Here is a 133,774-nt window from a genome sequence, read left to right on the forward strand (position 1 = left end):
TTTTACAAGGATTGCTACTTACTAAGCGTCAAAGTAATGATCTAAAAATACAATGAAGATTGATTTTAGAAATATAGATTCAATACAAAAAGTTTGAATTAATTGCTTTAAGTGTGATTGTAGAAGATTTGAAAATATTAGAACTGAATGAAGACTGCTACATCTTAAAGTGTAGCTTAAATTGAATGTATGCTTGAAAGCCATGCACTTAGCATGATGGCAGAACCAGAATTGGTTCAAAAACACAAAACAAAAAAAAAAAATTTTAATTTTCGATTTTTCCTTTCAAATTCAAGTTTCAAAAAAAAAAAAAAAAAAACTTTTGGTATGTTTTTTTTTTCCCAAATGAGAATGATTTAAAAATATGATGTTTTATAGCAATTTCAAACAAGAATGTTTTACAGTTCAATAAATTATAAACTGGTATATATTCAACAAAAATTAAGAAAGTCTTGCTCATTTAAAGTTTTATATATATAGTACGTGAAACACTTGATATAGTCCAATTAACATTCCGAAAAAGGTCAATATATGAACGGCTATAGTTCGTAGGACATCTTTCGGACATTTGATATAGCCCATTGAACGTCCTGAAGAAGGCCAATATATGAACGGCTATAGTTCGCAGGACATCTTTCGAACATTTGAATTAGTCCGATTAACGTCCAGAGGATCGACCACAAAAAGCATGGTCCTAGACATCGCCGAAAAATGATCGACTGACGTTATTTGGACAACCTGGGGATAATGTTCTTTTTACGTCCTGAGGATCACGAAGTCCTCGGAACCAGGCCGGACATCATAGGGACGAACTGGGGAAGAACACTTCGCGGACATTGAACGGTCCCTGGGATGTCCCTCGATGAGCACGGGATGAAATTCAAACGTCCGGAGGATAACCTAATGTTTTGAGTTAGTCCTGAAATGACGGCTTCTTTTCTATAAGCATTTCCAAAATTGCTTTAAATTCCAAATTTTGACTTAACTTTTTGAATTTTTCGGTGGGAATCTGAATTTCTTTTTTTTTTTATTCTTCTGCAAGAAAAATATGAAGGAAAATCTTATTAAAGCACTTTTGAATCTTTAGTTTATTAACTTTTTTTTTTAATCAAAAGGGCGGCAAATTGAGGAACCGCCCCGGACGGCAGAAAGCATAGCTACGCCACTGCTTGAATTCATAATAAATGCATGCAATATGATACTGTACTACATGTATTTTAATATGTATAGTGCCACAATACATTTCCTGCTTACTGTCTTATTTTTAAACTAATTTCACTAATTGAAGTATCTTAGATCATTAACGTAACATAATCTTAACATACTTAATTTGAAATTTTTGAAGTCAAAATTGTTCGAGTTATGTACATGTATTTTTCCTTACTTTACTTATCTTTCAGAAAAAATTCTTTAAGTATAAGAGAGTTAACGCATTTATTTCGGAACTAGCCCCGCTAATCGAATATCGTTGGTTCCAAGAAATAGTATTCGATAGAGCGGGATATTTGATTTTGCGGGGAAATTTTATTTACCTTTCTAAATTGGCAACATTTGTCTTAAAACGTAATACTAATAATAAATAGATCGCTGCATAAAGAAATGCTATTGCTAACATGTTTTTGAAATAAGCTAAATTTAACAGCAAAATAGTTCAACAATTAGTACAATACATTACAAGTACGTATGGAAATTATAAAAAGTAACCTACAGCTTGAGTTATGAAATCCTTGTTTTGGCTCCTTTTTTCAGCACGTTATTTTTTGAAAAATTCCATAAATTGCTTGTACTCAAGGTCTTTTTGGGAACACTTTTCTGACTCTCTTTTTTCCCCTCTCGTCTACCGTAATATTTATCAATTCCTCATCATCGCCTAAAGTGTGTATATTTATTTGCGTTATTTAATTTCATTATCGACTGCTTTTTTTTTAATGACAAAGACAAAAGAAATTTTTAAATTTCTTTCGCTGTTCTTTTAAAAACATTGAAAACGTTTTCATGGAATATGAATGTTGTTTTTCACGCCTTCAAGGACAATCATTGTTCTTGCTTAATTTCTTTCTAATTTATTCAAGATTTTTCCCCACAAAATTACTTGCTAAAGCTGATTAATATTATTTGATTATCCGGGGAAATTGTTGCATTAAGCGGGGATCTTTAACATTGCGTCTACGTGGAAATATTCGGTTACAGGAGATTTTGTTCGTAAACGCGGGGTATTTGCATATCCGCTACCCAATTAAGCAGTGCTGACGTATTTATTTTGAAAAAAACAAGAAATCAAAAATAACTATTTTCTTTAAAATGATAAAACGTGGATGTGCAAAGAATAGTCTCTCTCTTTATATTTTGCTTTATAAAATATAAAAAATAAAAATTCATTTTCAATTAACTTTTTTTTTTGTTTAATTCGTAGGATGTTTTATAATCCAGGACTATTATTAATGATCTTGAACAATCTCTACGGGAAAATATTTTATGGAAAAAGTCGAAAAAAGTCCCCCTCCCCCATTTTTTTACTTAAAAGAAAAAAGTTCTCTCGAGACTCTTTTTAAAATGCTTAAAAGATTACCCTTACCTCCCCTTATCCTTAAAGCCAAATAATCTATTTTAAAATAAAGAAATGTTAAGTACTTGTTTACTTCAAATATAGGAGTTAAACTTATTTTTCTCCAAAAACGTTGAAGTTAAAAGAACATACAATTCATTTCTGGACAATTTCTGGTTCCAAGTGTTCAATACTTACAATCAATTTACTTAAATGTTCTTATCTACTTTATTTCATTGTATGGCATAATTGCGTAAACTTATAGGACAATATTTTATGTAATTACAATTGTAAAATGAAACTCACAACATAAATCTTTATTTCAACATAAAATATTATCTGCTGAAGCGGCAGAATCACTTCTCGTGATTCGGCCAGGACGATGCTGTGGTGAAATAGCCCAAACTTCGTACCATATCTGTTTATAGTAACAATTATTTTTCATTGTTTTTGCCAACCGGAATTAAAATGCGAGCATTATGACATAGAAAGTACGCTAAGAAATCGTCTCAAAGTTTTGTATCGGAAAATAATTTTAGCGAGAAAGACTATTGAAAGTTGGGGAAAACGATCACATGAGAGCACCCTATTATTTACAGCTTCACACTTACAAGGCACCTTCCTTCCAAGAATTTTCCAGAGAACCGGACGCTCTTTCGAAAGGAGTGCAACAATTTGGCGTGTTATCTTTCCCTTGGCGAATGCTTTCTGCGGGGATTTACAGTTGTTTTCGTGACCAGTAATGGCGGACGTACGGATTTTTATTGAACCTGCTTTTTAAGTTTCTTTCCTTGCACAAAAGGAAATTCCAGACAATAGTTACTCTGATAGCTTACCTGTCATCCTTATCAGCACGGGGAAGAATTTGGATGTAGCCCAGCTACCCCAATCCATTACCCCCTACAGAGAGGCCAACAAATAGAGGCAGTCTCTATGGCTGGAGGTTTGGAATACAAGTCTTCCTTTCCTTGTGGAAAAAAGTTGGAGGGTAGGGTTGCTTTGGCTTTAAGGCTGTCGCCCATAATTCGCTCGCCCCTCCAGTCGAGCGGAAACTTGATGAGTGAGCTACGCCCTCAGAGGGGATTACTGTCAACCAAAACTAAGGAGAGAACTCGATTTGCAAGATGAGGTAGAAAAGGAATTTTTCATTTCCCTTTTAAGACACGTGTTTGCTGCGGTCTTTTTTTCAGTTCACCATTTTTCTTCGCATTCTCATTTTTTTCTTGCTATTTATAGCAAGCACGTTGCTTAAACATGAATATAAGTTTTATTTCATCAAAACGAGGATGTGTACAAGGATGTGTGCGGCTCCACAGTGCAAAGCCAGAATAACTTCCAACACTATCTATATGTTCATAGTCACAATCCAAACATGTAGTCTTAAAAATGCATTTTTATTATCTTTGGTAATGGTAGGGGAGAAGAGATTTGGGGGTCCCGCTTTAAATTGTTTAAAACGGTAGCTCTAAAAATAGTTTTAGACAATCTTTGGTAATGTTAAGTAGATGAGAGATTACAGGGCCCATCAAAGGAAAATTTTCTAACTTGTAGACTAAGAAACGCATTCTTCACTATTTTTTTGGTAATGGTAGGGGTTGAAGAGATTCGGGTGTCAACACCCAAATTTTTTTCAAAATTGCGAACGTAAGGCATCATGATTCATGGGTAACTTTTAGAGAACCGGGGATGTTTCGAAATTGAAGCTCCAAAAACGTAATTCTTGATGACTTTCAATCATGTTGGATAGGAGGGAGTTCTTGGAGCTTTTCCCGGAAACTTTTCGAAATTCAAGAGCTAAAAACAAAATTTACGCCGATTTTTAACGATTTTGGCGAGCAGAAGAGACAGGAGACACATCGATTGAAGTTAGCTTTTAAAACGCAGTTTTTAGACAATCTTTGCTTTGTTATTTTGTTATAGCAAGAGTTATAGTTTCGAGGGTCTCGTATTAAAAAGATAATGAAGAATAATCTCATAACAAAATATAAAATGCGTACAAGCGTCTTGATATTACTTCAGTGCCTGAAAAACATGGTTTAAATTATAGTGGGAGGGGGTACGTTGGACCGGTCTCAATTATTTTAATATTATTGATAATTTTTATCTTATTTTATGACCAACAAATAGCACCTATGGTCCTACAAGTCCTATAATGAAATTACATGGTACAGTTATATTGAACAAATTTTATTCCAGAAAGTGTTATTTTAGTAGTTCTAAATAATTTTCAGAAAACTGTAACTTTTTATTTTTTAATGATTTTCATTAAGAGTGCAGGGGGGGGGGAAATTTGGACTCCTTTCTTAAAGTAAGTTCTTTTGGTTTGTAATAACTGGCAAAACCATGATCAAATAATAAAATTTATCATAGTATGCGTGAAATATTTAAATAATCACTGCAGTAAATATGCTACTGAATTAAAATATCAGTTCGCACCATGTAACCCACATAACACATCAAACATCTAAACATAAACTAACTCTACTGAGTGTCAATCCATGTGAAATCATACAGGAAAAGAAAACAATGTTGCTCACTATTTTTGATTTTTAAATTTTTTGCCTGTTATTTAACTGTTATATTGTTAGTCTGAAACATTGGTTTAAAAATTTTTAAACCTTCAGATTTTTTTTTGGCAACCACTTTTTAGTATTTGTGGAGTCGTTTAGTACTTTACTAAAACTCACTTTTTTATTCATGAACATATCAAAATTATTTAAAAACATTTAGATAGAGCAGAAAATGGCCTAAATTTCTGTATTAGTTATTTTTCTGGCAAGTTTTAACAAATTTGAGTAACATTAGCTTAAAAAAGAGATTTTCCGTGTAAAATTTTACATTTTCAGCATAAAAATATTAGTAGAAGGAAGTAAGACTAAATCTTACTTTTTTCCCCTTGAATAGATATTTTATAGCACTACTCTCAGAAGCAGTATGAAACGTCTGAAACAAGTCAATTTTTTATATAGTTAGTCAAATTTGCCATCTTCGAGAAAAAATGCTAAATTTAAGATTCAATATCCGAAAAGGGACTGAACGAAAATCTATGAAAATTTAACTGTACACCCTTCATATAGTAGTAAATATGTTGCAAAAATTTTATATTTGATCCCTTAATAGTTTTAGAAATATGGAGCCTCAAAGTTGCCTTAAAAATCACATTTGTTTTCACGCCATGAAATCATCATAATGCAAAATGTATTTTACTCATTATACCAGTTGTTGTTTTGTTGTATAAACTAACCTTTTTATACATAATGTAATGTGTTTAGAAACTAGTGGCACCCGCATGGTTTTGTCCGCAGTAGAAAATTAAAAGGTCTTTTGGTTCGCCGGTATATGTACAAATGATGTGTGGTGAATTTCTCGCCAATTGGCTTGCCCATGTTACGGTCCCACGTTGTGATAACTTGGTAATTTACTCGTCCATCTTATGATAATTTTGCTCGGGAAAATGTTCTTAAAATTGGAATAAAAAAAGAACAAAATCGAATTTTCAAAAAATCGCTTTGAGGTGAACACCTCTATGCTACAAACTAATTATGTGCCAAATTTCATGAAAATCGACTGAACGGTCAAGGCGCTATGCGCGTCACAGAGATCCTGACAGACCAGAGAGACTTTTTATTATTAGTAAAGAATATACTGTTCATTGTAAAATATAATGTATTGGAGAATAAGTAGCTGATCAAAAGCATCATAAGAGTTCATTAAAGTTGCGCACATTTTTTTTTTTTTTTTACGAATGTCCTAGTGGAATTAAAAACAATGCTGTTTTGTGTTCATATTATTATGACTTAATAAAGAAAATAAGAAATAGTGTTATTTTTTAGAAACATTATGTAGAAAACTAAAATCCCTAAATACATTTCTGATCTAATGAAAAGTCTACGTATTTTCTCGGTGGGATCAAGTATCTCCCATGAAGGGATCATGTATCCCATGGTGTGGGGATACATGATCCTTTTATGAAATTATTAAAAATAATTATTCTACCAAAACTATCTGCTTAATTTCGGCTAAAAAAATACTGTCAGATAGAGGAAAAAATTACCTTTGTAAACGTACTTATAAAAAGAAAAAAAAAAAAAAAATCTGATGAATTACAGCAGAGGAAAAACTTGAAAACTAAAGCGGGGAACAAGTAACCCCAGTCTCTCCTATGTGCTATCATATGATAATTAAATTTTCAAAATAAAATTTACAAATATGTTTTTCTGAAAGCGTGGTCAAGGCTCCCAGGTTCCTCTATATTTAAATAAAAAAAAATATTTAATTCTTTAATGTTCGCTAGCTTAATAAATGTGTCTCACCGTTCCTACTTACTGTGTCTTACTGTTCCCCCTCAATAGGGGAACAGTGAGACGAAATTGCATTTTGTTTTTATTTTGTCTGAATTTGTTGATTTTTCTAAGTCAACTTTTATAATACTTATTACAGTAACATATACAAGTAGTATAGAATTTAAAAGAAATTGATTTCAATGTTTTTTCATAATAAAAAATGATTGAAATTTTGCGTCTCACAGTACCTACTCTTCCCATAATCTTAGGTCGGTGCTATTTCGGCCGATTAATCGGTGTATCTTAGGAATGCACCGATTAATCGGTCGGAATAGCAATCGGCCTAACTGCCGATTCTTTAATTATTAGCTTTTTGCCAATTAATCGGCGGAGGGATTTGTTTTTTGATTGTGATTATCTAAAAACGCCTAGAACGAGGACATATTCGGGATGAATTTCTTAACAATACTCCAATACACGGATACAATTTTTTTCATTGTTTAAACGTTAAGTTTGTGGTTATAAAATGGGTATATGCATTCTCAAACTTTCGAGGGAATACTATTCGGGAGAAAAAAAATCAGTCATCATATTCATCTTTTCAATACACTACAACATACATATTACAATTTGGTTTAAAAACTGCTACTTTTCGTTCAGTAAATATTTGGATTCAAGGTGTTCTTTTACAGAAGAATCAGCCAGAATAGTGTATTTTTTAGTGCCATGCGACTCGTCTGCAACACGCGACACTCACAAGATTGTTTTCAATTTTTTTTAATTATTTTTTCACAGCGGGAAAATTCTTTCGGGCGTAATCATTGGAGCGAATCTTTTTCCTAGATTTTACAGCAAAAAAAAGTTTTAATCTTCCTAAAAAAAAAAAAGCAGCATAAAAAGATACTATTTAATGATTTTTGAATTTTTTTTTTGGGGGGGGGCGGCATGTCCAGGGCCTGATTTGAAATTTTGGAACTGTAAGCCCGATCCATCTGTGGGACCCCCTGCATAATCGAAGGAAGGGGCATAAGAAGCGCAGCCCCACATTTTTATGTTGCCTTACCCCATCGTTGTTTAACAATTTTAAACTTTGAGCCTCTCTTGCCATCCAAAATAATATTAGCGGATGCTCCTTTAGCCTCCAAATAAAAATAAAATTCAGAAACTGAGCAAAACTAAAAAAAAAAAACCTGTTGGGGAGAGGGGGCTTTCTACAAAATTGTTACGTGTAGGGGGGAAACGGTGGGCATATTCGGATTCAGGGGTCAAATTACATAAAAATCAGCCAGAATAATGCAGAAGCATTTTGAAGGTTTTTTTTTTTTTTTTCCGCACAGTGATATTGGTTTACTTTAAATATTATCAAAGCAAGCGAGTAATTTTAAATTTTTCGTCTGGAGTGAGGGGAAAGCTGTATATGTTGCATACTCAGTATGTCATTTGCCATCAGCTCGGTTATTCCCTACTCCACACTGATGAGTTCATCATAAGGACAAAACTGCAGTCTTTGGATGGGATAACGAGGCTGTCGATATATCAGGGGTGCCCACCTAAGGGGGGTCAGGACGCAGACTGCGCCATTAAAACTTTTAGGCGGAAGTTGTTTGAAGGAGTAATTTTCTCCTTTTTAGGGTGGGGGGGGGGGGTTGCGCCCTTGCTCTTAAAGGAGGTGGGCACCCATGGGTATATCGCTTGTAGTTCTGTCATAGCCCTAGCTAAAGGGCGTTAACTTAATGCTTAGTTAAAATGAATCTCACACAAGACACTATTATTACTATAACTTCAAAAAAAAAAAAAAAAGCATTTTACGTATCCTTACGTATCCTTAAAGTAATTTTTAAACTAGCTCCAATTTTGTAAGAGAAGCGCATAGTTATCTTGTTGCTTCTAAATCATATTAACATTTGATTTTAAAACATTTTATTAAAAATTGCAATTTTAATCTTTCAACAAATCATGCACAGCAATTTAGAAGAACTCAAAAGCGGACAATAAGCGCTTGAATTTGTTTATTGCTTTAATATATTTCTTTGAAACACAAAAGATGTATCAATAACTAATGTTTGACTGAAATATTTCATCGTACGAAGTTTGTTTCACTTTTTGAATTAATATTAAACTCTACGATGAAAGTAAATATTAAATATTCTTATTTCGCGCAGCTATAAAAAGTGTGCGTACTTTTGCAAATAGTTTTGTATTGTGTCATAATCTTCCTGAAATTTAAGTTTTAAATAAAAATAACTATTGAAGAGGAATGTATTACTAAAATTTCTGCAATTATTTAAAAAGAAACCAAGCATTAAACGTAGAATGCAACTCAAAAATCGTATTTAACCTAACATTGTTGCCTATTATAACATGCGCGAAACTCACTGATGGGTGATAATGCGGGAAGCGGAGGTGGTTTGTTTAGTTCTAAGTACAAGTTTGTGGGTTCGTTCTATCAAATGGCTTTTATCACTTACTTGGCGTAAAACAAAAAAAAATCCTACGACGGTGGTCATTAATGGAGGACACTTGGTCTTGCTTTTCGAATTTTGAACGCAAAAGATTACTCGACAGGTGGTCTTTCCGGGGATCAACACAATAGCTCTAGGTTTGTCATATTTGGGGGAGGTTTACCACATTAGTGGCAGATGGGAATACAGGGAGGACAGCAGCCACTTACTCGCTCCTTGTGCCACCGTACCAAACAAAACAGAAAATCTTATTTCTTTGACTTCGATTGCAAAAAGTTTTCCTGGGGAACCTCTTTTCCTTGTCTAACGTTGCCAAAGAGATTTTTAGAATGTGTTTTAAGAAGGGAAAGCTCCTCAATTTCCATTTCCTTCCCGTAAACTCACCCAAAGAAAATTTGTAGTGACATTTTTAAAGTCTTATTGTTAAAAATTTGAGAACATCCGAAACTTCTTCCAATTTGAGAACCCCCAGCGTCATCAAGCATAGGTCTTATAACTTAAAAAAATATTCCGAGTTAGAGCAACCACCTCCTCCTCTAATATGTAAACATGTACCTCAAAATTGCGTTTTTACAACTTCAATAACAACGTTCTCCGGGGACACTACCAAATGTGTTTTTAAGGCTTCAGAAATTTTCAGGGGAGTATCCGCAAACCAAATCCTTTCCCATGTGTTACTACCGAATGTAGCCTGAATTGAGTTTAAAAAAAAAAAAATGTCTTTTGAAATTGCTTCTAAAATAAGATACCGAGCCCAGTGTCAGTTTGGCATGTATTTCAAAACACTAAAAATACTCTTAGGTCTGCTCCTCCCTTACAAACAATTATTTGTGCGCTCTTGACCCTCAGAGTTCATGAAAAGTGATTAGCGGAACATATAACTTTTCCATGCGCAACTTGAGGGCCAACTAAAGGTCCTTAATTTCATTGATATCTTTTGCAGTTGCGACACTTACGACACCACACATCTTTTTCTGAACCAACAAAACTTATACATTATTAAATTTGTACATTATCAAAATGATATTATAGTTATAAATTTAAACTATCTGAGAAAACATTTGCTCACATTTTGATAAAGTAACTTTAACTCTTGGTACTCAGTAAAGTTCGAAAGAAAAAAAAAATCCAAAAAAAAAAAAAAACGATAATACCGCCTACCCTTCCCTTCCACGCCTCCTTCCATTTTTTTTTTTTAATTTTGCTGCATTGCCCTCTCCTCCCCCCCCTACTGCCATATTGAAATGTCTACCAATGCGCAATATGCTTTTCAAAAATCATAGCAACAACGGGTGACTTTTTATCGAAATTTTTCGACCCCCCCCCCCCCCGAAACAAAATCCTGGCTACGGCCTTGCAACTTTACGGTAAACGAGAGGATGTTTTACAAATAAGCATTCCTCAGAAACTCTTATCTTGACAATCTAATCCAAGAATTTCTTAAAGGCTCAAAATGTATAGTAGCGCCATCTATTGAAAGTACATCATGAATGCAATGGAAATAAATAAATAAAGCATACATAGTACATTGGGAAAAGAGAAAAACTCTTCAAAGCAATTTTTAAGACGTATATATTCGTATGAATTGCTCAAACATATTAATTTTGAACATTTAAACCAAAGAATTTCTGTTGGATAAGCCTCAAATGTTACACTGTTAAAACTACAGGTTGCGTTTGGCACCTTTCAGGGGTGAAACGCTTGTTCACCAGCGACACCCGAAAGAGAGCCGAAATTGCACCTTTAGCAAGGGTGAAAAACTGGCTCCCTTCACCTAACGTGCATCGTAGGTGAAAGATGGTACCCTAGGTGAGAAAAATGGCACCTTTATTGCTTCCCCCCCCCCCCCGTGTTGTGTGAGTTTTTGAATACAATTGTGTTTTAGTTATTTTGATTTATATATACGAAGGCATTTGATCACATTTCAACTTTCGAACATAGTTTAAAAGTGTTCATGACTTGAATTTGTCTGTTCATGCACTAACTTTCTTGCATTCACACTTGGACTGCTCAGTAATTAATATGTTGTTGCTAACTTTTACTGCATGATCCGTACTGAAATGGAACAGGGAAGGTATTTATCAATCATTTGCCGGAACAACCAGAAATATTAGGTAACATTAGATTTGAATCATGGGAAAATAAAAGCGTTTCATTAACGCTTAAAATTTTAATCGAGCGTAACATATCAATACTTATTATAAGATTCAATATTTGAGTATCCTTATGCGTACAAGATAAATACTAATTTAAATGCCCTTCTTTCCAATGTCAAGTTTTCCGTCAGATTAAAAATAAAAACGAGTAGATAACTACATTCGATTCATGCAATAATGCATAAGAAAGATACGTTAACCAAAACACGATGTGAAACTCATGAGTCGCACTGAGTGAATGAGATTTCTTTTTACGCGTTTTTTTTTTTCCTCCGCCTTTGCTGCTCTGTTCGTTTTTACTACGTAGTTATTTCATTGAGAAGAAATATACATTGGTATATAGGCTGCTCACGTCGCGTCGATGCATTTTTATTCCGGAATTTGCTATTCAATTATCAGCTGATTTAACGTTTTTATTTTTAATGTTGTTGTTGTTCAAGATAGTACTGATAGATAGTTTTAGGTAACAGTTTTGCAGGATATAAATAGCAAGATATTAAATATTTAATAAGGTAAACGGAACAATAAGCGGTTGTCAACATACTTTAAACACTTTAAATATGTTCAAAAGCTCTCAGAGCTACAATATGATCAAATGCCTTTACTTACGCGAGGTTTGGAAGATTAATCCACGAAATTTTCAGTTTTGTACTTCATTCAATGTGAAAGTAAATTTCGTTGCAACTTCCTTCGTTCGCCATTCAAACTGAAGTTGTCGTTGGAGTTGTTGTCAGGGCGCATGCGCAACGAGTCGCTCTCCTATTGAATGGTCTTTTTAGCACTTGAGTTAACGTTGTTCACCCACTGAGGAACCAAAAGCACCTTAACGACACTTCCTAGCCTCTGTTGCACCCTGAGTCACCGTTTTTTCACCCTAGGGTGAAATTCTTTACCCCTGTGGCACTGCTGGTTTTAACAGTGACGCAATTTAGTGTCGCCGTCACTACCGCCATTAGTGACGCAACCTGAAATGCCAAAAAAATTCTGAATTTTCTGAAATGCCAAATTCATCATAACCATCCTTATCAGAAACAATATTAATATTGCTACACCATTTAGCAGCTCTTTTATTACTGTGGTTTCTAACCCATGATTTCACTCAGTAAAGAGAGGTCGATCGTAAATTTCAGCAAAACTTCATTGTAAGTGACTATAAAACAGTAATGCGGCTTCCACAAAATTCGACATTCGAGCTAATTTCCATTATAAGTGCATTTTCTTCCATTTCCCTTTTTCGTATTTTCTCCATGAGAGGGATTTAACTCCTAAAACCCTTCATTCGGTTATGTCCTTGTCTCGTATATTAGGGTGCGTCTTATTTTTTAAAGGTGTTTCGCATAACTGACAAAATGAGAGGCACCCCCTCATTTCGTTCCTTTGGATGAAAAAAAAAATCACATACCTTAAAACTCAAAATTGAATAATATTTAGATGTTGCTACCATGGCTGCAAAATTTCTGAAATGTCACTTTCTTTTTTGAATCAATTATAATTATTATATTTATTTATGTGAATGTTTCGCCTTTGATTTTATTTAATGATAATTTAGACTGTTATTGACTTTGCATTTTTTTTTTTTTCATACATTATTGAATCAGGTTAAAAATTGCAGATACAGTCAACTCTAAACCTCTTAACTAAAAGTTAACAACTCGAATATCAATGTCTCTATTTTTTACACAAATGCAATCAATGTTTTCTTTACCGATAAGAATTGATGTTCTTTCTAGTTGCATATAATGTAGAAAAATTTTTGGTAGCACTTTGAAATTTAAGCTTTGTTTGATTTTCCATTGTGAATTATTCTGCATTTACGTACAACTTTTATAAAATTATTATGGCAGCATCCTCATTAATAAATTATCATAAGTATGGACGAAAGATCGTGCGCCCTCCTCATTAAGTCATAGGAGAATTGTTGACATGAAAGAAATCTATACGACCTTCTATTTTTGTTTCAAGCAAGTTATGAAGGCAAACATTAGAAATGCTTTCCATTCAACAACCATAAATGTCGTAGAAGCATTTGAGCTAACGCACGCAAACTACTTATTTTTTAAAGTATGTAATTAATATAATTCAATCAAGAATCAGCAAATCTGGGGTGGAGGGGGGGGGGGGGAGCAAAAAGAGAAAGCATTCTATTTCAACGGCCCAAAAAAGAAATGAATGGAAACTGTTATCAGATTATTTGCTTGACATTGCGCTAGTGTTAGACTAAGATTTTCAGTGCCAAATTAGGCTTATTCAATTCGGGTCTCTTGAGTGATTGACATTAATTTTTCTTTTGCATTTATTATATTTGCATTTAAAAATTATCTTCTGTTAAAATTGTCTCGAAGGCAAATAAAGGCAAGGAAACAAACTATATTTAAAAAAAAAACGAAGGACAGAAAAAGTCTTCAAAAAGTATTTTGAACGTGACACATGATTTTAAAGCGGGCAATTTTCAAAAGTGGAAACTTGGAACTCTGGAATATAAATATAATTACAATTTACAAAGGAACTACCATCAAAAAGTGAGGATCGGTTGGAAATTCACATTAGTGAACAAAATGACTGGAAGATTAATCAAACAAACAGAGGAAATTATCTAAATCGTGGATTCGTAAATAAAAAAAGAAGGAAGATTAAACGAAAAAATAGTTTGAATTTTGACGTCTTGAACTCAAATTATGTTTTTCGCAATCATGAATGGCGACACGACCCAACTGGTTGGACATACGTACATTTTTCTAAAATAATTACATGCTTCAAACCAAAGGTTAAGATTTCATTCTCAAACACAGAGTTACATCCTCATAGTCTTCAACTAAACACAGTTGGTTAAATCAGCACGCTCATCCTTATTTTGGATGTGCGTGAATCAAGAATATGTGTTCATCGCAAATTACAAATAAATATTATTCGAATTTTGACTTATATAGTCTGTGGTTATTTTGTTACTGGTAGTTACAATTTTAATTTTTTTCGAAAGTAATAAGATAAACATTTCCTAAATTATGAGCAAAAAATCGCAGTAGTCGTTGGTAAGGTAAGGTGGTGGTATGAATGGTACTAGGAAAGCGATGTAAGTGAGAGCCGGCCTCAGTAAATGCGGGGAAAGATTGGAGAATACTGGCACGGCCCTCTTCAGAATGATAGTAAAAACTTCCGCAGCACCTCATCGTCGATTTTTTCCAATGATCTCACTTGTATCATGGCTTTTAAAACAAATCAGCAACTGTTTTGAAGTTCACACAGAAATAGTTTCTGAATTCTTCAGTAAAACTTATATGTTATGAAATTATGATTTTCCTTATAAATTAATTTAAAAAAAACTCAAGTGAGGTATTGGTTTATTTAATAACCTTGTCCTCGTGTTATAATCAGTATGACAATGTTCCTAAGTAAAGCCGCTCATAGTCTAGCATCTAGGTGACATTATATTGGGGTTGAAACGTTGAAGATGTTTTCGGTCCACATTCGAAATATATAAGTGCATAATATTCATGTATTAGAAGTAGATTCATTGAACTGAAGGCATCTTTAAAAAAAAATATCGCACATTTAAAAATAGAGTCATTAAAACTGTTATGAAGGCGGGAGGGAGGGGCATTCAATTTCCTGTGCCCCCTCCAAAAGATTTTTTTGTATCCACCATCCGCCTCTGTAAACATATAACCGTATACTATAGTATTGGGATTGGCAGTTTGTGTTAAACTTAAAATTATTTGAGGGGGGGGGGAGGAGGCGCATCAACCCCAAAACCTAACTTTTGACTGTTCTAGTTTGAAGTCATTTTTTTTCCTTACACAGTTTTTATTCTTGTCAGTCTAGTCTAGATTCTAATCATTCAGAGGGAGTAACATACTGAGGCAGCATTGAGAAAAAAAAACCTTTTTTCCTGATCCCAAGTAGCACAAAAATATTGATCGACGTAGAACCGACATAGATCGACGTATGAATTTCGTCGGTTTTATTTAAAAAATCGTTTTTACTTCTTATAATGGCGTTTTTAACAAGTTAAACCGTATTTAAAAGCGGTTATTTAGTAATTTCCTTATGAATACATAATTCAGAAGGTAAATAGAATGCTTTTGAAAATATCGAAAAACGTTTTTTAATGTAGAAAGAAAAATATTGTAACACTGACGTACTTTGACGTCAATCTATGCAATAAACCTTAACATGGTTCCTACACATAGAATTATGTCAAAATATGTTTTTGTTTCGACATTATTTAAAATTTCATATTTAAGCTGTTTTAAATCAAGTGGAGAAAATAAATCAACTTCATAAACAGATGATTAAAAAGATGTACTCTAAAGCTGCAAATATCTAAACAATTGAAAAAATAAATACCTACCTCGATGTTTTTCTGCATGAATTAGATTTAAAGAGTCATTTTTACTATTTATTTCAAAGTTCGGAATCAATTTAGTTTTCGTAAAAGTGTTTATATAATGATATTCACATTTATATAAAATCAGAAACAAAATAGAAAAAATTGCAAACATCGAAAAACGTTTTTCGACCTATTTCGACGTAAACCTGTTGTATGAAAATCTATTCTGCGGCTGCAGGCACATTCCGGATCCGGATGTCACGTGATGACCCTATTTCTATTTTGTGATTTGTGTTGACGTTTGAATCCCGATTAACGGACACGGGTCTTAAAATAGAGAAATATGTCAAAGTATATTTTTTCGCCGATTTCATTCAGAAATTCGTATTTTTATTTTGTTTTGACATTTTTAACAAGTTAGCCTCAATTAATAGCGTTTATTTAGTGATATTCTTATGACTGTGCAATTCAGGAGAAAAATAGAAAACCTTTGCAAACATTGAAAAAAGTCTTTTAATGTTGAAAGAAAAATATTGAAATTCTGATGTACTTTGACATCAATGTATATAATATACCTCAACATGATTTTCTAAACATAAAACTACGTCAAAACATGTTTTTGTTTCGACATCATTTAAAATTCCATATTTATGAAGCTGATTTAAATCAAATTGGGAACATAAATATACTTTTCCTTTGGTAATATTTTCATTAACAAATGATTAAAAAAAAAAATCCTGAAGCCCAGGTAGCGCAACATACGAATCGACATAGAAAAATTTGCAGCAAAAATATAGATCTACATTTTTTCCCGACGTCAATCTTCCGGAAAACGCAAAACTTTTTGAAAACAGATCTATATTAGTCCTGAATGTAGATCTAGATTTTTTTTCTTACATCGATCTGTTTAAGAAAACCGCTTTTTTCGGACATAGTTCTATATTAGTCTTGAATATAGGTCCAGACATTTTTAATATGTCAATCTATGTAGAAATCGCTATTTTCCGACATAGCGCAATGTTAGTCCTGAATATAGTTCTAGATTTTTCCTAACGTCGATCTGTGTAAAAAAAATAGCTTTTTTCCGACATAGATGTATATTCGTTCTGAACTTGAATTTTTTTCTCCAGACGCCAAACGTACTTGGCATGGTACACATGCCCTAGTTCCCCTTGGCAGTTAACTTTTAAGGATAATTGACAACATTCTCTGCTTTAGAAATTGCATACGTTAATTGCCTATTGAGCAACTAATTTTTGCGCATTTCCCATTGGCCCACTTCCTTTCCCAGGTAACACAACATACCGATCGACATAGAAAAATTTGCAGCAAAAATATAGATCGACATTTTTACCCGACGTCGATCTCCCGGAAAACGTAACACTTTTTGAAAATAGATCTATATTAGTCCTGAATGTAGATCTAGATTTGTTTCTTACGTCGATCTGTTTAAGAAAACCGCTTTCTTCCGACATAGATCTATATTAGTCTTGAATATTAGGTCTAGATAATCCTATGTCAATCTATGTAGAAATCGCTATTTTCAGACATAGATCTATATTAGTCCTGAATATAGATCTAGATTTTTTTCCTGCGTCGATCTGTGTAAAAAAAAAAAGCTTTTTTCCGAAATAATGCAACATTAGTCCTGAACATAAATCTAGACTACCTTCCTACGTTGATTTGGGTAAAAAAAAATAGTTTTTTTCCGACATAGATCTATATTCGTCCTGAACTTGGATTTTTTTTCGCCAGACAAAAAACGTACATGGCATTTTCCTTTACTTTGAATTTACATGCGGGACAAGTAAGCCGTTTTTTCTTGGGTTTGCCCCCATGCCTTTTTCAAAACAAAATACATCATTTACAGATCCTATAGAATAACAAGTTTAAAAAAATTTTCATCGGACACTTTTCAATAATTCTTTGGATTAATCGAATATTTGCAGGAAAACTTGATATCGAAACTAAAAAACAAAAAGCAGATAAATTTTTTAATATTTATTAACATCACACAAAAAGTACATACATTTCTACAACATTGCAACATTATTATTTTCTTAAATTTAGAAAAGTTAGATTATAGTATAGTTATTTCTGTAATTCAAAAGAAATGAAAAATTTACAGCATGGTGATCAAAATCTGAGCTAGCTATTTTTCGGAAACCATGTGCCCAATTACATTTCATATCTCTTACATTCAATTTTTAAAGGCTTTTAAATTACATTTTACTTTAATTTTAAAACAGGTCAAAAATTCAGCAACTGAATCCCTAATTTCCAGATTTAAACAAATAAAAATAAAATTTCAGGGAGGAAAAGGGATTGAAATCTCAATCACAGCAGAAACTTTCAATCAAGCATGTCTTTCCGTGTCAGTATGCTGAAATACTGACTTTATTTTAAAAATATTATTAAAAATACTTTTTCACAATAAGCTATTTGTTTAATTGAAAAATAATCAAAATCAAAATAATTGTCTGCTTATTTCAAATTCGATAGCACCCACTAAAAATAAAAGTAATAAAAATATGCTATTCTTAGTTGGTACATGAAAAAAAAAAAAAAAAAAAAAAAACCGCAGGAGGCATAAAGATGTACACCTCAAACACAGTAAGCAATTATCTAAGGAGCATGCATGCCTTAGATTAGCTAAGGATGCTGCCATGCTTAAATATTGCTGTTTATTTGCAGTAATGCTTTCAATGCATTTATTTTTCAAATGATAAATGAAACAATTAAATATATAATCCTTTCGAATTGAACAATTCTTATTAAAAATAGATAACTACTAACAGCTTATTAATCAGTAATTAAACAATTAAATTTTATTTTAAAAACAAAATGCCATTCTAAGCATAAAGATAAAGAAGACAAAATAATTTCTGTATTAAAAAATAATTGAGTCACTAGCAAGACAAAAGGTTGAAATCTCAAACCCAGTAAGCAACCTTTTGAGAAGCAAACATTCAATGTTGGCATGTTTAAACACATTTTATAATTCTAATTTAATTTAAAAGTTTTTCATTACTCAAATATTTTACTTTGAGATAAAAACAATAGAAAAATCAAACAATAAGTGCTTATTCCTCACAAATTTAGCACTACCTAGAAATATGCAACTACAAAAAATGTATTAATAGGTAAAATTTCAAATAAATAAAACTTTTCTCAGTAAACATATGAATTTTCATGTTTCAAAATAAATGAAATGCACTGGCAGGCTGCGAAAGGATCTCAACACAACAATCGAATTTACGCAAAGGACATGTTTCAATGTTGGCATGCTTTAATTGTTTGAATTTATATCATTTAAAAAGTCAAATACTTAATTGAAACAAAATTTTCAGAAAGCTTTTATAACGACTTCATTCAAAAAGTCACTTTTTTCTTTGACGAATATCAAATGTTTATCAAGAAACGTCCTCAAATTGGAAATGCCGCAAAACACAAAGCGAAACACAGAACTGCGTCAAAATATGTTCTTGTTCCGACTTTTCCTTTGATTTCGTTCTTAACGATTTAAACCAATTAGTCATTTATTTTTCTTTATTGAAATATTCACAGGTGCGGACTGGCCCATCGACCCGCGGGCCGAAGCGCCCTCCCGCCTGTGCGCCCTCGAACGCCCTCTGCTCTCCTTCGTGTTTTCCTCTTTTTTTTTTTTTTTTGCTCCCTCAAACTTGTACGACTTCGTTTTTTTCTTTTATTATTATATTTATTTATTTATTTTGTATCATCACGGCTGCGCGACTTCGTTTTTTTTCTTGCGCTCGCAAACCTGAGTGCCATAAGTTTTTTTGCACCTTTTTTTTTTTGCGTCCTCAATAATTTTTATTTTATTTAATTTGTGCCTTCGAATTGTGTGTGCTTTCGTTTTCGTTTTTTTTTTTTTTTTTTCCTTTCTGCGCCCTCAAACCTGTGCGCCTTTGTTTCCTTTTTCGCCCTGAAACCTGTGTGCTCCTTCGGTGTTTTTTTACTACTTTTTTTGCACTTTTAACTCCTTCGGTTTTTCTTTTGCGCCCTCGAGCGTGTGTGCCTTATCCCCTCCCCACTCTCAAACTTTTTTTTAAAATTATATAATTATATATTTTTTATCTTTGAGTATTCGAGCGGGGTGTGCGCCTCCTTTTTTTTTTCTTTTTGCGCCCTCAAACCTCTGCGCCTTCGTGTTTATTTTCTTAATACGCCCTCAAACTTATGCGTTTTTTTTTTTTTTTTTTTTGCTTTTTTTCCTCTTTTTTATTTTTTTTTTAAATCTTATTTCATTTAAATATTTATTTTTGCGGCGTTAAACTTATTCGGAACCTTAAGATTTAGCCGTTACCGAAATTTAAGAATCATTATTTTGACGGGAAATTTCACAGTTTTTTTTCTATTATTTAAGCCTGATTGTTGAACACGCGTCACTTGCTGAAACTTTTATTTTCGAGGTAGACCGTGCAAATCCGGGCAACGCAGCTAGTATTAAATAAATCTGCCAGACAAAAGTTTTTTAGCTTTAGCTTGTCATGGTTTTCCAAACATCGAAATACGTCGAAGTGTGTTTTTTTTTTGACATTACTTTAATTTTTTATATTTTCATTTCTGTTTTTGTCTTTTTAAGTGCCAGTGAGAAGTGAAAGTGAGAAGCTTCGACGAGTAGCGAAATGAACCCTTTTTCATTGTGGTCCCCAACTTAGCTTTTAAAAGTGGGGACAAAGTGTTGAAAATAGGGACATTCCACATCCTTCATTTAGGGAGTCAAGCGTGGACAATTACTCTCCCGACTTCAAGATACCAAATATATTTAGTTACAAGGCGTGGTTTTTGCTGTTTCTTTAACATAGTTTTCATTGAGAAAGTACTCTTTGTTCCCTCTCCCAGAAAATGTGAAAGGATGGAGCTGGGACTCTCCCCATAAAATGGGGAAGTTAGGTAGCCTAATTAATGATTAATGTTCTGCAGATTCTAGAAGAAGTATTGACGTTTTTGATTTTGATAACTTTTTAATGGACAAATGCAGTTTTAGCTTTAAAAAAAAAAAAAAAAACATGTCTGTTTTTCTTTGAGCGAAAAAAATAACATGGACCCAGAAATTTTTTTCATTTTCCCAACAGTTATTTTTTAATTTTTTAAAATGTCCGAATTTTCAAACAAGGCGTGGTCTTGATGACATCACAAAATGATGCTCTTTGGCGCATCTTTCCACCGCATTTCCACGTTATAATAATCAAGAAGCGAATTAAAATTGTGCTCTACGCTTGCTATCAACCATATCATTGCCAATACACGTGAGTAAAGATGTGAATTAAATATTTTGCTGTGTGAATGGCAACACGAAATGGCATTTCATCATTTGTGATGCCATCGACAGAAGCTTAAACAATAAAAGCACACTGATTTACGTAATTTTTTAAAAATATTAAACTTAAACAAATTATTTAAAAAATGGACATCCTATGCTTTTAAGCATGCTCTTTCAGAAAAAAATACTTTTAAAATTTTGGAAACGAACCCATTGATTCCTGTATAACATGTTCCCAAAGTGTGGGTACTGTGAAGTGTCTATAGTATCAATATATCGTCGCCTCAGAGCAACAGTAAGATATCTTAGTGCTTTTTCTGGGATTAGATATCTTACTGTTGCTCTGAGGAGACGATATATCCCTACTAGGGTGCAGTGAGAAAATTCTTTGAAGGCTGCAATGAATTAAAAGTTTGAGAGAACTCCTACTAACACTAACAATATTTGTAATTGATAGGTTGAAAGTGTTTATTGGCCACAATAAATAATATTAAAATAATTTTTTTTTAAACTCAATATTTTAACGAGTGGCTTTTGCAGCACCTCTTCTTGTCCACGCACTCTTAATTTTTGCTTACTTGTTTTAAAATAGTACTATACAGATTTAAAAAAAAATTAAAACTTCACCAGTTTCAAAAATACTTAGCTTATAACCTTTATTGCAGCCGTAGAATCGGTGTTCAAGTTTTTAAGAATTTTTTTTTTCTTTGTATTGCTTAAGGAAAAGGGGGGGGAGGTAACTTTATGGGACTAACTGGGGGAGGGCGAGAAAGCAAGGTTCAGGGTTACAATTAATCAGAGGTGCACAGGGAGGGATTAAAAGTGTCTGTAATCTGGCATGGGACATATTTTTGAATATAAAAGGACGCCAGTTAATTGTATCAACTGCTTTATTGAGTCAAATTGTGGAAAACAGAATAAAGTCCAGCTTTAATGAATAAACCGCTTTATGAAATCAAAACTGTTTAGAACAAACCTGATTCATGTATGTGAAAGCATATGCAATACATTTCATATTTCAAATAGCAAAGTTAAGTTTATACGTAAAATAATACGTTACATTCATCCCCAGCTTAGTCTGATTACAAGAACATTGTTACAGCTAATACTGTTTTTGCTTTCAGTGTCATTGCTAGAGCCTACACACAGTAGAGTGAAGGGCAGCAAATCATTGATATGAGTAAATTCAAGTTTATAAGTTTTTCATCCTATTTAAATGTTATAAATATATCATCTTGTTTTTCTTTTATTTTGTGTGCATGTCATGCACTATGCACGTCATGCACTGTGCATTGAATGGTACATAAGTTACTCTTAGAATTTTTTTTTTTTTTTTGTTTCGATTAACTTGTAAGATGTGCTGGTGGATTGACTCGTAGAAATAATTTGCTATGTTATTACACAGGGTGGCGACAGATCATGGAAATTTATTAATCAGGAAATTTTGAAAAAATAGCGGAAAAATTGATTAAATTATTTATTTATTTATTATTATTATTATTATTATTATTATTATTTATTTTTATTTATTTTTTTTTTTTTTTGCTGTGCAAAATTAAGTACCCTAATTCCGTATGCATTTTCCGCCAATTATTTGTTAAAAAAGAGGAAAATTAATGAGGTGCGATTATATACTGCTGCAAATTTTTGCATCTTTTTTCTTCGAAGTCATGAATTTTCCTTTCAAACATTCCATGCTACGTAAAATAAACAACCCTACAGGCAAAGAGGAAGTAATTAGTGTACTGTAATCTTGATTTCAAGAAAAAACTTTAAATTAATGCTGATAAAATCTAAAAAGTTATTCCTTGGCATTTTAAGTTTAACTGCTAAAACTGAATGTTAAATGAAAATCAACTTGGTTTTTTGCAATCGTAATATTTGCTGTCACCTCAGATTGCACAAAGATTTTTTTTTTTTTTAATTCTTTTAACTTTACAATTCTTTTATTTTAAAACCATGCACATATATTTTGAAATTAATAGTTGTTTTTGCATTTCAATGTTTGTTGCTAAAGTATTCTAAGATTTTTTTTTTCAGCAAGTAATGAAATCATTTGAAATTGAGTTATGCGCATAAGTGAATAATTTTATAGTTTTTAATAGTTAAAATGCTGTATTCATTCATTAAAACCGAAGTTCTTGATTAGATATAGCTCAATATGACTGGTTGTAAAAAAGTTCCACTTTGTTTTACATACTAGTCGACCCGTGCGGAACTCCGCACTGTGCTTCGAATCGTTTCATAAGGCACTTTCGCTTTTTAAAAATTTCAAAGAAAGAAAATTATGAAGAGAACAAAAAAAGTAAGTGCACAAGAGAAGGCATGTAATTTGAAGACATCAGTAACAAAGCCTCGTTAAATACAATAATGTGATAATTTGATCATCGCTAAACCTTTTGGTTGTACGTATTTTCAATGCAAACATAAACATCACTAAAAGTGTGGCTGAGTGACTCGTGAAAAAGCATTAATTTTGCAAGTGAATAAACAGGTTGTGGCAAATACAATCCTGCCCATGTGAGCATCTGACGGAAAAAAGGAAAGAAACATTAAAGAGATATTTATTGGCACGGATTCGAACTGGCGCCATTCTGATTAACAGCACGACACTCCAACAAACCTAGCAATTGCGCCTTCCTTTTCGAATGCTCTTCATTGAAGGCATGCGTAATAAAAAAAAAACAGCAAAAAAGCTTTTTGCCGACAAAAAAATAAGATCCTGCGCCTATGTTTTGTCATTAGCCAGCATGATACGATTTAAAATTATTCGTAAAGCATGGAATTTGATTAAAGAATTAGGAAAATATCACGTAGCGATTGAAACAAACATTCTAGAGAAGTAATAAATTCGATTGAAAATAAGTGTTTTTATTTTTGAATATTGAACAGTTTCCCATAGCAGGCTGTTTCAACCGTTACGGCTTAAATGCCAGCACATGTTTTTCTTTTAATCGAACACTTAAAATTCAAAACTAAAACCAGTTGAACTGAGTCCGTTTTTTAAGTGTAAAATTTCGAACATAGACAAAATGTATTTTTTTTTTCAGCCGAAAGCAGAGGAGTAGAAAATGAGTTCTTACTGATGAAGTTGATAATAATTTTAATGTTTTATATCGTATTCGAAGAAATAATTAAAGGTTTACTGGGTGAACCTCGTAGTTTCAATTTGGCGTAGTATTTTTTCATTTGTACAAAAGGTCGAACACTGCTATTAGAAAACTCTACATTTCAGCATACAGTGAAAATGTTTCTCTGCACAAAAAGGATTCCCTTGAGGTAAATCCAATACTCTTTTTATGCTTACATTATGCTTAGTGGTCTGGACGAAGTCAAAGCTTTAAAAAAAAAGGAAGAACACTCTTTGATTAACAGTTAACTTATCTGAATGATAACTGTAGCCTGCATAAAGGAGTCGAGACAACAAGTAGCATTCCCACTGCATTTATTTTACTACGTGTTATCTGTTGTATGTTATGAGTACATGTAATGAGCAATATTAATGTAAATCTGTTATGTCGGGCAGCCCGAGCTTGCCCGAAGTTCTGATAGTTTAGAGCCGAGCGCTCTACCGAAAAAAACTTATCAATTTAACCGAACAACTAAGTCCAGTGCTTTTAAGCTTTATTAAAAAAAATAATAATAACACACAAGTTAATTTAAATTTTTTTTCTTGCCGAAAGCGACGCAAAAAATTGGAAAATTGTGTTAGAACTTTGCTTTAAGAAAAGAAATTTGCATAAGAACTACAGGCTGCATCAAGGTTTTGCAAGGCGTTTCCGAAAACGTGATTTTTAGATCGTAAGTCTATTTTTCGTCATTAGCCGGCCTGATAAATTTGAAAATGAGGGGGGAATTTCTTCAAGAGATAAGAAAGATCTCGCATACTGACAGAAAAATAATCCATCGAAATAATATATAAGATAAGATATTGAAGAGAAGTGTTTTTATTTTTGAAGATTTTTACAATTTGTTATCGCAGGCTGCTTGAACCGTTATAGCTTAGATGGCAGCACGTGTTCATCATTTAACAGCACGGTTAAAATACAAAATAATTTGAACTATTTTTTTTTAAGCGTAGCTTTTCGAATGTAGTAAAAATTAGATAGGCTATTTATTTTTTTGCAAAAAGTAGAAAAAATATATATTTTACCCTTCAAATTGAGGTAGTAATTTTTTTATTTGTACAAAGAGTCAAAAACTCATTAGAAGAGAATCTATATTTCAACATACGATTTATTATTTTTTTCTGAACAAAAAACAATTCCATTGTAGTCTGAAATCTTAAACCTGATACTTATATTTTCGCTTACATTATGCTTTAATTTTCTCACCGGAGCCAAAGCTTTAAAAAAAATAATTAAAAAAAAGCCTTACAATTAAGAATCAATTTAGCTCCTTGTTGGATCAAGTTTTCATAACAGCAAGGAGCGTTTCCATCTCATCTATTCCCTCATATTTGTTATTATTAATTGTTCATGTCATGCGCGATATTTCGCTAATTTTTTGATGCAAATTGTCCGGACATAGGCCCGAGCACTCATTCTACTGGTTACCAGTCGAAGGCTCTGCCGATAGAGCTACTCAGCTCTGTCGGTCACAGTGCAAGTTAAAGTTATAAATTTAACCGAAATACTCATTCTGGTTCTTTAAAACAGGTTTTTTGACAGGAAAAAAAAAAACAATTTTTAGACCGTGGGTCTATTTTTCGTCAGTAGCCTGCACGATAAGCTTTAAAATAAAATGTAAATCAAAGAAATCGACCAAGAATTAAGGAAGATCTCGCGTAGAAACAAAAAAAGGCTACAGAAATAATATATAAGGATTATTTGCATGAGTAAAACTACATTTCTTATATACTATCACTATTACTTGTTATTCTTGCTGCAACAATTATAATGCTTGAAAAAAATCAGTTCAAATTTTTTTCTATATAAACTTGAATTTTATCATGATTAGATATGTCTTTCAGAGTGGTTTTAAAAATTTCTTAGAATTATTATATTAACTGGTTACTGGAAGTAAAGTATTTGTTTTAGATGTCCTATATTTCTCTGTTTTAAACACTGCACTTCATTTAATGAGTAATGGTTTTCAGGTAGAGCAAAGAAAGAAAACCATTATCATTGGTAACGTAAATCGTGGGAAATTTTTTATCGGTTCCTGTTGCCACCTTGTTACATATTTTTTGTACATAAATTTTGGTCTCAAAGTAGCTTTGTAGATTCTTGCAATGTTGTGTGCAGATAAAGAGCAGTAACTGCACCTTTTCTTTTCTTTCTTTTTTTTTTTTTTTTTTGCTTCTTATCTGTTGTACCTTAGCTTTATTATACGAGCTTGCTTATTTGGTTCCAGCTGACGAAAGAACCTGACAAAAACTTCCAATTGCAACATTTTCCCAATTGTTAGTGTTGGATCAAAAACTCGTTTCTTCAATTCTTCAAATATCTCAAACGCATACTGGCATTTACTTGCCTACGGCAGTATTGAGCATGGTCCGATTATTTACTGGCATTGAGCCCTGGGTTTAAGCTGAGTAAGTTCTTAAGCAAAAAAGTTAAAATTGAAGGAAAATCTTTAGAAAAATGCTTAAATGTCGAAAGTAACTAAATGAGATTGCATATATATTTCTTTCTAAATGCTTAAATGTGTCTCTCGTCGTCTGTTAAAAACTGAATTCAAAATTAAGCCCAGATATAAAGGAAAGAAGTATTCAGTAGCTGATCTTTTTCTCTCTTTTTTTTTTTTTCAATTTGAAATAAAACAATTTTGATTTTTACTAACCATTAAGAGAGTTTAAGTTTTATTTTTAAAACTGTTCATGTGTCCCTTCAGCACCCTAATATTGCATTTAATAGGGTACATAGTGAAATACACCGCCAACTCAGTCAATTCCAGCCAAGGACTGCAGTTCCGTGCTTATTAGCACTCATCAGCCCGGCATAGGAGTGACTGAGCTGGAGGAAACCTCTTAAAGAAGCCTAGAGTGCCAAAAAAACTGGTAGCTAATACAGAATTAGCACTGACCAGAGACATTTTACTGAAGGGTACATAGTGTACATTTGCCCTAAGTATTTAACTTATTAGTTCGACAATACTTTAGATCAAACTACAGAGATGTAATCTTTGGCCTGACCTGCAAAGCTTGTTGAATTGGCCCATGGTCAGTTGTCAAAAAGTTTTAAAAAAAAGAAAAGAAAAAAAGAAAATTATCGAATTTAAAGGAAAATACTCAAACTCTTATTATTTGTAATTAGGTCCCATTGTTTAAAAATTTCAACGGAGATGAAATGTAGTAAGAGTTTAAAAGTGATAATATGTGAGTGAGTTAAATTAGGTAAGTTGAGAATTTTGTGTTATTTAATATGTATCTTCAGATCATATATAAGAGAAATTTGCTGCTTGCTACGTCACAATGAAAAATTGTTAAATAAACGGAATATATAACACAATTTACGAAGACTATTATAAATCAAGGCAGATATGCATCTGGCTTTCAAGAGTTTTCAAAGAAAAAGATGTGAGCTTATGGATGTTGTGGTTATTCCATGAGCTCAAAACTTTTTGCATTGAAAAGTGATTCCTTGTCCAAAACAATTATCTAAAGTTATGTGCAATTTTATGCTCGATTTCTAATTTTCCTAGATGGTTATGAAAATCTGTATGCAGTGGGCAAATAAAGAAGTAATTAATGTTCCACCTTTTTCCTTCCTTTTAGTGTCTCTCCTCTTTAAAACTTTGGAAGGGGTCCACCAGGACGTAAAACTGGCTGTGAAAAAATAAATTGCTCGGAGAGCGAAATTAAAAACATTAAAGCTGCTCAATCGCCTCAAGTCAGCTTGGGTGCTTCCGGAGATTTGCTGGAAGCATTGCCGACAAACATAAAGTTTCCCATCGAAGATGATGCAGCATTGTTGCAGTTAAATTCACAACTAGAAATGGATGCAAGCTTGCAAGCTCAATTGGTAAGATGGGTACAAGGCATAGTTTTTCGCTCTTTTTTCCAGCAATGAATAATTACTGTAAAGATTTGAACAATGAATTTTTGTAACTTCTGTAAATTTGACTGATGAAAATCTCATGAGTGTTAAAACCATGGCATAGATAAGTTTAAATATACTTCTTGTGTTGCGTTTAAAAGTATGTTCAATTTTCTTGCAGGTTCGCTATTTGGCAGCCATTTCCAGCGGAAAGTCGCTCACTAAGCTCCTCATCAGTATTGTTAAAAATCTAATCACGAGAGATGTTGCAATGATAGCCACCTTGGGCGGAAAGGCAAAAAACTTTTTGAAAAGTTAAAGGGAACTTTCTACGTAATTTTAGGTAAAATAATTTAGCTAATAATTAATGTATCTCAGTTTTTCCACTTAGGTTATTTTTATCTGGTACTCAATCACATAATACAAAAATTTGCTTAGATTTGACTTGAATGAGTATTTTTTTTAATTATTTTCAGATCAACATAATTATAGTAACCTTCTGATTATTCCGACTTTTACAAAAAATCGGTGATGGCTAACTAAAAGTAGATAAATGCACACATTTTAATTGCACGAAATCTATTTTTATATCTTCCTTATTTCTTTCTTCCTCCGTTCCGGTGACATCAAACCTTCAAAGGCTACTGATATCTGTCATGCTGAAACCAGATTTTTACAAGTACAGAAGTTATTGCATCCTAATTTGTTGCAATTAAATTGGTGTGTAATTCGTTTGTAAAAATGAGCTGTCCTTTTTTAGTTTTTATGTACATTTTTTACCTGCACTGTTATTTTCTTAGTCATAGTAAAATGTATGCTAGTGTTATTGATCTTTTAATACCAAAGCATACACTTGCAATAATTTTAAACACCGCACCTATTTTTACTATAGTATTTTGTGTAAAATACAATCATTTTTGAGCACAAACTAATTTATCTTCTTCACCCCTCATGTTAAACAATTTTTTCGGGTGATTTTCGTTATCCGTGGTGCCTGTGCCACCAAATTCCGCGGTTAAATCTTGTTTTTGATTCATTCCTCTTGTTAGTATTTATCTTGTTTTAATTCATGCCTCTTGTTGATGTTTTAGCTTGTGCCACTCTGAGGTTCCCAGAATCTTCAAAGGAAGAGCCAGCTGATAATTTTGGAACAGTGCTGGCTGGAGCAACAGACTGGAACGGCCTACGACCAAAACATCGGGAACTATCAACGCCAACGTCAGATTCTGAACTGTCTTTGCATTCCGCATAATTTATCGAGGGGGGTTCTATGATTTTTAAACTTTTGTTCGGAAAGAATTCTTCTTTTTTAATTGTTTTAAGGGGAGGGGGAAAAGCTAACAATGCATACTTTAGTAACCACCTACATGCTTGCAAAAATCTGAACTTTTGCATTCTTAAAAAAATTGCTTACTTTTTAAAAAAAATTTCACTTTTTATTTTCAAAGTTAGTTATAGTTACACAGGGTGTTTCAGAACTTCTAAAAAGGGTAGGGTGCATTGTGACTGCTAGAAATCAGAAAGCAATATAGGGTTGGAAATGCTTTTCTGAAGCGAGGATGTACACAGAAGCATCACAAAGAAGTAAGACTATTAGTGAAAGATATTGATAATACGTATGAAAAAGGTACATGAAAACCTTACGTCTACAGCGCAGGAACTCCAAACAGTTTGGAATACTCCAGGCATATTTCAAACCTTGGGTTGAGAGAGCATTTCAAACTCCATATTTCTATATGATTTCGAAACACCATGATGCATCTAACCCCTCTTAAGAGCTCTGAAACAGTTAATTGAGACACCCTCTATAGCTAGCTGCCTTAAGTATGTTTATTTAATTCTTTATTTCAATAGTTTATTCATTTCTTATCTTTAGTTTTTTGTCCATAGCAATCAACAAAATATTTGTTAATCTTATGTAAAAGACAGATTTTTTATGAATCTCAAACAGTTAAGGTGTTTCAACATGTTTCATGTGTATGGGATGTCTATGTTTTTCATAAAGAGTTCTATAATAGGATAGAGACTGAATCTGGCAACAGTTCCATGTTCCAGTAAGGGGAAAAATTAGAGTGGCAAAATACAAAGCATTGTATTGAGTTCGAGTCGACTAAAAGATTTTAATTCTGCTTTTCGCCTTTGTTTATGTTTTTGAAATGGCGAAATCTTGTTCATCTATGGTTGCACAAACAGAGCAACCACACCCAATCAAAGTTTAAACATTTTTAGATGAGTAATAAAAAAAAAAAAAAACTTTATTCATGCTTGTGTTAGTGTTTACAAAAATGAATAATTTTGCATTTGATAAAAATATATTTCAAACTATTATCGAACTCTATGATAACAGATGGCTTGTGAAATATGTGCAATTAACTCTTTATTGGTGATGTGATTTAGTAAATCTGTCTGAAGTTTACTCAAAGGCAACACAGTATTCCTGTTGGATACAACATACAGAAGTACTAAATAGTGCTAATGAATTTGTTTCATGTTATTAAAATTAGAGGATCATCTTACAGACTGTTTGTTTTGTTAAAAATAAATGGACATTGTAAATAAAAAATTATGCATAAACGTTTTATTTACTTTTTCTTATGAAGCAGGGTTGAGTGATTTAAATCAGTTGATATCATGATTTTTAAGGATAAAATTTTTAAAAGTTCAAAAGGCTGAGTTTGATGGACATAAAGTTCAGAGTATTTTCATTAGAAAAAAAAAATTGAACAAACAAATATTAATTATAAGTAATCTTACTAAAAGAAACAAAAAAAATTCTTATTGTTATTAAATAAATTTAATTGAAACCGAAAAAAAATATGAAAAAAAGATAAATTAATTTGAATTTCGGCTTCTTGAATTCAAATTATGTTTTTCGCAATCACGAGTGTGTGTGTGTGTTGTAGGGGTGTGTGTTTGTGCCCAGACATGAGTGTGTGGGTATGTGTGTGTATAGGAATTTGTATGTATGTGTTTGTGTTTGTGTCTGTATGCAGGCATGTTTGTGTGCGTGTTTGTGTCTGTGTGCAGGCATGAGTGTCTGTGTGTGTGTGTGCAGGTGTGGGATATGGGCGCAACCCGGAGACGGTTTTCGCTAGAGGAGCAGCATCGTGAGGCCGGTCGACGGTGGTGCTGCAGAGGGAGGCGGGGGGAAAATAAAATGATAGGACGCCAAAACTGTCAAATGAAAGCAATAAGCAATCGTGATTGCTCCAAAAAAAATCATAGTAGCAATTAACATTATAAAAGAATATATATATATATGAAACGAGATTACCTTTCAATGAAATTAAAAATAATAAATTAAATTGGATATGAAACTATTAAGAGTTTAGCTTATAGTGGTTCAAAAAAGAACTTTTTTTTATCTAGAGTCCAGGACACACACACCCTTTTTTTTTCTTAAGACTTACTTATAGTATTATGCTGTAAAAGTTTTAGTTTCTTATTCAAATTTTAAGAGGGTGCTCAAATTAACATTAGTCGTAGCATGGAAAATGTCACAAATTTGGAAACATTTAATTTCCCCAGCTGTGTTTTTGTAAATAATTTTTTTTGCAGTGTGTGTATATGTATATTACTTTTGTATACTATAATATGTAGCATTGTTTTTTTCAGTTCAATGTAATTTTTAACGCCTCTCCCCATACTTACGATGTTTAGGGGAGGGAGTTGAGCACCCTCTTTCAGTTGAAATAAAAAGTCAAAATTCTTCCGGAATATTACTATCCACATGTCTAAAAATATTGAGGGGTATCCTCTTATCTAAGAGAAAACTTTTTTTTTTTACATGTATTTTTGAACCACCCTAGTTAAGCTATTTACTTATTCATTAAAAAATAAACATACTATCTTCCTCAACTTACAGTAAGTCAAAACAGTGAAGAAAAAATATGCATGCGTTTTATAAGATAAGAATTCTAAAAAACAGTCTTCTTTTCAGTCCTTGATGAGTTTTATTAAAATATTTAAAATACAAGAAGCATAGGGCTTCCTTTTTTTCTTCGTGCATTTTACTTCAGGTGTTTTTTTTCCCCCCAAAAAAAGGGAAAATAATTCAATGTTCTACGCTATTTTTATTCTTTCTCAGTTTATGTAATTCCATATCATTTCCTTTTTTTCTTAGAAAAAAGAAAGGTGTTATTTATTTTGATTGTTAAAAAATGTCTGGGAAACACACCCATATGGATATGGGACTTTATATTGTAGCAAGATTTTATCAAGCTCTGATGTGTAATTATTTTTTACTGATTTCTGAATTACTCAAACTTAGATTTTATGAATTTTTAACTACATATAGGAAAATAATTTTCTAATTTATCATCTAACTTGGGCATTTTAACTTGTTAATATCAAATACTATATTTAAATAAATTTAAATTTAAAGAATTTTATTTAAAGCAAAAAATCCTAGTTTATATATATATTTAAAAATCCTGATTTTTATCAACCCTGTTATGAAGTGAGATCCAACAATTTAAACTCTATTTTATAATCTGTTTAATAAAATATGTAGAGTTTTTTGTTGTTCTTGAGTACTGATTAAAAACTTCCCGATTTATTAGTTGAAAATCACTGTATTCTGTCGGTGCATTATGTTTCTATACATCATTCATTAAAACTTTTTATACAGTTTAACCTCAAATTATTTGACAAAAATTCCCAGCAGATTCCATCGTAATTTCCATTTGAAATTGCATTTGAGGCAAAATGTAAGCAATTTGACGTAGTTAAAAACATTTATCGCCGCTTGAATTTCATTACGTTTCATAACGAAACTACCGTTCTAGCCACTCTAATCTCTCTCAAACCGGTCTCCGTGCTTGGTCATGGCGACCAATGGAAGCAGTATACGAGTCGTTCCTCTACCCTATTATAGAACTCTTTGGTTTTTCATGATCTGATGAGCGAACTGCAATTTGTTCTATTATTAAAAACTAATTATAGAAGATTCATAGATTACAAACCGGTATTGATATAGTTTTTGAAGCATAATTTGATGTTGTTTCTGAATTTGTTCTTTTAAAATGTGTTTCTTTTAACTTTTCTTGCTTTACCAATCAATATATAGTATTAGTAATTTGCGTATTTTTAATGGAAACTACAAAATTTGAAAGGGTTCAGTTTTTGTTTTATTTATCATTTGTTTTTAAATTAAAATAAAAAATGTATTTAAAAAAGGGGGAGGGGGGATTGTGAATACAAGAGTTAAGAAATTCAAACTATTTTTAAACATGCCAACATAGGCCTAGGAAGTTGTGTTTTAATTACTTGAAAGTCTCTCTAAAGTATCTATTTTCATGTTGATATCTTTTTTTTTTTGTAAGCTCTGCAAAATTCTTACTTTTAGTGTCTTTTTTAAAAAAATTTAAATATTCAGAAGTTTATTCAGAAAACGTGCAAATTACCTATCTGATAGCTTAGCTATCTGAAATGAGACTCGAAAAGAGCAAGCTTGGTGAGCGGAATGTATCAGTTTGTTCAATAATCCACATTCTCTTTTCATCATACTTTGAAAAAGTACTTCGGTTGTAAGCGGAATGCAGTGTTTGATTTACAGGTTTGGAGACCCGTTGGAATGCATTTTTGGGGGTCCCGTTGTCTATCACAGAACTATGTAAATCATTTATCATATGCTTTTATGAATCTCCTTTGGGGCCTCTCTTAATTGTGACATGGTAAATTCGCTACTGACAGAATGAATAAAGATTCCAATTTAAGAAAGTTTTTTTCTAATTTAGCAAGTCATTATTTTTTAACTAATTTAAAAAATGCGTTTTTTGTATTGTTGTATTGTAATGCCATGCATATTTTTTAAATTAATTTGGGGCCCCTTAAGAAGAGGGGGGGGGGCAGGTCTAGTTGGCCTGCCAGATCAGGCCCTGGGACTAGGGGGAGGAGAGATTTCATTTCCACCTGCCAACATTGCAGTGCTTACTTCAGCGATGTTATGCTAACAATTTCGATTCTTTTGCTTCCTGCAATTTTTGCACTATGTAGCTTCATCATATGCTAGCCTAAATTAATCTTTTTATTTTAAATATTTTATATAATTTATAAATACATTTTTGTTGCATATTTTTGGAGAAGTACAAAATGTGAAAGGAGTGAGCTTTTAATTGCTTCATTTCGAATTTGTTGAAAACTTAAAATGAAATACTTATTGAAAATCTTTTTTATGATAAAATAAACTAAAAACTGAAAATTCTGCATACACTGAAACGCGTGATTCACAGGAAATTTCTTTCCCATTTCCATCCTGTTGCATCTGGCAAATACTTCAATAGTTGTAAAGTGGAAGAGATCTTTTACCACTTGGAGATGGCTTTTTTTATATGAATTTTTTTAAAACATTTGTTACTTTTTAGTATAAATGTATGTACATTTTGTGATGTTAATAAATATTTTTAAAAATTGCTTTTTGTTTTTTAGTTTTAATATTAAATTTTCCAACAAATATTCGATTAATCCGTATGACTTATTAACGCGTAGCTTATGCTTGGCCTTCACGTTTCCATTACAGGCTGTAAGAAAACGAAATATTCCATAGAGATGAAGTAGTATTATGTAACAACTTCAGAAAATCTGTATAATCATTTCAGATTAGATTCGAAATTACTTTTATTTTGGACGATAGTTTATTTTTAAGAATAATTGAAAAGGGTCCTATGAAAAATTGTTTGAAACTTGTTATTCTGTAGGTCTGTAAATGATGTATTTAGTTTTAAAAAAGGCATGGGGGCAAACCCGGAAAAAAAAAAAAAGGCTAACTTGTCCTGCATGTAACAGCTTATTGGTTTAATTCAAACTAAAGGGAGGGGATTAATGGGAAATACGCAAAAATTAGTTGATCAATAGGTAATTAAAGTATGCAATTATTAAAGCAGAGAATGTTGTCAGTTATCCTTCAAAGTTAACTGTAAGCGGGACAATGGCATGTTTACCGTGCCAAGTACTTTTGGTGTCAACGTAAGAAGGAAGTCTAGATTTATGTCGGGGGAAAAAAGCGGGTTTTTTTATACAGATCAACGCAGGAAAAAATCTAGATCTATATTCAGGACTATCATAGATCTATATTCAAAAAATGTTACGTTTTCAAAAAGAACGACGAAGGGAAGCAATCTGGATTTATATTCAGGACTAAAATTTGGCTATGTCGAAAAAAGCGATTTTTTTTTACACAGATCGACGTAGGAAAAACGATTTAAATTGATATTGAGGACTAATATAGATCTATGTCAGATTTTTATTTTTTTTATTTTTTTTTTTTTTTACAGATCGACGCAGGGAAAAAAAATCTAGATCTACATTCAGGACTAATATAGATCTACGTTTGAAAAAAGCTAATTCTTTTTTTTTTACACAGATCGACGTTAGGAAAAAATCTAGATCTATATTCAGGACTTAGATCTATGTTGGAGAAAAAAGCTATTTTTTTTACACAGATCGACGTTAGGAAAAAATCTACATCTATATTCAAGACTAACACTGAGCCATGTCGAAGAAAGCGATTTTTTTACACAGACCGACGTAAGAAAAACGATCTAGATCTATATTCAAGATTAATATAGATCTATGTCGGGAAAACGCGGTTTTCTTAAACAGATCGACGTAAGAAAAAATCTAGACCTACATTCAGGAGTAATATAGATCTATTTTCAAAAAGTGTTACGTTTTCCGGAAGATAGACGTCGGGGAAAAATGTAGATCTGTATTTTTTGCTGCAAAATTCTACGTCGATCGGTATATGTTGTGCTACCTGGGTATGTCAACCTTTATGCAATACCGAGGCAGCATCCCTACTAGCAAAATTTCTTGCATCAACCTTGACAGATCTTGATATTATACTGACGGCGTCAATATTGACGTGTTTCATACTGCATAAAGCTTGCATAAAGATTAAAAAGCAATATTACTATAACAACACGTATGCAACATTGCATTCATCTTAAAATATCAATATTGATATTACCTTAAAATAACAACATTGCATACATGTTGATGCCTTCAAGATGATATTGATTTCATGCTGTCGCCGTCAAGGTAATTAGTACACAATAGAGCAGGTGGACCTTCGTTGATACTTGCGCATGCGCACAGTTCTTTCTACCCAGCGTCCCTCGCATTGCTGGCACATTGATTCAGTCGGTTCAGAGGAGTTGCACGTGGCTTTGCATTTTTTAGGCTTCGTTAAGTTGGTTGCTTAGTTATTAGTGTGGAATAGTATTGTTTTAGGAATAACTTATGAATAACTGATATTTGCATTTGTTTATTAATATAGTACTAAACAAGTCATATCGCAGACGATGTGCGATCAATGTTAGAAATGGCCGAAAATAACAAAGGACATGAAGTCCAGAATTTCGTATTATCACTTCAATCTCACAAGTAAGATTAATTTTATTCAATGGTTATTTATGTTATTCTTTGAGATAAATTCATATGTTTTGTCCATGGGATATTTTCAATGCTGACATCCATTTGAAAATGTACTTAATTGTATTTATTTATTATTTTGCTACCTTTACTCTTAAATGTGCTATAAAAACTTCCGCAATTATTTCTAAATAGGCATTTTATGTCTTTATAATACAATTAGAAGCAAGAATTTAAAAAATAAGTCAAGTATTACGCAAAACGAAGAAACTTTCATTTTTTTAAATTAAATTACGAGTACTATTAATATCTTTATATGAATTTCCGATCAGATGTCAGCTTTAAGAAAATATTCTCAGACTAGAAAACTATCTTGAAGAATAACAGAAATAATTAAAGAATGAAATTTAATTCTCGAGTTTGAAGTGAAAATAATACAAATAAATAAATGGATAAAACACCTTGCAAACGTGCTGATTTCATACTGTCATGTCAATGTATCCTGATATTTTCCTGTCATACCAGTACGTATGCAATATTACAAAAGCAAGATCATCTTGCCTAGACCTTGATTTCATGCTGTCATGACAACATCTTGATATTATCCTGTCATATCAATACGTATGCAAGATTACAAAAGCAAGATCATCTTGCCTAGACCTTGATTTCATGCTGTCATGACAACATCTTGATATTATCCTGTCATATCAATACGTATGCAATGTTACAAAAGCAGCCTACCTTGATATTTTCCTGATATTATGCTGCATACACCTTGTCAGTCAATATTGTGGCAGCCTGCTGACAGCATAAAGGGAGTAACATAACAACACTGAGGCAGTATTAACGCAAGATGATTTTTCTTGCATGTCAACCTTTATGTAATACTGAGGCAAGATATTTTGCTTACTGGGATATTGCTTACTGGGTTGTAATCAGTTTTTTTAATTTATGTAAAGTCAGTAAAAAATTAAATAAAAAAGGAAGGCCAGAGTCGGAGTCGGTATGTTCTCCAATTCACAACTCCGGAGCTCGAATACGCTACCTTGCAGAGATTTACAAAACTGGCGAAAAAACTAAAAAATTGCGTTCCATGTGTTCATTTTGGGCAAAACAAACAGTTTGTTATGTGTATTTTTTTTATTTGCGTAATTCATCATTTTGAATCGTCATTCGCAACAGCGTAACATCAAAAATATCTGATATAAACTGTGAGTACACATTTTATTTATCTTGTTCTGAGTGAATTTGAATAAATATCAGTTTTTCAATTCGATGAAAAAAAAACGGACTTAACAACATTGACTGGACACTTTTCCTTAACCTAATTCCACATAAATATGATTTAAATAACCTTTGTTACTACAGTATCCTACTGAAATAGACGATGCAAATAAATTTTCTTGAAAATATTTATCGCAGAACAGATTGAAAAATCCAGAAAGAACGTTAAGAATTTGAACAATAAAAAATAAAAGTTTGGAATTTTTATCGCTAAAATATCGCGCCAACTTTACATAATTGCTCTGCAAAAGCTGTCATTATCGGTGGAAGAATTTCGCTAAAAATTTGTTTATAGGGTTATGGTTTTAAAATTGTGTGAAAGAATAATGTATCTTGGCAAGATTTCGCATATCAGTTAAATCATTTCCATGACGAATGAATTAAATGCATGATGATTTCTTTTGATATCCAACATATAGTCATAGAAAAAAATTATCTAGTGTTAAACGTTACTCTTGACAGTCTGTCACGTATGTGCACTATGTGACAAAAATGTCAACAAATTCCGGAAATGTCACGAAACTGAACTTAATATGTAATAATGTATAGAAAAAACGGTATAAAATGAAAATGCCGTTCGAAGCGAACCAAAAATTTATGAATTCCGAATTCAACATCGTGAAAATGGCTGCTTCAGAACAACTTACTGTGTGTTCTGCATTAATTTTTTACTTTCGCAATACTTTTTGATTTCTAATCTCTTTCTACATGGGTCAGAATTACCAAAAGACTTTGAAAAATCTTTTCAAATGAAAAAAGAACAAAAAATCATACATGCGAACAAAAATATCTGTCATTTCCTAAGTTTAGAAGCAATTTATACGTTATAGCGTGCGTTTGTTTTAGTTTTTTCATCCGCCATTAGACAGTGACTGCAGTGCCCCCTATAGTTTGTTGGAGTTGCGAATTCCGACTCCACAGAAGTTTCCCCACACAGGCTACGGGATCCAATGATAATTTTCTTTTTCTGATTCATAGCTGGAATCAAGGTAAAATAAATATTATTTGAAAGTAATTCCTTCTGATTCAAAAACTGTGTCTACTTACAAAATATATTAGGGAAAAAACCTTTGCAGACAGTTGTTTTAAAGAAAGTTATAAAAACCAGCAAACTAGCGGGTCGGCGGAGGTAGCTATTAAAAATTAGAAAAAAAAAGAAGCCAGGAGTCGGAGTCAGAATGTTTTCCAACGACTCCGACTTCTTTACCCTAAAATCAGTCGACTCCCCAACCCTGATCATAACTCCAACGAAAGAGCGATAATCTTTACAAATTTGGTCTTCCGCTGAACCTACGTTTTCTATACAATCTGCAGTATTGCTATCTATAGCGTTGTTCAAGTACTATTTATTGCTTTTAGCTCGCCAAGCACATGCCAAAGCGCATGCGCATATAGTAGTGAAAGTTAAGAATTTAGGCACTTTTGAATTTCACTCTTTAATTTTGCTTTTTTGAATTTCAAATTTGGCAATGTTATTCAGCGCAACGTTATTTGTTGTCACAAGTCTAAGTTCTGTGGCGGAATGTAATTTTTATTACTTGGAACGAATTCTTTATTTTGCTCGTAATGTCAAATAAAGATATCTATCCGAAGAAAAATGAATCTTCACTTTTGTTTCAAAACCCTAATGCCTTATTTTGTGCTGATATGAGTGAGGATAACTTTCTTATGCCTGTTGCTGTAAATAATTTAGTTGGTATGATACAATTTCGTTCATAAGCGAGTTTTAACATATGTGTCATCCTAACGATCGTATGCATTTGATTTGTAAATTTAGAAAGCTATTTTCACTTCAGTGTTGATAATCGAATTATATTTGAACTGTGGAGGGTTTACCCAATACTTTTTCATTTCATTGTTTTTATTGTTGTTCTACAGTCTTTACGGACTCTGAAATCTTACAAAGTAAAGATCAAGATTTCTGTCCAAGAAGATTCTCTACCCCTTTAATCTTGTGGTTAAAGATGTGGAAAGCTCACAACTATTTTATTAACTTTTAGATGACAGTTTCGTAAACTTTAAGCAGCGCAGATGCATTTAGATTATTCAGAAATGTATTAAATTAAATATTGATGGAGCATCAACCAATAAATTTACCTTGACTCAGTATTTTAGATTTACTTTAAGGCAAGTTATTCTTCTCTTTGCATTTCTCTTGCTTTTTCCTTTAAAATTCTTTAAATTTGCTAACTCTCTCTTTGATTAAATTAAATTTAAATCGTGTGTTTTCATTACTTGTAAACTAAATGTCCAGCTTCAATCAAAATTACGTTGAAGGGGAAAGTTGTTTGTATAATATTTATATATATATGTGTGTGTGGATGTTGATGAAAGCATAGAGATTCTTCTCCGGGTCTAGGATTTTCTTGTTTAATCAGTTTTCATTTTTCCAAAAAGTTTTTTTTTTCTTTCAATCGCTAATAATTTCTCAAAACCCAGCTGACGTTGAAAAATGATCTTTGATGAGAAAAGTTGAGGTTGAAATCAGGGATTAAGAGTTGTATTCCCGTCAGGGGTGTTTGTGATCCAAAATGCCAAAGATTTTGAGTTGCCGCTTCCGAAAAGTTTTGAGCTGACAACACATTCTAAAACTGAAAAATTATTTTTAAAAGTAAAGGATCTCTTTTACAAGTGCTTTCAATGATTTTTGTATGCATATTTGAGAAGTTTTGGAACAAATCTGATATACCCCCCTCTTGGCGACTTTTTCCTGTTGGCGCCAAAAAAGCGTCGCCAAGAAAACTATGTATGACGTCATATGTCATACATCGTTCTTAGCGATGCTTTTTTAGCGCCAACAGGAAAAATTCAAATTATGTCATTAATTATTTAATGAAATTAATGCATTAATTTTTTTCCGTTGTTTCTCCGGGATACGAGCCCTCGGTCTCATAGTACTTTCGTAATGAGACCTTGGCTCGCCGGCCCTGCCTCGGTCTCATTACGAAAGTACTATGATACCTCGGGCTCGCCAGGACCTCGCTGCCGCTCGGTCCGTTATCCCTCCGACTTTTAATATACATCACAGTCGGATATAAGTCACAGATCTCCTCCGTTCAGTATACAATAAAGTCACAGATTTTATGTGAAATTAACACCATTTTTGTGCTACAAAAATGCCAACCAGACCAAAATACAAACTACCAGAAACACACTAAAAACACAATAATTCAAAATATGTTCACTTACCTAACCTCTTTATTTTCAATTAGTTTAAATATAAAAAATCTATTTAGGACTCCGGTACGTCCAAACGTTGGACGACCTGACGAAAAAGAAAAAGAAGATTCATTCAAAAATTTCAATTGATACATTTGGACAACATCACAAACCGAACTCATAATTAAAATAGAAAATTCAACTAAATTAACATTAAAAAACAACAAGAAAAAGAATACTCTAAAATAAAGTTTGAATTGAAACTTTATTTTAGAGTATTCAACTTAAAATCTCCCTAAGAGCGAAACATATGAGCACCTACCTCCTACCACACATACACGTGCAAAAAGAGACTTCGAGAAACTACTTTCCAGTGTTCAAGTTGCAAAACCAGGGTTGCCAAGTTATCGCCTTATTGGCGATTTTCGTATCGAGCGAAAAATTAAAATCTCGCCAAGAGGGGGGCATATCAGAGGAGAGCCGAAGTTTTTTATGGGAGAGGGGGGGGGGATGTCTAATATTCTCGTAGATTTTGAAAATTTCAGTATACAGAAAACTTTACTTGAGTCCACCATCACCCCCTGGTGCCAATGATGGGCTCATGGTTTATCGTTTTTATCTATTTTTTATATTTATACTGGCTGTTCTGCATTGTTGGCTCGGTGAAAGAGCCAAACACATTGATTCCATAGGAAATGTAGAGGCCAGTAAACGTAATAAAGTAAATCAAGGCTTTCACACCTTATTGCATAGCTTGACTCAAGTTCTCAAATGAAATTAATTTTTTTTGTAGACTTTGATAAAGGTCCCGCTAGTTCCCATTTGTAAGAGAATCAAATACCAAGTCAGGTGCAATAATTTCATCGAAGTAGAATGCCAAATATGGTTTCCGCATGATGTTTCCTGATCACCGAGGAGATATAAGCACACCTGTTTTATAGGGTAACCTGTTCTCTTGATAGGGGAAGGCGTAGTATGCTTGAAATAGTTTTAAGGGTCCGATTATCATACGCGGGGACGGTGTAGCTAGTGTGAAAAGTATTTTCCAAATCCAGTTATCCGATTGTCGTTTATGGGGGCAGTAATTTGTTTTAAGTTATTTTAAGGTGTCATGGAATGTGTTGGCAGTGCTGTACAGGTGACAAGTTTTTCCAACTCCTACCCCCCCCCCCAAAAAAAAAATCATTTTGTTACTTTTTTATAATTTTTTTTTTTATTCTCAGCAACACTTCTTTCTCCTTTTTGCTGTTTATTTTGAATTTCAAAGTACTAAAATTAAATTGTCATACAGTACAAGCATATGAATAGTTAAAAAATGAAAATGGATACAATTACCTTTTCCACTCTGAGCAACTGCTTTATGATAAGGAATTCCTAGCAAGCAAGCTAATGGCTATTCTTCAAAATGTACAACATGTTTTATACTATAAAGATGCTGTATAAGTAGTGCCGTTTACAGTAAATGAGTTTTACATTTGGCTCTATCTCTTTTTACCCAAAAGAATCTTAGAGGGATATTAGAAAAAAAAATAATGCACAATACGAGATGCGTATGTGTGTGTAGTGGTTAAATTTCAAAACTAGATAAAAAAGCAAAGAAACCCCATTATTAAATTATGGGTAGTTTGGGAGACTTTTATCTTGATTGTAGTGGGGATTTCAAATCACAGGTGTCCTTCTTATAACATTGGACATGTTTAATTAGTGGCAATTATAATACTTTCAACATAACTGGATTCATATTTCCAATGGAAGACAAATATGTTTTCTAATATACATTGTCACAATTCTGTACTTAATTTCATTACAGAATAAAATTATATTAAACTTCTTAAGTAAAGAAATGTTTAATAATTATTATTACTTTTTGTCCTTTGTTTAAATGTTTTACAGTAACATAAAAACATTATCTTAAAAAAATATCAGTTGTACTACTAATGTCTTGAGCCTCTCTGCTCCCAATGGGTGCCCATGTACATTGATATTATGTTTAAACAGTTTTTACTACAAAAATTTTTGAAGTTGTTCAGGGTTTAAGCTGGGTTCAAAAGTCCTTTAGCATAAAAGCTAAAATTGAGGGGAAAATGTCAGCAAAATGCTAAAATGTTACACATTCTCATATATTTATATATGCCTCAGTGTGTTTCATCTCCAGTTGAAAATAAAATTTATATTTCATCTGTGACATCTTTGAAGAAATAAGTACAACAGCTATTTTTTTTAACATAAAATAAAAAAAGAAAACACGATTGGTGTTTAGAACGTTGCAGTCCCCTCCTCCTAATAAAGCAGTTATTGGGGGGACATAATGCTGGGTAAGACTAATAGTTATTGAACTTAATTATAGTTTAAACATCTTAGCTAAGATTTAAAAAAGATTAAGTTGATCATCGCCATGCATGCTTCTTCTCTAGGATTGTACATATCTTCTTTAAAAAAAAAAAAAAAAAAAAAAAAAAAAAAAAAAAATTATTTGAGCAAAAAAGCGAAAATGCATTGCTTTATTTTCGCAATTCAGATAGTGTTTTCGCATTATGGGAAAAATGCGACCATAGCGGAAATCCTGAAGTTGTTACATTTTGAAATATATACATATTTTTTTACATCAAATCTTATTGATACATTATTTATTTGGATAATCCTATCATAAATTTTTCACATTAAAGCTTTCTGCATAAGACTTTCTGCATAAGACTATTTTTTTGGTTGATAAAATTGAGTAGATGTAACATTTTTAGGATCTTCTCTTCAATTACAGAAACATCTTCCATATATATATATATATTTTAAATTATCATGCAACACTAAAGTTTTTAGATTACATGAAAAATGAATGCTTCTTGTTATTTTATTAATTTTTAATGATTTAAATGTAAAGCTGCAGCAGGTAAGCAGTTTTGAGAAAGATAAACTACAATCGAACTCGCTTATAGGGAGCCCTGGAGGTACTAGTCTCTGCCCAATACGTAAAAATTTAACGCATGCAACGCCCACCCGTGACGTCACTTTTACGTACGCAACAAAACTCGCTAGTCTCTGCCCTTTCTTACCGGACGCAAAAGGGAGCTGCCGAAAAGCGAACGTACAGTAAATTAACGCCATGATTTTTCTGGCGTAAACCTTTCGTACGTACGTTCAAGAGTCAAAACAAAGATGGCTGCTGTATTTGCCGCGCATTGAGTTTTGTGAAACTTGATGAACTATTGGAACTTATCGAAAGAAAAGCATTGAAGGATCATCACACACGTTGGATATTTTTGATGCAAGGTTTGTCAAACTTTATAAATAGATCAAAAGTTAAGTGATCAACGCCACAGAAGTGAAACACTGCTTTCCCTCCTGTATAGAGGGGATTACCAGCTAATTTGCGAGTACTACATTCTTCGTCATACTACAAACACAACATCATTTTAAACTCTTAGCGGTCATTTATATTTATTGATAAGAGTGAAGTAAAACATCTTGCACCATGGCCCTACGAAATTTGCTGTTGATTTTGTTTGTACAGATTAATTATTTTCCGACAGGTAAGTGGGTCATAACCAAGCAATAAAATAAACAAAATTCTCAAGCTGATCGTTTCAGATTTTCAAGAAACTTTTAGAAATCCTACTACTCTCTGACAGCTCAAATGTATATAAATTTTTTTAAAAAACTATCTTACACAATTGATCAGTAATTAATGTCTGAGTTTGTTAAACACTATTTTCCCGGCAGTGTTTTGAAATGTTATACCTAACTCAAGTTTTATGGGAGCTTCAGAGTTGCATAATAGCTCATTTTAAAGAAAACTGCATGTGCCTTACTTTGATATGTAACAACACAAATATTTCAGGTAAAAATATTTTTTCACAATTTTGAATTTTCACATTGTGTCTCAAAAATTCAGGTTTTTTTTTTTTTTTTTTTTGTAATGTATTATAATGAATGCATCCCAAATGTTCAGAGTGGGCTCAGAACAGTTGCAGAAAATATTGTAGGATAATTTTTGCAAAAAATTGACTTTAAAAAATCCTGACTAGTGATATGCCGGATATCCGAGGGAAGATAAAGATTTGTATCCTTATGTTTTTTACGGATCTTAAACAAATCTTTTATATTCTTAAATTTCAACACATATTTGAATTCTAAATATAGATAGGTATGAAACACTCTTAAATTCTATGTAAGTTATGAGTTTTCATTTATTTAAATAATAAGGGATCATTTCAGAAATTAAAAAAGTTAATTTTTAAACCCCGACTCTATTAGGAAAGAGATAAGTGACATGTATATTTGTGTGTGTTTGTGGAATCGTAGCTCCCAAACAGATGAAACGATTTTGTTCATTCTTTTTTACGCTCAAAAGTTGACTTGATCGAAAGTGTTCTTAGCTTGGTCTCGTCTTTGTAACACTAATTAGCCAAGGGTGTCCACCTCTTCCCCAAATACAACAGAGAAAAAAACCTCTGAAAACAACCCTCCTAAAATTTTCTATACCGTAGACTGACCTTCCTTTGGTGGACATCTATAAATTAATGAAGATATTAATTAAAAACCAACTTAGTGTTTTTCGCAGTTTTAACAGTGAGATCTTATATATGTGCATTTAAATATTGGCACTAGTTGAAAGAATGAAAATTTCTGCGTTTTATATTTGTTAGGAATTTCCAAGTAGGAGTTATAATCTTGTTTACATAAAAGAAAATTTTGAGTATATATATACAATGTTACACCTTTATGCTTTCGAGTAATAACAATTTCTTTGCTGCTCCACAATTTAAAATTTACATGCTTTCAGTTTCTTGCGTGTACTGACCCACAAGAAGTTCTCATGGATCTAGACACTAGTGATCCCTATCCGCAGATCTGAACCTTTAACGTTCCTGCACATCACAAGTTATAACTTAAGTTTTTTTTTTGAGCTACAGAGCTGTACAATAGCGCATTTTAAAGATAATTTCATGATCTTTCATCTCTGATTTGTAAGTTAAACATTTTTTTATTCCAATAATTTTAAAATAGTGTACTTTTTAAAATTTTGTTGTAGTCCCACTCTGAAAATGTTTGGCCCTATTCACTAAAATACAGCAAAAAATCATGCTTTTTTTTAATAAAATGTCACTATTCTCTTTTTTTTTAATTTGAAAATTTTGCGAAAGAGAATTTTTTTCCGAAAAGTATTTAAATTACACATTCAACTGAAGTGTGTATTTCTCTTCAAAGTGAGCTGTAATACAGCTCTAGCTCTCATAAAGCTTGAATTATAAAATTGTAAGCACTGCCAGCAAGTTAAAAAGAAGTGCTGTGCTTTTTAACAACTTTCAGAAATTAATTACTAATCAAGTATGAAAGTTTTTTAAAAATTATATACAGTAACCCCTCTAATACAGACACTAACGGACAATTTTTTTGTCGGCAAAAGAGGGGTGTCCGCAGGATAGAGATTTAATAATGTTATTTTCCTTGAAATCGGAGAATAAAATGTTGTCCACATCAGAGGGGTGGCTGTTAGGAGGGGTTTTACTGTTACGTTTAAGATGTCAGAGAGTAGGGCTTCTAAAACTTTCATGAAAATCTGAGACGGTCAGGTTGAGAATTTTATTTATTTATTTACTTATTGATTTAATATGATCCATTTGCGTGTCGAATAATATTAATTTGTGCTAATAAAATAAACAACAATGTTTCTAGGGCCAAGCTGCAAGACCTTTTACAGTAGAGCGCCGATTATCCGAACACGTCGGGACCGACCCTAGTTCGGATAAGCAAAAGTTCGGATAATTGGACAGACAATTTAAAGGATATCCCTATCTATACAAAAACCTTCACACTTTATCCAGGCTTAGGACTGGCAACACTGTTAGTGCTGGCGTGTTTAAAAATGTTTTTTTTTTGTCTTTTTTTCATTTTTTAAACTTTTTTTTGTCTTTTTTTCATTTTTTAAACTTTTTTTTGTCTTTTTTTCATTTTTTAAACTTTTTTTTGTCTTTTTTTCATTTTTTAAACTTTTTTTTGTCTTTTTTTAAAAAAGATTATAATTTAAGTAAAAAAGCTTTTGATTTTTTCTTGCTTCAAAGAAGACATTCTTTTCAATGCTGCCATATCTCTAATGCTTCTTAAATGCATTGCTTGAATAGGATCAGCATCTTTCTGCCTTTCGAGCCATTTCATAGCTTTTTCCAAGCATTCAAAGGCTTCGCTATGTGATGGACCTGGGTCATTTTCAGAGCATTCATTTTCAATTTCATTTTTATTTTCTTCATTTTCGCCTTCAATCTCAACCACAATCTCATTTTCATTTAAAATCTGATATCCAGGGTCTTGCATGTCACAATTTAGCCACTCATTAATTTCTTTTTCCTCATAATTTAGGATTCTTCCCATCTCTTTTATAGTTTTACACTCCTCATTTTCCTTATCAGATGCTTCTGCTCCAGTATCAATTTTTTCCCTGTTTAAAATTTTATTCCAGGCATTTTTTAACGTTGATGATTTTACAAGCTTCCAGGAATCGGCAGCCATAATGCAACAATCTTTTAAATTAATGTTTTTGGCATTCTGGGAATCAGGCTCTTCAGTGTCTTCTGATAGAAGCATCTTCTCAACATTTGCTTTCTATAAAAGCGCTTAAATGTCTCTATTACACTCTGATCCATGGGTTGCATCAGTGATGTAACATTAGGTGGCAAAAACTTTACTCGGAACTTCCCATTTTCCCGTTCAAGGGTATCTGCACACGGATGTGAAGGTGCATTATCAAGAAGTAGGAGTACTCTGCCCTCTTTCTTCATATCTTCTTGATGTGTCTTAACTTTAGGAATGAATGTGTGATCATACCAATCAATGAAACCTTCTGATGTCATCCAAGCCTTCCTTTGAGAAGTGTAAATTACTGGCAGATTTTTCCAATTATTAAAACATCGAGGCTTCTTTGAATGTCCTATCACGAACAATGGTATTCGATGGTTACCGGTTGCATTTGCGCAATTAAGAACTGTGATTCTTTCTTTGTTTAATTTAGTTCCAGAAGCACTTTTTTCGAACCCAGATGCTAATGTTTTTCGGGGTAAAGATCTCCAAAACAGGCCGGTCTCATCTGCATTGTAAATAAATTCTTCTTTGTATTTTTCTGATTTTACAAATTCAATAAATTCTTTTACGAATTTCGTAGCAGACTCTGTAGATGCAGATAATTTTTCACCATGCAATCCGATTTCGCGTATACCATGCCGTAGCTTAAAATTTCTAAGCCACCCAGAGCTTGCTTGAAATGTATTAGTATTTTCTCCATTCAACTTTTCGTTGAAAAATAGTGCCTTCTCACATAATAAGGGTCCAGAAATGGGATGACCAGATGAGCGTTTCTGCAAAAACCACATGTGCAAAGCTTTATCTACTTTATCATCAAAGGATTTTTTCATCGATTTTCTATCTAAGCTTCCTTGCTCACTTTCAAGTCCCGTTAAATACTTCATAATTGATTCTTCATTCTTTTTTATATCTGATATTGTAGACTTTCCTACACCAAACTCCGCTGCTAATTTTGAAGCGGCTTCATTATTTTTCAGCCTCTTCAATATCTTTCTTTTGTCTCCTAGCGAAAGAACAACTCTTTTTCACTTTCCAGACATCTTTTCACCTTCGTTGCAGAAAAAGAAATGAGCTAGATCGCTGGTGCAATCAACAACCGCTATCAAGAAACCTTTAGTAACAACCACTAACAACTCTATTAACAACAAGAATTAACAGTGGCTAGCAACCGATATCGACGATAACAAACTCTAAAAAAAGCAGAGCACATGATTCTGAGCAACTCACTTTGTCAACGTAGATACGTCACACAAACCAGTTTTTCCCCACGTGTCCACAGCGAGGGTGGGGGGAGAAGAATGCAAACAGAAATTTTGTGCTTTGACCTTGGTTTCTCAACCCCTTTCTTCAAACCTTTTGTGTTCTCTCTTCCCACTAACAAAACTCCCCAAAAATACCTTGCAGTTTCCGGATTAAAATTTGTATGCCAAGAAAGAAAAGAAAAAAGATAGATAACAGGGTGAAAAAAAGAGTACGTACGTAATTGAAAGCTTGTTGGAAGGGACAGAAAAAAAAAATTAGGTTTTGGATGAAAAATATGCCGTTCGCATAAAGTTCGGAAAAAAATTTTAAAAGGCGAAAAACACGGTTCGGATAATTGGAAGTTCGGTTAATTGGAGTTCGGATAATCGGCGCTCTACTGTACTTCACTCCCATGAATAAATATAAATGAATGCTAGGAATTAAAAATGATGTTGTGTTCGCCAAATGATGAGGTAAATTAGTTAGTAATCCCATAAGGAGCAAATGAGCTGGTAATATTGCTGACAGAAAGCAATGTTTCATTGCTGTGAGGTTAATCTGAATATTTTGGTCAGAAAAAAAAGTTTGACGAACTTTGCATCTAAACTATTCAACACATTGTATAAGACTCCTGAAATACTTGTCTTTTGATGCATTCCAATATTTCTGCTTCTTCTTGTTGAACACTCAAAGCAGCAAATTCAGTACTCAGTAGCCATCATAGACTTTGCACATAATAGCTGTAAGCTCAGGTACACATGTATACTTCCGTAGGACTCCCTCAAGCTACTGTAGGGTCTCATTTTACAATTTTCCATGGGAGGGGGGGGGGGGGGGCCCTAAAGATTTGTGCTCAATGGATTATATAGGGAGAAAACAATAAAATGCTTACACAATAATGCCAAATTTGATTGTTTCTAAAATCCAGAGGGTCCCCTTACCACCCAATTGATGGATCTGGAATTCATGTTCTTCACTACATATCATCATTCCCATAATACACATCACAAAATTTTACATAGTTGCTGAACCAATAAATGCACATTTACATCGATGTTCATCATTGTTTCTTCAATATGCACTTTATTTGTATTCCCTCAACTGATTTCAAACAAATTTCTTTACTTAAGCTGTCATTTTATTATAAAAAGGAATATTAAAACATATTCTGTACAAACTGCAATATAGTTGTAATGGAATTTTAGAGGCTCTGCCCCCTGCTCGTTTGTTTGCAAACCCCCGGTTGCCACCTGTAGAGACTCAAAGCCACTTGCAGCAGGTGACTATTAATGATTTTAGGGGTGTCGAGACATCCCTGGATATTCTCTGGAATGGAGGCCCCTAAAGGTTTAGAGGGGTGTTAAAGAGTGGAAATGGCTTCCCAGGACCGGATTTGGAAGTGTGGAGGCTCCGGGCAATGAAGGAGTGGAGGCCCCTAATCGGGGTTTGAAAAGATCATCATATTTTCGAAAATATCCGATACTTTGATATATATCCGAATATTTTGATATACATGTATATATCCGATATTTTGGGCTCGTGAAAGTTAGGATATTTCGTGAAAATTTTATTATAGGGGCCCCTTTGTTGTGGAGGCCCAGGGGCAGTAGCCCCGCTTGCCCTCCCCTAAATCCGACCCTGTGGCTTCCCCTAGTTGCCCTGTATCCAATGGTACAGGTAGACATGGCCAATCCCGAGAAGATAAATAGTTTAGACTAGGGGGCCCCACCCCCCTGTTCGCTTTGCACGGCAACCCGTTTGCCATCCGCCTCAAAGATTTTATGCTTTTTAGGGTATCATGACATCCTTGGATATCCTCAAGGCATAATCAGTACTGGATATCCGACCCCTCAAGGTTTAGAGGGGTGAGACAGGGTGCAATAAAATATGAAGATTAACAACCCGTATCCAACAGTGGGCTGTGTTGGCCGTACCGGTAAGGTGTCAGACTCTTAACTCAGGGTGCCCACCTGGAAGGGGTCATGGCGCAGACTGCGCCAATAGAATTTCTAAGGGAGGGGGGGAATTGAGAGGTATTTGGGGGGGGGGGGTGCTTTTGCTCTTGGGGGAGGACCCCTGCTTACCCGAAGGGTCCCAAGTCTGATGCCAGCCAGTCAAAGATCTTCCGCGTTTGTTAATGGTGATTGGGGCAGGTTAAATATGTCGCAGTCCAAGTCCTTCAAAGAATTAATACCTCTGGGAGTGCTGGACCAGAGATTGCTCGTATTCTGGCCTGGATCAAAAAACAGCTGTCTTCAGGTCTCCATCCAACAGTTTAGAAAAAATGTTAGGTGCGGGGAATCCTAGAGTGTGATGTATTCAACAGTACTAGTATTGACTTGGCAGACATTTCCAGTCCAGAGGAGATGCGGTTAGTGACAGGCAGTCACAGAAATTAATATTATCGACTATCAGATAATCTGGTATGCAAATTGTTCTGAATGATGTTTTAATTTTCAAACTACTAATAGAAACAAATTCAGGAAAAAACATTTTAGCAATTATTTTTCTTTTCATAATTGCATATGTAAAGCCTAATAAATACAAATTAAATCTCATTCATTGGATATTTAAAGAGAGAAGAGTTTCTAAACTAATTGGGCTTGAGCTCAGTTAACCCCAGCTCCAGATCTACTTACCCGCAGCGCGTGGCGGCTCACTATACTAAAGGGGCCCCTGGCATTCAGTTAATTCAAATTTCAGTTCAGTTCAAAATTTATAGATCAGAGCCTGGTTGGCCTAATCCTTGATCAGGGCCAGACAAGAGTGTCACCATCTCAACATAGAAGGGGAGGGCAGGCCCAAGAGAGCCCCAATGCGAAGTCGTTGTGACCTCCCAAAATTTTCCTTATTCGACAAATTTTTCTGCCGATTCAGCAACATTTGGAGTTCTATTAGGCAAAATTATCCTCATTCAGTGACAATATTTGTAACGTTCCATTTGGCAAATATTTAAGACTTTTTTTCCCTCCCAAAGATTTAAGTTCAGGATCCTCCTGGGCAGGGCCATAATTTGGACAATTTGGGGACTGGTCTGTTAGCCCTCCCCCCAAGATTTTAGAAGCAATGTAATTTTAAAATGATAGCAGTATTCACTCAACACCAATAATGTTTTTTTACATAGACTCTGAAGAAGATGTATACACTTTCAAACTCATTGACAAATGCCCCCTTGCTCACCCCCCCCCCCGGTGGATATGTCCATGGGGCCAGAAGTGCCTGTTTTTCATTTGAGATCTGGCACAAAAGTATTTTGAGCCAAATTCTTAAAAAATATTAGTGTTAAAGCTATTTTAATAATGTACATAACTATTCAAAATAATGTTTCAAAGAATGATATTTCGCTACATTAGGAATATTTTGTAATTTCATTATCATGTTGACAGATCAATGAAGAAATATTAGAAATGAATTTAATTAGAACCTTCCATTGCTTTGTTTTCTTTGCTAGTTCCTATTTTAATTTTTAGGAACTTGTTACTTATTGCTCCAAAAAAGTGGTAAAAACTCCAACAAAAATGCTCTTTTTTATTATCATTATGGTTCTTAGGTCAAAAGGTTCTTCTTTTGTGTCCCCTTTTTTCTGATTTGGGTACCCGAGTGGTGTAAGTAACAATAAGAACATTTTTTCCATGTTTCTGTGATTGGGAGCAGACGTCCGAAGGAGAATCAAAACAAAACAACTGAGGCTAGCCTCGTCTCTTGAGCGTTCTCATGCCAGCGATCCTAATTTTCCATTGGCTTACAGGGACAGGGAAGAAGGCGTGGTTTAATGCTTACCGTACGTTCGTTATCCCAGTGAATATTAACGGACTTCCGGTATTTTTGGGCAGAGACTACGACAATTACCGTACGTACGGTAAGTGCGTAAGTTGCTAGGGTTCGTTACGAAGCATCCGAGCGATGACGTCATGATTAGCGTATGCTATTTACGTATGGGCAGAAACTAGACCTCCTGTTTTAACAAAAATTCAAATTTAGGGAGGAAATAAAAAAGATTTGGTTGGTAGAATGCTAAGTCTATGGGAACAGCAGTGTATTATGTTTTGAGACATCTGCAAAGTCACTGTCAGCATAGGCAGCTAGTGCACAAAAAAAGTAGAGGGTCAAAAGAAGTGTGGGTATCGGGGCATGACCCTTGATGCTGTTTATTTTCTTTCTTTTTGTGTAAAATTTGGCTACATCACTGGCTTTTAGCATGACTGATTTTCTAAAAATGTGGAATATGCTGTCAAAAATTGACGGGTGATCACCGCAGGGGACGTTGTGCTTCCATTTAAAGGTTCCATTGTCATAAAATAAGATGAGAAAAGTTGATTCATTTGGAAATTTTTGTTTTTATATTCCTGAAATGAATCAATCCAATCAAAGATCTTTTTTCAATCTAAAATTAATTTTTAACTATCTGAAAAGTGAGAAGGCAAGGCCGCTTGACTTTTGAAAGTGACTGGGCTGTTGCTCCCCTTGCCCCACCCCAAAGGAGCCGCCTATCACTGTCAGTGACTCATTTCTTCATAAAAATAATAACGATTTCACAGAATATTCTTCAAATGTTATTTTATTATGATGTAGTTATAGAAATAAATATTTATTAATTGTGTTTACAAAACAAATTATCAAAAACCAGCTTTTTCATTTGCATCGAATTAATTTTACTCTCCTTCAAATCAATTTTATTTTCCTCACAGCGTAATTAATTTCTCTATGTCCAAAGAGTAATTATATAACTAACAAGGAGACGGCTCGATCGTGGGGTCGGAGATTTCCGTCCATTTTTTTTGTGTTGAAAGAGGACCCTAGTACCTTACGTGGTTAAAGTAATACGACGCAATACTCAGAAAATATTGAAAAAAATCGATTTAAAGTCGCCATGGAGTCTCTTATGAATTTAAAGTGTCAGTCTCTTAACGAGCCGCCGCTAGCCTAGTTGGTTAAGGTGCGATCTTATGCTCAAGAGATAGCGCGATCGAATCCCACTCTGGACCTTTTTCTTTTTTTTTTGCTACCATTACAATTAGCTGTCACAAAGTAGTGGTAGAATGAAAAATATGAATTGTTTTAAATTGTTTTGCTGGAAGAAAAAGAAAATAATTTAAAAAAAAATTATGTAAATAAATTCTTGGAAATTATGTAGGGAAGAGAAACTGTTTCAGTTATTGCTGGGATAACAAAAAAAAAAAATGATCCGAATGTCCTATGAGCAGCTATGCCTTATGACTGTAGGGGACCACAGGTCAAAAACCTTTACTGGTCAAATCAAACCGTACAGAATAAGGAGCGATTATGTTTTTCAGTGAATGAAAAAGTTTGCGATCCTTGGCAAAAATAAATATCGGAAAGTAATTAATATAGGGGTGAAAAGCGTTACCACTAATTGTTGTGATAGCAAAAAAAAAAACACTAGAAAAGAAAAAAGTCCAAAGTGAGATTCGATCGTGCTATCTCTGGAGCACAAGATCATGCCTTAACGAACTAGGCTAGCGGCGGCTCGTCAAGAGACTGACATTTTAAACTCATAAGGCGCTTAGGAGACTCCATGGTGACTTTAAATCAATTTTTCTCATAATTTTCTGAGTATTGCGTCGTAATACTTCAACCACGTAAGGAACTAGGAGTCCACTTTCACCACAAAAAAAAAAAAAAAAAGACGTAAATATCCGACCCCATGGTCGTGCCGTCTCCTTGTAAGTTCAGAAAGTTGTGTGCATTAAAATTTATTTTCCCGTTAAAAAAGGTTTCTAAACATGTTTGTGATGACATTCTTGAATTTTAATTTTGAAATGAAACAAATACGAATACAAATGTGGCGACCAGCAACAGGCTCTGGAGCCAGCTAGGCTGGTCCTAGTCAATTTACAATCCCCAGTGAAGATCAATGTCCCTCTTAAAACTATCTTCTCCCTTGCTCATTACCACCTCTTCCGGTAAGCTGTTCCAAGGTTCCACTATCCTGCTAAAATAATTTTTCCTAAAATCCATGTTAGCCTGAGATTTAAATAGCTTAAAACAATGACCCATTGTCCTGTTTTCAGTGCTAAACTTTAGCCCAGTAACATCTTTCATTTTAATAAATTTAAACAACTGAATTATGTCCCCTCAGTCTCTTCTTTGCTCAAGACTACATTTTTAGCATTCTAAGTCTGGAATCGTAGTCTAAATGAGAAAGTCCATTTATTAGCCTTGTAGTCCGCCTTTGAACCCTTTCCAATACATTAATATCTTTCTTAAGATAAGGAGACCAAAACCGAACAGCATACTCCAAATGAGGTCTTACCAAACTTCTATATAAGGGCAGAAGAACTTCTTTAGATTTGTTTGAAATAGATCTACTGATAAACCCAAGCATCCTATTGGCTTTGTTACTAGCTATGCTGCACTGTTGACTAAACTATAAATCCTGACCTATTAAGACGCCCAGATCAGTAACTTTTTCTGCCTGATTAATGACAGAACCTTGCTAATAATAACTTGTACACCAGGGTTCGCCGATATATATCAGTCGATATATATCCAATATTTATTTTGATAATATCATGATATTTTGATATTTTTGATATTTATTTTTTCGAAGTATGACATTTGCGAAATAAATATTAAATGTATTAATGGTATTAATATTCTTTTATTATTTAAATTAATCAAGAGCAATATAGTATATTTATATAACATAATGTATCATTAATAAATGTAAATAATACTATATTCTTCCTTTATTTTTTATTCATAAAATTTTAGGTAATGTAACTATTGTAATTGGTCAGAAGAAAATAAAATGTCTTATGGATGTGTACTGATATTTAATGCATATTTTTATTCCTGAAATACATAAAATTCGTAAAAGTATTTAACCAGAGAAAAATGAGTAAAGCATCTAATGCTTAAATAATTCTATTAAAACTAATAGAAATGTATCAGTTATGCCATATTTTATTTCCAATAGATTACATTATCAAATTTTGCAAATAACTGTAAATATCATTTATACCTAAATGCAATTTTTTTTTAAATGTATATTTATGAATGTGTAAATAATGAAAGAAACATTAATTTTAGAATTGATGCATTATAATAATAGCATAAGAAAATAAACAGTGGTTTGAAAAAGCAGTTACTATTTAATGACTTAAGTTTGCACTGATTGAAAATATCGGATATATATCAAAATATCCGATATATATCAAAATATCGGATATTTTCGATATTTTTGAAAATATCATGATATTTTCAAACCCTGTTGTACACTTATTTCCATGCCCTAAATGTAGCACTTGACATTTCACAACATTAACAACGCCATTTATCAGCCCACTCCGTAATATGATCTAGATCCTCTTGCAGCTGATTTGCTTGTTCTTATTTTTCTATTCCCCATAACTTTGACATCATAAGCAAAACAATTCATGTTCCCGGAATTTTTTTTATGAATATCGTTCATAAAAACAATGAGCAAAACAGGCCCTAACTGTCTCTGAGGAACCCTGCTTAAAACCTCACTCCATTTAGAATAATTTCCCCTTACAATTACCCTTTGTTTCCTTCCGGTCAGCCAGTTTTTTACTCAAATGAAAATTTTCATTCCTATTCCTATATCAGCTAATTTTCTAAGTAGAGCAACATGCAGTACCTTATCGAAAGCTTTTTTAAATCAATGTAAACAACATCTACAGGCTTTTTATTGTCTAAAGCCATGGTAACTTTGTCATAGAAATGTAGTAAATTAGTTGCACAAGATTTACCTTTCTTGAAACTGTACTGAAAACTAGTCAATAGATTATTAGTCTCTAAAAAAATTTACTGTCTTAATTTTTATCAATGTTTCAAAAATTTTGCAAACCACTGAAGTTAGACTCACAGGTCTATAATTTCCCGCACTCCCTTTAGACCCTTTCTAGAAAGAGCGGTGTAATACCAGCTTCCTATCCTCTGGCACTGTCCCCTGAGTTAAAAGAAGCATTGAAAATATTTACAATCACATATGCTAATTCCTCTGCACATTCAACTAAACTTTTTGGATAAATATTATCTGGTCTCGGAGCCTTAGTCTCTTTATTTTTTTCCAATAAAGTGAAAAGTCATCCCTGGAAAATACAAAGTCCTCAAGCTGTACTATAGCTTGTGTCTTGCTGGTGTCAACTGTTGAGATACAGTTGTCGTTAAAAACACTTGAAAAAAGTTATTTAGAACATTAGCAATATCACTATCGTCCTGAATTAAAATTCTGTGCTCATCAACCAGTGGCCCAATATGACTGTTTCGAACTTTCCCCGAATTAGCGTACGCAAAAAACCTCTTAGGATTCCTGTGTATGTTATCTGCCAGTCTTTGCTGAGTCTCTTTTCTGAATCCGTACCAAATACTTAAATTTATGCCTTGCTTTATAATAGTAGAGCCTATTTGATACAGACCAGTTTCTGAAAAACCTGTGAAAAGCAGCTTGCTTGTAATTTAGAGCTTCTTTAGTTTCCCTGGAGTACCACATCGGCCAAATTTTTGTGTTGACACCCTTTCTCCTAAAGGTAACATGATCCCCAACCATTTTCGCTAGATTTTCCTTAAACTCTGCCCACCGAAGGTTCACATCGCTATTGTCTAATCCAGAAAAAAAAACTGTTTTCAAACTCTGCCTAAGTGCCACAAAATCAGTAAAACCTAATGTAATAGAAGTAAACAGATTGAAAGCTTGGATTCAGCTCATTGACATTTTATGAAAACTCATATATTATACGTTAGGCTACAAACTAAAGTTTAATTTTTCAGGCTTGAGGTATACGAATTCATTCATAATATTGAATAATAAATGCAAAATCTTAAAAAATGTATATATATATATTTTTTTTTGCCATTCCTGAAAGTTTTGAAAACAGAGCTGTCTATCCTCTTTTTGTATCAAGATCTTTAATTACTGTTTTAAGAAATTTTGCCACTTTAAAAAGCTGATCATTGTTTTTGCCATATATTTTATAGATGAACAGCGTACCAGACCTAAATCAGATATGAATCAAGATAAAGAAGAAAATTCTCAGAAAGCAGGTGGTGATTCATCTGTTTGTCAACTGGAGCAACCATTGCTCATACGTAAAGCACCAGTATCTGGAACATCTGGACAACCTGCTCAGTTATCTCAGGACTTTGGGTCTTGGTCTGCAACATATGCTAACCCTACGAGTTATTCCTCTATACCTCAGACAAGTTCATCCCATCTACAGACTATTTCCCAAGCACAGTTGCCTATTCAGAATAGCAACCCATATTCTTCACCACATGTGTCAACATACTGTTCACCAATCTATTCTGAACAGCCTGTTATCTCCAGTGATAATTCTATGTTTCAACCTAATGAAAGGAAAAGCTCAGCAGGATTTTCTGAAGCACCACTTAGTTCTATAAATCAGCCGCTCTCAACCTATAATATACATGCAGGTTATACAGGGCCTTATATTAGTAGCTATTCTGAAGTGCCTTCAGTACCATCTACAACTTTTTTAGCTGCAGATTCTTCACAGCCTGTTTATGCACCACCAGTATCCAATCAAACTGGTAAGAAACATTTAGTATTTTTTTGAAAACTGTGAGCAAGTAAAAAGTCTATTATAAACTAATTCTAACGAGCATGTCTGGGCTGTGTTAGTTTTTGTAATGATCATGTTAAAAGTGTTTGATAAATACTGGTTGCTCAATGCCTAAAATTGTGTTTAAGCAGCTGTTTATTCATAGATGCATAGATTCAGCTTAAATTTCTAGTAGTGGGCTAACCCTTGATTTTGATCATTTCTGAGGGTATGGTGACAAAAAATCAAAAACACTAAAACTAAATGTCTTAAAACATGGTTAGGGTTAGTTTATAATTGGAATCGTAGCTTGCAATGTTTTGTAGTTAAGGATGAATATCAGGAAAAGTGCTAATTTAAGTCCCAGATGAATCTTTCAAGTACTTCCAATTAAAAAGCAAAAAAAAAAAAAAAAAAAAATCATATAGTAAACTTTGTTGCACATGCTATCCATGACAAAATTGAAACTCTTGCTCCAAAGCCTAGTTGCTCCAAAATCATGTCAGTAACTGTCCCACGTTCAAATCGCAAGTTTAAAAAAAACCCTGTGCATTATAAAACATTGCAGCAGAAACAAATACAAAATGAAGTACAGTCGAGTCCCGACTTACGCAAGGGATGCGTTCCAAGACTCCTCACGTAAGTTGAAATTTCGTGTTGTAGAGAAATGTTACGTATACAATTTTTTAGAAATACACCAAATTCTTTTAGGCACTGTTAAACACCCCTTAAACTGCTTTAAAGTGTTCCTCAACTATACATTAGTTTCTTACATAAAGAACTGAACTTTTACTGTTTTTAAAAAACAAAAAAAAGCCTTTTTTTGCAACATAAAATACTTAAAGTTGCACAAAATGAATAATCAATCAATGGGAGAGATAGACATAAAGTAAAACAACACGACATGCACAGTATGTAGTAATAATAAAATGCTGCAGTATATCACTGTACAATAGATACAGTAATAATATTCATGAGTTGAAAAATAAAGATGATGATGATTTATGCTCCTTTCTTTTTTAATACATTTTTAAATATCGTTGCTTCGTCTTGTCTTTTATAACCTTTCCATTTTATGACAACAGCCTCTCATCCTGAACTCTTTGTTCCACAGTACAAAAGCAGCTTCCATTTTCATAATACATATTTACTTTGCTTAGACACTAACTACTCTGCAATTCAATATTGAAACTAAGTTCTGAAGTCTAAGTTCTAAGTTCTGTTGTTTTGACTTTTAATTGTACTTATGAAAGATTCATTCATATTTATTTTTGTGCTACCATTAACGTTTTGTAGTTGTTCAAGCATATCAAGACTCTTAACCCTTTTTTTTGGCAGGAGCTTTCTTTTTCTTCCTATCTTCAAACTTTGGATGAAACAGTGCACGATGGCGTCATTCTATTTCATCAACTTTGATAATTAGAATGAAAAAAAAAAAGAAAGATGCTGAGTGGTTATTTGATGCACTAACAACGCGATACGTAGAGTAGTTGGGTATGAGAACTTTCGCTGCTGTCAGTGATGCTAAAGTGATGTAATAACATTCACAAAATCAATATTTAGTAGCCAATAACCAAGCCGTAAGTCGGATCGTGTTGTAGTGGGAGTCGACTGTACTGTAAAACCTGTGAAGTTGACCACCTGTCAAAGTTGACCATTTTTTTTCAGGCACAGAATTAGCCCTTATCATATAAATCAGCCTCTGAAAGTTGACCACTAAAGTAGTGCATCGTGAGTGGTCAACTTACACAGGTTTCACTGTAACATGTTTTATGTTTGTCTCTGAGAATTGACTTTTGTGTTTTCGAAAAAATGAATTTGTGTCGACATGAAAGCCAATTTATGCTTGTCCCAAATTTTCATACTATGTCTGGAGCGCAAACTTCCGGGATGATTATTTCTAGTAAAAAAAAAAAGTATTTGCCAGCAATGGATTGTGCAAGATGAAACCTTTTATATGATGTATAAGTTCGAATCGAAAGTTTTCACTTCCGTTGTACAGAATTATAGGTAGATTTTTTTCAATCCTTACTTTTCTGTTTCTACCAAATGAAGTATCATGTTGGTAGCGCAAATTGAAACAGAAAATAAATTACTTTCTCAAACTATTTTTGCATAATTGAAAATAATTTTTCTGCAATGAAAATAATAATGCCTTTTTAGTTTTCAAATCTTTAATTTGCGATGTTCAACGATCAAAATTCGGCAAATTGGTCATGTCGTTAGTACATAAGTAGAAACCATTTGTTACTGAACTGATGCATGCGTTACCAATGTTTTTCACAACTCTTTCCTTGTGTTATGAGTTTGTTGACTATCTCATGATTGAAAGTTAGTTTAATTTCTTAAAATATGCTTTTAAAACATTAGTTTCTCCCAAAAATTTCAGTTCTCTAACAAAGTTTTTTCTTTGTGTTTTCACTCTCTTTTCTTTTATATAAATATTCAGACTTACGTTTGTAACAACTGCCTTAAACGCTTTAATTTTGTTTTAAAAAAGTAAATCTGTTAACTTGTGCAAATCTACCCCCCCCCCCCCTTTTCCAAACTCTGTCTTGAATTAGTTTTGTTTTTTAAACCTGTTTTAAGAATTTCATTAATTTTTATTTTAAAAACTACTAACTTATGTGTTATTTTTTTCTCAATCTATTATTAACAACTAGCAGTACCCCGCATGGCGATGCCCATGCTAAGAAGTTAAAGAAAGTTTGTTGAACAAAAAAAATCCACGCCCCCGCCCCCTTCTTATGTTAAATGATCATTTTTCTTCAACTAACAAGGAAACAACACAACCGTGGGGTCAGACATTTGCATCATTTTTTTTTGTGGTGAAAAAGGACCCCTAGTACCTTACATAGTTAAAGTAATATGATGCAATACTCTGAAAATTATGAGAAAAATTGATTTAAAGTCGCCATGGAGTCTCCTAGGCGTCTTAGAAAAGGTTTACCAACGCCTTTTCAGAAAAGTTTACAACAACACCGCTGCTAATTAGCTGTGATAAAACAAACAAACAAAATTATTTAAAACCAAAATTATTTTCAACTGTTAATTTCTTTCTAAGAAATAAACAACAAGCATTATATTTATTTGGCAGTAGCAATTATTTATCGCTTGCAGGCGCATCACAAGAGTGCCGATTTTTTTTTCTTTGCAAAATTAGCAGATGTTGTATAAGCTGATCCGTCTAATTTGACTTTAAAAAAGGTTCCAAAAATTATCCGTTTTATACACTTTATACATGAGAAATATGCCTTATTTTGCTTTCAGATTTGCTCTTTCAGTAAACAATTTGTGAAAGATCCGTTCTTGTTTATCAGAATTTTGTGAAGGGTCCGTTTTGGTTGATCGAGATTTTGTGAAAGGTCCGTTTTGGTTGATCGCATTTTTGTGAAGGGTCCGTTAACGGACCCAAATATCCTCTGGCCAGACCCCTGGGTATAAAGTATAAGTCTGAAAGCATCAGTGTATTTGTCAAGCCTCCCTCATTTTTTCATTGACTTGCTTCATTTTATCTCAACACAAGATTTAAGTGTAGGAAATGTTCAAAATTTGTGTGACTTGCAAATTTGGATGCTTTAACATTTTATTTGTTTTAATTTTTCTTTTATCAGATTTTGCTACAAATTAGCTGATCTATTCTGTTTGTAATTTGGTATTTAATTCTTTTTTGTGAATGAAATTTTTTTCTCTAGGTGAACAGCAAAGTTTTAATATACCACCATGCAATTATTATGGAGCACCTCAAGCAAATATTAACACATCAAGAAGTTATTCTTCTGAAAGTGTGTATTCACAAGGGACATCAAATATGAGTGATAAAGCTGCTTCATTTACATTTAGTGACCAAATATCTGCTACCTATAAACCTGTGAAACCTCATTGGCTATTTAGTGACATTATTGAATCAAAGGAAATCTGGTTTGGTTTCAGTCAGTCAGATTCTGAAAGGCTTGAAACTGCTTTTCAAAAAGGTGAGACATACTGTTTTTTAACTCCATTTTTGAAATTTTGTGTTGTAAGTTAAACTGAATGTACAGGAAGCACAATCTATACGTTTTTGAGGGGACTATGAAAAAAGCCTATGAATGAAAAAATGTATAAAAGGTACAAGTTAATAGGTATTAGACTCTGCAGGGAGCAATTTAAAAAACGTGTAATTGATAAAATTGTATAAAAGAAGAATGTATAAATAGTGCTTCACTGTATTATTCTCTTTTTTTTCTTGTTCATAAACAAATGTATGTAAATCATTCTATTGTTATTATTTTTTACTTTGCTAGTTTTTTGTCTCTATGATGATTATCGTGTGATTTATATGCTACCGTTCCTTTGACTTGTATCAAAACATAGTCAGTGTCTAAAAATTTAAGATGAGGTTTGATTTTTAACCCTTTTTTTTGGCCCGGACAAAGTACATTAAATGTTTCAAATTAAAAATGCTGAACTTGAAAAACATAAGTATGATGATTCTTTTCATACAATTATAAGTAAATATGTTGATTCCTTTCATTTAAATAACATTGGTTTAAATGCAAATATTCTACATTAGTGTTTCAACACAACAGCAAGTAAAATACTTTAATTGAAAATGGAGGGAAATTCAAATATTACAGCATGAGCATCAAAAAATACTTTATTGGTTTTTTGTTAAAATGTAATAAATAACAATTAATAAAACATGCGTTTTCTGTTAATTTTAACTCCTTTATTTGTCATATAAGGCTGTTCATTGCTTATTAATGCCTTCACAAAATTAAAACGAGATAAAAAATTATGAAGTTTTTGAGTCTCAATTAAAAAGCTATTGGATGAAATAACAAGCTAGTGTGAATAAAATGTTACCTTGAAATGAAACCTGTGTTTGTTATATTAGTGTAAATTTAAAGCTACGCTCTTATTTTAATTCAAGTTTTGATTTAATATGCATGTTTTCACTTTTAGTTTAGCATCTAAACCAAAGTTAACCAAAATGTCTTGTGGCATTCTAGGTTGTTTCAAAGTAAATATGCTTTAGAGAAAATTAATAAAGCGCATTGCACTTAAATCCAGGCAGGGGGGTTACCTTCAGTCTCTTAAGCTTTTTTTTTTTTCTGAATTTAATGTGTTAAAATTGGAAAAAAGTAAGTTAAAGGCATATTTTGTTTTTCCCAAAACAATTTTCGGCTCAAGATACTATCCGCAAAAGATAGCAAGCTGGGCACCATTTTTTACATGAAATTTCCAACAAAATTTTCAAATTGCTTTATCTCCAGATCAAAGCACAGTATTTTGTTGTCATTTTTTATTTGAAAGCTGATCATTTTTCCTGTGAGAGAAAATGCACCAGTTGGAATTGTGTTTAATTTTTCTTGCTGCGGTATTTTAAAAAATATATTTTGAAATCAATTTTCGAATCTTTTTCAAAACCCCCAATTTTAATAACATTGGTTTTTGAACTGTTGATCAGTACAAATGAGAAATCTACATTCACTGAAAAACTGCTTCCACTTGTGAGTTTAACCGGTTTTAGAGGTATTTGAAAAAAAAATGAGGGTTTTCAGGAAAGATTGCTTGCAAAAGAAGTTTTGGCCAGCAAATCGACTAAAGACAGCAATCCTGGGTGCCATAGTTCTTAGGGGGAGGGGTGATGATGCAGCATACCTTTCATTCCTTCCAACCCTTTTTTGCTTTAGGTGAGGAAAATAGACTGAGCCAATCATGTTCAAACTAGTAAGTGCATTAATTCCTCTGAATTCTGTTTAGGGACCATGCTGTGTTCTTAGATTCATATCATATTTTGAATGCTGAATTTTCCTGTGCTATGTTAGTGTTTTTTTTTTTAATTTTTTTTAATTAATGTAAAGTCTCTGTAGATTATATATAGTTTCTTTCTGTTGTAATTTTTAGATAGTTTCATTTTTAGTTGTGCTGAGTTTATTTTTAAGTGTGCTGTAAATAGTTTATTAGTTCAAATCAGTGTTTAGGATTTAGTATGGTGCTAGAAATGTAAAATTTGAGTGTTCTGTTAGCGCAAAACCTCATTATACGAAGCTTTTCGTAAACTAGCCCACCATACTAGATGGAAACCCCTGTTGAAAAACGCCAAATTTGTTAGAAAAGAATTGCATATAACAGGGGTTCCCAATTTTCCATCTCATGGCATCCTTTGATGAATTACAATTTTTTCACGGCACCCTAATCTATTTCAATTATACCTGCATATTGAAAATATTCATAACTCGTGGCACCCCTCACCCCTCCTTGTGGTAACCCAGGATGCCACGGCACCCACTTTGTGAACTCCTGACCTATAACAAAAACAATGGAGCATTTGGGTGACAAAGCAGTGTAGTCTTTTTTTTTTTTTGGACTGTTGAAAAATCTGATGAACCCCAAATCGATGGCAACATATCTAGAGTTCCTGTATCAGACTCTGAGACTGCGACGTCTTGGTCAACCTCCAATTTTCTACAGTTGGAATTAATCAATCAATGAGCAATCTATCACGTCCGCATTATATTTATATAATATTTAATTTTTAATTAGATTTTTACTATTATTTTAAGTGATGTTTTACTATTATTTAAAGTTATGTTAAATTTTTCTGCATATAAGATGGATGTGTCGAGTAATTATGCAAATTTATAATCTGAAATCGATATGTGTCGGATATTATGCAAATATTGAATCAGCCAGGGGTTTTGTGTTCCGAAATTTCCAAAAACTTTGAGTTGTCGGTTTCGAAAATGTTTGGCTTACATTCCAAAACTGAAAAATTATTTTAAATGAAAACTTTAAAAATGATTTTTATCAATGGTTTTGATGATTTTTGTAAGCATATTTGAAGAGCTTTTATGATTTCAATGATTTTTGCTTGTATATTTGAAGAATTTCTGGGGGGGGGGAGGGGGGAGGGTTGCCACTGGCGACTAAACAGGTGACTTTTGCGACTATTTTTGACCGTAGGCGACTTTTTAAAATCAAAAACGGCCTGCAACTATTTTTCAATAATTGGCGACTTTTTACAATTTAGGTGACTTTTTTCATGTTTTGTGATATTTATTGAAAAAAAAAAGAAAGAGCAATGGATACTATGTGCTCAACACGTGTGTCAAGAAAAATGCTTCTTCTGGTTTAGATTTAATCCTTTTGCATTTTGTAAACATTTTAATGTTTTTGAGAATCGGAAATTATTTCGCATATGTTATCTGTTACAAAACTTTTTTTGTTTTATTTTGATAAAAAATAAATAAATAAATCTTTGGAAGCATGCCAACATTTAATTTATACATCGACATTTAATTTATACATCACGGATTATTTTTCCCATGTTTGAGATTTCAGTCCTTTTGTATCTTGTAAATATTTTTATATTTTTGACAATCAGGCGTAAGTTTGATTGTATGCTACCTTAGATTAACTTAATTTGGTTTTATTTTAATAACTAACAAGTTTTATAGAATTTCGATGACGAATAGATGCTTCTTGGCTTAAAGAGCCAATTAAAATGTAAACTCATCACTTAAAACAAAAATAAAAGAATACAAAACCCTTATTAGACCAATCATTTTATATGGTAGTGAGACATGGGCAATAAAACAGAAGAAAACTGGCTGCTCATTTTTAGTCTAAAATGTTTAAGCGGATGCTAAATGAAGACTAGTTACAGGACATTCTTTGGCAAAATACCAATCTGTAAAAATAACAAAGGAAATATAAAAAAAATGGCATATGGGCACACAAATCATACAAAAATTGTCTGGATTAACTAAAAAAGTAGATAGACTTTGAAGGAAAACAAAAAATTAAAAAGATGATTTAAAAAAAAAAAAAGAGCTGAGAGTGGAATAAATCAAATGTAAAATAATATCAACTGAACAACACAAAAAACAAGGCAGAGGTGATCGCACAGATAAGAAACTCATTCAAGAATCTCCAGATTCTCTATTAGAATTAGCTAACTAATGACTGAAATTAGCTATTGAGAACTAAAGTTAAAACATATTGTTAACAAAAGAAAAACCAAGTTTTATTGATTGTGTAACTAAAACCCTAAAAAATGTTTTAAGTTTTCCATTTTGTCATCAAAGTTTAAATGTTCAAAATTTTTAACTATGCAGTTATTTTATGTTTGTTTCAATCACACACAAAACTCTATAACTCCTTTATGTTTTTAAAACCAGAGTAAGTGTGGTTAAGTTGCCTTAAAATTGAAAAAAAAAATCTGAAAGGTTTTTTTTTTTCACTTTGTGACACTTAAAACGTGACGTTTACACGTAACGTCTTCGTGACGTTATGTGAAAACTAACTTACATTTTTAAAACAATATTTCATCAAAAAATACTAAAAATGAACTAATTAAATGTTGAAACAAAAGTTAAATCTGAGAAGTTAAGTTTTGATTTTCTTGTATTTACTAGATGTAGTGATGTTTCAAGATGTTGTATTGTGTGGTTGTGTCATGCAATGTATTTTTTGAGTTAGCAAATTAAAGAAAGATTATTCGTAAAAGCAACTTCACAGATTCAAAATGCAACTTATTTCTTCCTCTGTGGAGACTATTTAGGCGACTATTTTTTAAATTTCAGGCTACTAAAACAACTATTTTCAAGTAAAATTTTAATGCCAACCCTGGGGGGGGGCATGTTGTTTGTAGAGGAAAATTTTTGTATGTATGGCTAAAATCATTTTGAGATACTAACTGGTAAAATTGTTTTTTTTTTTTTTTTTTTTTTTTTTGTTCCTTTTATTCATTTACAATGGTATTCTTTGATGCATGCTTTTTCAGTTGATACTCTAACATATTTATCATATTCTAGATAAGGAAGCAGTTGTTCCTACTGATGGTGGAAGATATGATGCCTTTCTTGGTTCAAGAGTTAAAAAATCTGTGTATTTTGATGCAAAGGACTTATACATTAGAAGATGCACTTGGTTTTTCAGATCAGACTCTTCACAAAAATTTGTGCCTTTTGATGAGGATGTTGCTAATCTAATTGAAGTAAATATTTTTAGTATAATTAACTAATATTGTTTTTAAATCTAATAACATCAACAAAATGTATAAAAAAAATAAATTTTTTTTATTTATTTAATTTTCTTAATAAACTTAATCGTTGACTTTTTATGCGTTATATTTCACAACGTCACTCTTTTGTATGACATAGTGTTTCCCCCTCCCCCTCAATACCTGTTTGCAGTGATGCTTGAACAAAAATCTTGCTTTATATGATTTTGTACTTACCAAACTTGTCGTAGTTTTCCTGTAAAATTTGGGAAGACAAAGTCAGCTATTTTTCCAGTCATTCTATTTTCCTTTCATCCCAGTAATTCATTTCCCCAGTTTGCCAGTCACCGATTAATTTCATTGTAGGAATTAAATTTTAATGCAGAAGTACTACAATAGTACCTAGTAGTAGTAGTACCAATACCTTTATAACGCCGACCTATATAACGCAATTCTCTATAAACCGCACAACTTTTCAGAAGTAAACAATAGGTTTTTAAGTTTAAAAAATTCATTTGTTTTGCCTTGCTAACATAAAATTTTTTAGGAAAATTAAATTTTGAAACAGTTTTTCATCTTTCCTGCTTAATTCAAAACTTTTAAATGAAAATTAATATTCACCGTAAAGAAAAAATATCAGATGGCTCTTGAAAATGCAGCTGTTATGCAAACTATGAAGCTAGCAGAAGTGCAGGATAATTCACTTTCTTTTAACTGTAAAGCATATTTATTTGTGAATGATTAGTTGTATAATTAGTGTTTTAATACTTATTGCAGATAGAACTAATTCTGAAGTGCTAATATATATATATTTTGAATATTAGTTTCAAAATTTGTGAAATGACCTATATAACGCCAAAATCTGTATAACGCAAAAGCCTGGTCCCAAGGTGTGCGTTATAACGGTCTTCTACTGTAATATGAAATACAAGGGTCAGTAAGACTGAAGTAAACACGTCAAACAATCAAAAAATTATTAACTGGGAAACAGATCTGTTAGGATAAAGGCGAGTAACTGAACTCAATAATTTGTTCAACGCTTCATTAATAGCAACTATATTTGAAAGTAAAAAGTTATTTTACTTGTCTAGCATACTTCATCTCTAATTTTGACATTTTAATTAATTTTCTTTACACTTTCAGGTTTTTCACAATAGCTTTCATACAGTATCTTTTAAAGTGATATAATTTCAGCATTTTTTCAATAATATTTTGATACATCCACAGATAAAGTGCTGTAAGATATGAAGTCATCCATGAATAAAAGAAAAATGCAATTTATTCAAGGATTTTTTTTCTACAAAGCAAACAATACATTGTTTGCATATTAAGGGAACCTAATTTCTGAAAAGAAGCTCTTCTTTATGAGGAGACAATTTTTTTGCCAAGTGAAATACTCTTCTGTTCTGAACTCTTTGAAATACTTTTCGAAAATGTTATCGATGGTTGTTAATGTAATACTTCTCTGCATTATTTCCTGCCTCATAGTATTTAACCATAGGATTTGAGTAGGGAAATCTGAAGAACTCAGCTGGTTAGCCCAGCACAGCTTGGCTTCTATAACAGCTTGTGTCTCAATAACTTTAGAAATTCTTTAATAATAACTAACAATAATTGTTTATGTGTTTTACTGTAGTTGGGAAAAAACTAACCTTGCAGCATTCTGAAGGCTATGCAAAACCCAATCACAGCATTATGATGCTACCATGTTAGGTTTGTCCCCACTATCATTATTGTTGCATTAATTGTCTTCAATTTCTAAACCAAACCCAAACCAGTACACCAAATATAAACCAGAATTTGACTCTAATACTGCTGTTAGTTATTAATCTGAGGTGGTGCCTTGCCAACATGTTGTTGGGGGTATTTGCGAAAGGGTTTTTGTGTTGCTCATTCATTGGAGATCTTGGCTGCTTCAGTACGCCATGAATGAGAAAGGGTTGCACAGGTATGTTGGGCAATGCATTATTAAATTTCTTGCAAAAAAATGGCACCAAGCCCTCTGAAATTTTGAGTCAGCTTCGTGCGCAGTTTGTGGAAGAAGCACATTGCACCCTCGAGTGTATGAGTGGGTTAAACATTATAGCAGGAAGAGAAGCTGTAGTAAACAAAACTGATGAAAGGAGACTACATACAAGCATGATTTTAAGGGTTGTCATTTGTGAAGTCATTGAAGAAGGACAACTAATGCAGGCTATTACTGATTCCTTTTGGATGAAGCAAAAGCTTCAGATTGCAAAAGCAAAGCGAGCAAACGATGCATAACATCATTTTTCGCCATGAAACTGCAAAGCTGCATACTGCTGATTTAAAACGAGAAAACTTTGGGAAATTTCATGGGAAATCTCTAGAGACCCCTCTGTGCCATCCAGATTTATCACCAAGTGACTACTATTTGTTAGAAGTACTCTTAAAGGACCTAGGAGAACAACAATTGATCATATCATGATGCAAAAATTTCAGCGAAAACCAAATAGCTTGTACAAAAAACTACAGTACAATAAATGTCAAAAATGCAACAAAATGCAAAAATGAAAAATTTACAGATTCTGCACTTTATCTTCACACAGCAGTACAGATAAGTCTGTAAAGAAAGATGCAACTGCAATCTCTGGATGTCATAACAAGGCTATTGGGTATATTGCATATATTTATTTAATGTATTAAATTGTTTATTTTGTTTTTTTTAATTGTTAGTTTCAGCGAAAGTAACATTTCCATGAAAACAAGATTTTTACAAGTTAAAGTGATTTTTGATTTATCCTAATCATGTTAGATATACAATTTTTAACCTTTTTAGAATTTAATCTTTTCCTTTGAAACAACTTGATGAAGGATACAATATGCATCCCAATAGGTTTGCTTTAAAATACACAGCTGAGTTCCATTTCTCCGGAATCTTTTTCTCTTTTTTTGTTGCAAGAGTTCTTTTGAAACAGCATGAAAGTTGTTAAGTGGCAATCAACCAAGCATATATTCTGAGGGGAGTCTTAAGACACCCCCCCCCCCAAAATTGCCAAATCTTCCCATAAACTACATTTTGGGGACTTGACTTCAAGAAAAAAAATATCCCTTGAACCCCTACTTGTACTTAAGTTTTGCCTTTTGACTCCTTCTTCCAATAATGACACCCTCCAAAACCAGAAGCTCTATCCACTTTTGTGATCAACTAACTCTGCTTTGATGCATACTTTAAGAGGTTTAAAGCACTCAACTGGTTTCAGCTAACATGGTATGTTAGTACACTTTATCATCAAAAGTATCAGTTTCAAAAATTCACATTTTTACAGATTTCTCAAGAAATAATAGTCTAATTGTTCTGTAACTTTTGTCTCATAAGGGTAATTCTTCAAAAAATGTAACGTTTCTGTCACTCATTTTTTACAGTAAAACCTTTAGGAAACAGTTTTATTATACAATGTTATTTAGTTTCATCAAACATGTATTTATTTGAACCTTGCAACAATTTTTTAATAATAATTTTTATTTTAATATATTTTTGGTTCACAGCATGTGAATTCTCACCTTATGTCACACATCTAATGTGACTGTTTATGTTGCTTAGTAACTTGTTTAATAAAAAGTATATATATAGTTATTTATTATTTCTTTCACAAGTGTCTCAAATACTAATTGTCTAAGTATACTTAATTTTTTAATATTGTGTTTTTGTTCGTTTTAATAGGATAATGAATTACATCATACAATAAACTCTCAACCCCATTATCCAAACACAAAATGCCATTTCTTATTAACAGATGGCAGTAATGACATCACATTTTATTTCCCATGATAGAAGGGAGCCCCCCCCCCCTTTTTTTTTATTTTCAGCCATAAAGAAGTTGTGAGATTTTTCTTGAAAGTCAAGAAGATAGATTTTGTTTTAAAAACGAAGTGTGGTTATTGGGAATTCTCACCTCCGTGATCTTGAATTTCAGGGATGTAAATCAATGTTAAAAAAAGAATTCCTCATGTTTTCATAGGCTTAACATGTGCAGATTGTAGCAACGTAAAAAGCATTTTCTCTGAAAATGTATCTATTAGACCTATATTAATGAAAAATTCCTCACCTCCATGACAGTCCTTATCAAAATGTCATTATTTCTGAGCTGAGAGTAAATGATAGAGGGGAAATGCATCAATTTTAGACATTCTACCGAAATTCCTCATTTTCGTAAGTCTCACCTCTGTGGCAGACCTTATCAATGTTATCATTTCTGAGGTGAGAATAAATGATGGAGGGGAAATACATCAATTTTAGACAGTCTACCAAAATTATAAATTACCAGCATGTTCTCAAATTTGCTAATTTGGAAATATATTAATACTGTAGTATGTTTTATCACAAATTTTAACTAAAAGGAGAACTAAAATTTAAGCTGTACTGTTATTAAGAGAGCTAATATTAAATTCACAATAATCATTGAAATAGCTCAATGTTTTCACAATTTGCAAAATTTCTTCTTTGATATTAAATTGGCCTCTATTTTCAAACACTATAATTATATATATATATATATATATATATATATATATATATATATATATATATATATATATATATATATATATATATATATATATATATATATAATTTCCGTGAACAAGCCATTTTTATATTTTTATTTATGAGTAAATAATTGGATTTAGCTTTGTCATTGTTGATGGTTACTTTTAGTAGGTAACACTTTCATGTAAGAATGAAAAAAGAAAGAAAAGGTTTTGAAATTGAGAAATACTTTCGTTCAAAAGTTATACATTCTAGAGAATGACTCATAAAAGACATGCTCCCGTTGTTTTTTTCCAATAAAAAGTAAATCACCCATGTATTTAGGGGATAAGTATCTAATTGAATAAACCAAAAAGGTTTCATGATCCTCACTCATCTTAAATACCTGAGAATGAGCTTTCAATTCCCTCGACTAGTTCACTTACTATGTACAATTACTTTATAGATCGTTGTGAAAATATCTTTAACATTCTTGAAGAGAAGCTATCTTTCAAAAATATAAATTTTGTTCAATTTTTTTTTTTAAGCTTACTCGCAGTTTTCCCTTTGAAAGGTGAAAGCATTCCACAATCATTTCCTGTATGCAGGGATTATTATAGTTATCCTCTACCTCAATTTGTAAAAGATCAAACAAACTTTGCTAATCAAATTAACTAGATTTTCAGCCTGCAAATTGTATCTCGTTTTGTAGTAGTATAACAACAGTTTATTAAAATAGAATATGTTTAAATCATAAATATTAATAATTTTTTTAAAGAAAAACCAAAAAGATTTTTTGTTATTTTGTTTATTTTACTTTTATTCTCTTTTTCAATGATCATTGTACACATTTTCAGGAACACTTTCGTAGTTGCATGACTACTGGTCATTGGCAAAAAAGAGTTAGTTTACCAGGAGTAGGCACCATTGTCCTTGAAAGTCCAGATATCATGCTATTGTACAAGAATGAGCTTGAAATTTGGCCTGCTATGCCGGTAAGTAATTCTATTTTGAAGCAAATACTGCGTTTTTTTCTTTTTCCATTTTCTTTATAATTAAAAATTCATAATAGTACTCTCATAACTTTTTAAAAAGTATACATCTAAATTAAAATGTAACATTGGTTGTATGTGCATTACAGTTTACAAATTCAATAAATATAAAAATCATATCTAATTTTACTATTTGCATAACCTAGCATTGTTCAGTCTATCTGGAAAATAAAAGTTGTGTCAAGTAATGAATGTTCAACAATCCAGCTTAAATAGAAAAAAAAGAAAAGAATTAATTTGAAATTTGAAATTTTGAATTCAAATTATGTTTTTCGCAATCACAAGTTGTGACAGGCCCCTACTCATTGGAATTATTGTTTCTAGAAACGACTCCTATACCCCCAAACCTGCCCCTCCTCCTAAGCGGTTACATGTGTATAGTTGTGTGTGTGCGTAGACCTATGTGTATGCTCGTACGCGTGTGTGTAGGCGTGTATATGCATGTGAAGGCATCTGTGTATGTATGTGAAGCATGTGTGTAGGCGTGTGTGTATGTGTGTGAAGGCATGTGTGTATGTGAAGGCATGTGTGTATGTGTGTGAAGGCATGTGTGTATGTGCGTGTGTGTAGGACATGGACGCCAGCGACAAGAGGAGCCGCAGAGGACGAGCGGGCGGGAGTGCTGCAGAGGCCCCTGGTCCAAGCTGAAAAAGGAACCGGACATCAAAGACGATCAAGTGAGAACAATACGCAATCGTGATTGCTCAAAAAAGAAAAAAAAAATAAAAATTCCCCTGAATGTGCAGAAAAGAGAAGTTTCATAACTCAAAATTGAAACTCAGATCTATTTGAATTTTCTTTAAATTCCAGACTCCTCCCTCATGTGAATTCCTGAGCATGAAAAGATATCTGCCAAATTTGAAAAAGATCTGACATAACTTATTGTTTTTTCGTCTGTATAATCCTTCAAGACTAAGGAATGGACCTCTAAATTAGACGTTTTTGGATTTTTTTTTTAAATTTCAGTATATATATATATATTCCTGAGCATCAAAAGACCTCCATGCTGAATTTGCAAAGATTGAACATAAGCTGTAGATTTTCAATCCACAAGAAATTCTTTACATTATTCTGAAAAATATTCTAAAGAACAAACACACCTACGTTAGGGTGGGGCGAAAAATAAAAAGTTTTTCAGATCAACTTTTAATAGTTGCGAAAAGTTGTCTTTGGTGATAATTAACTTTTGTGCAAAATTTGAGGAAGATTGGTTAATATCTTCAGGGGGCGCTGCGATCGTAAAGTTTTATTGTAGCTTCTTTCCCGGATATCGTTGTTAAAATATGAAAAATTATGCTGTAAACTAGTTTCATTGCCTTTTTTTACTCATGAAATATATTCATGTATTAAACACATGTGAAATAATTCACGAAAAGTATTTTATATTACTTATTTATACTTCCAGCATCTTAAAAAGAGGCAAAAATGTAAAAAATAGGGACTTTTGGTACAATATTAATTAAGTAAAAAGGGATGAATTTTTACAAAATTTGGCATGAAAATGTAAACATGTGAGACAAATAAAATCAAACAGCATTTTGCAGTGTGTTATTGCCATAAGCCAGGGCTAAGGCAGGATTATTTAAAGAGTTCGTGTCATAGCTAGAGTTTTTACAATAATTGTGTTTTTTACTTTCAAAGAAAAGCAGTTTCTTTCGAACCACAAAATGTACACGAATAAAAGCATCCCTCTCTTCTATTCAACTTACGGCTAGAGATGCATCCATCACCAACTTTACGCAGTGCTCCACGGATTGAGTATGACAAGGAAACATTTTCACATGTTTTGAAGAAAATGTGGAACATCTCCGGTTTTCACAAATTCATGCAGCTCATCCTCAGATTGTATCATGGTTATGAAGGTTCTTTTGTAAGCACGTCTTCACACTACCAATTGATAAATTTTAAGTAGTTGGAAGAAGAAGAGATAAGCACAGGAATGGTAAAAGTACGGATATTATTATTATTCACAGAATTGATGTACTCTCAAATTTCGATGTGCCGCAAACTGCCATGCATGACTTAGATCATCATTTAAAATTGTCAGCAAAATATTTTCAGGATGTGCAAAAAAAAAAAAAAAAAGCATTCCTCTGAAGGACTGGATCAATGACATATGTAACAGGTTGTCTGGCAAATAACACGACAGACGAATAACTTGCCATAAGTTTTGTGCACCTTCCTTACATGATAAGTTGCACTTAATTAGAAACCAGCAAGGCATATAAAATTTTAACAATGAATGAGACAGGCATTTCTAAATTTGCTGTCCAATATTCTAAGTCTATGTACAAACGCAAAATTCGACTGGCAGTAGTGAGCCATCTATAATAACTCAAGGAACCAAGTGCCATTTGAAAAAGGTTTACGGAGCAGTTGCCACTAATAAGGATTTCAATTATTTGCAGTATTTATTTTTGGTCTGTACTTAGGTACGTTGATTTCTTGGAGACTAGTACTTGGTCGTATATCCAAGTATTCTACTAAGTGGCGAAGAAGCAATTCGTTGCCATAAAGCTGACATTTTCACCACTGCAGTGGTCTATTCAAAATACGGAAGCGATCACACGTTTTTAGAAAACTTTTTCAGACTGACCCTTGCTTGTGAAGTGCTTGTTTTGTAATTGATACAACTAAATTCCAGATCATATTTGCCCGTACCTTCTGTTAAATATTCTTTACCACTTTCTATATCCTCAGTACCTTCATCACGCCATCACTGGTACTTTTTTTGATTCTCCTCTTCGCTCTTGATTTGTCTTTTGTTTTCTGTTCAAAGATCTATTTTAATTTTCTTGTGGTTTTGATATCAACTTTTAAAGTAAAAATTTTTCTCTCTCCAAGCTGATCTTCAAGAAAAAGTTGTTCTTTGACAGGAACTTTGCGAAACTTATCACAGTTACTGCATTGAAATAGCACTTACAACAAGCGATACTGAAAAGCTGTTCCCGAGCTACGAATAAAAATAACAATCTTTGCGTAAAACTCATCTGATTTAACACCTTTTTTGTTCATCGTTTTCTTCAGGATTGCATGTTTGCTGTGAAAATGTCGAATAATTTGAGTGATTAGTGTTTGCAAAACTACAGGAATAGAGGAACGATGCTATATAACTTCGTGGCTACATCTTCTGAAATCTCAGTCACTGTGGACTCTCCGGAAGAACTAAACTACTTTTTTTCGTATGCAAGAAATAAATAATAATTAAGTGCACCTTCATAAGTAGGTAACACAGAATCAGACAAGTTTTTGGTGTTCCGGAAAAGGGATCTTTAAGCATTTTCCTTTACTTTTGATCCATAAAAAATTATCCTTCAAATGTTCTCTGCTCTTGCTGGTGTTAGAAATATCATTCCAATATGCTAGTTCAAAGTTCAAGATTGCATGATGCATTTAAATGGCATTTCCCATGATTCTTGGAGCGCAACAGCAGTGCCTCTTCAAATTCCAGACTTTTTACAACAAAACCATGCATTGCCTTTTTTAAAAGTAAACGTTTTAAGACCAAAATTTTTTGGGAGATATTTCATGTGTTATTAACTCATAAATGTCCTTTAGATGTAAAAAGGTTGCAATTAAAATAATTTAAAAGCATACTTTTTGCATTAAAACCATGAAATTATGGGAAAAAACCAATATTAAAACTTTGCGATCGCAGCGCCCCCTGAAGATATTAACCGATCTTCGTCAAATTTTGCACATCAGCTAACTATCACTAAGGACAACTTTTGGCAGTTATTAAAAGTTGATCTTAAAAAAATTTTATTTTTCGCCCCACCCTAACCTACATACAGCCATTTAGATTTTTTTTATACATGTAAAGCGTTTTTTATGAACATTAAGTTTTTTCATTATATATTTTCAATGTTGTTTGTAAATTCTTTCTGGTCAAAATGTTCCTACATTCTCTTTAAACTCATATTTTTAAGGATTCTAAAACTAGTCCTAAAGTAATAAAGCGTGGATTGCCTGATGGATTTGAATTAATGCCAGATGAACCTAGTCAAGTTGACCATCTTGTGTTTATTGTGCAAGGCATTGGCTCATTTTGTGATCTTCGCTTCCGAACTGTGTCTCAATGTGGTAATTCATAAATTTGTATCAATTTTTGTTGTGAAATGAATGAAAATTTCCGAGTTTTTTTGACTTTCTCTTAACTCAAAATTTTAGTTAAAAAATAATACTTTTCTAAATGCTTTGAATTCTGTTTTATAGTTGATGGATTTCGTGACATTGCAAATAAACTTATGACAAGTCATTTCAAGCAACATGTCGAAAGTGGGAATATTTCGAAAGTAGAGTTTTTACCTCTTGCATGGCATGCAAAGTTGCATACCAGTGATTTGGGCTTAGATCGGTTAGTTTTACTTCTAAAATTTTTTTTCTTGATTTATCTTTCTTTTGTTAAAAAAATGTTAATACCTTTTTTTTTTCAGACGCATGCAAAAAATTACCTTGCCGAGCATACCCAAATTGCGCCACTTTACCAATGATACTTTATTAGACATTCTGTTATATAGTAGTCCTCAGTACTGTCAGTCTATAATAGATACTGTTGCACATGAATTAAATAGGCTGTATGAAATATTCTTAGCTAGAAATCCTGATTTTGCTGGGAGAATATTTGTGGCTGGTCATAGTTTAGGTATGTATACTTTGAATTTGAGTTATGGGATGCATGTTGGCTAGAGAAATATTGAATGAGAGAGAGAATTCATTTAAACAACTTTTATTAATTAAAAAAATATTCACTCATTTTTATTCAATATCATTATTAAATTTTTCAAGACCATTAATCCTAATTTGGTGGAATTGCTAATTTAAATGTGTCATTAAAAATTTTGTAGTTAAAACATATATTGTCAAGAATTTGAAATGAAATAAGCAAAAATATAAAATTAAAAACTACATAAAGGAAGTAATAATTGGTATTTTTACTTCTTTGATGATAATATGATGTGAACAGACAGGAATCATTTCATGTCAGTTCAAGCAAAAAAAAAAAAAAATCTCAATTTTACTATCTGAGATGTTCATGAAACTCACTGAAATCTTACTCTTTGACAAAAACAATTTATATATATATATATATATATATATATATATATATATATATATATATATATATACACACAGAAACAAAATGAAAGAAAATTAGAAAAGAATAAAATAAAATAAAATGGAGTAAAACACAAGCCCAATGTTGCTCAAAGCAGCCAAACAAACAGCCAGGTAAATATTACAAAATACAAACAATAAACACATAAGGGATTTACAAAATTAAACAAATAAGAATACTAAAACTAATTATAAGACTAAGTTGATGAAGCCAGAACTCCTCAGCAGTGGAAACTTCATCCTAAGGTCAACAGACCCAAAATTTGTAAACTAAAAACTAAAGCGTGGATGTCCAGTTTTGAAAAAGCTAGCATTCAGGAATACATAGGGCTAAACGCACCGTATGCCAAAACTGAGCTCAGATTTCTTGGAACTTGGACCTAAAACTATACACTGTGGTTTCGTCTCGACTATTAGAAGCCAATGGCTATCAATAATAGTCCTCCATCGTACCATCAGCAGAAATTCAAAGGTCTTACCTAATATTCCAGGTGAGAGTTCAGTGCCGTGTCCCTCAAGTCAGTGTTCATTCCAGTCGATAAAACGTAGGTCCATTCAAATAAAAAGATATTTATCCATAAAAACAGTTCCATAAAATGAGCAAATTCAACCGAAAAACTAATTTCATAAAGCATCATTAACTAAAGTCCACATGTTGTGGTTTGCTAAAGAAAAGTCATTTCATTAGAAGCAGTTAAACGGTTTACATTGAGGCAAAGTGTTGATTAAAGGCTGGTATAGCCTTTGAATTTCTGCTGATGGTATGGTGGAGGACTATTATTGATAGCCATTGGCATCTAGTTGTCGAGACGAAACTCCAGTGTCTAGTTTTAGATCCTAGTTCCAGGAAATCTGTGTTCAGTTTTTGCATACGGTGCGTTTAGCCCTATGTATTACTGAATGCTAGCTTTTTTCGAAACGGGACATCCTCGCTTTAGTTTTTAGTTTAAAATTTTGGGTTTTTTGACCATAGAATGAAGGTTCCACTGCTGAGGAGTTCTGGCTTCATCAACTTAGTCTTATTATTAGTTTTAGTATTCTTATTTGTTTAATTTTGTAAATCCCTTATGTGTTTATTGTTTTGCATTTTGTAATATTTACCTGGCTGTTTGTTTGGCTGCTTTGTGCAATATTGGGCTTTTTATTTTATTGTATTTTTTTCTAATTTTCTTTTATTTTGTTTCAATATATGTGTGTGTATATATATATATATATATATATATATATATTTATATATATATATATATATATATATATATATATATATATAATTTAACAAGAGAGAACAAAATTTTGAAAAAGTTCCAAAATACCCTGGAGCCTCATCAGGGGCTTACTCCCCAAGGGTAGGAAAAAAACCATCAGATGTTTCTTGAGTGCTGCTGGCAAAATTGCATAAGAAAGCAGCACCAGTACCTCGACTTCACACAAATCAAGCAATAGGGGTTACTGAAAGTCCAAAATATAAGCATGACAAGATTGAACATTTACAAACCAAAAATACAAGCTTTACAGAAAGTTAATTAGAACAATTTCATTTCTTGTTTAAACTACAAGAGAAAAGAATCACAATTAAACTAAATAGCAAGAGAAATAACATGAAACAAACAAATCCATGGAACAAACAAAATGACCTACCGCTTCTCTTCACTTTGAACATTTTCACAGTTATGTTAGTAAAAAAGTGTTCAAAAATATAATTATTTCACAAATTACTAGATGTAAAAAAATCTGCAATGATAAAACAAATCTGAAGACAGCAATTCAAAATTAAAACTGCAACTTTAACTGAGATCCAATATCTGGAGCATCTTACAGCAAGTTTCATTTGCAAACTTACAAAAGAGAAGTGGTAGGTCATTTTGTTTGTTACATGCTATTTCTCCTGCTATTGAGTTCAAATGTGATTTTTTCTCTTGTAGTTAAATTAGTTATGAAATTGTTCTTATTAACTTTCTGTAAAGCTTGTATTATCAGTTTTGTAAATGTTCAATTTAATTACTTCTTGTCATGCTTACATTTTGAAATTTCGGTAACCCCCATTGCTTGATTTGTGAGAAGTCGGGGTACTAGTGCTGCTTTTTTAGGCAATTGTGGCAGCAGTACGCACAAAACATCTCATGCTTTTTTCCCTACCATTTGGAAGTAACTCCCCCCCCCCCCCCCCCCCCCCCGATGAGGCCCCAGGATATTTTGAGATTTTTTCAAATTTTTGTTCTTTCTTGTTAAATTTTATATTGCTATTAAATTAAATTTATCGTCTACCAGTATAGAACTGAGTTGTGATGTTCAATTTGATTGACTTGTCCAAGTTGTATATACAGTTTATGATAATGTTTCTTTATATATATATATATATATACATACATTATAAGGTTTTTCTTTAAAATGAGCTATTATATAGCTCCCATAGAAAATGAGTTTTTAAAGCAGATCTGGCAAGCAAAATAAAGTGCTTTTAAACGAATATCAAAATTGTTTTATTCATCAATAATGAATAATAAAACTTTTTAATATGTATATAAGGGTCATTCTCCAGAAAACGTAACTTTTGAGCACAAATATTTTTTATTTTTGAAACTTTCTGTTTTCTTTTTATTTTATTCTGACATGAAAGTGTTACCTACTAGAAGTAACCATAAACAATGGCCCAGCTAAGTTCCAAATATTTTACTCATAAATAAATAAATAAATAAATGCCTTGTTCACGGAAATTAAAAAAAAAAAAAAAAAGAAAAAAAAAGAAAGAAAGAAAACACTTTTAATATTTAAAAATTGATGCCAATTTAATATCAAAGTTGTAATTTTGTTAATTGTGCATACAATCAGCTATTTTAATGGTTAATGGGAATATAATATATTAAGTTCTCTTAATTAAAGTACGGCTTAATTAGTAGTTTCAAATGTATGTTATAAAATAGTATTATTAAATTTGAGGATATACTTGCTGTTCATAATTTTCATAGAATGCCTATTATTGATGTATTTCCCCCTCCATCAGTTATTTTCACCTCAGAAATAATGACATTGATATGTTCTGTCACGGAGGTGAGGATTTTTCCATTAATATAGGCCTAATAGATACATTTTTCATGGATTTTTTTTTTAAATTCATTGCTACAATTTGCACATGTTAAGCATATGAAAACATGTTCACTTTTTTTTACATTAATTTACATCCCTGAAATTCAAGTTCGTAGAGGTCAGAAGTCATAATAACCACACTAAGTTTCTAAAGCAAAATCTATCTTCTTGTTTTTCGACAAAAATCTCACAACTTCAACTATGATACTGAAGATAAAAAACTGATAATAAACAAGGGGGCCCCCTTGTATCATGGAAAATAAAATTTTATATCATTACTGCTACATATTAACGAGGTATGGCATTTTGTGTTTAGGTAACGGAGGTGAGAATTTATTGTGTGACATGACTTCTTGTCCTTCTAAAACGAACTAAAGCACAATATTAAAATATTAAATATACTTAAACAATTAGTATTTGAGACACTTGTGAAAGGAATAATCAGTAAATAAGTATATATTTTTAATTAAACAGGTTATTAAGCAACATAAACAGCCACACAATGTGTGTGACATACCACAGAGGTGAGAATTTACATGTTGTGAACCAAAAATATACTAAAACAAAAATTATTAGGAAAAAATTGTTGGCAGGTTTAAATAGATATATTTTTTATGCAATTAAAAATCATTGTTAAATGAATTGTTCCTTAAAGTTTTTACTGCAAAGGCATGTGACAGAAAAGTTACATTTTTTGAAGAATGACCCGTAAAGCATTTCAGATATTTAAGAGTAAGAATTCTGAAAGTTTTAGGAAAATCTAAAAGAATGAGGATGAGTGCCTTGTTGGTTTGACATGGAATGATACATTAGGGGAATGATCTTACAGGGGATAATTAGTTAATTGATCAAAAGTGATCTATATGGAAATCATTAGTTTCCCATATCTTCATAAAGAACTACACTGTATTTGTATTTATTTTCTTCAGTGTAGGTTAAAATATCTTTTTTCTTCATTTTTCTAAAATTCTTCAGAAGTCTTATGTACACCCTGGTAAATAAAAGTTACGAATAAATGAAAGTTAATCCAAGTTAGTTCACCTGTCCATGTAACTGATGTCCTTTGATTTTGATAAAAATTGATGTACACAATATTTCCATGATGACAGGTAACCAGATGATTTTTCAAAAATCTATAAAAATTAATGTACATAGTAAATTAATTAATTTCTGAAATTCATTTTTTTTTTCAGCATTTACAATGAAAAATGTTCAAAAAAAAAAAAAATCTTTTTTTTTTTTTATTTTACTGGTCCCCTAAATCCATGGATGAATTCATTTTTATTGAAAAATGTTAGCTAAAGCATACCTTTCATCTGGCTACTTACCACCATAGAAGTATTGCATACACCATTTTTGTTTCATAATCTGAGGATATGGGTCACAAAGTCCTTTTTTTTCTTGAGTGAATTGAGATGGTTTGACCCTCTCGTCATTTTATTTCATAAATTTTTCATGTATAACTATTATAAATTCTTTCCTAAAAATGATAAATTGAAACATGGATTCATTTTCTCTAAGTCCATTGCCATCTTGAGTTCAATCCATGCACAATGAATGAATGAAACAAGTTAAGATGCTTCATCAATTTTCAGGTTCGCTAATTCTGTTTGATATACTTGCTAACCAAAATCATTGTGAAAAGGAACAACCAAGTGTAAAAACAAGCAATCAAGTTGAAGAAAAAGAGCTCATTGAAAATTATTGCATTAAATCTGAAATAACATTAAGTGAACAACACATGCTTGAGTTATTTCCATCAGTAGAAGCTTTTCTTGAAAACCTTCATTTACAAGATTTTGCAGAAATATTTGAAAGAGAAAAGATAGATTTGGCTTCCTTGGTATGTTGAAAATTTTAAAATAGAAATGTTCCTTATTTTATTTCTTATTTTCAGAATGTTTTAATTACAGATTGCATATATGTTATGTGTGTGTAGACTTTATGTGTATTTTAATTTATTGTACTGAAAAATTGCTTTGGTAATTTACTGAAAATTAATCCAAGACTTTGCTTGCAGTGATGGTTTCAATTTTATGATTTTCCTTTTTAGCGACACCAAAAATTGCTCTTATAAAAAGAGTTTTGCATCCTTTTATTGACCAAATGAAGACATATAAGCATATATAGGGCTTGAATCACTACAAAATTTGAAGCATTTGCATTAATTTCAAGTTTTCTTGATTGGCTTTAAATGTACATTTCAATTGCTTTCATTTCATTGCTTTCTCATTTATGAATGATTTTTCAACTGTTCATATAAAAGTTTTTTTTTTCCTTTTTAAACACATTGAAACACTTGTTACTAGCACATTGTTCCAATCAGCAATGTTACAAATTGAGACACTGATGTCCAGAAAAATCAAACTGTGCCTGTCTGTAAAGTAGTATCAATTAAAAGAGTTCCTAGAGAAAGGGTATATGTAACAAATTCAGAATTGTATTTTTTATTTGTAACATACGCCTTTCTTCCACTGTAACATATGCCCTTCTTCTACATACTCATTCAATTTATTTTTTTCTGAGGAAATATAAACTTGTGACTTTTGATATTTATTTTGTAATGTGTTCCACAACAAGATATTGAGATGGTCACATTTTGTTAATAAAAATTTAAAATTTTAATCATTAAGGAGAAACTGTAAAATCAATTCTATATTCACATAGTTGGAAAAAGTTTCATACCTATAATAAAGTATGCCAAAAATATTTAAATTTAATAGGTGCTTATTCAACAAGGCACTAAATGCTTTTTAGTGGAAAAAACAAAAAACAAAACCTAATTAGCTTAGTGACTGTTATTTGACAAGTTCAACAAAATATTTCGTTTTAGACATAACTTATTGATTAACTTCAATAAGTTTACATTGATTTTCTGGCATGCCAGATAATCAGAGGTTCACTTTGCAATTTGTTAAACTGTAAATTTTCTATCTCCATTCCAGTCACAAAGCAAACCATGATAGGCAAAAGAATAGATAACAGAATCAGTAAATGGAGAAAAAGAGTTTACTAAATCTTGCATTCATTGACCCTGCATCATATTCTACAATAGTAAAGTTAAAAACCTCACTTGGAAAAAATTTCAAATGAATCAATTGCAAAATCTTTGGTGCAGTGCAATCTTTCAAATGAAAGATGCAGTGATAGTTTACGTACTTGATTAAAGGAACTTACATGAGGAATAACACTTTTGATGTTAATAATTTTTATCAGGTATTAATTTGCATGGGAGTGAGATCACAGGAAAAGAGCTCCTGCATCTCTTTTATATTTTATGAAAATTTTAACATCTTGGTATCCTGTACTTTTGCTGGAAACTTGGTATTTTTGCTCTGATTAATCGAAGGAGTAATTTTTCAAAGTTTTTTTGGTTAGTCGAGAATTAAAATATTCAAACACACACACACACACACAATAAGCAAGATAAAATAATTATGTGATTACTACTAATGAGGTCATTTCCTATAACTTTAGTTATATGACAATAAAATAAATGATTTAGAAACGTTCAATGTAGTTGTGATTTGTTTCATTTTGAGTGGTAAATTTATTTATTTATGCATTGAGTAGGTATATAAAATTTTGTATGAAATTAGAAAATATTTTAATTTTAGAAACATTTGCTTCTTTTTAAATCAATATTCTATAAAATTATTTCTAATCAGTTAGATCTCTTGTGATAATCACAAAAATAGTATTGTTAATTAATATTTTAACAAAATTATCATTAAGTTTTTTAATATCGATAAATATATAGAACTCACATTATGTTACAAGTTAGACATGTATTTACTTCATTTTTTCCGCCATGCAAGAAAGGACCAAGGGTCATTCCATACAAAATGAGCAAAATTCCCAAAACAGTGGTGGCAGCATGGTAACAGATTTTTATGAAATTTGGTATACAGAGGTTTCTTTTATGCCCATATGAAAATATCTAAAATATTTTGGCTTAATATTTTTTATTTTAATAGTTACATGCGATTAAAATTTGGGCAAAGGGAACAGCGATCTCATAAATGCTAAATTGTTGCATTTTTGAAGGCCTGCATTTTATTAATTATTTAATGAAAACATACAAGTTATATGTTGTTGCAATCTATGGAGTAGCGAAATTCACCTAATATCAGTAAAATTGTCAAAGCTATTATAGTTAACTTTTAACTGAGTTTCAGAAACTGGAAATATTTTATTTTTTTCACAATTAAGCATTTTATTTTTAAATATCAATCTTTAAGAAATGTATTAGCTTTGCTGAAATTGATACCCAATAATATGCTAAGTATCATAAAAGAAATACCTTAATTTTGAAGTTGTATTTTAGTTCCTTTGTCTTCAAAATCAGTTTTAAACTTAGTGACATTTTGTAAAATGATGATTTTCCCCTTCACATTGACACAAAAATTCAAATGAGGAAAAATTCAGGCAACTTTAAAATTTTACAAGAATATAGCGCTGTTGTTCTACTATTTGCTTGAAGAAACCCGAAATTGGGTTTCGATTTCAAAACTTAAAATAAAATTCAGAAAAACAGCATTTTCTTTGTGTTTTATGTGAAATTACAAGAATTTAAACAACTAAATGATGCAAAGGCAAGTATATCTAACATTTATTTCAATTTTTAAAAAATGTACTGGCATAGTGTGAACTTTATTTTAAAAAAATTGTGGATAAAATTTATACATCAAGTAATAATATTAATAATAACTTCAACAAATGCATCATAAGAAATGTTTTTTTTTTTTTTTTGCTCTCCACAAAAAATCTTTCAATCTGGCTAATAATTCAACTCATTTTTTTATAAGAAAATCCAGTTGAAGACATTAATAGTACTTTCATTAATACAAGGGCAAATCAAAAAGTCTTTGTGACTATTTTTTATTTGCCAAAAAAAGATACATACGGTTATTCGCAAATATAAGTAGTAAACTATGTCACTTGCACTATTTCTACACATAGTCACCACACCGGTTCAGACAATTGTCCCATCGCAGCACTAAATTAGAGATCTCCCTGTTGTAGAATTCTTCTGGCTGCCTTTGGAATCCCCGTTGGACCGCGTTCTTGGCTTCTGTCCTGCCAGAAACTTTTTCAGTGGACTGAAATCATAAAAATCACTAACAGGAAGGCCTGTACTGCAGGTGCATTTCCCTGTGAATTGCTATGGGCTTTTGTTGCTCCATACAAAACGAATAACACTTTGCTGCTCTAAAGTTGTGGACGTCTAAAGAACAACCGCCATCTTAAATGACTGATGGCAGCTCCGCTCATCAGAGCAAAAGACAGATACAACCGGTATGGTTCAAGGAACGGTCACTCTTGAGAATGTTATATGTTCACTTTGTATTCACAGCTGTATTTTGGCCAAAAAAAATGGCACAAAGACTTTTTGATTTGCCCTCGTATATTTTAAGTAGTTTCAGACAAACATTATCTTTAAGAGGTCATGTGTCCTATGGTGACGGTCCATGTGGATTCAGTAACTTAATAAGAACATCTCATATGTGAAAACATATCGATGCATAAAATCGTTGAAAAATATTCTCTAGTCACAAATAGTTGCTATACACGGTGTTCCATTTCAACCTGCGAGACCTTTATTTTAGCAACCGTTTGTCCTAGATGTATATTTCCAATTGCAAAGATGTTCAAAATCAGATGCAGTGTTAAGATATTGAAAGTTTGAAGTGAAATTAAAAATGAGTCAAAATATATAAAATGTAACTTTTTATACGGGCCCCAGGTCCCCTAACTTATATTTAAGGAAATAATCTCTATCAAAAAAAAATAATTCCAACACAAAAAGTTTGAAATTAGTATGACCAATAGTCACCAAAATATGAAACACAGCGTTTTGTGACTTCCACCACTTTTCACTCGCTGTGAATAACATCTTTTGAGGGAAAATATAGCGATTAACAAGTGTTTAAAATAATGTGCATACAGTGTGGCTTTTCAAATTTTTTCAGTTTTTTGGTGTGTTTTTGCATATCACAGCATAACATTTGCATTTATTTTTGATAGCAATGAGAAATACAAATACCTTGTTTTTCTTACTTTTTACGACCTGTCATTCTTCTGAAAGAGCGATAAGGTCCAATCTCATCTGCTGTATGGTCCTTTAAAACTTTCAACTGGAATATCTCCTTGAGTTTTGGTCCCACAAATATCAAGTTTTTTGTCTCAGTAATAGTTTTCAATGGAGATTATTTCTCTAAATATTAGTTAGTTGACCTGGGGGCCCATATAAAAAGTTAAATTTTGTATTTTTGGACTTATTTTTGTTTTCACTTCAAACTTTCAATATCTTAACTCTGCATCTGATTTTGAACATTTTTGCAATTGGAAGTATACATCTAGGACTAATGGTTGCAAAAATAAAGGTCTTGCAGGTTAAAACGGAATACCCTGTATATATGAATTACATGAAATACACCGCCAGCTCAGTCAATTCCAGCTGAGGACTGCTGTTTCATGCTTATTAGCACTTATCAGCCCGGCATAGGAGTGACTGACAAATGAAATTATTGATGTTGAATTTAGGCCTGATCTTTAAACTCTGTTTCTTCAAACATATGCTCCTTTCACTGATGACTGAGATAAATATGAGACAAGAAATTTAGGTGTTCAATTATTAATTAAGATGAAACGATTATAATTTCATGTCTCTAAGACAGCCATGGGTACTTCAATAAATTGTTATTGATCCTAACTTTCAAGATTGATAAGTTTTACTGATGAGACAAAAAAAAAAAAAAACTTTTTGTGATTGTAGCAGGCAGAAGAACAAATTATCTTGCAGTTGTAAGTGGATTATTGCGTGTCGTATGCATATTGTTCTGACGGTGATAGTTTTATTAGTGCCATAATAAACATTTTTGCCATTGATAGTAGAAAGAAAAGCCAGCTGCTTTCCATTGAAAATTAGATTCATTGTGACAAATATTATTTAACTGACAATTTTTATTCTGGAAAGAAAAACTATAACTAAAATAGAGACGAGTTTCGCTACCAAAGGAATCCTTTTGTTTCAAAGAACGTCGCAGCAGGGCAGTTGAAATAAATGTGTATTCCGTCAAATATACCTATTTCATGGATAAAACAAACTTCCTCGAACTCATAGCCCAATCTCAAATGCTAGTGAGAATCAGACAAGATGGTCCTCTGCCTCAATCTTTAAACTCAGTATGTTCTATAAGTCATGCTGACATGATAGGTTTTCCAGAAACTTTAGAGTCATTTTTTTCCTATATCATGCATGGAGAGGAAAATTCAACACAATAATTAAAGAAACATTTCAGAAATTACTTCATAAACATACTTTTGAGAAAATGAAACACGAAAGAAATGGTTAAGTCTTGCTAAACTTACAATAAAAGCTGTAACTAATGAAATTTTACCTTAGTTACTCTAGTAACAAAAATACACTGATTCCAATGATTAAAATTCACTACAGTTGAACCTGTTTATCTCGAACCTGCTTATCTCGAACACCTGTATATCTCGAATATTTTTAATTTCCCTGCATTTGCAGCCAAAGTTCAATGTATTTTCCATGTTTATCTCGAAAACAAAAATACGAAAACCTCTATATCTCGAATTCCAGCAATACGGTCATTTTTGGATTCAAAGCCCAGTAATCTTCAAAACAACTAACAACAACTTCCCTTAAACACAGAAACAGTAGTATGTCCTCAAGGGCAGAGAGGGCAGTGTAAGAAAGACAGAAATGGGTCCAGGAATATGTTGGTTTTCTGAAGACTAACGAAAGGGACAGTCGTTTCGAGCACTTTTTAGGAAGCAGAGCAGGGTGCAGAGAATGGGACAATGATGTGAGAGGTGAACTCGACAGATTTAAAATGTGGGGTGAGTTATTCAAGTTCGTGGTTAAAGATCATTCAAACTAAAAGCCGATTATAGGCATGAAAAAAATAAATTCTAGAATTTTTGAACCTCAATCCATTAATGAAAATGGTTCCTCCAATGCAAGGACCAACGTGTTCCAGTAAGTGGATAAATGCTACAAAGAAAAGTGGAAGATTTTTCCAATGATAGATTTTCAGCCATTGCCAACCTCAAACGCATAGTTGAATTCAAAAAAATTAGGCACCAAAAAACAATAAAAAACTATTTTGCTTGAAAAAGGAAAGCTTAAAATTTCATTACTGTCAAAATGATTTTTTAACTTGCAATAAAGTACTTTGCATAAAATAGTATAATAAATACTTAACAAAACTAATACGGAAGAATTTTAATCTTTCGCATGTATTGTCTGTAGTATAAAATTCAAACTTTCATCATCAGATTCCAAATTTCAATAAGTTTCTCAAAACCTTCTAATCTCAAAACCTCTTTATGGCGAATTTTTTTCCCTTCCCGTGAAATTCGAGATATACAGGTTCGACTGTATTATCTAAAAGACACTTCAATATGTTATGTTAAAAAATTGAGGAAAAAAAGAGCATTCCCTCATGTTCAAACAAACATCTAAAATAGAGAAAAAATTGAAAATTTCGGAAATTTTTGATTTTTTTAAAGTAAGGTTTCGTCATCAAGGAATTCAAAAACAATTACTAAATTAAAGCGGATAGTTAGTTTTAGATAGTTTTTCAATCTGAATCATTTTTTACTGTAATTTTTTTATTAAAAGAGCTAAAAAAGTGATTTGAAATCTGAAGTAAATTGGCAAGTTTTCAATCTTTGTTAATATCTCAGATTGAAAAAAAGCTCCGAATAAATTTTACTTTGCTCTTTCCTAATTGAGATGTGTTTACAGAATGTGGAAATATTTCTTTTTAAGTGTACATTTATAACTTACGGAGTTATTGAGTCAAACTGGCTGCCATGAACTCTAAAAATTTAGGCTTAGCTTAAGCATCAACTTCTAATTTCAATAACAAAGCAACAAACAGTTTTTAAGCTTCCATATTTTGCATTCCCTCATAGATTTGCATGGTTTACCTAAATAAAATCTGGGACATGTCAGCCACAGCTGATTTGCTCATTGTAAACTAGTTTTTTTAATATGATTCATGTATATATAGTACCTGTATTATTTTCCACACTTTAAGAAATCTTTTAAAAAATTCTATTTAAGGCTAAAAAGCAATTACAATATAGTTTTATTTTGTTATCAAACATAGTAGTTTTTTCATCAATAATCATTTGTAACATTCTATTTTATTTAGTTGCTTTTATCTGATGAAGATCTGAAAAATCTTGGTTTGCCTACTGGCAGCCGGAAAAAGATTTTAAACACTCTAGCTCAAGTAAGTTAGTCTTTTTTTTTAAAATATAAATTAATATTTATGTGTACAAAGTTATTTTTTATGCATTATTTACCAATACTTAAACTTTTTCTAGCTCACTCATGCTGTACCTGGAGTTTTAAGTACAAGTGAACAATCATTACCATGTAAAGCAAATGAATTTATAGAAGATGTTGGAGAAGGTCTTACTACGGTATATCCATCAAAAACAAAGCAATATGGGATGTCAATGATTGTCTATCCCAGGTAAAGTAGTGAATTATAAGTCAAAAAAATTATGTTAAGAATCATATGGTATTTTATTTACACTGAAAATTGCAATACATATCAAGGGTTTTGGATGTGTTACATTAATGAAGTGTGACATCATATTACCTCTATATCATGTTAAGAGCTTTTTTTTTAATGTTTTTTTCCAAGTTTTTTTTAAGAACCTGATATCCTGTTAATGAACATGAGTACTTTGTTTTTGTTTTATTTTTTCATCCTATATCCTATTTTGATTCTTAATCAAACAAATTATAAGTTATCTCTTTATCTGATGCTGCTGCAGATTTTCAGCATCACTTTTTAATGTGCTTTCTTTTCACACTTGGTAGAATGCGCTAAGTTAAGTTGAAGGTATAAATATACTGAATGAGCGCTATACACATTTTAAAAATGATAAATATGGGTTATAACTTTGTTAATTGAGAACAAAAAGTGTTTTTTTAGTCTTTGTGTCAGTTGAATTTTGGTCTGTAAGTTCATGCTCATGTTTCTGTAAATTTTCAACTTACTGTATGGACTTGGATAGAGATACATAATTTTCCAGAAATTTTGTGGCGATGGAAAAACTTCTGTTTTTTTTGGTTTTACTGCTGGACAAAGTGGAAATTTTTTACAAATTAAAGCATAGTTTACTAGTTTTATTTTCCTAGAGGGCATAAAATTTGTTATATATTTTAAAACAAATAATGCAATCTTAATTACCTTTTCTCTTTAACAGAAAAGTACACCAATTGAGGCAGTGAGAAGCAAAGGGATGTAAGTGGACTTTATAAAGTTTTGAGAAAAACTTGTTTAAATTTCATATTCTAGCTAGACCTTCATAATTTTTTTTTCTAAGTCATGCTGTATATAAGCATCTACCAAGGCTACTAGTACCATCTATTGCCCAAAAACAGAGCAGAGGTTCTTCTACTACTTGCACTAGTTGTCTCCAATTTTTTACTTTTGGCCCTTACATCCCTTTGCTGCTCACTATTCCAATTTTTAAATGTGATTGCAGAAATAATCAGTAGCTTTTTTTTTTTTTTTTTTGTTCAAAACATCAAAAATTGTCCAAACCAATCTGTTCATCATCAATCATTGATTTTAAAAAAGAGGTAAATTTTATAAATTGTTCAGTGAATTTTCTTGACATAAATTGCCTTTTTTTTTTAAATTGTGAGATTTTAGTAGAAAGCTTTTTTTTTTTTTTTTTGAGCCTTATGCATATAAAAATAAATGCATGTAGGGGACACCAAGGGGGATACATGTCAACACAGGGCACATGTGAACATGGTATGGTTTACTAAGATAACTTCAAACAAAAAATGTTGAAAATTTCTCAAGTAATAGCAGTACAAATCCTATCTTTTTAAAGATTTTTAACTTTTCTTTTTATCAAAGTTTCAAGTATTGAAACTTCAAATAGCGACAACCCTTTGCTTGGGCAACCCTATACCATCGGTTTTGTAATATTTTTAACTGATTTTTTTATATAACTTGAGTGGATACTCAATGAGGGTAAATTACCAATTTTTTGGGCACCTTTTTGCTCCTGACAACCCAGATTAGGGACTGGAAAAAGCTAGGCAACCTAATTTTAACACTTTCTTTCCAGCTTATACTCTACTACATGTATGACAACAATCCTTTTAGCCCCTAGGTACAACCCCTGGCAACCTTGATTAGTTTATGTAAAAGAGGTAGAAATTCTTACTTTCACATTATATCTACAACTTTTACTCTTCATCTATGGTAACAGTTTTTGTAAAATCCACTAGGGTAGGACAAGCCTAGTGGGATCTTGGTCTATATACTCCACATGTGCCACAAAAACATTTATTCAAATTAAAAAAATATTTAGGTATCCAACACTAGGCTTAAAAAATTTATAAATTTTTTCAAATAATTAATTTTTTCTATATATTTTTTTACAAAATGAAAGGTAAATTTTAAGAAACTATCAAGTTGAAAAGTATAAACAGCAAAGTAAGTTTTTAGCATTAAATAGAAGTTTTTGCTCTCCTGCAATGTTTAAGTCTCCATATGGTACTCAAAGATATGGATTTTTTCAAGTTTAAGTTACATTTTTTATTTTAAATACAATAATTTTTCATTATTCATTTGCAAATGTTGATTTGAAAATGTGTTTCCTAATAATTTTTGAACTTGATATTTTATTTCAATTTATATGTAATTTTTTAAAAGATAAATAGAAAAAAAAATTTTTTTGAAGAAAGTTATAAATTTTACGCCTCTTGCTGCAAACCTAAATAATATTACACAATTTTAAAATTTGGATAAATATTTTTGTGGTTCATGTGGGGCTATAGGGGCAACGCTTTATCAACTTGCAAGTTGGAATTTCTAAAAAAAAAAAAATTCCGATTCAACCTAATGCACAGTACTGGTTCACACTTTTGGATGTAAGTTGGCACAGGTTGCCATTGTTAAAATTGTATGAAACTTTTTTATAAAGGTGTGCGAGGATGTATAAGAGGGTGTGCGACTTGAAAAAAATTTTTTTTGGAAGGTTGTTGTGCCCTCCAACCTAGTGTTTACTTACTGATCGGTCTACCCTACAGTGCTAAATAAACCCAATGTTTGAACCATGTTTTACAGTATTTACTTTAAAGAAGAAGAAAAAAAGCTTAACAATAATTTTCTTTTCTGAAACTGATGTTTTGAATGTGTTTTTAATGTGAATCTTATTTTCTTTTTTTTTCAGGCTGAGTTTTGAACCAGCATGCTTTTTTGCTTTGGGATCTCCAATATCTATGTTTTTAACCATTCGAGGCTATGACACAATAAGCGAAGACTTTAGATTCCCCACATGTCCAGGATTTTTTCATATATTTCATCCTGTAATTATATTTTTATTGATTTTAAAGCATTTGTTTCTTATTTATGCCTAGTGATCTATGCCTAGTATTTACCCTAGCATCATTGAAACTAACACAGATTTAGGGTAGTAGGCTAAAGAAAATACTCATAATTTATTTAGCGATATTGATAGAAGTGTGCCTTCTCTCCTCTAAGGGTTCATTCTCATTTAAAACTAACTCTGTGTAGAAAAACACCCAGTCAAAGCAAAATTAAGTTTGCAAAATTGCAAAATGTTGGCTTCATGCACTATACTTGTGTTCAGTCTCAAGACTATTTTTCTGTTGTGATAGAATTTTGGGATTTGAAATAATGCTGCAAAAGATATATCTTATTCACCAGCAATGATTTATATAACTTTGCCAGTTTAGGAAAAGAAATTCTTTGAAAAACATAATTTTCTTAAGAAAGCTAAATTTCAAGGTGTCAGTGTCTCACAATGACATTTTTTTTTTGTTTCTGAATTTCAGGGTCCTTAATTTGAAAGCAAAAGGCATTGTTTCTGTTATTGTGCTTAAAAAAACAACTTTTTTTGTCCCACTCTAATATTTGATTGAGAAACTTGCTGTTTACATTAAAAATTCAACACTATTTTAGTGAGTCATATGTTTCAAGTACCTGAACTTGTTCATTCTTATTGTGTACAAGAATTAGAAGTTCTGAAGGAAGTTTAGTGCATTTGTACATGAATGAGTGTTATAGTTTCACTGTGTTTCTTGCACTAAACATTTTTAGAACTTTTTAAGCATGACTGTTTTATTTCAAAATAGAAGTTGATTATAGGCAAAAGAAAAATCATGTTTTATTCTTCAGCAATGAGGAATAGGAATTTCTTTTCTATTTGGTTGCCTGACAATTCAAGCCATTATTTAGACTTAACGTTTATAACTTTTGAAATAATGTTTTGGGTACTGATGTAATGTTTTGGGGTTTTAAACCTTTGTTGTTTAAAGGTTTTTTTGAATTTGTTGATTCTATGGTGAATATGTTTTCTATAGCTGAACTTATACTCTGAAACTTAAGTTTGAAATCAAATAATGGTAAGGCTTAATATTGAACCAATTTGTATGTTACGTGGTTAGCAAAATGCTTATGATTTCAACAACAATAATATAATTTTGAGTAGATACCTGATCCTGAGAGTTACTTCTTTCAGAGTTTAATGAAAGTGCAGCTAAGTTTAAATGGGTTACCTTCACAAATGTATTGCAATATTATCCCTACTCGACTCAGCACCAATAACGTTTTCCCTTTCAATGTACTCTGTAAGAAAAATTTAGCACTCCGAAACTCAGGCTTCAACGTATCAGAGCTAAACTATAATACTTAGTGGAGTTATAAAGTAGTAATTTTATTATTGAAAATTATTTGCTACCAAATTTTAAAAGACAATTAGTAGATATATAACTACTGTATTGTATAAAGAATATGTGTTGTTTATAATTAATTTAACATCTTTTTTTTTTCATCTGCTGATGACTGCAGTATGATCCTGTTGTAAGTATATTTCATTTTGATTTGTATTTAAAAAACTATTATATTGTATCTCTGTTACTTAGTTAATCTCTTACTTTTCAGGCTACTCGTATTGAACCTCTCATAGATCCAAATTTTGCTGCAAAACCTGTTTTGATTCCTCATCATAAAGGAAGAAAAAGAATGCACTTAGGTATGCACCCTTGAAATATGAGAGAAAAAATGCAAAATTTTGCATGCTACTAAAATGAGGAATGTTTTATTATCTTTTATCAAAGCTTAGTTTTATGTTGCAAATCTTCATTTATTTAGATTTTGTTATAAAGTAGTTAATGTAGTTATGAAATGTTCCTAGTGCAGATTTTTTTTTTTTTTTTTACAGTAAATTAAAAAAAATATATATAATTTTGTGTCCAATTTTAATAAATATAAGTTTAATGGTTTTAAATTTCAGAAATAAAAGAAAATTTGTCTAAAGTTGGGAATGAAATAAAGCAGAAATTTATCGAAACTCTCAGATATACTTGGAATTCTCTTAGTGGATTTGCTGCTCATGCTTTCCCTTCTGCAGCCGTAGAAGCTGAAATGGAGAAAATAGTGAAACAGCAAATGTCAGAGTCTGAAGGAGATATTCCAGGTGATTTCAAAACTGTGTTAATGATTACTTTAGGGGAAGGTGGGGTCCTCGGACCTATTTTCACTTTTCAATTTATAAGTTCATAATTATTTGCCAAATTTAAATACAAATACCTTTAGTTAAAACTTTTTGATTTTTTACACATCATATAATTATCTTAACAATTTATTTAACTTATTTCAATTACATTTTTAAGAAAAACAGAAGAATGCAATTAGTACCGATGTACACCACCTGTGGTGTACCTTGGACCAATGATTAACAGGTAAAGAAAACATGAATTTTAGTAAGAGCATCACTATTTATCAATCAGTAAACCACACATAATTTTAGAAACTTTTTTTATTTATTTCAAATTTAAATAAAAATTTAGATCTTATTATCTTATTATTGTTCACTTTTTCAATAAAATGACAAGAGGCTCTAACTTCTGAAAACCATACTAAAGATTATTTTTTTAAGCTACACTTATTTCTAACTAAGATTGTAATTGGATAAGTCAATTCCAGATGTTAACTTCTTGAACTGCCTTTCAGATTCACCAGTTAGTATTGGGTGTGGTAGCTTGAATATGATATCCTTTTTGTCAACTTCATAAAGGGTAGAATCTTCTCTGGTGAACTACTGACAATTTGGATCTTTTTTCAGATATTTAACTTCATATCCATCATCAGCAATAGAAATAATCTGCAAGAAAACATTTGATAGTTTTCTTGCCAGCGAATTTCACCAGTACAAAAATACCAATCTGAATACTGACGTTATCTGGATCTTCTAGCTCATTAAAATGATGATATGAAATATCGGTATCCTCATATAAATCTTCAATATTCTCAAGTTCAGACTCTGAGGAATAATAAAGTTTTCTTTTAGCTGGTTTTGTAGGGAGTTTTACTGTCTTAGCTTGCTTTACTTCTTTCATTGCCATTTTGGCTTTTTCTATTTCAAGACACTCTCTCTCGGGTGTGTCGGTCAAAATACAAGATTTTCTTTTAGGTATCACCCAATGAAATTATTTTCTCGGTAGTGCCTTTGGATGTGGCCTTATTTCTTCAGGAGTGACAATAATTGGCAAAGAAATACTAGCTTCAAATGTTAACACACCAGTAAAATCATTTTGTGTGTTATTTTCTTGTTACTTTTGCATTGAGAGATCAGTGACATTTGATAGGGGGAAATCAAAATCTTGAGAAATATTTTCATTCAGTATATGTAAGCCAGTGACCTTAAAGCCATTGATTATATTTGATAATGTGAAGGCAAGTGGGAATGCTTATCCAACTATTCCAACAAACTGGAGAGCATGAAATTTTAGGAGTTGTAATAACTATGCAGAAGTGTCAGACTAGTCCAAGGTACACCACTTGTATTGGGTTCGAGGTACACTACTTCATTATAAAAAACAAAATAGCTGACCATTATGTTACAGTTAGGCCTAACTTTTTTCAAGCACATTGTGTTATAGCTAGAACATGACTGTATAATGCATGACCTTCATTTCAGAATAAACAATATATGTTTCATAATAAAAAATGCATAAAAGTATCTGGGAAAACTTACTTTTGAATGGTATATATCTTTTTTTAATAATACTTCAATCAGATGAGCTTTCAACAAAATAGAAAGGTATGCACTGAGATGTCTAGGGGCAAATACTTTAACTACACATGTTGCTATTCAAATATTTTAATAAGCAGAGCTATAATCCGCCTAGGTCCAAGGTGCACATATGTCCGAGGTATACCACTTACCCCTACTGTTAGTAAGAATTAAAAAAATAATATCTCACCTCATCGTTATTTTATCTGAACTCTATATCTTGAAATATTTCCCTTCCTAGAGATGTCTGAAACTACTGGTGAGGAAATACAAATTGGATGCTTAAATAGTGGTCGAAGAATTGATTTTGTGCTGCAAGAAAAGCCTATAGAAGCTTTAAATGATTACATTTTTGCCCTAACAAGTCATGCCACCTATTGGTAATATTTTATTTAATAGCTTTTTGTTTTATTTGAATCAGTTTTGAAATTCTTCAAAAATTGAAAGAATTGTCATTTCTTGTGACTTTTTATTCTTTTTGAGTAAATATAGCATACTTAGTTTTTAATTTTTGTTTCACTGCTGTATTCATTAACATATATACTTATTAATCTGTTTCAACTTCCAGTGAATAGTTTTACCCTGTTTAGGACTAGTGAAAGGAAAAAGAAGCTTCACCCAGCCTGTGCATTTGAATAGTAAAAGCACTCACATGCTTGGGTGATTTTTCCTACTGAGCCTAGTTTACTAGAGTACATATAGGAATTTATTTTATTAGGGGCCCAAAGCAATGTCAGAATTCCAAATTTAAATGTAAAAATATTTAATTCCTTACTCACAATGAGTAGTTTTATTTTTATTTTGGGAGAGGTCCAGGCCGTTTTGGACTCCCTTTCACATTGCCCTTGTTGCTACCTCTTGTTCTTCATTCTACAAGCTTTTGGGGTGAACAATTCCAGTGGCTTAGTGTCTTTTGAAAATTGAAGCTGCCACCAACCAAAAGTGATTATCAGCATCCTCTTTAGAGTAGCATTATTCCTTAGTACTATTAGTAGTTGTTTTTAGAAGATCTTGCTAGTTTAACATTAAGAAATCATGTAAAACCTTTTTGTTTATTAAATGTGCTGAAATTTAGTTGATTATCATTAATGGTATTAAAATATACTGTAATTAAATTTTCCTAAAAGAATTTTAAAAAATTCAATTGAATTAAAATATTTTCAATTCAATATAAAAAGTTAACATATACTACTATTTAAAATATAGATAAACTAGTAGGAAATTGAATAGGAAAAAAATTCAGTTATAATGATTAAATATTTTTTAAAGATTTTGATAAATTTCATAACATTAGTCAGGATATAATGCTGCATTGCCAGTTTTGCTTTCATAGTAAGTTTACTTGCATTTTTTCATATAAAGAACTTTTCTTTGCACATTATGCACTCTCTTTCTTGCCTTTTTACCATTCGTTTATCAATCCAGAAATCTTGTTCTTTCTTAAATTTGTATATATTTTTGCTATGATAACTAAAATAAAACTCACATACAATATACTGGCAGACAAATCTCATATGGCAGTTCTACTGTCACCCCTAAAGGGTTCATAAAGGTCATGGAAATCCTGGAAAGACATGGAGAAAAATCAGCATATTTCAGACATGAAAGAGTTATTTAAAATTAATATTTTTAGGAAAAGTTGGAAATTTGTTTCAAGTCAGGGATAAGTTTTCTCAGCAGTGAACAAGTGTAAACAGTAGTTGAAGCACCATTAGAAATCTTGCATACATTTTCAGTATTATGTATAAAAGCTATTAAAACTGGAAAGTTGAAAGATCCCAAAAACAAATCTGAAGTTTGTTATCTGATTGCATCTGCCACTGCAAAAGTCGTCCTTCTTTTTTTTTTTTTTTTCCAATTTGATTCTACTATTGGTTAGACATCACAAATTTCGAGTTAACCATTATTTGTAACACTTTTTATGCTTTATACGTAAGAAGTATTTTTGTTAAAGGTGACTAGTACAATATTGATTTTTGCCATGCCCACCCAAAAATTCTAATCCGAGTTCGTTTCAACCAATCCTAAAAAAAACTATTATTAATTTTGTCAGTTTTATCTAAATTTTTTGTGAAGGTTTTAGAAAAAAAATAACGTTTAGGCTGGTGATAGAATATGAAAAGAGGGGGAATTCTAATACACTCAAACCTGTTTTTGTGCGGCATACAGGGACAGAATGAAAAAAAAATTGCATTAAAAAAATCACTCAAACTTACACTATTAAGCACTCGTTTTAAAGATAGGTTTGTCAATTGAGTCCCAATTTGTATGAAATTTTCATAGACCGCACAAAAACAGGTTCAGGTGTTTTAATCATTATTAATTTGTAAATGTTAAGAATTGTTGAGTTAATCAAAGTCAAAAAAAAAATCATTAATTTCATCTTTTTCTGAAAATTTTTGTATTTTATTAGTTAATTATTAAATATTGAACCTTATTAATGCTATACTTCTAAAGTATTTTTGGTATTGACATTTTCTTGTTTACCAATGTTTCTTATTTTGCATTTATTTTGAAATGCAGATATCTTTTCACCTATTATGAGTTGATAATTATTATATATTTATTTATTATGTTTCATTTCTTTCTTTATTTTTTACATTACAAGTATTTATTATGTGTAGATGAAAACAAAATAAATATTTTTTCAAACTTCCATTAAACATCTAATGAGGTTATATTTAAAGGATTTAGAGATTGTATGTTGACAGACTTTTCTTCTTTAATTACATTGCCTTAAATTTGGAAAAGTTAAAAGTTTGAAAAACTTTGCTACTGCCTCTTCTTGGTCTTAGAATATGATTCAACAATAAGTTAAATAATATTTGTGCAAGTAGAAGGTTGAACATATATGTTTTGCTTGGATGTTTATATACATATTAAAAATGTTTGACATTCCTGTACTAATACTTTTGTTATTTTCATGGTTATTTCTTTATTCATTGAGTATCCAGCTTATTTTCTCCTTTATTTGCCACTGATTTATCAATCTCTGAGCTTTTCATACAGTGTTTGTGTACCTTGCTACTTTTTTTTTTTTTTTGTTCTTTATTAGATTTAATTCATCATATCTTATTCATTAATGTTTTATTAAGTAGCAGATGTGAGAAAGTTACTTCAGCTTGGAAGAACATTGTTAAGAAGCCTGTTTAATTCATTTAAAAAATTTAAAAATTCTAGCCTTGTACAATGTACAAACATGTGGAATTGCTTATTACAACATTATTATGCTAATAATAAATTAACATTTATTGTTTCAGACATTATTTCTATGAAACCAATTAATATATTTGCATTTGAAGATGTGCAAATAAATGATTAGTTACATTTTAATCCAAAAACTTAAGACCCCTTCACACACGAGGCAACTTAGTTGTATCGACTTTCGAACAGGTATTTAGTTATTAGAAAGCATATCCAGGTAGAAAAGTGAAGGAATCGCCTGTCCATTCACACAACAGTCAACGGTGCTACTACCATTCTCGTCTCGGTGAGTGTAATCAAGGATTTAGTTGATTACTCTCATCAGGATATTTCCAAGCATTTGCTCACTCTAAACATGAGTCAACTTGTTGACCCTCAACTCAGTTCAGTTTTAAGAGCGTTGTGCAGCTGCTGCTCGATTAAATTTGGCTCATTAGAAGAAAGGTTGATTCCACTAAGTCTCCTGTGAAGATGATATTAAACAGTTGTATTCTGTTTGTATAAGAAGGTCATTAAAAAGTTTTATCAAGTCATGAAAAACCCTTGGAAAAGTCATGGAAATTTTTCACCCCAATAGAGTATGAACCTTCCCCTTGGTAGTAATATATTTTACCTTCCACTACTCCCTCAAAATAGAAACAAAAACTCAGTGCACAATCAAACACAGCCCTTTAAGCCTGAATGGATCAAACACATGCAGTTGCTTATATGTTCTAGGTCCCCACACCAAGAATAAATATTAGAAACTATAAGTATATTGAAGTTTTATGCTTTACAGTACATCATGTCGAAAGGTGATATAGGGGAATATGGGACAAAGTGATTTGTTGAAACATTTACTGTTTCTTACTCCATCTATCTGGTAATATTTTAACTATGTAGTAACACAGTAGTATATTCAAGTTAGGAAAAAGTTCTCTGAAAATCAAAGATTATTATAATACAAGCAATTTTTATAAATTGATATTCATATTATTACTTTTTTTCTAAGTGAAAAATTACTTTTATTAATTATGAAATGATAAAGTTCTTGTTAGTGCCTGTCAATTATTAAATCACATTCGTTGTAAGGACATTTGATTTTATAAAGTGGCTAATGTTATTAACCGGCATACCTCTACATTCCAAAAAACGAAAGGTTTTGAAGTTTGAATACTCTAAAAATGAATTGAATTACTTCGTTTATTTCTGTTTTAAGTATTTCAAAATACAGTTGTCATTTTAACTAAACATGAGGTACATTTTTTTTTATTATTTGCACAATGATCTTAAAATATAGGTGTATTGTTGTTTGCTTAACAGAATTGGGAGAGCAAAGATTCAATATCATTTGAGAGTTAACGAAGTGTTTTGTAGCATTCAACATTATATTTTTCTCTAAACTCTAAAGTGCATCATACATTATCAAGCACTTTTCTGACATCTATTGAAAAGGCAAATTGGACTGTGAAATTTCCTCATCTTCTGAGACCAATTCCTTCACTTCTTGGTGCTTTAACAATTTTTTTCCTACGATGTCCAAAAGATTGATTTTATAAAACAGCGATAGTGATTTTATTAAAAGATGGCTTTAACATTTTCTGGTATTGCAGTAATTCTGTTCTTCAAGATATGATTTTAAAAAGAGGTTGATTTTATAATCCAGTGATTTTATTAGTGTTGGGTACTACTATCATTTGAAATATTATTGATACCTACTAATATCACAGTGCAGCAAGAAAAATAACTTCAGAAGGCTTCTGACAGAATTTCTGCTGATTCTTTTTTAAAATGAACCCCTGAGTCCAAGTATGACCCTATTTGCCCTATTACGTCCCACCTTTTTGATAATGATGTACCCAATTTTTTTTAGTTTGACAGTTTTATAGCTATTATATTTATTGGGTGGGATAAGGAGCTTTATAATAGCCAATAACAATCTTCTGAGGTACTAGAGAGGTGCTAAGTTCAAAAGGTTGAACATTCCGAGCAAGTTGGGAGACTCATGGAGGTGTTCTACCCCCCCCCCCGGAAAAAATATTTTTAAATCTCCAAAACTGACCCTAATTTCTGGGGGTTTATCTTCCAATATTTCTACTTATTTTTGGAATAAAACCAGGGTGTTGGGACTCACTTTCATGAACTTTATGTCCAAAAAAAATTTCATGTTTAAAAAAAAAAAACAATGTTTTCAATGTTGAAGGCATCGTATTTTGGATATTCAGTCACGTCACAGATCTTTAGTAAAGAACTTTCTGTATTATTCAACTTATATTCCCAGATATAACTATGATTAAAAATAAACTTGAGTATGCTTATAAAGTAGTAATAATGTCAGTGGTGTCACTACTGGGGGGCACAGGGGGTGGTATTCGTGTATTGAGAACTTAACGGTAAACGGCATCGCAAGGAATGAGGAAACAGATTAACTGGAACTGCAAAGGTGAGCTTGGTGTGGAACTCTGTAATGTAAATAGCTGCGTGTTTGTGTGTAATGTGATCTTCTTTAGATGTTAATAAAGAAATTAGTTCTGTTCTATCCATGCCTCATCTGAACTCATGTTAACATCAACAAATGAAGGACCACCAAATAACAAATACAGGACAGTTGGCGATGAGATGTTGATAGGAACCTGTGAAATTATGAAGTTCTACTTCGGAATTCCCGATGTGCTTTCAAAGAATCTTATGGATTAGGGTAAAACCCAAAATCAGCCAAGGTAAAAGTTTAGTAATCCTATATTCTGATTAAATTTATCATGGAGGAGCTCATTAAATCATTATTTAAACAAAACAAGTTATTAATGTAAAGATTGGCAGTTACGCCAGAAACAAAACCAAATGAAAGTTCTAAAGTTTCAGTCCATTTTGAAAATTTTGAAGAAGGTTAGGAAAACTTTGATTCGTTCCTTGAACGCTTTGAAGCATATTTGAAGGTTCAAAATGTTCAGTACGAAAAACGTGGGTTAGCTTTCATTTCAAGTTTATCCCCTAAAATGTATAATTTGTTAAAAATCTGCTTGCTCCTGATAACTCATCAGATAAAGATTTTGATTGTTTAAAAAGTACTCTCAAAGACCATTTAAATCCAAAACCACTAATAATTCCAAGCAGGCCTTTGTTCTTAAATTGCAAGCAGTGAGAAGGGGAAACAGTAAACGAGTATTTGACAGAGTTACAATCCCTCTCAGTTCCATGTTGTTATGGCGAAGGAATGCTTAATGTTATGCTGAGAGATGTTTTTATCAGTTTTTTGCAAGATAAATTTATCCTAAATAAGATATTTGAGGAAGATGACACTAATTTAGAGGGTGCGCTAAAAATTGCCTTTGATATGGAAAAGTCTCTAAAGGGTGCTTCAGAGCCTTTGGATAAAGTGGTAAATGTCCATTAGATGGGAGTGGGAAAAAAAGAGAAGCAATTGGGGAAGAACAAAAGTAAACAAAAGGCTGGGTTCAAAGCTATGAGTAAATCGTGCTTGTGATGTAATGGAACGAATCATTCAAAAGATTTAAGATGTATAAATGTAATTTATGAGATAAAATTAGCCATTTGGGGAAAGCATGTTTTTCTGCCAAGTCAAATAAAGCTAATAAACTTGTTAAGCAAAAGCAGGTGGGAGTAGAATGTTTTTCTGAAATTGAAGGTACTGTTTCTGTACCTATTTACACCATTCGATTCGCAGAATATACACTGCCGGAACAAGAACCAAGTAAACCTATAATGGTAAAAGTTCAAATAGAAGGTCATTGGATATCTTTTGAAGTTGATAGCAGAATAAGTAATGTCTCGAAAAATTTCTAAGAAGAAAATTCAGTCTACAAAACTAATTTTCAAAACTTACAAAGGGAATAGAATTATTCCAATAGGTTATGTAAGGGTAAAGGTTACTTATAATGAGATTTGTAGATTATAATTCAATAAAAAAATGCAAAGTAGAAACAAGTGTTAGTCTTCCTAAATTGTTAGACAAGTACAAAGAATTGTTTGATGATAAACTAGGGAGATAAATAATTATGAGGTTAAATTGGAGCTTAAGTCAGATGTTACGCCAAAATTTTGTCAGTCAAGACCTGTTTCGTTCACTTTGAAAGATCGTGTTGAGCAAGAAATTGACAGATTAGAATGGGAAGCAATCAAAAAGGTAGAGACATCTGAATGGGCAACGCCAGTAGTACCGGTCGTAAAATCAGATGGATCAATATGTCTATGTGCAGACTACTCGGTAACAGTAAACCCTAGCTTAATGGTACAACAACATCCTCTACCAAAATTAGAGGAGATATTTTCATGTTCAAATGGAGGTAAAGACGTTTTCAAAATTAGATTTCAAGCATGCTTACTTGCAATTAAAGGTGCATAAAGATAGTCAAAAACTTCTGACAATTAACACCACAAAAGAGTTGTTTAAATGCAAAATACTCATGTATGGGCTAAACGTGGCTCCAGCTATTTGGCAGTGCTATATAGACAGTCTGTTCCAGGGAATAGGAGGGGTAAAAGTGTTTATGGATGATGCTCACATAACAGGATCGACTGACGATGCACATTTTGAGGCACTAAAAACTTTCTCCCAAAAATAGAAAGAGCAGGGATTGAAGCTTAATTTGAGTAAAAGTAAATTCTTTGAAAAAGAGAGAAAATTTTTGAGTCTTAAAATTGATTCCAAGGGTTTGCATAAAACAGGCAAAAAAAATTGTGCAATTGCTAGTGCCTCTAAGCCAAAAAATGTGCAAGAAGTTCTAAGTTTTCTAGGATTAGTGCAATTCTGTGGGAAGTTTTGTCCAAATTTGGCCACAATTGCTCATTCATTAAATAACGTAACAAAAAATAACATGAGATTTATCTGGTCAAAGGACTGTGAGCAAGCATTCCAAAACATTAAAAAAGAAATTTGTTCCCCACAAATTCTAGTGCATTATGACCCTGCACTCCCTGCTACTTTGGCAAGCGACGCGAGTCCTGTAGGCTTAGGTGTGGTGCTATACCACAAAATGTCCGATGGAACAGAAAGACCCATAGCATTTGTATCGAGAATGCTAAACAATGCAGACAAAAAATATTCACAGATTGACGAGATAGCTCTTGCGATTGTGTAGGCTGTTAAAAAATTCTATCTATAACTAACGGCATGAAGTTTTATTTTCATAACAGATCACTAGCCATTAGTAGCAATTTTTGGATCTAAGAAAGGTTTACCAATTTTGGCCGCAACAAGACTTTTACATTATGTTTTGACGCTGAAATCCTTCAGTTCAACATCATTTACTGCAACACCAAGGAGCACGGAAATGTGGATTTCCTCTGAAGGTTGCCGACTTAGTCAGAAGAATTGGAAGTTCAGGATGATGTTACGATCTACCAGCTGCAACAGATTGAGACCCTCCCAGTCACGACCAGGGAGTTGGCCAAAGAAACAGAGAAAGATGAAGAATGCAAACCAATGTTGCAGGCACTTCGAAGTGGAGAAGGACTGAAGGGGAAGGAGATAGAATAGTCTCCAGGATGGCTGCATCATTTACGAATCAAGAGTCATGGTACCAAAACGATTCCAGAGATAAGTGCTAGAAGAGCTACACCAATCGCACTTAGGAATTGTGAAAACGAAACAATAGCAAGATTGTTCGTATTTTGGAAGAATATCGACAAGGAAATAGTAGAGGCAGTTAAGAACTGTGTTCATTGCACCCAGATAAAAACAGATCCCCAGAAGGCAAAGGTTCACCATTGGGAGTATCCAAGTAAACCTTGGGAACTTCATGTTGACTTTGCTGGACCACTGTTCGGACACATGTATCTCATCATTGTTGACGCACGTTCTAAATGGCTGGATGTTTATCTAATGAAGAGTACCACCTCATTTAAAATGATGGAGTGCCTAAGGGACTGCTTCGTAAAGTTTGAACTTCCACTGATGGTAGTTAGTGACAACGGTCCACAGTTCAAGTCCAATGAGTTCCAGAATTTCCTGAGACAAAACGGGATAAAACACAAACCTTCAGCTCCATTCAAGCCTTCCAGCAATGGCAAATCTGAACGTTATGTGTTCACGCTCAAGCAATCTTTTCGAGCCATGAAGGAATATCCTGGCACCATCCAACAGAAGCTCAGCACTTTCTTGATGCAGGTGAACATGACCAGCCTTCACAGTCTGGCAATGTTGCTGATGAAGCAGGGAAATCCAAACCCGCATCGACTTGGTCAAACCAGATATGCAGGCACGGGTCTAAGATAGAATCAGGAAGGACAGCTTCCAGTTCGTGGCTTTCCTCACTGGCGACAACATAGCTGTACATAATTATCGCCCATGGGGACAAAAGGTGGAAGTTCGAGAAAGTAATCTGCCGGGATGGACAACTTCACCACGCCATTAAGGTAAATGGGCAATTGTGGCGTCGGCACGTAGATCAAATGAGGGATAGTGGAGATCTAGAAAACCAGGACTGGGAACGAGTCGCTTCAGCTTCACGTCTGGATTCCAGGTCCTACTCTGCAACTGTAACAGTAAAGGCAAAAGCATCATAGAGTTCAACAGAGTTACCAACTGAAGCAGGTATCTTGCCTGCTGACACCAGCAAGGAGAAAAAGTGACTGATGTCATCACATCAACAACCAACCCTGTGCCACCAGATCCACCACCGCTTCAGAGATCCACTAGATCCAGGAGACCTCCACAGCGGCTGGATTTGTAAAGGGAAAGGAGATGCCGTGTACTGAGAACTTAATGGTAACCAGCATCGCAAGGAATGGGGAACGGATTAACTGGAACTGCAACGGTGATTTGAGCGGGGCATTCCGTAATGTAAATAGCTGCATGTTTGTGTGCAATGTGATGTTCTTAAGATGTTAGTAAAATAATTAGTCCAGTTCTGTCCATGCCTTATCCAAACTCATATTAACATCATAAAATGAAGGATCACCGAATAACAAATACAGGACAGTTCGCCCCAAGTATCACCCACCTGGGGGGGGGGGGGGAGTGGTAGGCAAAGTGGAATTGCAAGTTTTTGAAAAATATGAATACTTCAATTCAGAAAATTTCTGCCAATATTTTGAACTATATTAACTCTGTTAAACGCAGTCTCATCACCATGGGAAGGGGGGGGGGGAGCGTGGCTGATAACAAATTGGGTTTAAGAGTTTATAAAAAGTATAGATACTTCAGTTCTGAAAACTTTTCCCAACACTTTCAATTATATTTAATCTATCAAACCGAGTAGCATCACTATGGGGAAGGGGTGGCATTTGCGCCTGCAAACATCCTTTTGGGGGAATTGGTGAAACAGGTATTGCAATGTGAAAAAGGTTAAGAATCGCTGACATAGAACATTAGAACTTCTGTTTTTTTATTTGTGTTTGTCGGGGGGGGGGGGACATTCTAATCCAAGAAATAACATTAAGATATCTTACTGTTGCTCTGAGGCGACAATATTATAAGCATTCTTAAGTTCATTTCAATCTTAATATCTTTGAATGTAAGTTGAATAATACAGGAAGGTTCTTTACTGAAGATCTACGATGCAACTCTATGTAACATACAACGCTTAAAAGGTATTTGTTTTTTTTTTTCTGTTTTTGCAGCTTGATTTTTTTTTTTTTTTTTTGATATGGGGCTCACAGAATTTACCCATACTCTGGTTTTATGCCGAAAAATTAATGAAAAATTGTAAAACAAACCCCTAGAAAAAAAAAAGAGATCAGTTTTGGTGACTTTTAAAATGTTTTCAGTGAGAATATCCCCATGAGTCTCTCCACTTACTAAAAATGATCATGCTTGTCAACTTTATGCCTCTCTAGTTCCTCAGAAGAGTATTAATGGCCAATACAATGCTCCCTTTTTCTCCAAATTAAAATATTAGCTGTGAAACTCAAAAACTGAAAAAAAATTGGTGGGTGCCATTTCCAAAAAGTCGGACCTGATGGGGGAAAATGGTGGTCGTATTTCGATTCAGAAGGTCATTTTACATAATAATCAGCAAGAATTATGTCAGAAGTATTTTGAAGGTATTTTTTTGCTGCACAGTGTATTCGGTGCAGTATTTATTTAATTGTAACCTTATTTTTATTTTAATGTTTTGAATAATTAGTCAAGTGCATGCAGGGCAATGTGAAATAGGTAATTTCACTTGTTTATCGAATAATTTATTAAATCACTTATATATTCATTTATTAATTCATTATTTACTTATTTATTCTAATGCATTCGATTATTCATTCATTCACTTATTTTCGATTACATTCAATATTTTTTCTCATTTATTATTTTGATTAATAATCAAAATAAATTGATTAATGATAAATAATAAACCGATAAATTCCTTTATCGGTTTATTATTTATTCTTTTATTCATTCATTCATTTGATTAAAAATATTTTTACTAAACCAATAGAAAATATTTTAGTAGAACAATATTTTACCAGAGATAGATTTTTTTTGCCGCTTGTGCAAATTTGCCCCACACCAAGACCAACTTCAGATTTCTGCGACATTCAGCATTTGTCAGGGTGCATGGTGCGCCTACAGATCAAATCCTATCATTCTGAGAGTTATGAGCTGGTTGAATGGTAAAGTGTTGCTCATCAGTGAAAGAAATCTCTCCCTAGCGGTGACTTGTGGCCCGTCTCAAAAGTTTTTGGCACTTAGGAGCAGCACGAGTTTGTTTTTTCAGAAAAAGGCTGAACTTTTTGGAACTTCTAAAGCTTCTGTCTGAGCTTTGTTTTAGCCCTTAGCCGCGCTGATAGCTCCCATATTCCTGTTTCACCAACAACCTCTCTTATGGAAACCCGAGAATTTCATTAAACTTGCCTTTTGTTGGTCTCACAATTAACAGAAGTGTTCATTGTACGTTATTGTACACTTCCTGGACGTCGACTATGATTTTCGGGTTCCTTAATATGGCATATTGCATGAAACACTGTTTGATGAGATATATCAAGCAGACAAACTGTTGTTCTCCTTGGTTAAACAGCTTAAAAATCGCAGATCTTATGCTTGACATTGTACAAATGCCAAAAAATGAAACAAAAACTATGAGATTGATTATAATTTTTTTTCTAACTGAAGTAAGAGACAAAAAAAATAATAAATAAATAAAATAAAATATAAATAAATAAATAAACACACTCATTAAAAAGAAAATAGTTTACTTCCATTTGATGATGCAAACTTTGTACGATTTTTTTTTTGCTGCACCCTGTTTTTTATTTGCCCAACAAGACAAAAAAGTCTTTAAATATAGCTAACACATTAAAGGCTATGATCGGCCAATGCCTGGACAGAAAGTCTAGCCTATGGACTGGGTTGTGTTTGATATGTTAATTTAATTGACCATTCGAGCTTACTATTCAATGAATATTTTAAAATAAATATTTCTTGAATTTAAACAGTTTAATTTTTTGTTTGCATAATACTTCAACTTAGTTAACTACTTATGGGTTCATGTTAGGTAGATCTCTTTTTTCCATATTATTTGTTTTAAAAATTCCATGCTCGTATAAGTATTTTTATTATATAGGGATTCTATATAATGTGACCATTTGCAACTCAAAATCATTTGCTGATTATTTTGTATTTGAATTCATGTGAAACCATTTACAAATGCATTATAATTCCAGCGGAATGCCACCAACATCCGAAATCCGCTTTGATCCCCCACCCCCCTTTTGTCTGAACTTTTTTTTTTTCTTCATCTACCGTGCTACAAATTTACTTTCCATATTTATTCCTCTCAGTCCAAAATCTGAATTGTGATTATTTGCCCCAAAAGTTGTTTTTAATACGTAATACCTTTGACGTTACAAACATATTTATTCCTAAATACACATTTGTATTTTTTGCTAACTATGCTATATAGTGTGTACTATTGAAAAAATAATAAGGAATATCGCAAACCAAAAGCAGATGTTATAAGGTTGCTGCAGAGTTACAGCAAAACGTTAATATTGCATTTGATGTAAAGCATCAAAGATAAACAAAAATAAAACAAAAACCCAAAGAATTCAGCATGTAAAGTGAAATGTGAATGATTTAAATTGAATAAAAATGAATTACCTATTAAAAATAATGCTTTTTTTTTCAAAATGGTGCGTCTTATTGGTTTTTGTTTCCTCATGGTAGTGGTTACTCTAAGAATAAATATTTCTTTTGGATTTTTGAAATAACAGCTAAAAGAATTAGTTAATCGTATTATTTTTAATGATTTTGAAATATTAAATTATCTTATGGAATAATTCATGAATATTTTTAAGTTTTATTGTGTTTATTTTTTTCAATTTTAAGATACGTCTTTTAGTTAGTTTCTTTATGGCATGAAATCCGCAAATCCTAAAATCTGCGCAAACACTTCTCCCAAGTTGTGTGGATTTTTGACCCTCCACTGTAATATGCATATTTATCTTTGTTAGGTTTTTTTTTCTTTTTTATGCATGTTCTCTTGTTTTTTTTTTTTTTTTGTTTTTTGTTTTGTTTTTTTTTTCGTTTTTTTTTTTTTTTCTTCTTGAAATAGCAAATATACTAGTAAATTGTTGCACTATAATAAACTATTTCTATATTATTTGAAAAATAATTTCAGGAATTCTGAGGATACTGTGCTGATGATACTGCGTGAAATATATGCTTTAGATGGAATTTCTATCAGTAATGAGAACAGGAATGTTTCACATCATGGATTAGCAATGAATGACAATGTTTTTCCCAGTTCAAGAAGTTCTGGTGCATTTATGGACTCTGTAAGATGTGAAACTCAGATGATTCATTCCAACATTGCATCAGTAGAACATATTTCGCAAAATATCCCAGCTGCCAATTCCAGTCACAATTTTCCTTTGTCCTATTCTGATACCGTTCTATCAGAATCTCAAATATCAAGAGAAACTACTTTGCAGTCTAACACCATTCCCCCCTCTCAACCAATTGGCCCTCCTCCTTTATCGGGATTTGTTAAAAAATCTCCTTTTAACAGGTGATTGAGGATGAGCTAAAAGGAAAGCTAAATTTTATTACAATGCTTAAAATATTTTCATATTTTATCTCATTGCTGGAAAAAAAATGAACCTTTTTATTATTATGTGTAAAATGCAAATTTTTCAACTTCTAGTTTAATTGGTATAAATTACAGTTAATTTTGTTTCAGTATGTGTACTTAAAAATATGCTAATATAAGTTTAAAGAAGTAATGCATATAAAAAGTTTTATTTTACCCTCATGTTGTGTTATGTAAAACAAGTTTACCTTATTGTTGAATATTTGACTGTTTAAAGTTTTGATTTTAGTTTAATTTTATTGAGATAAATAAAAATGTTTTCATTAACCAGTTTTCCCTTTTCACGTGATTCTTATAACAGTGCAGAGTGCATGTAAAAGTTTTCTAAAAATCCAGTGACTGCGAACATCTATCCTATTACAATCTGCGCACGTCAGACTATTGGTTGTGGATCGGTCCCCTCATCTTCCCAAGAACGGCTGTGTGTTAACAGCTAAGTAAGGTACCAAAAAATTTAAAATTTTCTGAGGAACACGTTTCACGTTGTCATATCTTTGTAGAACTTTTATTAACAGATACAGCTATTGAAATGTCAATTAATATTAGAATTCAATTTAGAGGTGGAACGGTACAAGCACATTTTGCATGAGTTGCACGTCTTGCACTGATGTGTTTCTTGCTTCATACACTTCTTGTAAACTTCTCATTTATTGAGAAAACATAATTTAAAAGGTTGAAAAAAAAAGATTCTTCTTCGTCCTATACATGTGCATGACAGTGCAGTCAGTAGACGCCGTGCAGTCCTGTAGAGCTTAGCCATTCTTGCAAGTTATCGTCATTGCCATAAGATTTAATAATTCCACAAAGAAATAACCATTTTGGCCCGCTCATGACAGCTTTGACTTTTATCAAAAAATAATAATTTTAAATGATAACACTTTTTCTTGTGAACTATTAAGCAACACAATTTTGTTCACTACCCATTTAACTTATTCTTTTTAACGAGACATATGAGCTGTTACGTGTGGGGAAGAAATGACTGTTTTCCATGGAAATGAATAAAATGTACCCAAATTCTTATTTTAAAACTTCATTTGCTGTAATTAAGCTTTCTCCGGCCATCCGATCAGGATTATCCCTTTATTTTAAATGTTTTTTTCTGCTCAATTTGAAGTTATTCCCTATGATCTTGATCCGTGGCTTTTGTCCGTACTTAGGCATTTTATGAGACACCTTTTTTTTCTTACAGAGTTAAGAAAAAGAACAAACTCTCTGTAAAACCGTTATCAAGACACTTGATTCGTGAGGTTGGAAGAAGTATGTAATTTTAACAAAGATTCTGGCTTCTTATTCCATAGTTTTACAGAAAGTATTTCCAGTGTATAGAATAGTTTTTACTTAACCGTAAGAAGGGGTGACTTTGGGGCACTTTTCAAACTTTTACTCTGTTTCTATCTCTGTTTTTAAAGCAAAGAATCTTAAAAAATGATTAATTGGTCAGTTGAGTATTCCTTTTACACGATATGGCAAAAGAATAACTCGTTGCAATAGTATTTTATTTAAAAAAATTAATGTGTCCCAATCTTACCCCATTCATTGATTAGGATAACATTAGGACAGTGCTTTATCCTCACTAAAATAATAGGAAACATTACTTTGTACTGTTGTTACCCCACTATAATTATACAGGATCATTCCTGTAATGTCAACCTGTAGGCTAAAATTTCAAACTCAATCAATATTAATGTGTTATGCATCAGTTTAGAGATAACATTCTTAATTTTCAAATCTTGCCATGCATAGAATAATTACAGCTTGAAGAGCGTCAACAAAAACATGTAAATTTAAACTATAATGCATTCAAGAAATACAAGCTGTAACATTTTAAGCATTCATTGTATGTATTTCTTTTTTCGTTGAGCATAATTTGATTTCTGTGTTGAATGGCCTGTTACATTTTTCACAAAACGTCGTATTTTCCCTTCCACTCTTTTTATAGGACTAGAGAAAGAAATTTTTTGCTTTACTCTCTTTTCAAGAGCTACCTAGTTAAAAATGTTAAATTTTTATTAAATTATTTAAACAATTAGTTATCAGCATGACGAACGTAAGAAACTGACAGGAGCGGATATAGAAATTACTTTGGGGGGGGGGGCAAGAAATTGAAAAGCTCCCCACCCCCCAGCAATTTCAGTTTTTCATAGCAAAGATTTCATGACTTTATTTTCAAATATGTGTGTGTTTTTTCAGGATTCCTTAAGGCTAATTAATATACTTCTAAAACAAACATCCTATGTACTTTTCTACTTTGAATGTGGACATAAAATATCTTTAATATGTCAAGCCAATTAAACATTAAACACTATCTAGTTTCACCAAAATGCTGTAAAATGAGCAGTTTTAATTAGGAACATTTTCATAGGGTTATTAAATATACTTATACTTCATTTGAGTTTTTTAAATGAATTTATATTTTTTAACTATAAAGTATTATGTAAGTAAGAAAATTATAATTTTATAATATAAAAGTTTTATTGAAGAATTCAAAAGCTACTTTGCAAATTTCAAAGCAGTTGCTGATTTATTCGTAAAATTTTAAACACTACATACCGTTTGAATTAATATTTTGGTTTTGCCAAGAAACTATCATGTGATTTACTTCATTTTGCATTTCTTATAAGCTGAAAAAAAAATATTATTTTGCAAATAGCTTCTTGGATTAAAATGACTTTTCTAGGCAAACTTTCACACATTTTTTAAGAAATGTCAATTACTGATTCCATCAGAGAAGAATTCAATTAAGAGAGGAATGGCGGTATTACGTTCCTTTGAGTTTGAAACCCGTAAGTTGAATTGCCGCTTTGGTCTCAGAAATTCAAATAAGAGTTGTGTCCTTTGCGTTCTTTTTAAATAACTAAAACATCTCTTCATGTTGCAGAGAAGTCAATTAAAAAAAAGGATAATTAAATTATTTTTCCTTTCCAGGCTCTCTGCCCCCCTCCCCCTAAAATTTGCTACTGCAAACTAATTGCTACGAATGTAATCGCTTGAAACAAAAACTGCATCTTTCGAACGTTTAGTTTAATAAGATAAATATGTTTATTTTGAAATAATTTAATTTTTTAAATGTCACCATATAATATTTTTAAATTTTTGCAGCAATTAACTCGATTTTTCAACTCATATTTGTGGAATTTTCTTGGGTTGTATTTTATGGAAAAAACGGCGGCTCAAAAAAGAGTTAAAGCAGAGCAAGAATGGCATGTAACCAAAAGAAAATGACAGGAAAAAAGCAACAAAGCATATGTGAATATTAGGGCAAAAAATAAAATAAATACATAAATAAATGTTTAAAAAAAATCAAGAAAATTGAGGAATCAAATATGAAGTTAGGAGATGATAATCAATTGCAGGGAAGCTAGTAAACTAACTTTATATAGAGTTGTAAATCAATGCAACTTCACCTTTCTCAACATGCAAAGTTTACGGAAAGATTCAAAAAGCATGCTCTTCTAAGTAGTCCCAGGAAAAAATTGGCTCTTATATGTTATCTTGCTAAATAATAATTATAATATTAGAATTACTGTGGCAGAAATGAAAGTCGAAAAGTTCCTGGAAAAAGCCTTCTTAAAAAGCAATCCTTACAAGTGATTTTGTTTTCGTAAAGAAGATTACATTTCTTGATAACTTTCTAGAAAAAGAAGCATGAGTGATTTAAAAAAAAAAGTGTTGTAAAGATAGAAGTAAAACTTTTATCTTTTCTTCTTTTTTACATTTTAAACTCATTTCACTCGTATGTTTTCTCTCAGGCCAAGCTCTAGTTCTTTCTGTAACTGGCTTAGGCATATTTACAAGATGATTGTATATTTTAATGAAGAAAATAGATAATGAACAAGGAGAAAACTAAACAGTACTCAAAATCCACTTTTTAATTGTTGCCAAAAAGAATGAAAAATAATAGTAATTAAAAAGTTAATTTTGGTAATAAAAGTTATCAAATTAAATTCAAGACTGAACCTTAGTAATGTGGATTCACTTTTAAAGTGATAACGTGACTTAAATTAAAGAAATCTTCAAAAATCTACATCCTTTAAAAAGTTTAAAATGCCCAAAATCCACAAATTTGTGCTTGCTCAAGTTTAGCCAAAAAATAAATTTGTTAAATTTATTTAATTTTATAATTACTATCATTTTTATTGTTTTTGGCGACAATTAAAAAACAACTACGTCACTTCCATCTCGAAAAAAGTTGTGGATCAGAAATTAAAAGTCCTCGCAAAAAAAGCTTCACTTCAAAACAGTGGAGAAAAAAATTAATTTTTCTCAAAGCAAATAAATTTATTAAGCATTTATATAATTCAAGTTGAAAATTTGTTGATAGAAGTGTTTATTTTAAGACAAAGTGTCTCTGTGTGTGTGGCTTACTTATTAATAAATATCTAGACATGTAACTGACTAAAAAATTCAACAATTCTATTTCTAAAATAGACTTCAGTAACCGTGACGAACGTAACTTTAGAGTTACGTTCATCACACGTCACATTTTGAAGAAATATTCAACTCTGTTACAGTATAAGAAAAATGAGTGTTATTCTGCGTGAAAAATAAAGTTCAGGAATGAAAATAACGCATTACATTGTTTTTACAATAATATGTACCTAAACTCTAGAGAAAATGTGAGCTGAATTTCATCTTGCAAAATGAAGGGTGCAAAAATTTTACGTTTGTCACACTATAGTAATGTAGTGTCAAAAACCAATTTATGTGATTTATACTGTGTTTTATTGCATGAATGTTACACAGAAGTTTTATTTTTTCCTAAAATTCTGCAAAACCACATGTTAATGATTGTTAGACCTTTAAAACTCATGTTATGCAACAAAACAGAGTCTGAATGTTACGTTCATCACGATGGAATGACCCTGTAAGTGCATTATCTACATTAGAAACAAGTGAAATGAGTTGATTTCAATCCTACATGCACTGGCCAATGAATTGGAAACCCCTAGATCAATATTTTATTGAACCACCTTTTGCACGAATAACTCATCTGATTTCTTTGGTCATCGAGTCTACAAGCTTCTGGAGTGCATTTACATCCAGAGAATACCATGCATTGGCTATGCATCTTTTCAGATGTTGTAAATTAGTTGGAAGAGGAGAATGCTGTAGAGAGGATGCGTCTTTCCACCATATCCCACAGATTTTCTATGGAGTTAAGATCCGGGCTATGCGGTGGCCAGGGAAGGTGTTGGAAATCAGACTGATGCTTAGCAAACCAATTTTCAACACTTCTGGTGCGATGCATAGTTGCATTATTGTCCATGAAGTAGCCGTTGCTATCAGGATAAAAATGCAGCACTGCAGGGTGCACTTGATCTGCCAGTATATATAGGTATCCCATGGCTGTTCATTTGCCATTCGAGGAATATCAGGACACCACTACTTCTATACCAGCAGAACATGCTCCATATCATGATACTCCCCCCCCCCCCCCCCCGACCCTTGCTCAGTGCGAGTAAGGCAAGAAGTTTCTCGAAGGTTTCTAATTCATTGGCCCGTGAGTGGTAGGTTTAATGGTAGGTTAAACGCTTAATACAGATATTATTTTAAACTGTGCTTTGAAATGTTAAAAAACAGACAGATAATGTAACTAATATCATTTAAATACTTTGTAAAGTTTAGTTTTGGTCAATCAAAGTCAAAAGATCGCTGTGAACTTGCAGCTTTTTAAATTTGAAAATTTCTCAATCCCAAAGTTACCCTAAGAAAAGGTGAAAGTTTAAAATATAGAGGTTACAAAACTTATAATTCTGTATTAACCACTTGAGGAGGTATTTATCAATGTGTTTTCAGACCTGCATGTAATTTGGTGTGCGTGGTTCTTGAGGCACAAGCGAAAGTTTCACTCAAAACAAGAATTTTGAAAAACAAATGGCGAGAATAACTTTGCTGTCACAATGAGCGCAGTGGACTAGGGTTCTGACAACTGCTGTCAGGTAGCAGCACAATATACAGGTCTACTCTACAGATGTGATTGCTGACTGGACCAAAGCAGTGTGTCCCACAAGGATTCTTTCAAGCTAAAAAATACCAACTGTCCCAAAGTTAGTCCCTCAATCCAAAGTAATCAAAGTTTCTTAATAGAATATCTCTAATTATTATGCTTTTATTATTATTTTTTTTTAAATGTGACGACGTTTTTATAAGTATGAATAGATATTTTAGAGTTGTTTTCTTCACAAATGTTTCTATAGAGACATTACTTATCTCTTTCCATTTCTATAGAGGTATCTTTTATTTCTCTCAAGTTTATTTGTTATTAAAAAAATCTGAATGATAGAGAGAGAGAGACAAGATCTAATTTTAATATGGATTAGATTGAAATACTAGAATAAAAAGTAGATTGCAAATTTGATTGATTCATGTCCACCCCAACACTGATTGACATCACATTTAACCGAATCAAGGATGCAACAATGAATGCTATCTAACAACGGTTCACGGTACTCTTCAAAAATGGGCTTAGTTTAACTTTGTTTTTGAATCACAATTTGTACATTCGGCTTTTAGTACATTAAAAAAAATATGGAGCATAAATGAATGTCACTTATATTATCGAAAATAATTATTTGATACTAAGACTCGTGAACGAATTTCTCACCTTTAATGAATGCAGCTAAGCTATTTTTAAAATTTCAAAGAATATAACTAAAGTTTTAAATTTCTAAGAAGATTTTTGCAGCAAAGGTTTATTAATGCAAAGAAGCAAAATTCATTAACTAAATCATAAAGTAATTTTCTAAACTGTTACCTTAAAAAAAGAGTAATAAAACTTGTTGGATAAGTAAACATTGCATTATTTTGAACTTATGGGATTTCTGGAAGTATTCAGCAATGTAAAGTTAATTTAGAAAATTGTTTACTTTCCATCACCTTATAACTATTAAAAGTGAAATTTACTTTAAAAAATTCATTTGGCTGATACGTTAAATTAGTCGAATCGATTAGAGATTCTTTCAAGCTTTTACTAATAATACAGAGGTGGATTTATTGACATTTTGGTCGTGCTAATGATTTTAACATTTTTCTTTACTTACAGTTACATCAATAGATTAAATGGGCCTACTGTTTATCATTGAAGCTAAATTGCGTTTATAGAGCGGGGAAAGTATGAACTTCAAATTTTAAAAAATCATTTACTTATAGAAAATTAATCAAACTTAAATTGGTGTGGCATAATTGGTTCAAAGCAGAACTGCAATAAACCAATTTTATTTTCTAGATAGGAACATTATACTCGTGCAACACATATACACTATACAGCACGTTCCCGTTTAACCTGTAACGCCTATTTTTCACAACCGTTAAATGCACACTTCCAATTGCAAAAATGGTGAAAATAAAGTGCAGAGTTAAGAAATTGAAAGTTTGCAGTGAAAAAAGAAAATTAATGAAAAAATACGAAATTAAACTTTTTATGTGGACCCTAAGCCCTTACCTCATTTTTATGGGAAAAATTTCCATTGAAAAATACATGAAAAATCTGAAACTCCCCAGCTGCCAGCAGTGTATATTTTCAACGTTAATAAGTCTTAGAGCTAGTTTTTTTTTTTTTTTTCAATACTTTACAACATTTCTTGGGCCTTTGGCCCCTTAAGGACGTGGGCCCTCCCACACTGTTGGGTCTGCAAGTACGCAGATCCGGGCCTGAAAACATTAACTATATGCTTTGGCTGCCATTGGCGACCGCAGTCTCCGAATGTTTGGATCATAGGGGAATGTAGGGCAAAATGAAACGCTTAAGATGACTTAAGTTTTTTCTAAATGAACAAATCGGAAATTTGTTTTGAAAATTGCAGTACATAAGGAAAGAACATTGTATTTATAATAAAACTTGCATTGAAACAGTTTTTTAATTTTGGCAGGAAATTTGAGTCGTAAAAAAAAGTGGAAATTTTTCACTTTTTTTTCCATGGGGCAAAGTGAAAAATAAAATATTTTTCTAATGAAATATTTTCTATTTGATTATAAAACATATTTTTGGCCGAAAGAATCAGTAAATAAAAAGTTGAATGAATAAATGAAAATATTAGGAAACAATAAACGAAGCCCCACCATTTCACTTTACCCCAAGTTCCCCTACTACGTTTTTGGGACTTTTTTATCGTTACTAATAACAAAGTTGAAAGTCTGGATTTCTGTGACGCGCATAGCGTTAGACCGTTCGGCCGATTTTCATGAAATTTGGCACAAAATTAGTTGGAAGCATGCAAATGTGCATCTCGAAGCAATTTTTCGAAAATTCGACTTTGTTCTTTTTTTTTTATGAAACACAATATTAGAAAATCTAAGTCAATTTGAATTAGACATTTTTTTTTCTTTTCGGTTTTGAAGATTGGGGCTTCCAAACAGAGATGGGCAGATTCGTATTGGTAAATCCGAATCCGAATTTGATTCACAGTTCCTTAACGTGTCAATCCGAATACGAATACATTCGTATTCACAAGTGTGAATCCGAATACGAAATTCGGATTCATACCTATGAATCCGAATCCGAATCTATTCAGATTCAGACCTATGAATCCAAATCATTTCTGATTTACATCTGTGAATACGAATCCATTTGGATTCACACTTGGATTCACTGAAAAATTCAATTCAAAAGCCCAATATAAATAGATAAATGTCTGTCTGTACCTCGCTGCAGGTCGAGTTTTCGGTGTTAGTGAATTTCTGAAGAAAAATGACGATATTGTTATGGGTCCAAAAATTTTAAAAGTGGAATTCTACCAAAGTCATATAAATTGAAACTTGATTTGTTTATATAATTTTACTACAGATAATTTATCTCACTTTCACAATTTTAAAATATAATGAATATACAGTGATTGATGTTACAAAGGACCAAATTTGATTGTAAAAATTTGTTGATGTTACAGATATTTGTACCGTTGAAAATGCAGATTCTCTCTGAAACGTTTCATTTAAAAAAAAGAACAAATATATTATGATGGAAGAAAACGGTTTTTTATTCAATAATTCAAACATACATTTCAACGCTCTTTCTCCGGAAGGAAGCATCGATCACAAAGATAATTATTTACTAACAGTTCTACTAACCAAATTTCTCACGAAAAAACAGAAAATGCGTAAAAGACAGCTAGGTTGTATTTTGTATTTCGCATTTATTTTCAACTATCGCAACCGTTGACTACTGCGAAAACGTTCTTGTTTGTACTAGCGACCCTTTATACTGAGAGATGCGACACAGGTGTACTGCGCGCTGATTGGTCACTGGCAAAAACCGTCCAACGCTCAAGTTCCCGTCCATAGGATTTGCATTGCGCGCAACACGCGCTCAAAGAAAAAAGGTGGATTCCTTTTAAAATACGGAAAACTATGCAATTTAATTTTTGATTTTACATTCTTTGACGTGTTGGTTACCTATATCTTGCGTTCACTAAGGAGAAAATTTCCCCAGGAAATTGTGAAAAATTGTTTTGTTTTGCCAGGCTTACGTTCGAGGTTTTGTTTTTTGTATCCTAAGCGATATTTTCGACTTTGATGGCAAACCAATACATTTAGGATGTACTTTAATGTGTTAACTTACTTTCTTTCGAATTTCATAGTGTTTTCTTTCCTGTAAAGTAGTTTTAATGCTGGATTTTCCGATTCATGAAAAAAGCATGCTTTGGCGACATTCGGGATTTAAACACGCGCCAATCAGGTTACTGTATTCAATGTTAAAAAGTTTGTATTTACAAACAAACAAAGCTGGATAATTGAAGGGTTCTCTTTTACGTGATTTATATAATAAAGTTATTGCTTTAAAACCATTAGCAAGTGTACGTTTGCCTTTTTTTTTTTTAATTTTTAAATCTGATAGCGTGAACTTTTGAATCAATTGGCTTCTACATTCTAAAAACATTTTAGTTCTTTTTATTTCCTCCTGTTTTCGCAGGGTTTGCTGCTATATTCGTACATATAAATCCGACGTTTATTTTAAAATTATTATGATATCTGATAATTTCGATATTTGTTTTTGGAAACACGATGTGCAGTATCCTATATGAACATTACTTAGTTCCTCAGTTCTCGAGGCCATGTAGCATGGTGGATAAGGGACGCGCTTAGAGGTAGGGAGAGCGTCGGTTCGATTCCCGATGGAAGCACATCGTTTTCGACAGCGCATTTTAAACTTTTAGTATTATCACTGCCATAATTAGTTTTATCACCAATTAAAATCCTATAATAATTTTTTATTAAATAAAAATTTGTAAAAAAAATTAAAAAAAATAAAGATTTTTTTTTTTAAGTAGAAGTATTTTGAAATGACTTGCACAAATAATGCACTCAATTATTCTTTTACAGAATTTAATTTTAATTGAGCGAAGAAACGATTTTCGTTGTAATTCAGTTCGACGGGTTTTTTTTTTTTTTTTTTTCAAATAGAAATTTTTTGAAATTACTTGCACAAATAATGCACTCAATTATTCTTTTTCAGACTGAAATTTTAATTGAGCGAAGAAACGATTTTCGTCGTAATTCAGTTCTACGGATTTCTTCCTCATACGATATTAAAAGCTAATGTGCTTGAATTCAAAATGTTCTTGTAGAAAACAAGTTGAAACTTAAGTAATTCATCACTGAAATTTATTTAAAATATCATAAATAGATATTAATGAATTTTTAATGTGTTAAATGTGTTGGGGTGGTAAACATAACCTCGCAATATTGTGAAGGATACGCAGCGCTGCCGTGTTAGGTTTGCCTCAATATTATTATTAAAATTTTTTTAAACCTTTAACAAGATTTGATTTGCGTAGTGTTTAAAATATATTTCATTCATTAGTCTGTATCAAAGCAAAATGTATGGCAAAAAAAGAAAAAAAAATCAAAATTCAGCTGTTTTAGATCTAACTACTCTCTTAACTAAATTTATTGAGCAGATTGCTTGTTTATTGTAATTAAATGCCTTAGGTTACTGGCTTTTCAAGTACCTTTCAATTTTTTTAAGGAACGAATCATGCAATTTATCGGGAGTCGGGAGTAACGGGGCCCCAACAAAACGGGGGGAGGGGGGGCTAAGCTACAGCTTGTTTAGCTTATAGGTAAATCCGGCTCAGTCGAAGATTTATTTCGAAGGACTAAAGGGCAATATTGTGAAATACCACTTGTCCCAAATATATCAATCCTTGAAAAAAAAAAAAAAAAAAACACGATATGATACATAAACGGCAAAATTAAGCGTGGAATATTCATTCTTGACCGCATGAAACTGGCTGCTCTGCGCCAAACAAGCGATAACGCGCCAGGCGCGGACGCCCTCGCCAATTCGAGTTGGACGGTTTTTTCGACTCGGAAGTATGCGCAGAAACGCTATTTCAGCCTGTGTCGCATCTCTTAGTATAAAGGGTCGCTAGGGTAGAGGAACGACTCGTATACTCTTTCCATTGGCCGCCATGACCAAGCACGGAGACCGGTTTGAGAGAGATTAGAGTGGCAACAACGGTAGTTTCGTTATGAAACATAATGAAATTTAAACGGCGATAAATGTTTTTTACTGCTGCTGATATTTTTCCTCAAATGCAATTTCAAATGGAAATAACGATGGAATCTGCTGGGAATTTTTGTCAAATAATTCGAGGTTAAACTGTATAAAAAGTTTTAATGAATGATGTATAAAAACATAATGCACTGACAGAATACATTGATCTTCAACAGATAAATTGGGAAAAATTTAATCGGTACTCAAGAACAGCAAAAAACTCTACATATTTTAATTAACAGATTATAAAATAGTGTTTAATTTGTTGGATCTTACTTCATAACAGGGTTGATAAAAATCAGGATTTTTAAATATATATATATATATAAACTCGGATTTTTTTTATTTAAATCGGATTCTTCTGATTTAAATAGAATTTTTGAAATTTAAATTTATTTAAATATAGTATTTGATACTAACAAGTTAAAATGCTCAAGTTAGATGTTAAATCAGATAGTTCTTTTCCTATATATGGTTAAAAATTCATAAACTCTAAATTTGAGTAATTCAGAAATCAGTAAAAAATAATTACACATCTGAGCTTGATAAAATCTTGCTACAATATGAAGTCCCATATCCATATGGGTGTATTTCCCAGAAATTTTTTAACAATCAAAATAAATAACACCTTTCTTTTATCTAAGAAAAAAAAAGGAAATAATATGGAAGTACATAAACTGAGAAAGAATAAAAATTGCGTAGAACATTGAATTTATTTTCCTTTTTTTTTTTGGAAAAATAACACCTGAAATAAAATGCACGAAGAAAAAAAGGAAACCATATGCTTCTTGTATTTTAAATATTTTAATAAAACTCATCAAGGACTGAAAAGAAGACTTTTTTTTAGAATTCTTATCTTATAAAACGCATGCAAATTTTTTTCCCTACTGTTTTGACTTACTGTAAGTTGAGGAGGATTGTATTTTTATTTTTTAGTGAATAAGTAAATAGCTTAACTAGGGTGGTTCAAAAATACATGTAAAAAAAGTTTCTAATAGATAACAGGACACCCCTCAATATTTTTAGACTTGTGGATAGTAATATACTGGAAGAATTTTGACTTCTTATTTCAACTGAAAGAGAGTGCTCAACTCCCTCCTCCAAACATCGTAAGTATGGGGAGGGGCGTTAAAAATTACATTGAACTGAAATAACAATGCTACATATTATAATATACAAAAGTAATATGCATATACATTGAAAAAAAAAATATTTACAAAAACACAGTTTGGGAAATGAAATGTTTCCAAATTTGTGACATTTCCCATGCTACGACTAATGTTAAACTGAGCACCCTCTTAAAATTTGAGTAAGAAACTAAAACTTTTACAGCACAATACTATTAGTAAGTCTGAAAAAAAAAAAAAAATAGGGTGTGTCCTGGACTCTAGCTAAAAAAAGTTTTTTTGAACCACTCTAAGCTTAACTCTCAATAGGTACGTATCCAATTTAATTTATTATTTTTAATTTCATTGAAAGGTAATCTCGTTTCATATATATATATATATATACTTTGCAAGTTTTTTCTTTTAAAATGTTAATTGCTACTATGATTTTTTAATATTTTTCTTCGGTTTCAATTACATTTATTTAATAACAATATGAATTTCTTTTGTTTCTTTTAGTAAGATTACTTATTATTCCGAGGATAATTCTCTGAATTCGGAATGCGAACCTTTTCAGAAATTGCGGTTTTCGCTTAGATCAGCACTAAGCGGTGATTTTTTTCAAGTCGGTGAGTGATAATGCCGATGCTATTTCCCTAGAGAAAACCTCTCATAAATCTATTCGAGCTTTATGTTTAAAATGTGATGCGAATGTTCCCTCAAAAACTAAAGAAGTTCAGGTGAACATTTTGAATACTTCGAATTTAATACGCCATTTACAGCGATACCACTCTACTGATATTGTGGAAGAATTCAAAGCTAGTCTTATATCTGCTAGGGAAGAATTCGCTATTACGAACCCCCTAGGGAAGTCCCTAACTTGGGAGAATGAACATTTTTTATGTTTTATTTTTAAAGGGACAAATCTACACACTTATACCTTGTCTTGAAGGGACGTAGTAAGGCACATCCTGAAAATAGAATACTTCGTTCGAATGGAAAACGTATGATTAATATGCTACTAGAGATAAAAGTTCAAAACTGTCCCAAGTATGGGCACTTGACTGTACGAAAAATTAGCGAAAATTTTTAGTGTTCATGACCATAAAATCATGATTTTTAACTTTTTATGGACTTCTAAAACCGGGTCCAGTAGTATTCGACTTGGGGCTCCAAATAGTAGGAAGTTCATTTTCGGGTCAATTACTTAGTTTGACGCCAATGAATATACATCCCAAAACTCGAACTGTAGCGAGGTACAAAGAAACATTTATTTATTTATATTGACCTTTTAAATTGAATTTTTCAGTGAATCCAAGTGTGAATCCAAATGGATTCGTATTCATAAATGTGAATCAGAAATGTTTTGGATTCATAGGTCTGAATCCGAACACATTCGGATTTTTATTCATAGGTATGAATCCAAATTTCGTATTCTGATTTACACTTGCAAATATGAATCTATTCGAATTCACACTTGTGAATACGAATGTATTCGTATTCGGATTGACACGTTAAGGTGCTGTAAATCTAATTCGGATTCGGATTTACGAATACGAATCTGCCCATCTCTGCTTCCAAAACATTTTAACGTGTGTGAAAAAATGAATGAAAATAAAAGTCGCTTAGAATCAGCGGCAAAAACTACTTAAAAATTAATAATAAAGAGTAAAAAAAAAAAAAAAAAAACTCGCCCAAATTCTGTAGGTTTTTGTTATTCGCGTATTTTTCCTTTTAAAATTACAACGTACGTAATGATTAAACTAAGTTCACGAACTATGAAAATAATTCTTCAATCAAACCATGTTTTCTGTAAATCAGCTAATCCTAAAAAGTTGATTAATAACCTCACGTACAGCAGCCGTATATTATTCACATTTCTACTTATATTTTTTAAAAGTTTTTATTGATCTATATAGAAAACGAAGTATGGCATTACTGTATTAAAATGAATTATTAAGTTAATGGGTAATCTATTTATAGCTTTTAATGCTAACGCTTCTATTTATTTATTTTTTTTTTTTTTAAACCCTAACAGTGTAAGTTTCGAAGACAGTTCTGGCAATTGTTTACTCGTATTCGTCAATAAAGACATTCTATCTAGAATTAGGTAAAGCTCTGGATCGTAGCTTATGCACTCTCAGAAATGGACTTTCAAATTAGACGAAATTTTCTTCGTTTCTGACGAAATCGCTTTCAGGGATATGCTCCGAGCGAACATTTCGTCAAACTGAGGAAACTGCTTTCGTCTCTGGTTTGAAGATGCGAATTTCGTCAAATGTAACGAAATATTTCTTCATTCCAGTTTCGTCGAATCGACAATCATTTTCGTAGTTTTGAGAGTATTAGTTTCGTCAAATTAATTTCGTCATATTTGATCATGTTAATTTCGTAATTTTTTGAGTTTATTTATTTATTTATTTTTTTATTTTTTCTTTTTTGAGCTGATTAGTTTTCTTTCTTTTTTTTGAGAATACAGACGAACCTCGTTAATTCGAACACGCTTAAAAAGAATTACTTCTAAAACGGACTTTTTTTTGTAATCCCTGTACCATTGTTTATTGTTTTTCGGATAAGACGAATTCTGTTAAGAATAATCGATTTTAATGATTCATTAAAGTTCGTTTTAGCGAGGTTCGACTGTATTTTATAAGGTTTAGTCAAATCTTTACTTCAGAATCTTACCACCATAATTTCCCACTTTGATGCGCATAGTCACACTCACAGGCCCGTCATTTACGGGGGGGGGGGGGTCATTCATGGGGGTTGACCCCCCCCCTTGATTTTTGAACATTATGTCTTTATGAACGAAAGGCCGTGGTTTTAGTTGATTTTCTATAACATTTTTGAAGAGTATACACTTTTTTCCACAATTGGAAAAAAATTGAAATGACTGGTCTGCACCCCCCCCCCCCCCCCGCTTAAAGCAAAAGGCAAGTATTTGTTGAAAAAAGAGGCACATAAAAGATGTTTTAAAAAATTTTATTAATGTAAAAATACAAGCAGACAATTTCTTTAAAATGTAAAAATAATTATTGAAAATTCAAGTTAAAGAACAATGTGAAATGATATCTGGGAATTAGGGCTTTACGATGCATCAATACATCGTAAAATACGTACTACTACATGTACATTACACCCTACATCATTTCACCGGTTTAGAATAAAAACCTCTAAACCGATAGATCGGTGTGCGCCACAAGTTTGCTTACATCCAAGCTTTTTTCTTTTATCCAAGCAAAAAAAAAAAAAAAACGGAAACCCGCATGTTAGTCCGACCCCATAAACTCCCCATGGTATCTAACTAAACCCCCATAAGGGGGTTTTCCTGCAAAAAATCTATTTTTTTCCCGGATCTTTTCCAAATTTGGCACAGAGGTTCATTCTTAATGCTCATGAATACTCATTGAACAGTTTTCGTCCCGCTATGGAGGGGGGGGGAGGATGAACAACCCTCATGGGGGGGAACAACCCTCAAGTTATCTTTATAAAAGCCAAGTTTTTGTCGGATTTTTTCCAAATTTTGCACAGAGGTCCTTTGATGCTCGAGAATGCACACACAATGGTTTCAGTCCCTCCATGGGGGGGGGGGGGCAACGCCCATGGGGGTTCTCCTTACAAAAACCAAGTTTCTGTCGGATTTCTTCTAAATTTTACACAGAGGTCTTTTAATGCTCGGGAATTCAAGCAGGATATGTTTCGTTCTTCTATGGGAGAGGGGGGGGGGGCAACGCCCGATTGGGATTATTTTTATAAAAACCAAGTTTTTTTGTGGGATCTTTTCCAAATTTTACTCAGACGTCTTTTGTTGCTTGGGAATTCAAGCAGGGTAATTTTCCTTCCTCTATGGGGGGGGGGGGGCAACCCCCATTGGGGTTCTCCTTATAAAAAGCAAGTTTTTGTGGGATCTTTTCTGAATTTGGCACAGAATTTCTTTGATGCTTAGGAATTCTCATTGGGTAGTTTTCACCCAGCTACTGGGGTCTATTTTTTTTTTCTTTTTTCAAAAACCAGTTTTTATAAGATCGTTTCTTAATTTGGCACAGAATTCCTTTGATGCTCCAGAATTCCCCCGTTTTAGTCCCGCTATGCATGGAGAACCCCCCGCGTGGGTTTTTGTCGGATCTATTCCAAGTTAGGTACATTTGTCCTTTGATGTTTGTGAATTCCCATAGGGTAGTTTTCGTGCCAAATTTGGGAAAATTCTGACAAAAGCTTGGATTTTTGCAAGGAAAACTCCCCTAATCGGGGGTTTGCCGCCTATAGCGGGAAGAATAATTCAAACTGCTTCAACTACTCGCAATGTAAGTTTGGCGATGCATCACGATGTAAAAATTCCTACATCGTCCAGCCCTACTGGGAATATAGAAGTGCTACTTCCTCAGCAGACATTGGGTTCTGGAAGAATAAGACATAGGTTACTTTTATGCAGAGTTACATCAATATTTGCTCATGAGAAAATTGCTGGGGATATACTTCTTCATTTGCATCGCATAAGAAAAAATTCCAAAAAAAAAAAAAAAAAGATTTTTATCAAACTAATACCATAAATTTTAAAGAAATGGTGCAATAAATTGGACAGCTTTAAGTTTGTATATCTTTGTTCGAAAATTAGAGACAGAAAATGAAATTAGATAATCTTGAGAAAAAGCTTACCTTCTTCTTTTTTCAATCGATTATTTGTCTTATTAATTTTGCTTCTACGTAGAATGCTTGTTTGGCAAAATTTATGTTTAATACAGGAAGTGTATTACTGCATGCAGTACATACTTCATACTTTGGAGTACTTTGGTACATACTTCATACTTACTTGTCTGGAACTTCAAGGGAAATTAGGTACCTTTATATAACATAATTGATTAGAACCTTACTGATTTACTAAGATAGCTCCATAAGCATTAATGCAACCATGGTCAACGCTAAGACAGAATTGCAAGTAAGAGATTCAAAGGTATGTAATGAAAATAGTGACTAGCGTATCGAGCAAAGTTTGCTAGTTTTTATCATATACTTTTTATTTTCCTTTCAATTTTTCAATTGAAATTTTACGTAGACATTTTACTTTGTCTACAGCAAAAACCATTACTCTAACTTAAATTTGGACTTACTAGTAGTTCATCTATGAAATACTTCTGAAGGGAATTCCCTTTTTTTTTTGCTGATAATTCCTTGAGGCAGCAAATATGGCAATAAAATTAATGCTGCATTTATTTCAGCTGTAGAAACTATGTATAATGAAAATTCATAATTATCACAAATCAGGTAACACAAATTAACATAGAATTTAGCGTACTAAATGTGAAAATAAACAACAAAGAACGCTTTATAATTGTTATTATTTTCAAACATGCTGCTAACTTACCTTTTTTTAAAATAAAGGTTACCTTCAATAACCTATTTTAAATTTGGGAAAAATTGAAAAAATATTGAAAATATTTAGCTGCAAAGCACAAAGATATAGTTCTTTATGGAAATTAATATTTTCTTTGTAACTTAAAATGCTTTGTATTAAATTAATACTTACTTTACTTCATGTTTTATTTTGCAAGTAAAACCATTCAAAAGAAAAAAGAAAGAAACAGACTCAACAAATAATGAAGTATTGATACAACATACACAGGAGACAGCTGCAGAAGGGTATGACATTACATAAACAACATGGAGTGCGACTTTAATAAGTCCGGTCAACGAGCGTAACAAAAAAAAAGGGGGGGGGGGGGGTATCATTTCCGAACCATAAGCTGATAGCCAGTTTACATTTATTTTTAATTGCATTAAGCGCTTTTTTTTCCTCGATTTTTATGGGCTTGTTTAAAAGGTTGCTAAGCAATTATTAAAAAATATTTTTATGAACACTTTTGTGAGAAAAAGTTCTTAATACTTTTTGATTATTAATTTCTTCAAAATCTTATTTTGTTTTGTTAAAATATTTCATGTACTTTTGTTAAGAATCAACTATAGAAGATCTATTGTTTACCCATTCCAAAATATTAATCTTACCTAATGAGTAGAGCAATATTTCATTGAAAATGATAAGTGTTATGTACACTTTTGGGAGAGAGCTACTGTATAAATTATTATTGTATTGATTAAAATATTGCATGTAAAGTAGAAGATGAATAAAATACCAATACTTGGAGAGGGGGCGGGGGGCGGTATATTTGTTTAAGAAAATAAAAAATGCAGAGTAAAAAAATTTTAAATTATTAAACAAAAACACTGCGTTCACCAGAATTATATTAGTAAAATTCATGAAGAAGAATGAAAACACATAACCATGTAACATATTCAACGTTGAAATTAAAAGCTTCAAAGTTCTATGCTATTTATCAAGGCGCTGTATATTTATTATCTGCGTTGCTGTAGCTACGGTGGAATTTTTTACGTAAGTTTAAATTCGTAAAAATGCTTTGGTCATCTTTGTCAACCGTCTAACTAAATAAAGGAAGTACGTTTTCGGAAACAAATGTCAACAAACACACATTTTCATTTGCAAATAAACGAGCTGATGTGTGCATCACATGACTTCCTTTTACACCAATTTAATGCTATTTCCCTATTATTGCAATTTTAATGGGATTCTCTCTCTAACTCTTTAAATATCACTAGCAATGGCCACATTGAAAGCAGATTAAAAAAAAAAATCGCCAAATTTTTCGCCAAGTTGGCGACAAAACTTGGCAACCAAAAGACTGGCGATATATCGCCAAGTGACCGCCAAATTATAACACCTCTTGAGTTTGCATCGAAATTAACAATGATTTCCCCCCAAAAAGGTGCAAAAGACCCCTTTAGAAACACCCGAATGCAACCAAAATAGGAGGTGCACAACTAGACCCCACTACGAGTCTATGTACCAAATTTCAACTTTCTAGGACATACCATTTTTGAGTTATGCGAGATACATACGCACATACGCACATACGCACATACATACAGACGTCACGAGAAAAGTCGTTGTAATTACCTCGGTGATGGTCAAAATGGATATTTCGCGTGTCTATACATTCTTAGGCACTTTTCCGCATGTGGTCGAATCGAAAAAAAAACTCAACATTCATTTGGGGGTGAGCAAAATGGAAATTAAGGGCGATTTTTGAGTGAAAACTTTTTCGCGAATACAATACTTCCTTTTTTGTAAAAGGAAGTAAAAATAATGCTAGTTAAGCCTAACGTGGAGATGACTCAATGTTAGTTTATACAGAATTCCAAACCAAATTGAACAGGTCGTTTTCAATTTTAATTTGTTTTAAATACAACAACAAACACAACACTAAACAAAAATGTAACAATACATAAAAGAAAGCACATTGCACATACAAATTTTAAGAAATACTAACCTTTTTTATGAATCCTTTGGAATAACTGCCGTAAAATAATTAAACGAGCAAGTACAAGACTGAAACGAAATCTCCCAGAATGCACTGCAATGTGACGAAATCGGGACGAAATTATTTTGTGAAAAATTTGAGATTTCTGGTTTCGTCAAATATCACGTGATTCGGTGACGAAAGGATCGTAGAAAATAAAGAAATAGTGCTCGAGGATTGCCGAATCGTCAAAATTGAGCGTTTCATTTTTGACAGTGTGTACCAACATGTCTGCTATCTTGGAATAAACACTGCTTTCTTCCTATGTCTAATGTGGTGAAGTAGCGTGCTTTGCTTTTTGATTGTGGTTTCTTATTAACTTCGTTTTAATGCAAAATCAAGAAGCGGCACAAACAATAAGCAGAACACGCATCATAGCAGACAGACATAGGGGAATAAAAGGTGTTTAGTCTCGAAGTTTGACCAAAGGATAATCTTTTAACTATATATATAAAGATGTGCTGTTTAAGTATAAGTTTTCTTCAGACACAGTCCATTTAACTATTTCTAGAGTACATTGATACACAAAGTCCAACAAAGTTGATTCAGTGTTTATTAATTATATTAGCCATCGTCTCAACCCGAAATTGAATTACAGTAGACTCTTGTTTTAGGCGGGTGTTACGTTCCACGGAAATGCCGCGTAAATCAAAACCACTTAAATTGAGACCTAATAGTAGTGTTAAAATAGGGGTTAGGTTCCGTAGAAAAAAAAATACTTTATTCTAGTGATGACTAATTATATAATAAGTTGAATGTGTACTTATATCGATTTTTTCTGCACAACATGCATAACGAAGACAAACTAATTTCGTGTTCTGTTTATAAAGAAGAGCTGGCTATAATAGTCTTTTGGCAGTCATTAAGAATTTTTCTCTGTAATTTTTTGCAGAGCATTAACGCAACCATGATCACTTGCGTCATTTCCATGATAGAATCTTCCTTCACTAACAAATCCGAAAGATCCTATCCATTGTCTAGGAATAGCTCAAAATTTTCAATGTGAACGTTTTTGGTTGTGTGTCACCGCCGTCGGTATCCTCGTTGGTTTTGGCCTCCTTTGTCACTCCTAAAAGCTCTTCTTCCAGTGAGTTCTGGACTGTGTGACTTAAAAATTTTACTTCTGGAAAGAGCTCTGGAACCAATCGCATAAAATGTCTCCAGGGGCACAAGTTCGGTTATTAGCACGCCAAAATGCAGTTTATTACGTGTAATCTGCAATCTTTAGGAGTTGGATTTTGAAAGAGAGGAAAATGTTATCTGTTTGCATTGCCGCATCCGCGTAAAACCGAAATTCATCTATGTAAAATAAAATAAAGGTGTCAAATCTTAGGCCGCGTATAATCAAAACCGCGTAAAATAAACCCGCATAAAACGAGGGTCTGCTGTACGAGAAGTAAAGTGATATTAATCCTTAAAGAACACTGCTGCCATTGCTTTCAAAATACATTAAGAAGTACTAGAAAATTTAGATGTAAACATTGCTTTAATTATTAGTGGAGAACACTTTGAGCCTTTGATTAATCTAATTTAGCGTTTTCTACAAGCATCGAATCACGATGCGTCATTAAAAGATGTAACTTTGTTCGCGGAAAACAAATTTAGATCTAAGGTTTTTGAGAACTATTGGTAAATTTGTACTGCGCTTTTCAGAATGCGTTTGGGAATAGGATTAAAAGTTAAAAGGAAGCAACTTCTGTTTAAAAATTTCAGAACATAATTTATACATGAAATCGTTTGCAGTTGAGTGACTAAAGTATTCCGTTTGCGTACGAAGCCAGTAAATGTGATGTAACCTTGTTTCCCTGAATAATTAAAGAAAAGAAAATCATACATTAATGCGAAAAAATTGCTCAGTTTGAAAAATACGACTATGAAAGAAAAATACTTGTGTGTACGAGTATATATTCATAGAGCATGCATCTCCTTGTTACACACTTCGTTCCATCAGTGCATTAACGTTTTCAATGTATATATGTAAGTAAATAATTTGCACATAGGTAAAAGATTTAACAAATATTTTGAAAAAAAAAAAAAAAACAAGAAAAAAAACTTCATGAATAAATCACAACTATGAATTGAGCATTGAGAGCAAAAGTGGTGAAGCAAAATTTTGCGGAATTGATTGGTTTAGTATCCACTTCGCACAAAACACTATTGCTGTTCCGTTTGACGATTTATGTCTATCGACCTAGACTTACACCACTTTCACATAAAGTACAGTACAGCCGGACTTATTGGTACAAAGGCAATCTGGATAAACGAAAATCCGGGGTAGCAGGGTGTCCCCCCCCCCCAAGAGCAATGGCGCAACCTCTCACTCCAAATACCACGAGGGCCCCCAAAAGAACGAGAGCCTCCGCAGAAAAAAAAATAAAACACATCCCTGACCCCTCCCCGCGACAAATCCCAATGGCGCGATGTGCGCCATGACCCTTTACTTGGTGGACATCCCTGCGGGAAAAAATGAGAATAAGCGAAATACATTCTTAAATAAGCAGACTTATTTTTTATC

The 133,774-nt window shown here is 32.3% G+C and overlaps 1 protein-coding gene across 1 annotated transcript; it reads left to right on the top strand.

The window, feature by feature from the left end:
- The first annotated feature begins 39,196 nt into the window (after positions 1–39,196).
- LOC129218382 (phospholipase DDHD2-like) lies at positions 39,197–111,494 on the top strand. Its single transcript, XM_054852627.1, has 17 exons — positions 39,197–39,393; positions 57,636–58,208; positions 61,915–62,193; positions 67,021–67,202; positions 72,555–72,692; positions 76,679–76,832; positions 76,965–77,106; positions 77,186–77,394; positions 82,547–82,794; positions 90,143–90,223; positions 90,318–90,469; positions 93,201–93,336; positions 94,841–94,852; positions 94,934–95,024; positions 95,286–95,468; positions 97,309–97,447; positions 110,822–111,494. The coding sequence occupies exons 1-17, from the start codon at positions 39,264–39,266 to the stop codon at positions 111,213–111,215; spliced, it is 3,243 nt and encodes a 1,080-aa protein (XP_054708602.1). The 5' UTR covers positions 39,197–39,263; the 3' UTR covers positions 111,216–111,494.
- Positions 111,495–133,774: the final 22,280 nt, after the last annotated feature.

Source organism: Uloborus diversus, chromosome 3 (assembly GCF_026930045.1).
Source record: "Uloborus diversus isolate 005 chromosome 3, Udiv.v.3.1, whole genome shotgun sequence".
Lineage (NCBI taxonomy): Eukaryota > Metazoa > Arthropoda > Arachnida > Araneae > Uloboridae > Uloborus > Uloborus diversus.

Coding starts and splice junctions, on each gene's coding strand:
- LOC129218382 (XM_054852627.1), top strand. CDS start 39,264: ATGTCAAATAAAGATATCTATCCGAAGAAAAATGAATCTTCACTTTTG. Junction 72,693..76,678: donor AAATTTGGCCTGCTATGCCG/GTAAGTAATTCT, acceptor CATATTTTTAAG/GATTCTAAAACTAGTCCTAA. Junction 90,224..90,317: donor TTTTAAACACTCTAGCTCAA/GTAAGTTAGTCT, acceptor AACTTTTTCTAG/CTCACTCATGCTGTACCTGG.